Source organism: Momordica charantia (assembly GCF_013281855.1).
Source record: "Momordica charantia cultivar OHB3-1 chromosome 5 unlocalized genomic scaffold, Mcharantia_2.0 BLBB01000005.1, whole genome shotgun sequence".
NCBI classification, from domain to species: domain Eukaryota; kingdom Viridiplantae; phylum Streptophyta; class Magnoliopsida; order Cucurbitales; family Cucurbitaceae; genus Momordica; species Momordica charantia.
Genome location: NW_028275163.1, coordinates 4,644,955 through 4,772,706, shown reverse-complemented (window position 1 = coordinate 4,772,706; position 127,752 = coordinate 4,644,955). Strand labels below are relative to the sequence as shown.

Genomic DNA, 127,752 nt, shown 5'->3' with positions numbered 1-127,752 from the left:
GGTTCACTCTTAAAAAATGAAGGTACATATTGAAACAATGCCCAAATATTATAAACCAAAACATGTAGTGAGTCTATCTTTAAATTATAAAAGTTAAAAATACTAGTTTGGTTATTGTACTTTTAACTTTAGTTCATTTTAGTCATTCTACCTTCAAAATATTCGTTTTGGTCCGTATTTTTAAAATTTTAATATAAATTCTACACATAATAAGAACTTTTTAGTATAAAGTCGTTACATTTTAAGAGATTTGTTGAGTATAGTGTCATGCTAAAATTGTGATAGAAAAATAGAGATTAAAATATGAAATTAAGGGACCCTAAAATAGTTACTTTTTAAAAGGATATGGACTAAAACGAACATTTGAAAATACGAGAGTCAAAATGAACTAAAGTTAAAAGTACAGGAACTAAAATGATCCAAGTGTCACCATGCTAATAAACTTTAATAATAATGATTAAATAAAAGTATAATTCAAAACTCATACATTAAATAGAAAATATGATCCATTGTTCAAAGATTAAATTTTATAATCTAACACATACGAAAGGCCCCACATTTTTTTTAAAATATTTATGTGAACTCAATATCCAACCGTTGTTGGTTCATTTGGCAATATGAAATTTGTAAAGAGAATTTTCACTCAACTATAGGCTGTAGCATACATTTTTGTATATTTTACCTAATATTTGAGTTCTATTTTACATCATATTTGAGTTTTACTTTATTGTTTGATTATACTATTTTTGTAAAATTTTAAACTTTTTACTATATTTAAAATCACATATTTATAAGACATTTATGTAATTACCTCAATTTTAAATCGCGCAAAGTAAATTTGTCCCAACCATTCGTTGCTACAAGAAAAAATTGGTCATACTTGACGAATTGACGTTACATACTACCGAATTTATGATATTTCAATTAATATCGAAGTACCAATCTCAATCAAAAGGTTATGAGTTTGAATTCCTATATCTATATATTTGTACTAAAAAATATCAAATTCTCTTATTATGTTTATTTTTATAAATTAGGGACAGTTGTAAATATGACAAAAATATTTGGGAAAATTGACAAAATAAGCGTTCTGTAGGTGTCTCTTAAGTTTTCTAATCGCCCTCTTCAAAACACTAGTTTTCTAGTCACTGCTGACATCACATACTTGTGTGAAATGATATTTCATGTCCCTCCTTACTTTTTTTTCTCTTCCAGACTCCATCTCTCTTCTCTCCCCTCCTCTCTCCTCCATTTCTTAGATTTGTTTGATCTTCTCCATGATTTCTACACAACACACACCAGTTTTTGGCGTCTCTGCTAGGAATTCAACGAGTGGAAGTCCCGTTCGGTTGTCGTCCGCTGCTTCCATCCCGAGCTCTTGCGTCTCCCTGGTGGCCTCTCCAGCGACATTGTTGAACGATGACAACATTGCCGGCGGCGAGAAAGAGGGAGAGAATAATTTGCATATGAAATAAGATAAAAATTTCCTTATTATTTTTCCCAACTCTTTCGCCCTCTCTTCTAAAATCAATTTTCAAGATTTCAAAAACTTTCCTTCTATATCTCTTGCACGTCCTCCTGTACGGACTATCTTCTTCTCCATGAAACCAAATGCGTCGAGGAGGGAGGGGAGAGGAGAGAGGGACAAAGCGAGAACGAGAGCGACGTCATCGATAGAGTGAGATTGAGAAGGACAGAGCGAGATCGAGAAAGACGAGATCGAGAAGGAGAGAGCGAGATCGAGAGAGGTGAAGAAGTGGTGATAATAACAAAAAAAATGGGATGGTTAGGAAAAAATGGATTGTTTTCTTTTTCTTTTTTTTTTCTTTACTCCACCAAATTGAGTTAAATTAAATTTTAAATTTAGGATTAAAGGAACAGATTTATGAGGAAGAGATTAAGGAAAAAACATGATTTTTTTTATACTCCCACCTAATTAGATAAAATTTTAAATTTACGATTAAAGGAGGACTACCTAATTAAATTATAAATTTAAATTATAATCCTAATCAAAATTAGGGGAGATATTAAAGGAGAGATTTATGTTAACTTTTCAAATAATTAAAGAGGAAAAAAATAATTAAGAAAACAAATCTAAATTAAATTTCAAATTTGAATATACTAAAATTAATGCGATATAATTTTAAATTTTAGTTAAAAAAATCTTCAATGCTTAGTATTTTAAATTTGAGATTTCGTTTCTCTCCATTCCAATTTTTAAAATCGTTTCTAGCTCAATCTCGCTCTCGCTCACTCATCTCTCGTTTTCTCTCTCTCACTCAATTGTCTCTCTCGCTCAATTCTCTCTCTCTCAACTTTCTCTTATTCAACTCTCTCTCTCTATCTCCTTCCCCATCCCATGGTAACTTTCTTCCTCTCCTGAGCCTCTTGGAGGTAGAGATAAGAAATAAAGAAAAAGAGAAATAAGGGAGGAAAACGGACGAAAACTAAAAATCTATAAAATGAGGTAGAGTAAGGAGGGGCATGGGAGGTCATTTGGCAAAGTAGGTGATGTGAGCAATAACTAGAAAACTTGTGTTTTGAGAAGAGCAATTAAAAAACTTAAGAGGGCCTCACAGGAAACTTATTTTGTCAATTTTCCCACTTTAGTAAAATAAGTAAAATAACAACCACATTTAGTTTTTCAAATATAGCATTTTTTCAACAAAAAATGGAGGTCCAATTTTAAAACTACAAATTTTAAAACTACAACTTTACCGTGCAATATATATGTTATATATCTTACTACTGATATATGTCTATAATATACCACTGATATAATAATGATATACAATTGATTTAGTTCTGATATAACTATGATATCTATTGAAGTTCTAATATGACTTACCACTTATATCGTATGATAACCATTGATTTACCATGTTGATACAACATTTATATATTTGTGATATATACTTGATATGTCTCTAATTTACAATTGATAGACAAGTGATATACCACTGATATAACTTCTTATATATGATTATATGATTTACTACTAATATAGCATTGATATATATTTGATATTATATTTAATATGTTTCTAATTGACCACTAATATACATTTGATATAACCATGATATCTACTAATATAATTATGATACATGTGTGTTGATATAATACTACAATATCCATTATTTTTTCATATGAAAACAATGGTGCAAAAAAAAATAAATATAAAGTTATTATATAAAAGATTTATGTGGATCATGGCAAAAAAAAATAGAAAAAATAGAAATTTGATATACTTTATAAATTGAAACTATTGATATCCCTTATATTTAGTATCTAATTAATATTAATTTATAATAAATGATAGTGATATAGTAATAAATATTATTGATAATATTAGTCTATCAATAAAAAAAAATGCATTTTAAGAGAACTGGACACATAAAAGTGACTATTTTGATCCCTATTTTTAAAATTTTAATATAACTTCTACACATAATAGGAACTTTTTAGTATAAAGTCGTTACATTTTAAGAGATTTATTGAGTACAGTGTCATGTTGAAATTGTAATAGAAAAATAGAGATTAAAAATATGAAATTAAGGGGCCATAAAATAGTTACTTTTTAAAAGAATAGAGACTCAAACGAACATTTGAAAGTACGAGAACCAAAATTAACTAAAGTTAAAAATACAGTAACTAAAATGACCAAGTGTGACCATGCTAATAAACTTTAATAATAATGATTAAATAAAAGTATTTCAAAACTTATACATTAAATAGAAACAATGATCCATTGTTCAAAGATTAAATTTTATAATCTAACACATACAAAAGGCCCCACATTTTTTTTCTGAATATGTATGTGAACTCAATATCCAACCGTTGTTGGTTCATTTGACAGTATGAAATTTGTAAAGAGAATTTTCACTCAACTATAGGCTATAGCATAAATTTGTATATATTTTACATCATATTTGAGTTTTACTTTAATATTGATTATAGTATTTTTGTAAAATTTTAAACTTTTAAATTTAAATGTTTGGACTCATTAGTCAATATTGCTGAGAATTTGTATGTGTTTAGAAAGTAAAATTATCCAAACCATTTGCTAGTACAAGAAAAAAATTGGTTTACTTGATGAATTGACATTACATGCTATCGAATTTACTATATTTCAATTAATATTAAAGTACTAATCTCAATCAAAAGATTATGAGTTTGAATTTTTACATTCACATATTTGTACTAAAAAATATCAAATTCTCCTGTTATGTTTATTTTTAGAAATTATCAAATTCTATTGAGAAACTATGGAGAATTTGAAAGTTGAAACTTGAGAGTAGTTTTTCAATAAAATTTAATCTTTTTATTTTTCGAGTTAATAAATTATTGGGCGTTGTTTGTAATAAAAAAAATCACATTAATTAATTAATAATTGATAGTGATTCTTTTTTTTTTTCTTTGAAAATGTATAATTGACAGTGATTCGAATCACTTACAGGAAGATACAGAACTAATAAAATTCCATGTCAATTTGATCTAGTCTGATTCGATTCCACGGATCTACTACAGAATCAAACTAAACACAAAAACATTATTAGGAAATAGAGAATCCAAACAAAAAACAAAAATGCAGAAACTTAATCAGATTGAAAGCCTATCAGAAAATTAAAATTGACGGGATTCGATTTTGTTTTCGCTTACAAATTTTATTAAGAAATTTAAACATTTTACGAATTAAATGTATTTTTTAATAATTCTCAAAATTATATAGAAATTTTTAATTTTTTCTTTCAAATGATTCGAATCATTCTTAAAAACTATACAATTTTATTTTTCTTTATTAAAATCAAGTAGCAGCTCTTATATGCCTCAAAATCTCTCGAAAGATTCAAACAACAAGAAGGAGGAGGCGAATCCGTATGATATGAAAAATTAAACAAAGATTTTATTTAACATCATGTTTGTTCAAACTTAAATCTCTTCGAAAGTATATAATATCGCAAATAATTTATCCGAAAAAGTAAAAAAATCATCGCCTACATCGAGTAATGGCGCTGCAGCCGCGGGAGTAGGGATTCGCCGGAGCTCCCGGCCGGCAATTGTAATACGACGCGCCGCGGCGGGAGCACGGCACGGTGTTCCTCCGCAACGCGCCGTAGCTGATGTAGCGCGTCGCCGTTGCCAGAATCCGGTGGCCGACCGTCGCGAACTGGAACGCGTCGCCGCCGAGCACGCACTCAGCGATCGGTCCTCGGCAGGCGGATTCCGGCGGAAGGAGAAGAAATTGACGGTCTCCGGTGAAATCGACGGCGGTGGATGAAGAGAGCGGCAGATAGGAGGCGGAGATTGCGCAGAGCAGAAGGAAGCCATGGATGCGTGAATTTCCCATTCTGAGAATCGGGCTCGGTTGGAGAGGGAAAGTGAAGAACGTGGCGATAAAATTGGGGGTATTTTAAGGAAATGCCACTGGATTTGAGGGATATTATTGAGATTGCCACTTGGCTTCAAAATGACTAATATTGATGGTTGCTTTCTTGCGTGTTAAGATTGTCTGCCTCTTTACCCGCAGTTGCATTTGCACTAATCAAAGTCGCCACGTTTCATCTTTATTGGTATACGGTTAAATTACCATTTTAGTTTTCTAGATTTTGAAGTTGTTTCTTATAATTTTTTTAAAGTTTTATTGCATAAATTTATTACATGTCTTTTAAAAATATAGTTTTGGTGATTCCTGGTCAAGTTTGAGATGGGAGTATTTATTGTAGGAGTATAAGGGTGCGTTTGATTGGTAATCAAAAAACAGAAATTTAATGAAAACCAAAGTTGTATTCTATTTTATAAACTAAATTTTATTTTAATATAAATTTATATTAATTAATTTATTGATATTTTTTTTTATGAATTTTGTATAATTAGTATTTTATAAGGTTATACAATTTAGAATACATTTCCATTTTAACAAATTTATAATATAAAGTAATATATTTACCAAGTTTACAGGATCGAATTCACAACCTCTTGATTTGAAGTATATGTCAATTACCTTGAGCTATTAATTATATAATAAAGAGGAAAATGTGTAACTTTAATTGAGAGGAAAAAAATAAGAGGAATAACATGGGTGGGAATTTAGTCACTTACTTTTTTTTTCCCTCCAGAATTAATGCCTACCTTAGGTAATAATTACGGATATATGGACCGCCCGTCTCTCTATTATTTTATTATCGGTTTTCATTTAATTGCTAAGTTGGCAATTGATGCGGCGTGATTATCGCCTAAAAAGTGAAATTTATTCATGTGAAAGGACTATTTTGCAAAAGAAAAAAAACGTGGAATGCAATATTTTCTGGTGCCATGAATCTCCAAATTCTTTTGTGAGCGGAAAAATATCTTAACCTGTTGAATTATATTCATATTTGCAACACAAATGTTTAAATTGGTGATGCAAATACGAGCATAAAGATAATGAAATTTTCAAAAATGGGAATGGAGAATGTACGTTGTCACCTCAACTTCGACCTGGTGGTATCTTTTTTAGTATGACAACATGGGAAGGTAGGAATTCGAAATCTTTTGATTGGCTATGCATGCCTTAATCAGTTGGACTAAACTTATGTTGGTCATTTTGATTATCAATCTTCGATTTTCTCTAAATGTATTTTAAAGCTCTCAATTAAATTCTACTAAAAAAAATTATTTAACAAAAAATTAATGTATTATTAAATTATTATTTTATTAATATAGCAAGACACGTGAACTTCCATACAATTTAGATACGTATACAACTCACAACTAATCCATTAGCAAAACTCAACTCTAATCAACAAAATATATTTTGTTCAAATAGCATGTCGGAGTAATATGACTGGATATCCAAACATGTCAATACAATAGTAATTTAATGATGCATTATTTTTATATTATCAAAACTTAACTATTTTTTTCAAATAAAACGATCTAGTTGAGAATTTTTAATAAGGACAAAATCTAAAATGTTCAAATATGAATGACCACCTCAAATATTAGGAACCATTTTGTATACATAGCATATTTTTAAATATTTGTTCCACCTTAATTAAAATGATTAATTGATGTTCAAAAAATTATTAGTTGATCCATAAAATTTTATTATTCTAATTTTCTATTTGAAAATGTCATATATTTATTAATATTTAATATAAAACAATTGAAAAAGGGAAAAAAAGTTATATACGAGTAAACTAGTTAAGTTATGTCACATTCACAAAGTCATATCGAATAAAAATAAAACGGTATTTCATCCTATAAAATTTCAAATATTATATTTTAGTTTGAGAATAAAAACCCATTTTAACATTTTCCTATTCACATTTAAACAATTTATTAAACGAAAAACTAATATATGTACCTATGTCCATTTTTCTAATGAATAAATATTTACATGAATGCATATTTAAAAATTGAAACTGAATCCAACTTTAGATGCATAAAGTTTGAAAATAAAACTTAAGTTATTGTTGAATGTTTAATAAATCTTTTAGTAAAATTATAAAAATAGATTTATACGTTATATTTAAGAATTAAAACCAATCCATTTTATAAAAAGAAAACCTAAACATTTTTTTTAGATAAAACACCAAACAATAAAGTATTTAAAAGAAAAAATATACCAGCAACTAAATATTTCAATTTGTATTAGAACCTGGTTGTTAAATGTAAGACATTTTCCTATGTCGGAAATGAATCGACATTTCTATAGTATTAAAAAAATTGACAAAATATAAAGGAAAAAAAACCACTAATACAAACATAACATTAATATTTAAAAATTGAAATGCTTGTTTATTATTTTAAATATTTTGTTATGATGTTTGAGGTAGGTGTCTAATTGGTTCTTGGAGTTTCAAAACAAATACTTTTGGTCCTTCAGGTTTAAAGTAGGTGTCAACTTGGTACTTGAAGTTTTAAAATGAACACTTTATCCCTCAAGTTTGAGAAATAGTTCTAAATGGTCCCTGATTTTTTTACTGTTAATTAACTAATATTAAAATGACGTGGCAAATTGCAATTAAATTGTTTATTGTATTTGTTGATGTGACAAATTATATTAATTAAATAATATATATCCGGTATAAATGGCGGACGGACGGTGGTGGCAAAGACGTGGTGGTCATTTGTCACATCAGTAAATACAATAAACAATTTAATTGCAATTTGTCACGTAATTTTAATATTAGTTAATTAACGGTAAAAAAGATTAATGACCATTTAGAATTATTTTTCAAATTTTAGGGACAAAAAGTGTTCATTTAAAACTTCAGCGACAAGACCAATTATACACCTATCTCAAAGTTTAGGGACTAAAAGTGTTCCGTCTGAAAATACAAGGAGACAAAAATTTATTTTGCCCTGTATTTTATAATTATGCACAAATACCCATTCACATCTGCTTTATCAATCAATTTATTTTTTCTTTTTTTTTAAAGCTAAAATGTTATACAAATAATCCAAAATTATATTTCGGCTTAGGGTTTCTCTTTTAAATTTAAGGGTTTTATCGGCTCGCCTCTTTCTTCCTCACGGATAGCTCGTTTCCTCTGGTGCGGTGCGGTTTGTTCTTCTCTTTTACTTCTTCAAATTGAATCCATTTTCGTTCCACTTATCTGACTCCAAAATTTAGGGTTTTCGCTTTTTTGGTAATCACAACTGTATGTGTTCTTATGAAACACTGATCGGTTCTTTTAAAGCAGGTTTTCTAATTCTAAAGAAGTAGTTGATACACATATCAAGATGCAGAACGAAGAGGGAAAAATCACAGAGCTTTATATTCCCAGAAAATGGTTCGTAAGATTATTATTATTATCTTGCTTTGATGATTTTGTGGCTAATTTTCACATGGTTTGAACTTTATTAATGGCTTATTGTGTCGCTGATGCAGCTCTGCGACGAATCGGCTTATTACTTCAAAGGACCATGCTTCTGTTCAGATCAACATTGGGCATGTGGATGAGAATGGCATCTACACCGGCCAGTTCTCCACTTTTGCTCTTTGTGGTTTCATTAGAGCCCAGGTGATTTTTCCTTCCATTCCTCAGCCACTCTGTCTGTCTGTCTCGTTGTTGTTTTATCTGTAATATTTGATTAGCTGCTTCAGTTATTTACTCGCTTGGTCTCTTCTAGAGTATTGTGTATAGATTTGTTACTTCGAATTGGAACAGAACACATTATCTTACTCCTTGTTTTGATGTACAAAAAATCCAATTCAGTTCATGCTGACTTGGGATTGTATTTTGGTCTGTTATGTTAAAGTATTGTTTGAGAGTGATGAATTAATCTTGCTCATGATTTCATCCGTCGTTATTTGGTTTTAGTTCTCCTAGAAATGGTGTGCAATTGAGCATGGGTTATTTTTCCTTGCCCACTTGGTGCTCTTCTGGCTGTGATTTTTTGTACACGAACAGACGTCTGAGATGTTCGTTGCCTGTTTGATTTTGAAGCACCTATTTTGTGACTGGACTGCGGTAGATAATTGAAACTAATTATTGGCTGTTGACTAGTGAGAGAAGCCATGGTTGGTGTTTTGAAGGGGCGATTCCCCAACCCCCTGAATCGAGGTGCTCTTAATGAAGCACGCATGCTACTCAAGCCCAATTTTTTTTTATTAATTTTTAGAACTTTCCAACTTTTAAGGAAGAAATCAGAAATATTCTTAAAAAAGATGTTAGTTTTTCCCTACAATCTCTAATGGAAGCTTTCTAATTTCTTATACTATTTTTCTTCATATGTAAAGGAAGTATTTACATGCTCGTTTGGTAATGTTCTTGTTTCTAATTTTTTTAAGAAATCTATGAATTTTTGCAACTAATTATGTTTCTTATTTCTCATTTTTTCTGGGGAATATTCTCAAAATTGTATATTAAGTTTGGAAACAACAAAAACAAATTTTTCTTCCTTCTGGTTCCCATTTCCAATTTGGTTCTGAAACATAATTAAGAACATTGTTTCATCTTACTTGAATTCATGAATTTTGGGGCTATGCAATTTATTTTTCTTTATTAAAATGAAGAAACAGGAAAAAGAAATAGAAACTTACTAGTTACTGAACCAGCCCTACGTTTCTCTATTGTGTACCTCACGGAAAACGCTCGCCCTTGTGCTTCATGCTTGAGCTCTGGAAGATTATTTTGCTTTAATGTCCCTCACGCTTTTAAAAGTGTACTGGCCATGGGTAGAGTAAGAAGGTTGAAAGTGAACAAAAATATCCTGTCCATATCTAGTCTAGTTATATTTCTATCCCTACATTCTGAAATTTGGGCTGATGGGACTGGGAGTTTGAAGCTTCTGTCGATGTGAGATTGATGCTGCCAATCATTGTTTGTACTTGTCCATTGTCTCGTTATAGTTCAATCCCTATGCTTTGGAATCTGGCCTGATGGGCGTTTGAGGCTTCTATCATTGTGAGATTGGTGATTCTATGGTGGCTTGTACCATGTCTCTATATTCGGCCTTCTTGATTCTGTTCCACATGTTTCATGGTCTTTTCTGATATCAGCTTGTCTTAATCTTCAATTTTCATGTTCTCATTTTAGTTTTCTGTAACTATTGGGTAAACAATAATGAGTTCTCTATGGTGAATATTGATATACTTATGGTTCTTTCTCTTATTTTCGTGCAGGGAGATGCTGACAGTGCCCTGGATCGGCTCTGGCAGAAGAAGAAAGTCGAAGTGCGTCAACAATAGATGATTTGCTGTTCTGGTTCATCTCTATATCAAAGTTTTCAAAGATGGAGATACACTTTCAAAACTCTTCCTCTCGTGTTCTTCAAGTATTTTCTTTTGACAATTTAAACTCATTTATTTAAATGCAAACTCAACTACCGCTGAGACAGTCCAAGCTTTGATGGGCTATGAGAAGGTGAATGAAATATGATGAACTCTAATGTTCCTTGAAAATTTTTACCAGAGTGAGGTTCTATACGGAAAGGGTCGATATGGATCATTTACAGGTTTTGATAGATGGAAAATGTAGTTCATAAGGGAAGAAACATAAAATAGTTACAATTCAAATTCACTAGATAAGGGGACGAAAATGCTGTTACATGGTGGCATTTTTTGCTAGCACACTGATTTTTCTTGTGTCAGTTGATGTTAATAGGCTTGAATTCATCTGCACAGGTATAGTATAGCAAGTCTAAGAAAGAAATAAATGGCTGCCTTTGAGGGCTTCTTGTTTTTTGTTTTTGAGTTCAATTAGGGGATTAAATTCTTACTTTGTAAATCTTTATTTGGTCTATGAAACGTGTACTTTAGAAACTTAGTTTCATATAAATACATGAATTAAAAGTCCTCTATTTCTTAAATTATTTTGGTTTTACGTGGAAATGCATTTCTAATATAGTTAGTCAAATAGAAAATATCAACACGTAAGAGGAAGGTGTAAATAGGGCAATGACAAATCCGATTTCTTTGATTAAATTTTTGGAACCAAATAAAAACAACGTTAAAAAATATATTTGGTCTCTATACTTTCGCTAATGTAACAATATTTTTTTTTGGAAATTTGTGTGTTCGAGTTAGTTTGCGTGCACCTCGATTAATCATTGGTTTATTTGTAACGATTTAGTCCATGGAGTTTAAAATTTGCAACAATTTAGTCCCTATCGTAAAAATTTTTAATAAAATTAAGTGTCAAATTTTATCATATAATAATTTAATTTTTCTAATTCATAAATATAATTGATTCCTATTGTTACTTTAGTAAAAGTATACTAAAGGACTGAAAGTGCTTTTTAATCTAAAAACAAAGTGAACTGTAAAGGTAAATTAGAACTTGTAAAACATAGAAACTGAATTGAAATTACGCTAAAACTGGTGATTAAATTTATAATTCATAATTTATTTTACATTCATGCTTAACTTAATGACTCAATTTTGATCTTAAACTTTTAATTCCATCTCAGTCAGACTTTATGTGTGAATGTATGATAAGTTCATTACTATACAACTCTACTCGGTATTAAGAGAGAGTTGAGTATTAATACTACATCGGTATGTAGATCTCTTGTGTATACAAGTGTTTGTCGGAGCATTTGACATCAGAGTCAGAATTCAAATATTACCTCAACGCTCAGCAAATTTATTTATTTATTCAATTTTTTTATTCTTGATTTTGATATGTTATCCTATGCAAAAGAGTTAAAAGAGGAAGGAAAGGTCAAAGAAAAGGATCTCTCTTCTATGTTCATGTTGGGTGGTCTTAATTTGATGAAAGCCTCAAACTTGTTTTCTTCTATTCTTAGAACTCATTATTATCCATTTTGCTCTCACATGCATAGTTGAATTTTTTTTCCTTGTTGTATTAAACTAATGGTTCTTTCAGAGGCTGAAAAGCCAGTCGACACCAAGTTTGCCTCCTCCCTTCAGAGGTAGTTTTGTGGACCAAATATCAAAATATTTGACAATTTCTTTGATAATAAACAATTTTTTTTAACTTAATTGAAGCTTAAAATATGTTTAAGAAACGAGGATCAATGAATTTTCCATCCACTTTGATATCTTATTGAATAAAAATGGTGCTATTGTTCTTCCACTGATCAAGAATTTCGATTTTGGGGAAGCATCGTGATCATCCAATAAGATGAGTTTCAATTATTTCAAATGCATCAAGAACCATAATTTCAACCATCGTAATTAATATTGACACAATACATATAAGCGGATTAGTCTAGCTCCAAAGAAAAATTATTACCGATTGTCTCAAACCATAAATATTTGACAAATATTATTATTATTTATTTGATCATAGAACAAATAAATCGAAAAAGTCATAACTATAATAAAAACACTCGACCAAGAAGTTTGTTCAATCGGTAGAGAGAATGGCATACATTTCATATGGCTAAAGAAAAAATATTTATAAATTTTCTTTATAATTTTCTTTTTGAGATTCCAACTTCTCCATATTTAGTCTTTGCCATTTGGGCTAGTTTAACAATGTTTTATATTTTGGTTGTGTCCCTTCAAATAAAAAAGACAAAAAAATTAAAAATAAAAATAAAAAACGGATCTATCAATTTTGGCACATGTCTTCACAACACTTATTCCTTGACAAAATTAATAAACAATAGAAATATTACTAGAAAAACAATAAAAAATAAAAATAAATAGTGAATGATTCTTAGTAAGATTTTAAAGGTTCATGTCGAAAGAAACGTTGAGATTTCAATTTTGTGATAACATCAATGGAAATATTGATAAAATGTTGATGTTTATGAATATTTTAAAAAAATAATATAAAAATAAAAATTCATAATAAATAAATATTTAACTCTTTTTAAATAAATTTAAAATTATTATTATTAATAGTATGCTATATATTAATGATATTTTGCTTTATACTATGTAAATTTCTTTTTTCCATATTGTAAAAATGTCAAATTTGAACCAATCAACCAATAGAAATGTTGAATTCAACATTTAATTACCTTGATTTTCGTGTTTCCAAATTCAAGATTCTCTATACTTTTATTTTATTTTTATTTTTGTGACAGAAGATTCTCTGTACTTTCAAGTGAAAACAACTAAATTTATTACTTATTACTATTATATTTACTATCAATGTGTGTGTGTTATAAAATTATTCTTCATAATCATATCTTTTCAATTTACTCAACTTTTCATTACATTAACAATACTTGTGACTCTTTGTTAAAAAAAAAAAAAAACTTGTGACCCTGTCAGAAAAAAAAACTATATTTGTGAAATTAAAATTAATAAAATTGAGTACATAAAAATTACAAATTTAAAAATATGGAAATAAATTTAAGAAGTAAAATACTTCTAAATGTTTTGACCAAATTTTAGGAAAAAAACAATAGAATTTAAAGCATTATTTTTAAACTATAAATACAAAAAAGATTACTAATAAGCAAATAAAAATTTTAAAAATTAAAATTAAATGCTAAATGTAGTTTAGTTCTTAATGCCGGTGTCATTTTTTCTATTTGTATCCTAATCCTTCAAACGTTTCAATTTCATTATTCTATGTATAAGTTTTCTTAATTAATTTTTATTGTCTCATCAAATATAAAATTCATTAAGGATTAAAATATATTTAACATTAAAAAACTTAAACTATATTTTATCAATTGAATTAGATCACTCAAACTTTTAAGTAGCATGCCTCCGCTCATAAAATTGTAAACCAGCAAAAACATGCATTAAATCGTTATAAAAAATAAAAGAAAAAAAATAATCCTCAACTTTTAATATTGGTCCTATAGAAACACTGAGGTACATATAAAATAGTCTAGACACTCAACTACAAAAAAAAATCTCGAACATTAACCGTACATTTTAAAGTTTAAAAACCAAATCTGTAATCTAACATTTTTTAACATATAATAATATGATTTATTATTATTATTATGGACGAAAATATATTTTTGGTTAGTGATATTACCGACAATTTTAAACGCGGTATCAATTGTTATTATTTTATCTCATGGCATTAAAGAAAGGAAAGACATTAGAAAAAAATGAAAAATACATTAAAAACGAAGTTATGATAATTAAGTTAAGATAAGAAACAAAATATGTACGAAAGGGAGAGTAATTAATTAATAAGTTAATAACAAAAAGCGGAAGATTGAATGAGGTTGAAGTTGAGGCGTAAAAAATGGAATGGCAGCGAAACAAAAATTGGTGAAGTCTAAATTTAGCAGAGCGTGTTCGTGGCCATCCATCCAAATGCCTCCCCCCTTGCCTTTAACGTACCCCTCATACAGATTCTCCCACTTCTCTCTCCTCTCCCAGATTTTTTTTCTCTCACTCACTCATTACTTCTCTCTCTCTCTCTCTCTCTCTCTGTATGTGTAGTTCTACGTTCACTTCTTCTTCTTGCTCTTCTTCTCGCTTTCGCTTTTGAGGATCGCCGTTCGCTCCAATTCCGTCTGCTCCTCAGGTTCGCCTCTGGTTTTTTCATCTCTGTTTCTGCTCTTTTCTGTATGCTTGATAATGACTGTTCAATCATCAATCATCAATATCGGCGGCTTTTGCAATATATCTATATATATTTGCTAGTGTCTTTTCGAAGTATTTTTTTTGTTGATTGAAGCATATTCTGCTGGTTTTTTGTTTTGTTTTGTGGTGGCTGCGCTGTTGCGTGTTGAGTTAGGTTATTTTTGCTGCCTTTTTGTTCTTCTCTGGATTGGCGTTTGGTTGATTTAATTATCGGGTTTTTGTGTAGGCTGTGTTGATGATTTTCTGTTTTGAGTTGTCACTGTGATTACTCGTTTGGTTGGCTGACGGTGATTTTTGTGAGCTTGATTAGTCTGTCTGTCTCTTTCGTTTTTCGTTTGAAGTGCATGTTTAATCCATCTGTCCATGACTGTCGTTGAAGTCCGAGAATCTAATTGTTGAAGTATGGAGTGGTACTTTGTATTTCTCTGTTTGATTTTACTATGCATGTTTGACCTTAGTTTGTAAAAAGAAAAGTAAAGATGACAGAAGTTGTAGTAATCATAACTGGTTTTAGTCATGTTAATTGAATATGAATGAGAATAAAAGGGAGCTGGATTATGAATTTTGTTTAAGTTAAATGCGATTTCATTGTACTACTGAATTTTATATAAACTGGAGTCTGGGAAGAATTTGGGAAAATAAGAGAATCTGACGAAAGGCGCAAAACAAGTGGATTGTTGCAGCAAACGTGGACTTGATGCTACAGTAATTTCCTTATATTAGATGTTTTACTTGCTTTGAATTGCTCTTGACTCTTGAGAAACTCCCGACGGAACTAGGCATGCATAAATGCAATTAGATATTTGCATTTGTCAACTAATTTCAGAAATAATGGACCCTTCAATTTTCAGCCAATCATACATACTGGGTCGAGAACAGTACAGTGCCCCCCCCAAATTCTTTACAGTTTAACGTCTAAATTTCAAGTATCTTTTCATTTATTTTGGCGGTATAAAAGGTCATCCCTTTTTATTTTTTTCACGATAGGAAACAAAGGTATAAGACCTTCCAAATCTGACTGATAATTTGGAAATGCTGCATAGTAATTTAACCTTGACATTTCTTTATGAAGGGGCATTAAAAAAGAAATGCATTTGTTGTAACAGTTATTTAGTATGCTGCAAGCAAAACCCGAGGGAGAGCTTGAAGTTAGCTTTGGTTATCAATGCAATGGTATCATAAACGGCATTCATGAGGTTTCTGACAAGATCGAGATCCAGCCGCCCGGACTTCGAAGGGTCAGCAGTTTCTCTTGCTTATCTGGGGCTGCCTTGAGTGCAAATGCCACCCTAGCAAACACAAATATATGCAATGGGTTGATAGGAATAGAAATACTGCCGACCTGGGACTCTCCTAACTCCTTCCGCAGGGTTCCCTCATCACCTACTCTTTCAAGGTTGGATATATTGTCATCGTCTCTGCAGAGTAGCCTGTCAAACTTAAGTTGCAGTCCAACGACCCCAACATCCGAATATGATTCATATTTGTTGAAATCCATGAGTGCTCCTTCTGGAAGCGAAGGTTTTCTTAATGTTAAGGAACTGCAAGTGGCAGGTGGAGCTGCTGGTGAAGACAGGGTCCAAGCTGTTTGTTCTGAAGAAAATGGATGGCTATTTTGTGCAATTTATGATGGTTTTAATGGAAGAGATGCCGCTGATTTTCTTGCTGGCACATTGTATGAAACCATCGTATTTTATTTTAACCTACTAGACTGGGGGAATGAAACCGCCTACGACGGTTTGGACACAGATAATTCACATCTTCTTGATGATAGTAGTATTACTCATGGAAGATTTTCTCCTTTAAAGAACAATAGTAAAATTGCTTCTGATATCAATAATATCTTCGAGAACCTTTCACATGCCGAAGCAGGAATGTCAACTAATCATCTAAGGCATGGGGTGCTCGATAGCCTCCAGCGTGCTCTTAGTCAAGCAGAGAATGATTTTCTGCACATGGTTGAACAGGAAATGGAGGATCGTCCTGATTTAGTTTCTGTCGGATCTTGTGTTTTAGTGGTGCTTCTTCATGGAATGGATTTGTATACGCTAAATTTAGGTGACAGTAGAGCAGTACTAGCTACCCTTGATGAAGGTGCTATGAAAGGGAATGGAGGACTGAAAGCTGTCCAACTAACCGAGAGTCACACTGTGGATAATGAACTTGAGAGAGCACAGTTACAACATGTTCATCCTGATGATCCTGCAACCATCGTTGGTGGCAAAGTCAAAGGAAAACTGAAGGTGACTCGTGCTTTTGGAGTTGGCTACTTGAAGACGGTACGCGACAGTTATACATTGCGTGCCTGTCACTATGGCCATAATCTCAAAAAGAAACCATTTTCCTTTTTGTGCAGTGTATAAAAAGTTATTTAATAAATAAAATAGCCTCAACATCGTAATATGCTAGTAATGATGCAGATTGATAAACGAAATAGAATCTTTTGTAACTGTTTTTTGGCCTTTTGAAAACATTTTGTGCTTGGTATTCATGATAATCGATAATACCTGCTTGATATTTTACCTTAAACTATGCCTTAACCATGCATGTTCTTTCGTATCCACCAACCGTTACTTGTAAGGATTCTATCTATTTTGCTCCTGTCACTTTCGAGCTCATTTGACCTTGATGAATCCATATCATCTCTGGACAGAAAAATCAATATGCATGACCACTTTACAATAGGACATAAATTATCAGGTCGAAGTTTTTATGATAGTATCAACGTTAAAAATGGTATTTGTGTCTAAGTGAACCAGGTAACCTAGTCTGCATTGCTGGATATTATTTTAACCCATCTTAAGTTGATTATTATACATTTATTTCTCTGCAGAAAAAGTTTAATGATGCTTTGATGGGTATTCTTCAAGTTCGTAACCTAATTAGCCCTCCCTATATTTCCACTCAACCGGCATTGTCTGTCCATAGGATATCAAAATCAGATTGCTTTGTTATAGTTGGCAGTGATGGTTTATTTGACTTTTTTGGCAATGACGAGGCAGTGAACCTTGTCCATTCATATATCCTGAGCAACCCAACTGGTGATCCTGCAAAATTTTTGCTGGAGCAGCTCTTATTGAAAGCAGCTGATTGCGCAGGTGAACTCCAAAGATAGTTTTCTGTAATGTTTGAATCGTTTCCCAAATTACATTAATGGAAGTCAATTTTTATTTTTTATTTATTTGTCTTTGGCATGATATTATCATGAATTCACGATTGAAAAAATAAGCTCACTACTTATAAGTACATTAGTTGTATATTGACCATGGGCTAAAGAATGAACTTAGTCATTCAAAATGTTGTTAGCCAAGTTAAATTTTCAGTTGGTTAAATTGGCAATTTTCTAACAAAGTTTCAATATATATCTGAATGTTTGGATGTGCTGTCCTAGTGGTTTTTTATTTCCTTTCTTTTTCAAAAAAAAAAAAAAGATGAATTCTTTGTGAGAAGATATTATATTTAAAACTTTGACATTTTTGGTGAAAAAAAACATAGAAGATATGGGGACTATTGCTATCATTTCATACCCGACGAATAGACTGGTAACGTGGGAACAAGTTGAGGCTGGAGTACCGTTGCTGCTTTTAAATTGTATTCTTTTAGCTGTTCTGACATAGTATACTTCTGGAGAAGTGTCCTTTATACAATACAAGACAAGTCATTATTGAAGTATATAACTGACATTGATTACAAGTTCAGTGAAAACACTGCTCTTCAATTCTGCCATTTGCACGGCCGAAGAAATTGTACTGATCTTATTTGGACTATCAATTTAATTAGTAATGTTATAATGCCTTATAATGCCTTTTCTTTTTCTTTAATAACTATTATGAGTTTTCTTAGGTAGGTCAATTTATTTTTCTTTCACAGTGCATTTTATAGGTTGAGACGCAGTCTTTTGGTACAAGTTTGACTCATCTTGATATTAACCTTGACACATTAGCTGATTGAACTTTGAATACAACTATGCAAGTCAGGACCTTTTCTCGAAAAACACAGGATCGTAAGAAAAGCTGAAGGCAGTGCAGGATTTAGTAGTTATTGAAATACAGAAGAATGCAATAATGACCTACCCACACACGCATTAATTTGTTATACAGCAACTACTCCAAAAGAAAATCGAGGGTGTTTAGTAATATTGCTCAAAAGTAAACTAACCTTTTGCTGATAATTTAAAATTTCATTTATCTGTTATCAATCGGTGCTGATGATGTATGAATTTATGTTTTATAGGTTTTAGCAAGGAAGAATTAATTACCATTCCTGCCGGCAGGAGAAGAAAATATCATGATGATGTAACTGTTATTGTAATCATCCTTGGAACAAACCAGCGCACCACAAGAGCATCTACCAGCATGTAAGCTTAAATTTGGCTGCTTTTTGCCTTGCATTAGCTAATTTTGTTCCATAGTTTTACTCTGTAGTGGTAGTCCTCATACCATGTTTATCTATGAGAGGCAGTTGATTAAGATTTTTGATAGGGTGCTATATTTCTTTGCATTATTTAGCTCAAAATCTGATTAAAGAACCTTTTGTTCTCAAATCAGGTTCTTGAACCTTTACAATAAAATACCTTCTAATTACAGTGAAGGTTCCTTAGTTCTTAGAGATAGTTTGCTGAAAGATTGAAGAACAATTAAGTTTGGATGTAACCACAAAGATCAGTTGCTATAGTCTTTGCTTTGAGTCTGAATATAAATGGAAGTGCTTTTCACTTAAACCATTGTTCCTTCTCATTACAGTCAATCTTTTGGATCATGTTATAACTACCAATCTTTGCTGTGGATATGCTTACCTTAAGATGCAACTAGTGGATTTCTTTTTGGGTCTATTAGATTCTGCATCTTAGATTGATAAAATTAACCAAGTTTTGGATCTCGCAAAGGCACTAGCTAGTAGCTGCTAAGAACATTTCCATGTTCTGGCATTGTTGACCTCTGTATGTGTACATCCTTCTGTGGGGTTCCCGAGTGATTGTGATGGTTTATATTCCCCTTCTCCCTGTATAGTCTGTCTGCAAATATCCTTCCATTCTTAAAAGGGGAATGGTCATTATCTTTTTTTACTAACGATGGCTCCTAAATAAAATTTTCTCACAAACTGGTTGGTCCAAGATGCATACAAGATTAGGAAAAAATGATTCTTGGAATGCTAATAATATCGTTTTTTTCCGAGTTGCATGGGTCAAAAGATGCTGAAAGACTCCAGAGATTACATTCTATTTTGACTCTCTGTGATGGAGGGCAAATGGACTTGTTGTTCTATTCTCTTTTGACTATTTTCCTAGTTAGCTTTAGATATGCTAATGTCAGATCGGGGGTTTTCATCTGAGTGGAAACATTTTAGTTTAAAAGAAACCTCAAATGCTTAATGCTGTTCAAGTTTTGTAAGGATCGCTCTACAAAGTTTACTTGGATTGTTCAAAAAGAGGCAAAATATCCCAGCTTTGAATTTCAACAAATGTACTTATCGCGCTTGAAAATTTGAAAATTTGAATAATTTTCTAGATTAGTCGAAGAAATCACAAAGCTTCTGCAAAAGTTCTCATTTGGTAGAGAGCACAATAACCCTAATGTTCTTTCAACTCAAAAACTAGAAGCACCCAACCCTTCAAAATTCAGCTACCTGCTAACCTTATTCCGCCATTTTGGTTCTCACTCATGTGCCTCTATATTCTCATGCTTCGCTGATTTACTACGTGAAATCAGCACTTCAAATTAACACCTGTCGTTGATTTGAGATTGGCTGGGTATTGGTAGGTCACATGATGAAGCATCCATGGGCATTTTCTTCACTGAAATAATCTAGGCAGTTCTGCGGCCTTGCTTGATACTCATAATTTCCTGTCTGGTCATTTGAATATGGAAAGGAAATCGGCGGAACATGGTAAAGGAATTCAGGACCTTTACCTGAAACCGGCGCATCGTAATTTAACCCCAATATGGGCGTAGGGAAATAATAACCCTTTGGGCCCGAGTATATCTGTTGGGCCAGTGGGTTACCATTTTTTAGGCCCACATCTGGATCCAGATTGAGCGCCCCATTCCCATTTCGGGGGTTTGAACCCGAATTGTCACTATTGGTGTTATTACCTGGTTGCCCCTTCTTTTTCTTCTTTTCACCACCACTTTGCCCTGTGCCACTTTTGTTTAGACAACCCTCATGTCCAGTAGTAGTATTGCCCTTGGAGTTGGACGCCGGCGGCGCCTCCCCGGCCGTGGGCTTGTTGGGAGAGTTCCCATTGTTCTTTGACTTTTCAGTCTGTTCTTCCCGGTTATTCTTAACAGGGCTGAATTTAAACTCAACCTTCTTCGCTGGAGTAGTAGTACTCGGACTTCTTCCATTTTCTTGGCCATTCCCCTTGTCAGTCTCTAACGTCTTGATGAACTGTTTTCCTTTTTCCGCTGGCTTTTCCGGCCAAATTTCCACGTGTTTACGTGCTTTTCTCAGCCTCTTGGTCAGCTTCTCAAGACTGACATTTCCGGTGACCGTAACTTTCTGTTGTTCTGAGTCAATAATGGTCGTATAGACACCTACAAGATTAAGAAGGTCGTCACTTCGAAGCTTTAGACCGAGGGCCACTTCCAAAAGTATCCAAAATCCTATATTTGGCTGGTAAGAAAACTAACATGGAAAAAATGGAATTTACTTCATCCGTTCCAGCTATTTCCCACACATTTCACTACAAACTAAAGTAGTAAAAGAGTACAATAAGGAATGGTACCATCAATGCTCTGTAGAACTTTCTTAACTTCCCTCTTGCACCCTTCACAGTGCATAGAAACTTTCAAGACCCAGACCTGTAAACAAAAGAAGGGATGAGCCAAGGATGCCCGAGAAGTAGAAGAATAAGAAGAAAGTTAAAAACTTGCCGACGGGAAGGCATGTTAATTGTTACCTGTGCTCTAAGCGGTTGTGAGGCTGCTTCAGCACAAACCACAGCCATTGGAAGGAAAGTCCCAGTTCCACTGTCGTCAAAAGGAGATGAATGACCAAAAATCTTCTGGTTCAGAAAGAGAGAGAAAGAGAGAGATTGAAAGTGAAACTATAGAATCGACGAGCCAGAGCCATTGTTCCATGGCAATGTTATATACATGATATTGAAGGTCGAAGGAAGGAGGGAGTTCGAAAAGAGCAATGTTCTATCGAGAAAATGCCAAAAGATAGCAGCTGCTTTCCAAGCTTTCTCCCCGTAATTATAGTGGAATTTAAAAGCAGGCTGCCAGGTTTCACTCTCTCCCAACAAAAATCCTGGAAACTCTAAAACTCTTTAACAATTTAAAATCATGCATTAAATGGGCCTTTTATCAGCTGAACTACTCCCTCTTTAATCTAGATTGTGACCCCCATTATTTAATCTCCCTCTGTACCACATTTCAAGATTGATTAATCTTTTTCTCATTCCCACCCAATTTAAAATTCTAAATCTCCTCCCAATTAGCGACCCCTACATTCATTCTCAGCCGCTGCCTTTTCAAACTTGCTGCAGTCCATCCTATTGTCCTTGGCATTAATGAAGAGAATGGATCGTAGGAATTAAGAAAATCAAGATTGTCCTATGAGGGTCATATCCCTGTGTCAAACTTGAGGAATCTCTTCCACAGCCATCCAATATTTCTTTTCTTCCACGTTCTAGATTAGATTTTGTTTTTAAAGTTAGTTTATGTCTTATAGTCTACTTCCTAAGAACATTTTCTTAAATCTTTGCCAAATTTTAGAAACTAGAGAAATCGGGTTTTTCTCCTCTAAACACCTAGTTTTAGTTTTTGAGATTTGATTAAGATTTCAAACATAGAAAGCAAAGTACAATTAACTTAATATTCTTGCATTATCAAGAAAAAGGGCTATGAAAAGTAGTGGAAAAAAGAAATAAACTAATACACCATTCTTAGAAAGAAACAAGACATAACCTACCAAACAAAAGAGTTCAAAGCATAGTACGAGAAAGAAATCATTAGATGGGTTGTAATTACAAATGTAGCTACCACTCCTATAATCACTAAATACGTATAGCAAAAACAAAACAAAACAAAACAAAAAAGAAAGTGCTTCCTCTCTCTCTCTTATGCATTCAATGATCCTGGTTAAAAACCATTGTTTCTCTCTCTAAACAAAAAAGCCATCCCCTTTAGGTAGACGTGCGGCCATCTCCTCGAGAGTAAAGGCAAGTAGTTAAGGTGACAACACTCCATCCAGATAGCCCCAGGAAATAACTTTGTGTGCAAATTGGCAAAAATAATGGAATGAAAAATGAGGTGATGTGAAGAGTAAGAGCTGTCCCATTTTCCCACGCCATGTGAGATTTCCACGCAACATAATTTTTGACAGAGAAAGGAAAGGTAAAAGGACAACACAATTAACTATGTAGATGAAAACCTCTCTCTATCTCTCTCTGTGCTGTAGCAGTTCCAAGTCTTGTTGACATTAAGGTGGTAGTTGGTCTTCTGTATGACACCATATTTACTTCTTCTTTCTCTCACAAAAACTGCTGATCGTCACTTTGTCAGCAAACTTCCCTTCCCTTTCAGTCTCAGCTCCCCCTACTTCTTCCTATAGAATATTTGCAGAGGTACAAAACTTGATCCTGATGATTCAGGAAGAAGCTCCTTTTGAATTCATGGGTGGTCCAATAATATATAAATAAGTGTATTTTTTAGTTTTGTATATTTACTATGTGATTCACCTATCTATATGTTATTGGACCACATAGAAATTTAAGAGGAGCTTCCTCCTGAATCTTCAAGAGGGAAGTTTTTTCCCCTGTGGATATATGTTTAGTCTTACAAAGCCCCTATAACTGACACAAAATGTTGATTTATATGATATTGTAAATATAGTTTTCTTTCTTAAACCCTCCATTGTTCTGTGTTTGAATTGGAAGCCTAAATTTGTAGTCTATGTTTGAACTGTGTAGAGAAATAGGTTTCGAAATTAAACCAATTTACATGTATAGCTTGTGTTTTGTTTTGGTAGGTTTGTGATTTGGAAAAGAGTAGTATATTTAATTATATATCTCTATATGAGATGAATTTTATAAATCTAGATTTATATAGTTTGGGTTTATGTAGCTTCGGGTGATTAGATTAGTAAATCCGAAGCTCTGAGCAAGCCAAATCTCACTTGCCATATGTCCTAGATTAGCTTAATAATAATCGGTTCATTTTCACTGATTGCATTAGTTGATTAACCTAAATATTGATTAAGATAACTATTGGTTGACTCATATTCTACTTATGTCGCATTTACCACTATTTTTTATGGCTATTTTTTCAGTATTAAGGCTCAATTATGCTAGATTTGAAACCTACGTTTTTTTTTACATGGGAGGTTACTGCATTTAGAACATATTTATTTAGGTTAAAAAACACGTTTGACCTAGATTTAATCTATGGACTTTTAAATTGGTAATAATTTAGTATTAACAAATTAGTTATTGTAGTTTATAATTTGTAACGATTTAATTGCTATTGTGAAAAATTTCATTAAAATTAAGTGTTAATTATTCTATAATGATTTAGTCTTTGTGATTTATAAGTACATTTGGTCTCGCGTCAAATTTTCATTCTACATGTATAAGAAGCAAATTTCGCTTAAATTATTACAAATTTTAAACATTTTATATACTAAAGTTTAGGATCTAAATTGTTATAAATTAAATTTCAAGAATTAAATTATTATTCTACAGAGACTAAAAATGTTAAAAATTCGTACATGAACTAAAAATGTTTTTGGTTTTTTTATCCTATTATTGAGAAGGGAAACTTGGCTAAACAACAAGGGAAGGGAGATCCTACGGCACTATATTTGAGAGCAATTTTAGAATCTATATTTTCGACTTGCTATTTTTAAAAGATGTTCTCTCTTATTTTCTTTCGGTTTGCTTTTTGTTTATGATATTTCTTAAAAACATTAATTAAAATCTCTTGTGAGATGTCAATGTCAATAATAATTTTAAGGGACAATAATTATAACATTTATAACCCACCAATCAATAATTCTTAAAAATAGAATTGAAGACAACAGTGAAACATTTTTCTCAACAACTTACTTTCAGACGAGATTTGATTTTATTGATTAAAAATAGCAGTGTGATGTACTTGTTTTTTAAATATATTATAAACCTAAATAAATAAAATGAGCCAATAAAGTTAAATAAATAGGAGCGAAATTTGTTAGTTGAGAAATTCATAATTGATATTTTAGAAGACGAGAAAATTAACTCATCCCACCAACCCAGCTTCGAAAAAAGTAAATCATAAAATTATGAATGTTGATGTGCGTGTAAAGGACAATTCAAAATTAATGCTTAATTAATGTGGAAAAACTCATCAAAATCTTCAATATTTCTACATAAATCAATAGTTTTTATTTTAACTTTTTTAAAATTCAAGGAGAGGGCGGGATAGATAAGTAATAATAATTATTACTTATTTTAGTCTTTGTCATCAATTTGCTGCTTAATATACCCATGCTTCTTCTTTTTTATTTTTATTTTTTTTTATATATCTACGAGTACTAAAAAAAAAAAAAGTACCCAACCTAATTTGCATACATCTCGACTAATCTCATGGGACAACCGTTTGACCCTACAATATTTTGTGTCAAGAAACATATAAAAATTAATTCTTAAAGTAAGTGACCAACATGCGATTTGAACTCATTCTCTCTCAATTTACTCTAACCCTTGGATTAATAAGCCACCTATAATGGTAGATACCCCATATTCCTCTCAACCAGTATTTTCAACATTTTCTTTATCGCCGAACTACAAAGTCTTTAGTTTTTTATATATACGTTTTGCATTGCGACCAACTAAGGGATTGACCTTCTCCTCTGCCCTGCCCTTATCTATATGTTAACATATTTATATACATATTCAAAGACATTAAAATAGAGATTTTAAAAATTCAATGGCTAATATTTGCAACTCAGGACAAAAAATGAAATCTTAACTTAGTTATTATCTCACCAAATTACTGAATGAATACAAATATTATCTTCATTCTTTTGTTTTTTTAATACAACATGAGAGAGTGAAACTCATGATCTTTTGATCGAAAAATACCATTATCTTCTTCAATTAGTAATAGCAATTCGCCATTTTCATAACAGTTTGTAAAATAAGACGAAAAAGAAAATATTAATTTCATGCAAGTCATTCCTTACCTCATAATTTCGTATTATTCTTCTCCAAAGCAACATTATGGTAGTGTAAATCTAATCCCATTAAGCATGTGCTTTTATGTCATTTCAAGAAATTGTACTTGAGTCATCTAGAGATGAGAATTTCTTGAAGAGAAAATGGATAAATATTAAACTTATTTAAAATAATTACCTACATTCGTTTCTTTTTTATTTCTTCATTATAACTACAAGGGTGTAACTTTTTTCGGTAGGACCTGTCTCAAATGGAATAAAAAATCCCCAACTTATGAGGGGCATGAGCAGAGATGAGAGAGGAGAGGAGATAAAATTTTTCCCGTGACCTAAATGGGGATAAGAACAAGGAACCTTGTTCTTCATCCCATTCCCTCCCGGTTTACATTTCCACTTATATTTATATATAAACCCTAATCCGAAATATTTCTATATGAAATTTATTATACAAACAATAATATTCGGATGTAAAATTTATTAGACATTGTTGTTATGTTTGCATTTTAAGACCAGTATATCTTATAATTTGAATGGTTAAATTTAAATTTAGAACTTATTTTGTAATGAATTATGTGTCATTGTTAGAAAATTTAAGAGTTTTTCCTTTTAAATGAGAATTTTCAAGAATTAAAATTTAATTGATAACTTCTTAAAAAAAATAATAATAATAAAAGAGGAATAATTCTTGACTATCCCCACGTGAGGAATTTTGTGAGGATGGTGAATAAAATGGACAGCGGGAACAGGTATGACGGGGAAGCCATCCCATTCCCACTCCGCCCCGATAACACTCCTATACATTATTGGTAAAGATTAAAGTAATTGTGGACCTAAAATATTTATTCACAAACCCATGATTTTGAAAGAACAACCTCAACCTCAACCTCAACTCTCAAGTACTCCAAACAAACACAAATCAAGAGAGAACTACTTTCCAGAAACTACTTACACATACATTTACTAAAATCTCAGTTCAAAAAGCACACAAAGAAGCAGATAACTAATTTGAAAACCTCATTCAAGTGGACCCTTAGGTTCAGGCCCAGGTGGAAAATGCTAGCTATCTTAGGTTTCAGAAGCTGCATTTTATGACATTAAATCAGTCAAAGTGATCACAACAACACGGTACAAATGGACTCCATAGATATTAAGAGAGAGAGAGAGAGAGAGAGGGAGAGAGAAAATGGAGACTCCCATAGAACCTCAATGGGAAATATTGAAAAGAACCCCATTACAAAGATTGAAATTTAAATAAAAACATGATGCAAAACAGGTAAGATGTGGAAATCCATTGTGACATAACCAACAAAACAAGAGAGGGCAGCTAAAGGCTATTTTCTCATGGAATGAAAAAACTTACAACATACATTCTACAAAGTGCCTCTTAATTTTCAGCTTCATTCCCCTTGTCCTCTGTTAAGGCATGTCCATCCTTAACCTCGTTTGCATCGTGTGCTTCCTTGTCACTGCTTTCTGCTATAGGATGTTGACGTTGAGTCTCGTCATTGTCCATGGAAACATCCTGAAGCTGCCAACATTTGTATTTTCCTTTAGTTACGGTTAATATATACGGTAAGAGAGGGGTGAGTTGGAGGTGTTTCGAGGAAATTCATCTGCACATTCGGGTAGTAAAATCATAGAATTAGAACTTACACCCAAGTTCCTCAGGCTAGCAGTCACATCTTCTTGTTGCTGCTGAAGGGTAGTCCTTAGTTCTTCGAATTCCTGCTTTTATGCTACAAATTTCATACCGTTTTGAATACCACTCAAAAGTTCAAAAGCATATTCAATCTATGAAGCATTTCTTACCGTACGAAGGTTCTCTACCTCAACATTTAGCGATTTCTTGAGTTCCGAGAGTTCCTGCATGAAGCATTGAAGGAATATATCAGGTGCTGCCGTAATATACAGATACAAAAGCAGAAAATAAAGAAAATATCTATGACCAACAAAAGGAAAAATCACACTACCATTAATATCCGATCTTTCTGTTTTTCTTCTTTTTTTGTAATAACCGAGGTATTAAGGGATTAAATAATAAATGTCCTATGTTGAAAACATTAGCAGGCTTGAAATCTCTTTGAATCACCAAGAATCAAAATTTCGAGTCTACTCAGACTTGTTTATGGATCATAAAACTCAAACACAAACACAAGTATCTTAAAACATGGCACTGCGGCGCGCAGTAACAATTCCTTATATAAAATATATGAATACATAGAAAAGAAGAAGATAACAAGCAATATATTAACTTACACTGCGGTAGGTATTAACTTGCATGTCAAGTTTTGACCTCCAATTCTGGAGATCCTGAAATGCTCAAACACAAGAACAAGTTTACAGAATCAGAGGGGAGGAATAACTAAACGAGAAAAGACATACATTGTAATCGGGCTCACAGTAAGGACATTGCGTATTTAGATTTCACCTGTTTTAGAAATTGAATTCTACTATGCAACTCTGCTCTTGATTCGTTCAATTCCTGAGAACATACATGTCAAATTTCAGAAGATTGGGTTTGAATCACAGGTATCCCCTATCCCAAAAAACCTTTAATCTTTCATATCTATCCTTAACACTTTCTCTCGCCTTTGAGCTTGCTAAAATAGAACAAAACTCAACAATTAGACTATTATATGAAATGGAAATGGAGAGGAAATACTCAATGCTTTCTACTCCAATACCATGTTAAACTACTGCTATACTCCAAAATCCAACTAATGCAGTTAAAGCATATTTAACATTTTATATACGTTCTTAACCCTCTTTAGTTATCCACTATCTGAAAAGTCCCAAGGATATATTGTACACAAGCCAGAGTCTCGACCAATCAATCCTAATTCGCAACTTCAAATGATGAACAATTAGGTGCTCAACTATCCCACAATCGAAGTCCAGAATCTCAACATCGCAAACAATAGTAGAATTCAGAAATCAAGTTGAGATGATAAAATAATACCGTAATTTTCGCTCCAATGGGGGTCAGATTCTCCTTTCTCTAGCACCAAGAGGAACAGAACACAACAATGTTAGATACAAACAGTAAACGCGTAGTAAGTAATTGCAAGAACAAGTTCGTATGTCCGAAAGCAAATCGGCCGTAATTAAAAACCCAAATCGAAGAAAAGCAACGGAACGCACTGCTGAGAGAGGAGAGGGGGCAGGGACGGAGGGAGTGGGAGAGTCGGCGTCCGCCATTGCAGCAGGGATCGAATCGGCTCGAAATGGAGATGGGAAGATGTGGAAACTGCAAAATCACAATCTGGGGGGTGCTCGAAATTAGGGTTCAGAAGGGGGGTGGGTGAGATCGAAATCAAAATTCAAAAATTGAGGAAAGAGAGAAATTGGAGGGAATCGGGAGGAAGAAAGAAGAAAAAATGAGAGGAAATTGGGAATGGTGGAGTGCGTAGAATCAAAGATTTTGAATTTTGAATCCAAAACCCAATGCCACGCTTCACCACTTTGCTCTGTCCCCCCCCTTTGTGTCTAGAACTGTACGGAAAATGTGACTCTCAGAACAATTAAAAGAAAAAAAAATATTTAGGACATTTTTTAACGGATAAATTAACCTTTTTTTTCCTTTAAATTAATTAAAAATCTACAATATCGGTCTTGGTTAACTTCATGGTTCTAAATATCCGTCGAAAGATCGACATTTCCATCGACATATCCATGTTTTCGTGGATTTGACATCGACATGAAGGATAAATCGACATTTTCATCATAGTACAAGAAAATCGGCAAAATACGAAAAATATCAATAAAATGTTACTAACATAGTAATATATACATAATATTAATATTAATTATTTTAAACTAATTTAGAAATAGGAAAATGTTTATTAGTTAATTTAAATATTTTTTTATAATTTTTTAATTTTTCTAACTTTTACACAAATATCTATCGACATCGACATATTATCGATATTTCCATGAAATTGAGAGCTCTACATTTCCATCGACATCAATATTTAAAACCTTGGACTTAATTTTATGGTATTAAATATCGGTCGACAAATCAGACATGTACATCGACATTTTCACATATCCATGAGTTCGACATCGACACGAGGTAAATCGAAATTTCCATTATATTACAAAGGAAAATCGATAGAATATGAAAAATATCAACACAATATTAATATTCATCATTTTAAACTTATTTAGAAATAGAAACATGTTTACCTGTTAATTTAAATATTTTCTACGATTTTTTAATTTCTCTAACTTCTATAGAAATATTCATCAATATCGACATTTTAGCGATATTTCCATTGATATGAAATTGGACCTTGACATTCCTAGACATCGACATTTAAAACTTTGAACTTATATAAAATAACCCTAAATTTTAGGATAGGCTTTTATATTATTCCTAAACCTTCGAAATCATTTTTACTTTTAAATTTTAAACTTGTTTTAAAATTATCCCTTTTGTCAACTTTTCTATTAAAATAAAAACATAAAAGTACCCATTTGAACATAGGTTAAAGACATGGATTATCAAAAGAAAAGTAGACAAAAGGATAATTTTAAAACAAGTTTAAAATTTAAAAGTAAAAATGGGTGTGGGGTGTTGATCTGGCAATTTGAAATAAAAATTAATGGGTGAATTATTGGGTTGATTAGATTTTGGAATAATTTTAGAAAATATTAAAAAAAATTTAGTACAATATGGGGATCGAACTCACAACTTTTTGGTTAGAAATATTATATTTTATTTTAAATTCGTGTAAGTTACGTTGCCATAGTTTTTAAATTCTATGTTCTAGTCCCAAGTAGCTCAACCGAGATAGAATTAAATTATTCTCTATCTTCCATATTTGAACTATAGTGGTGAAATAAGAAGGAAAAAAAAAAGAAATCGACCTGTAAATATTTTTTTTATTTCTAAATTTGATCTACGAATTGTGATGGAATAATTTGTAAAAATTATAATTATTGTACACTTAGCAACTACTTTTTTTTTTAACAAATTTAAACATAGTTAACTTGTTAAAAATAACATAAAAGATCAAATTTCTCACCTTCATATATTGTTGAACTCAAAAGGAAAAAAAAAGTATCTTTTTTAATTGTGAAAACTATCTATTTAACATAATTATTTACCTCTAATCATGAGGGTGTGAGTTCGATCTCCCAACCCCACGTGTTGTACTAAAAAAACATAATTATTTACCAAAAAAAAACAAAAAGAGAAAGATATATACTAATGAATGTCACTCAGTTGTTTAACTTGTTTTCGTGTATTTTCTCTGTTTACTGTTTAAATATAATAATTAATTATTTTTAAGTATAGCTTCATTTGAAATGTATTATATATTTCTTGTAAAAAAAATTTAATTAATATAAAACATAAATACAAACAAAACACAATTATAAAATATAAATCTTTATATATTTTGTTCATTTATCTAATTTGTAGATGTTTGTATAATTTGCAGACTAAAAAAACACTTAAATTTAGGAATCAAAATAAATAAATAAAAACTTCTAAATTTTAGAGATTAAATGAAGTATCATTTACTATGAACAAAGTGATATTTTTTAAGAATATAGTAATAAAACTTTAGAATTAGACAAATGTCTTTTACGGAATTGATCATATAATGAACCATTCCTATAAGGATTTCAAAGAAATAAACCTAGCTAGACAATTAGGTTTAGACTCAATTATCTTTTCTTTGATTTAATATCAATTATAAATATATTATTGTGCTAATCTTTCTTTTTAATTACAATAACAATAAATTTTAATTTATTTTATTAATAGTAAATATTTTTTCAAATAGATTTTTGAAAAAACATGCACTCCAAATCAAAATTGAGATTATAAATTAAAAAAAAAAACCCATAATTGGAATATATTGTGATTAGTGAGATGAAACAATGAAGAAACTCACACTTTGAAGTTTGAATTCTTTTATAATTACAATGGAATAGATACTATTAAACCTAGCTAGATGCTAATTAAGTACTTTATTCTCAAAAGCCTTGTTGGATCCATCTGTTTTTAACCAAACAAAAAATAAAATAAAAAATAAGTAAAAAAAGTTAGGCAAACCAGCAAAATCATTAAAAAATCTTTATAATTTATTAAGTATGTAAAGGTAAAAAGGATTCTTATAAGTGGTTTTGGAAAGAATTATCTATGAGTTTTGGCTCTCTCCTTTTCATTTCTCAAAGTTCAAAGTTAAAAAAGACTAGACATTTTTAATTATGCTTCTCTAATCTCTCTTATTCATAATATAATATGTGAACACATCATTTTAAAATATAGAGTAGTTTGAGTTATGTGTATAGTTTATATCTTGAATTTATTGAAAATCAACATTTGTGCTTAATTTAATTTGTGAGCTCTACGGGTTTGTTTGGTTTCTAAACGTAAGTATCGTAATAGTTGATTTAAATTTCAAAAGCTTGAGTTATATATATGACATTGTAAGAAAATTTAATCATATAGAGATGTAGGTTCGACTTCTTTCTTTTATTTATTTTTTTCTTTTATTATTATTATTTTTTTAGAATAGTACTATTATTCATTCAAAAGGTATGTGTCGACTTCTATGAAAAATGAAGTAACTGATCATGATACTAAGAAAATCTCAGCACATCGGGACCTCCCACTCTGATACCATCAAAGGATGAATAAACTACCACTCAACCCAAAAGCTTAAGCTGATGTGTTGGGTAAATTTAATTCATTTATATTGGATATCATCTAACATTCGCCTAATGTGACAGGTTTTTTACTTACTTGGTGGTGATGGGGTCCTTCCCTTTTATAGGCACGATGAGCTGACCAGGAAGGATGATGGTTAGAAGTGCAGGAGCATGCCGAGCTATACGAGGCCCTGACGAAGGGGCAAACGTTCTTGACAATTAGTGAATAGTGCCTCCATCTGTAGGCTTATTCCCTGCCACTGCAAGTTGCAGTCATCGACGACGTCTAGCTTGTATAGTGGTGGTGGTGATGTGCATGTACGCATGTGCAGCGTACAATGCTAGCCGCCTGTGGTCCTAGGTCTCGTTGTCGTTCTTCATGCTCAACGTGTGTCCTGTTCAAATTTCTCCCTCAACATATTTATTTATTTTTCCATCAAAAGTATAGGAATTTATACTTTTGTATTATTGAAACGAGTACTCCACCCACCTCATTTTAATACGGTCAAAATTTAGTAAAATATCAAAATAAGAATTGAACACATTATAATTGACATACGTAGTTACGTGAGGAATCTATATGTATACACAACATATAGAATATATTCAAAGATTTAGAATATTTTCTTTAAAGTATAGTATATATTTTAGTTACACTTTTATATCTCTTCTTGATGACCTAAGCCCATTATGTAAAAATACCAAAAAAATGTGGCGTCATTTAAAAGAAAAGAAAAAATCTTTATTTAACGATTATGACATATCACATGTCTCCTTTAAAAAAACAAAGAGTACGATATAATTAGAACATTGAAATTTAAACGAAAAATTCTAGAAAATTGTGTCTGATGATCATACAAAGATATGTATCTGAATATATTTTTATTTTGGTTTTAAATATAAAAAATAAAATTTATGGTCTTTGTGGACAAGGGAAATTGGGGATCACATGGGCAATATGTCAAAAGAAAGTGAATTTAGGGTTTAAAGCAACGCGATGGCTGAGAAACGTGGTCGGTTTGAGACATAAATGAATATTTTGTAACCCCAATATGTATAACAAAACTTTATAATATAATTAATGTAAAGTTTATTATTGTCTCCCGGGAGACGGCATGTACCGTGGCAAGTGCTTGCAGCCTTTGATACCACTTACCTTGATGTCTCAAGTTCGCGCTTAACTGAGGGAATAGCCCTCGACTGGTAAGCTAAACAAGAAAATGACTAGTAAAATAAATATAAATTAAAGAGATACTTATTTTTTAATTTTTGAAATTAGACTAAAATTTTAAAGTATTTTAAAAACACTAAACCATTTAAAGAAACTTAATTTTGAGAAAAAAGAAAGCAGAAAATTAAGAAGAAAATAAATATAGATTTGGAGCAACTGCTTATATACCTAATATACCAAGAATAGAATATATTAGGTACATATGCTTTCCGTGGGAGTATGGTGTAACTATGATGATCTGTAGAATTAAAATTAAAAAAATAAATCAAAAACTTAGTACGCAAACTTAATTATATTAAAATAATTTAATTGATTCATTTTTAGGTATTCCATTTAAAGTAGGCTCAAAACCAAAACAACAGCTAATATTCTACCTGATTTTTTTTTATTTTTTATTTTTAATGTAGGGTGGAGATTCGAACTCATGACTTTTTGATCGGAATAGATGTCTTAGTACCTACTAAACTAGGTTCAAGTTGGCATTCTACCATGTCATTTAATTTGATTGAATAATGAGCGGAAATTTTTATGTTTTCAAAATTATTTCTTAATGGATTATTACTAATTTATTCAATAGCTTTAGATGTTTTAACTTTAATCTATGTCTTTTAAACAAAAACCCTAAACTGAGGAAATTAACACAATTACCCTTAAGTGAAATGTTGTTAAATGATCAGTCTAAGAGAAATTTTATATAACTGATCAACACTTTTTGGGGAAATTTAACATTTCATTCTCAATACTTTACCATTCTTATCAAATTTCCTTATTTTCAAAAAGGTTTCATTAATTATTAACTTCCCTAAGTACTTCAGTTATACCTCATCAATAGTTATTAGTCATCTCTACAATCACTTAATCAAATTGTTTTAAATTTTCGTAGAAAATTAAAGTCAATAAGAAATTATAAATTAGCACAGTCTGTTCTATGAATGATATATATGTTTATAAGTTCGTTCAATAACTACATGACCCTAGATATAATTGACCACACTTTTGAAAATGTTAGCCACGGTAAAACTATACAACAAAAAGAGAGTGTTAAGATTCATGGGTTCTATCTCAATTAAACCAATTGATAATGACAAAAGTAACACATATCTATTCCAAACCCTTGTTAGGTCGTTATATGTGGAGTAGTGGTCCTTTAGATTAAAGTGTCGAGAGAGGAGAATAAATGAGAATTGGGACGACAGTGCTTGAATTGAGTGGCGATGAGAAGGTGACAAATGGACAAATGAAAGCAAAGAATTCGATAGATGAATTGAAGAAAGGGACCATTTAGATACCTCAAGAAGAAGCAAAAATGAACAAAGAGTGCGACCAGATTCAGGTTGTTGGATAATAAAGAGTCAATATGTTTTGTCCTTTGAACTCTTCCACACCACACATATAAATCCACGAAAACAAATAAAAAACACGACCATTTGCAGCAAAATTCTATTGTCTTTGCCCTTTCAAATTGGCTGTTCGAATATGATCTCCTTTTTTTTCTTTTCTTTTCTTCCCTTTTTTTATCACTATATGCCCCCTTTGAAGGCCACCTTTCAATTCTTAGGGTTTTGTTTTGCTCCTCTATCAATCGACACTAGCCACTTTCAACCTTTTTTTCTCTTTTTATGTGTGAGAATATATATCTGAAATCCATTATTCATGTGTGTTTATTTGTCTAGCTATTTCTAGTAGTTTTTGGATATATAATGCGTATATGTAAAGAATTTGGACGTGATAAACTCAAGTTTTGTTCTTAAGCTTATCGATAGTGAGATGTTACATTATTTATATTCGAGTGCGTAAAACTTATATATATTATTTTAACTAGTATACAAACTTGTTTAGATATAGAGGGTTTTGGTAGCTAATATGATGAATTTGAGTTTTATAACTACTGCTCCATGGATGTCTAATTAAGCCAAAGGGGTTAGAATTAACTGAGGGGGAATGAGTTCAAATCCCATGATGGCCACCTGTCTTAGGAAAATTATTAATTTTTATGTGTTTTTTAGCATCAAATGTTGTAGGGTCAAGATTAGTCAACGAAAAAATACTTTAGCTGGGAGGTTATTGCAACAACCTTCAACCAAGATTTGAGAAGGTACATACAATTTTATCACTTAACTATGCTTAAGTTGGCACCTATTGATATATAATTGTTATTCTTTTAAAAGATACAGATTAATTGATGAGAAGTAATTTCGAGTACGTAATAACTATGTAGTGACAACATGTTGCAGAAGAATTCTTAATTATTTTGGAAAACGTCTCAAAAAGACTTTTTAATAGATCTTGTGAGACAATCTCCATGGATTGCGAATATTGTCATTTGTCAAATTGGCTAAGATATATAGTAAGTACATGAATGTAGAAATAGAATATATTTTATCCAAATCAAATATTCCACTCAATATAATTTATCAAAAAAAAAAAGGAGAATATGAAATTCCATATATATACACTTTTTATTCACAATGAGTAATTCAATTTTAAAAGTCATGTGGGAATGTAGAAATCAACCTTGTTTCTCTCATGCATTCCAGAGGGCTCATTTAAAAATAAAATTTTAAATATATTTTAGTTTTTAATATTCTATTTTGGTTCTCAACCCTTTCAAAAATGGTTCATTGAAATCCTATTAAACACTTAAAAGTCTCCTATATTTCTGCCCAACATTATGTTGGAACTAGAAGAGAATATTAGATGAAATGATTGTTGTATCATATGTAACGTCGGTTGCTCTTCAAGGTTAATACAACTTCGAACTCAGACATGCACTCGTTAGAGCCAGATAGAATCGAAGAACACACTCAAATCTTTGTAAAAAACTCATCATCTTATTTCCCCAGGCATGAAGAAACTCGATTTAGTTTAAAAAGGAAAAAGAAAAAAACGTCTTAAATTAATTAATAAAAACATTGTAAAATAAAATTAATTACTTAATTAAAACGTTAAAAAATTAACTTGTTCAAATAATTAAAAATAAATAATACGTTTTTTCAAAACCATAAAAGAGATATTCAATATACTTTGTCATTTCCAACAGATTAACTCGACAATATATGGATAATTCAGTACGAAATAAAATATTTAAATATAAAAGTTTGGCAACAAAAAAAAGTATTAATAAAGAAAAAGAATATTAGGGTTTGGCAATGGTAATTTAATTTATTCCATTATTGAAAGGAACCCCCACAAAGGAGAAAACATAATGTGGGAAATTAGTTGTTGGTGTAGCCCTTCTTGTGGAATACGTCTCATTCTTTCCCACACGCACCAAACACACAAAAGACAAAGATTCCCACGTGTGGGGTTTCGAAAAAGACTTCTTTTTTGGAAAAAAAAAAGACTTGGAATTTTATAATAATTAATCTAAATGGATTCCCATAAATCCAATAATTAAATACCCTAACGACTTAGGACGATGACAAATTTATTTTTTCTTCTCTCTCTAAATATGTTGATTGTGAAATTCGTATCAATCATCAAGAATGTTCTTAAAAAGTGGATTAGGATATAAAAGAAAAGAAAAGGAAAAATTGTTTGTCCAAAAATAAGCATGGTTTTTTAGAAAATAGAAATAATGAAGGAAAGAAAGTTAATTATAAATTTTATTTTTATATTTGTGAGTGTCCATATCAGCTTACACCTCGATTAGCCATCATGGGATTTGAACCCTAATCTCTTTAGATCAATGAGTCATCTATGATCGTTAGACTTAAGCTATAATATTTAGTGTTTAGGAAAAGAGATATTAATTAATTATACTTATATTCTATATGTTCATGTCTAGTGTGAGTGAAGATATATCGTTACTTGTTAATCTTATTTATCGTCTTAAATAGTGATTGTTTATTAGTTTGTTAATGTGATATTCAATAAATAAATCATGCGGCTAACATATGAGTGTCCATTTGATAATGTTCTCATTAACCATCTTTTTAATAAAAAATAAATAAAAATGTATCTCCACAACCCTACAGATTCAATAACGATAAAACAATATTTTTATTATTATTTCGAAATAAATTGAAAAAAAAAAAACTTTACCTTATTGTTTCGAAAATTATTATCTATACCCAATACTTAAGTTTCTTAGAAACAAGAAGCTGAAACGTTTCGATTAATCCATTTTCTATCAGTTTTGTCGAGGCTATACTTACTAGTATTCGTGTCAAAAAGTGAATAATAGAAATTTCGTAAAAAAAGAAATAAATTATTAATATAATATAAATAAATTGCGAAATTCCTTCGGACCCCACTTCACACAAAGACCCCATAACACAATTCAAAAAAAGAACACAGAAATATGGCATTAAAGTTTGTTCTTTTGCCAATATTCACATAGCTTCCATTTTCCATTCCCATTTTCTCCATATATCTATATATATAAATATATATATATAACACTGCCCCTTATCCTTCCCAAGCTCAGAGAAAAAAAAAATTAAAATAAATAAAAGAAAAAAATGTCCGGCGTGTGGGTGTTCGACGACAACGGCGTGATCCGTCTGGCGGCGGCGGAGGGGGAGGCGCGGCGGAGGAAAGTGCTGGTCCACACGCCGACGAACGAGGAGATGACGTCATACACGGTGCTGAAAAATAAGCTGCGTTCCGTCGGGTGGGAGGTCTATTACGAAGACTCGGAGATGGTGCAGTTTCACAAGCCCTCCTCCGTGGACCTCATTTCTCTCCCCGCCGACTTCGCCAAGCTCAAGCCCAGGCACCTATACGACATCGTTGTGAGGAACCGTAATCTTTTCCAAGTTCGAGATATCCAGTCCCACTAAATGCCACGTCGTATTCATCCCTTTAATTTCTCTCTACTTTTATTTCCTCTCTCTTTCTCTTGTTCTTGTGTGTGTTTCTCTATCGGTGGTTGTGTAAATTTGTTGTTCAAATTACATTCACGAAGGATAAAATGGTAAATTTCCTAGGGTACTTATGGAAAGTTTTTCCTTCAAGTCAGCAACGTTTGAAATATATGATTGGGATTTATGTAATGAAATTATGGGTCTAGTTTAAATCTAATATCACTATTTCAAAATTATTTCATTTTGGGTCCGGCCAGTTGCCCATTTTTGTTTCCTAACCTTTGAAAAGTTCATCATTTATAGGTCTTTGCTTTTAACGATTTAACGATTTAATCATTTGATTTTGAGTTTGTATTGTTAATGATCTTACGTTGATAAGATAATAGACCTAACAAAAGTCTATAATAGACATGAACTAAATTTTGAGATGGAATCCTATGAATATTAATATGGTATCAAAGTCCAAAATCTTAAACGAACATCCAATCCAAAAATGAGATCCGATTAAACATAGCAAGAGCAAGGATTAAAATGCACTTTTTAAGAATTTTAAGCAACAAAAATAGAAATAAAATTTAAAGTTAAAATCGTCCATAAATTAATTAGGTCTCTAACCAGAAAACGAAGAAATTAATAAGTAATGGGGGAGTATTTGAATCATATTACTAGGCCGATGCGATGGCTGTTGGGTGACGCGTGGAAGCTAGAGAGGGAGGGATGGGGAGTTGACACATAGATAAATAAAAAGGGTTTGAATTTATTATTTTTACTTTTCCTTCAACTTGCTAGCAGGATATAGTCCCCACGTGGGCACCACGTTATGTGGAATTCTTTCAACGCCCATTCCATGTAAGTTTGAAATCTTCCACCAAATTATTTGAGAAAGTTACAACAAAAAGTAGGTTTTTTATTATGTAGAAAGTACGAGAGAGAAATTACAAATTAAAATTTATTTCAAACTTGTATATCCAATACTTACTAATGAGTAGATGTATCCAATAATTCTTTTCCAATTTAAAATTAAAAAATACATTTTAAATTGCTTCATCCAACTTATTTAAAAAAATTGACAATTAAAAGAGATGCATAGAAAAAGGGAGAGAAAATATAATAAATAAATTTCAATTCTGTAATTGTGGTAAATATGAAGATGCCGGCAGTTTTTGTTTGGTTTTCATGCATGATAGGGAGGAAAATAGGTCCATGCAAAAATTATAAAAAAAAAAAAAAAAAAAGTGGAGAGAATTAGAATAATAATAATAATATGATACCTAATTAATTAATTAATTACTTATTGTGTGTTGAGTTGGGACTTGGGAGTAAACAAATTTTTCTTTGGAAAAAGTAAAATAGTTGTTAAATTCTATATATAGTGAATATAAGTAATAATGTTAGAAAAATGATGATGTTGGGTTAGAGTGAACTGACAGAGCACGTGTGGGTGTGCATGCATCACAAGCCGGTGACGATTAGAGAGAGTCTGATGGGTCAAGGGATGCCCATATTGTGGGGAAGGGTAAAAAAGGCAATATACCCTTATCATCTCTAACTCCTATGGTCAAGATTCCTCAATTTGTTGTACTAAAACAATTACTTAGTTATAATATAAAATTGGGAATCAATCAATGAGACAGCACTTTTAAATTTAGAACTTTTTTTTCACGGACCAACCGCCTGATCCTACTGACAGGATTACTCGTAGGATATTAAATCTTAAGTATAGCCACCATGTTAAACTTTGTTCTTAAAAATGAGTAATTTCATCTTAAAATACCAACAATCACCTTCTCTTTTCTTAGTTCTTCAACCTCGCACCTTTATCAATAATTACTACTTTTATCCTTTCTCTCTCATCTGTAACATTTAATTAATTGTTTTATAATTTTACTCTTTCTTTATTTATTTGTACTACTAATAATTTTTCCTTAAATAAAAAGTTATACAACTTTGATTACTTAGTGTTATTTTATTGTAAAATATTACAACTTTCTATTTAATTTTACTTTATTATTATTAATTAATATCAATAACTTTGTTACAATATACCATTACTATATTTAATAGTAATTAATAATGGTTGTTCCAGTAAAAATTATATTAAATTTTATAGTTACTATAATTTTATTTTATTTATTATTTGTCATTGTTAAATTGTTGTAGTAAAAATAATTTTTAGTTTTAGCTAGAAGTAAGAAATAGATATTTTAGTAATTGTCATATATCTTGATTTCAAACCGTTTCAATAATACAAACGAAAAAATTTCTAATAATCGACATCCAGAAAATAACATGCACATCCAAATTCACCACGAATGAATGGGGCCTAAAGATTTTGAGGGAGGAGAGAGGAGATTTTTGACAGTCGTGGGAGATGGGCAGCAATGCTCTCCCTATTGAGCAGTCGCTTCATTCCCTTTGCCATTTCCTTCACCATATTTGCATTCTTGAATGGCCAAAAACCAATCAATGCAATCTCAATTTCGAACGTTAGCTTTCATTTGAGTTCCTAAATTTTTAAAAACTTCGCCGTTTTATCCTTAATAAGAAAAAGTGTACCCTGACGAATTTAAGAAAACATAAGCTTCTTGACTTAAAGAGGATACATTGACAGAACTAGAGAAGGCTACAATCAATTTTGTACCTAAGAAAAACTTGAGATTCTCATGGATGGTTTAATTAGGCATAAGATAGGCCAATCGAGCCGAGAGAGTAAGGAGTGGGGTGCAAGAGTCATTCTTGCGACCTTCTCCCATATATTTTAACTCTTCTTAGTTCGATTATTGAGTGATTGATATTCTCACATATATCATACAGTATTGTTAAGAATATTAAACATAATCACATATTATTTCAAAGCTTATTATTTTCAAGTGTCAATAATCTATAAACATCAAACCAAATCTTAAACTAAACTATTGATAAGTTAGATGATGTGATAGCAACCATAGCCTAATAATAGATGAAACGTTATCCGATCCCCCTCATCCTAAGCCTAGTGCTCCATATTGAATTATAAATATGGATTCTTTTCTATAGTAAACTTATTCACCAGGCTCCAGCAACATCCAATATATATGTATGCTCTTGGTTTGGTTCGAATTTCAAATTAGACTTTTTCTTTTATATCCGTGAGTGTCCTAGCCAGCTTACGTGCATCTCGACTAATCTCACGAAACAACCGTCTAACCCTATAACATTTGGTGTCATTATGAGATTTGAACTCATTCCCTCTTAAATAGCCCTAATCACTTTGGACCAATGAGCCACCAATGATGGTTAACTTTCCAATTAGACTTGTTCTTTCGTATGAACAATTGTTTAATTTTTGGCCAAAGTTCTACTTATTTTGGCTTATTTCTATTATTTTTACGCATGGAGACATGAAATAACTTCAATGTCGTATTGTCATGGTCTCCCAAGCAATATATGACATCATTTATATCTACAACATCACACAATGTCTCAATAAACGATACATGATGTTACATACCCTATCAGCATCCTACACTATACTATCTATAATCACTTTCCTTACAACAAATATGTATATGGAGATTTGAAACTTCTATCTCAAAGGAAGAAATAAATGCCTTATTTAAATTTTAGTAAGCTTAAATGCCCCCTTCTTCATTCATTTTAAAATTAGAAGTAGTGGATGAACTACTTTAGTGTTTGAAATTATTATCGGGGCTTTTGCTCTATCTTTCTATAAAAAAATCATTTGAAATTGGGATGTCAGATCTCAGCGGATAGTTCTGTAGAGGGAGAGGGAGAGGAAACTCTAATTCCATAACCCACAGGAGAATTCTAAGAGTGCAAACTGCAAATGAATGTCCAGAATCTACAAATGAAGAAGGCAGGTTAAATATGTAGGGTGTTTGCCGAGAAGACCTAAAATTAAGAGAGAATAAGAATTTTCACCCATCTTTGGTCACAACTATCTTTCTTCTGCCTCCTCAACCCAAGAGTTATACCACTTTCTCGGCAATTCTAGCATTTTACTCCTCAACGAACGGGGGGAAACCAACTGAGTGAGGCCCACTCCAAGAATATCCTAGGCAACAATATTTTGTTCATTATCATTCATTTCACCAATACCCAATACCACCCTCGAGTAAAAATAGTTAAAGCTTAGACCTGTTTGATTTCTTCTCATTTATTTGGTATGTTTTCACCATTGACAAAAATACAGAATTCTTAGCCAAAAGAGAGTATGTGTCAGATGAATTGTGAATGAAATAACATAAGAGATAACATAAGAGATGTAGGTGAAAGATTGTTAAAACACACCCCAATGGGAGGTGTCTGGTGATAGCTAGGATAGAGAGGAAACTTTCTGAGTTTATTGATAGATTCTCCGAGAAAAATGTAGCAATAATATAACAGAGAACAGTAGGGGAGAAATCGAACTCCTTGGTCCTACAGCTTGGTAGTATGGTGGCGTGGGTGAGAGAGTGTTTGGGGCAGGCAGAATAGTATTCTCGTGGAAAAGGAGGGCTTTCTTTAGAAAGAGAGATGAGACTGGATTTGATACCAAAAAATGAGAACATTCAAGAATTTCTTGCAATTCCCATACAGACTAAATCTTGATCTTTGAGTTCTTACAAAAGACTAGTGTATAAGTAATCATAAATCTAAAAACTCTACACTCATCTTAGCCAAACTCTACCAAGTTGTCTTTAACATGTCTAGAACAGAGCAAAAATGAATCATTGTCCTTTTAATGGAAAATTAACTTTTTCATGGAGAAAAATGAAAGAATACAAAACCAGCCAACGAAAAGAAAAGGACACCACAAGAGAAGTCGAAACAAAACCCTGTAGTATAGATACAAAAATGGACTGAAACAAATAAGAACAAAAACCTCTCCGTGCAAGGGCATTGAACCTAGCTAAAGACCAAACTTCCCTCGAGACTGCTAAATACAAAAAGGGCTCCTTAATGAGCATAGATAAACATAAACTGTTATCTCCAAAAGGCCTCCTAAGAAACCACGAGTTTGGTGATCAATCAGACTAATTGGCCTGATGTGAAAATAGATACCCAGAAAACTTAACCATTTACTTATCAAAGAAAAGGTTCAATGCATGCTTAAAATAAGGAAAGTTATTAATTTGCAGCAAAGCACTAAGCAGTATCTCTATGATATTAGATACCCCGCTTTTGGGAAAAAAGTTTATAATCCGCATAAGTTTAACACTAATTCAAGCGACAAAAATTAAACATCATGGAGAGGCAAAACTTAAAAATTTGACTTGAAGCCTGAGGCAGTATACTAATTTGGGCTCAAATTCCTATTGACCAAGAAACTTTACACGAACAACTCGAGTATACCTGGATATACGTCCACAGAACATGAATCTGATACACAAAAGACTCAGCTTGGCTTCATCGTTGATTCAAAGCTCATCTTCCATCCTCAAATACTCTCCAATATCCGACTGATGGAGAACCACAATCCCATTGGGATCCAATTTCCTACAGTCCTGCGTGGACTTCGCCGCAATTCCAAACCCCAAAGGCACGTCCGACATCGAATACACGACGACTCCATCACCAGGAGCAATATTTTCAGTAATCCGCCCTAATCCGCCTTTCAAAACGTGGTTCCCGTACAAAAAAGACATCTCAGATGTAGGTTTAAGCCAAACCTTGTGCTTCGCATTGGGGGCCAAGAGACCTAGCGACTGAACAGTGAGATGGAAACTGCCGCCATGAGTGATCTTGCCGATGCAGGTGCCGAGAGCGACGAGGTTGCGGCGGGCTACGTTGGTGGCGCGCTTGACGAGGGAATCGCTGACGTAATAGACCTTGTTCTTGTGGAGGCGGAAGCAGTAGCGGCCAGGATTTGGTTCGGGGCCTTCGTGAGAGGGATTCTCGACGATGTTCCTGAGGTTGTTTCCGGTGAATTTGTGGAGCTTTTCGAATACCGCGGTGGTCTCCTTCTCGTCTAAAGGTCTCATCGCGGCCTGAGAATAAGCAAATCGGCCGGTCGGAGCAGGGGATTACGCGGTGACTGCGGAGGTTTTAGGGTTTTTCAGATGGTTTTCCCTCACTTTCTCGGGGATTTTCCCTGGAAAATTGGAAGAAACCCTACTTGAAGTTCTAGCGAAGCCCGGGCCTGAATTTTATTATTATTTTTTTTGAATGAAGCCTGGGCCTGGTCTTAAGAAAGCCCATAAAAATTTAAGAATGGATATTTATGTTTTAAGAAAATATCTTTTAAAAACCCAAAATTTTAAAATATTTAGAATTAATCCAAATTCCACTTTGGTCCCTCCAATTTAAATAGGGTTTCAAATACAAGTTATAAAGTTCACGCTTTTAGTTCTTAAAGTTTGTAAAATAATTCTAAATAGTTCTATGAGTAACTTTGACTAAAATGATGTGATAATTTAAATTGTAGAGTGTATTTTCCTGTGATTTGACAAATATATTAATTTAATAATTTTTCTTTAAATTATCTATTCAATTTCCTTTCACCTTCTTCTACCTCCCCTCCTTCGATGGAGCTTACCACCGACCGCCAGAAGCCATTTTATCAATGTCCGCCACCACTGCCAATCTCCGATGACGAAATTCGTTGGCTAGAGAGAACAAAGGAGAGAGGGGGAGCTCTCCCTCTCTACTCCCTCTCTTCGGCCAGTGAACAGAGGAAAGAGGGAGAGGTCCCCCTTTCTCCTCCGTTCCCTTATGGCCGACGAAGGTCGTCGATGTAAGTAGCAACGGTGACATCTGGCGAGGATGAAGATGGCAACTCATGACATTTTGGTCATAGATATATGCCTTAACCACTTGAGTTTGGCTATTATTATTATTTTCTGTTCATGGGTCATGTATGACAATTTACACCACATATATAAGACGTGCATCAAGTAACCTCCCTATGGTGGAACAAGTAATTGTTGACAACAGCCTTTTGCCACATTTAAATTATTGCATTTGACTTAAATACGAAGGGGCCTCCAAATCTCTTCTTTTTTAAAAGTTCCCACAAAAAATTTTAAAAAAATGTTCTTCAGATTGTATACGTCTTAAACATGAAATGATCTAGGATCTCTTGCTCTAATACTATCATAAATATAATAAATCACCCCAACAAAAATTAAAGTGAGATGGATTAGGATAAATTTAATCATTTATATTGGAAATCTCTAGTAATATGCTTGATTCAATATTTGTAAGTATCGTCTTTCAACGTGCATATGAGGACAACACCTAAAATAATACGAGGATCATTATAGGTGTTTAGCCTAATTAGTCAGTCACGCACGCTTGTATATACGGTTTTTACTATTTTCAAACGAACAAATATTGATACAAATTTAAATTTTTCCGAGTATTGGATAACATTATTTCTCTCTTTTTACTCCATACTTTTAGTTTTATATTTGAAAAAAATAAAATAAATAAATAAATTATTTATTGTTCTCATTTCTTGTTTTTTAAGAATTTTGGTTTCTTTCCTTTCTATACCTCGTTTCCAAAGTTTAAAAATACAGTTACAAAAGTACTATTGTTATCACATTTAACCTTTAACACTACAAATTTTCAAAGGACTTCTTTCTTTCTTTTTTTTTTTTTTTTTTTACCACTTCATGTGAACTTTAACTAACTTTTCTAGGAGGGGCTTAGAGAGAGGAAGAATTTTTTATTTTTCCTCATACCATTTTATTTATTAAAAAAAACTGTAAATCTATAATTTTGTTAATAATTTGTTATTTAAATCTAAATAATGTGAAATTAATAACAGTGCACAATTGAGATGGGGACTTTGTTTTTTAATAATGAAAAAAAAAAAAAGTAGGTTTGAAAATATTTCCAAAAATAGGATAGCTAAATTGTGTACAATGTACATGATTTAGTGAAATCGTGTCCATTGAACACGATTTTAGTAGAATCGCGTCCATTGGACGCGAGTCTTGTGTGACGGGAGCCACGTGGGCGATAAAAAATTGTGTACATTGTACACGATTTTGTTAAATCCGTGACTAAATCATATACATTGTACACGATTTCACTACATCAGGTCCCACCCTTTTCTTTTTTTCTTTTTTTTCCTCGATAATACTTTGCTATTTTTTTCCTCGAATGCACTTGTCCAACAAGTTTCCAATATATATAACAATGTGGCGTCAACGTTGTGACCGATGAGTATTACATTTCTTTAATTAATTAATTATGATATTAATTTTTATGTATATGCTAATTTTTTATTTTTTTATTTTTGTAGAATTTTTTTGTCAGGGAGGCGCGTTCATCATAGGCACCAAATTCAACCGGCAAGCTCTTAGGCACCAAATTCAGCTGGCAAATTTAAGTTTGCATACTTTCCGAATTCAGCCATAAATTATTATGGTTAATAAATTTTACAAAAAAAAAATTGGGTGAACTCATGTACGTTGTACACGATTTACCTTTCCAACATTGAGAGGAGGCACGCTCGTTGTAGGCGTCAAATTCAGCCAACAAATTTAAGTTTGTATACTTTCTGAATTCAGCCGGCAAATTATTATGGTTAATAAATTTTACCAAAAAACTAAAAAATTTGGATGAACTTGTATCACCTTCCACATGTACATTGTACACGATTTTTGACTTTGACTCCACTACCCTACTTTTGTCAATAGTTTTGAAATTCAGCCTATTTTAGATTTTTTTAATTTTATTTTGTAATTTACGTTAAATTTATAATTTCTTTTTTAATTTTATTATTTGAAAAAATGGTCCTTGAGATGGTTGTGGGCGTCACCATCACGAGCATGCGTGAAAAAAACGGTCTAAATTAGTGGTTTTGAATTTCTGAATTCTGATTGATGGCTCCCTTTAGTTTGTCATTACCTTCCTTTTGCTTTAAAAAAAAAATAATAATCAATAAATAATATTTTCCTTTCTTTTTAGTTTTTATTCAAAATATTCGAAATGACTCAACGTACAATTTGGTTTTTATGTTTTAACTTCAATTCACCTTTTATATATCAAAATTCTTAATTTTGATAATCCCGTCAACAATACTGTTAAATTGTAATAATAATAGGACAAGGTGTATAATTTAAGAATTATAAATTAATTAGCATTAACCATATAATTAACTTAGCGAGATACGTTTAACTTTAACTTTAGGGGCAGTTTGTTTCCTAGAAAGATGCCACCGTTTTGATTTGAGTAATATTTATGAGAATATGTTTGACAATATTTGAATGACTATATTTATTTGGTAAGATTTCGTACGTAATAATATATTAAAATTATCCTTGGCCTTATTGACCAATAGACCAACCGTTGTAACAATTTTGTTTTTATTAATTTATTATTATACTTTTATGTCAATTTAGTTTATGTTGGGTGAGTGTTAGAACGGTAATAAAGGAAGGATTGCACACTAGATTTCAGTTGAAAATAAATTACGATATTGTAACGGTTGACTAAAGTTTATTTTATAACTAAATATAGTATATAAATATAATTGTATATAGTCATTTATAAAAAAAATGATTAAAGAAAAAATATATAGAATAAAAATGAATGACAAAATTGTCAAAAGAGTATGCCCTTAGCAAGAGAATCTTCGAAATTAACGTTACATGATTCATGAAGGCATCGAAAATAGCTTAGATATCTAGCGACTAAATAATGAGATCTAAAAATATTCAAGTATCTAACGTTCAATCAAATAGAGAAATCTTAATGTCTATCCCATAGAATTCCCACAAAACAAGATTTCTTAAATTCTAATGCAACTTGAAAAAAGTTATTGTGGATCAAGCCATATGAGATTGGTAAAGTTTTTGTTTTTATGAAGTAGATATGTTGGACTTGTTTTGTCATATAATACATTTTCAAAAGTGTACTAAAAATAATAAATTTGAATATACTTGAAGAAAATAATAAATTAAATTAATAATATAAAAATAATATACATCTATACCTATGATCAAACTTAAGGTTATTTTATAAAAAGCAGCAATATAACCTTTATGGTAAAATATACTTCTGGACTCTCAATTTTAGATTTAGTTTTTATTTGATGATTATTTATAAATCATCCTTCTTATTTTTTTAGATTTAAATTTAGTTTCAATTCAATTCTTCAAATTTCAAAAAATTACATAATTACCGTTGGTTAACTTTATCATTTTGTTAGGTCAACTAATGGTAGACTCAACTTAGGAACTAATTAGAAACCAAACTTCAAGAACCAATTAAAAATTAAATTCAGACAAAAAAAAATTCCTTTTAAAATGTAATGACCAAATAAAAATTAAATTTAAATCTAGAAAAATGCTGGTTTTTTAAAAGGACCAAATAGAAACAACATTGGAATCTTTAGAAACCAAGTATTTTACCTTTCATATTAAATAGATCTTAATGCTAGTAAGAAAGAAAAGGGAAAACGAACTTAACTAATTCATTAACGATACATTTAATTTTAAAAAATAAATAACAGTATAATTATTTATGACTCGTTTTAACATTCTTGTCTTTGTTTCTTCATTTCTTAAAAAGAAAAACGAATTACATTGCTCCAACATCTATCAACTATGCTAAAACAATCTTAAATTGAAGATGGAAATAAGAAATAAAAAACTTGTTTTAGTTCTTTCTAAAATTTCTATACAAAATGTTTCCAAAAAAAGATAAACAAGAAATGTAATTAATTACAAAATGCTTAAAATTTTTAATAAAATTAAAAACGAAAAAAATGAGAACGTTACCAAAGAGCCTGCCTATCTTATTAGGCTATGCTTGGTTTCAAATTTCAACGAAAGACAATCTTGAATTTTGATTCTTCAAGATAAAAGTAAAATTCACCAAAGTTCAATTTATTAAAATTATTCGTGTTCAAATTCCCCAAGTCCATTCTATCTTGTTTTCTACCAACTTTTAGAAGAATTCTGCAAATAATTCAAATGGTCAGAAATTAGTGTTTCTAAATTTCAATTACCTTTCCTAATATTTTAAGAATGGTCAACAAAAACAAATTTACCTTTGAAAAAAAAATGAAATTATCACATATTAATATTTAATATACAAAAGTCACACAAACAAAAAATGCTAGCCAACTCTACCCTCGGAGATTTAGAAAGAAAAAAATCAATAGTACAGAACGACATCGTTTATTCAAAAGCCAAAGCCACCGGAATCACTGAATCCTGCGTCGTAGCCGGCGGTGTCCGACACCAAATCTCCGATCAAAAGCCCTCCCACCATTCCTCCGACCAACCCAGCTCCCAATCCCAACCCCATGTTATTCATCTTATGCTGCGCCGGCGGCGGATAATACGCCGGCTGAGGTCGGTATCCGTAGGCCGGCGGCGGTTGATGCTGGTATCCGTACCCTGGTTGGGGCGGTGTCGGCGAAAACGCACCATACGACGGCGCCGCCGAGTACGCGCTGTATGACGGCGTCAACTGCGGGTAAACACTATATCCAGTCTCCGGCGCCGCCACTTTTGGCGGAGGGACCGGGTAAAAGTTCGAAGACGACGGAGGATAAGCTTCCGCCTCCGCCGCTTTCGGCGGAGGGACTGGGTAAAAGTTCGAAGACGACGGAGGATAAGCTGCCGCCTCCGCCGCTTTCGGCGGAGGGACTGGGTAAAAGTTCGAAGATGACGGAGGATAAGCTTCCAGCTTAGGTGGCGGAGGAGCATAAACCCCACCGTAACCGTAACCCACCGAAACTGGCCCGGACGAAACCACCGGATACGCGCTAACCGGCTTGTGAACCTCCGCCGCAGCTGGTTTGAACCCTTCGACCGGGTCCGGTTTAATCGGACCGGCGACAGAATTATCCCCAAATTTGTAACCGAAATTCAAGACCCCCTGGGGATTTCCGGAAGGTTTTCTCACCTGGTAGCTCAGATGCTGCATCGAATTGCCGCCACCGCCACCGCCGCCGCCGGAATCTAGAAGCTCCTTCACCGGAACGTAGACTTCGCCGATGTCCCTATCGCCGAGATTCCGCTGGCAACGTAGCTTGAAAACGAGCGTGAGGCGGTTAGCCCTAGCGGCGGCCTCATCGACGGCGAATTTCATCGCGAAATTCCAAATCGGATTGCTACCACCTTCCTTATCGACGGGGGCTTGGAATCTCTGCTTGGTCTTGGGCTTGGCGTTGCCGGCGCCGTCGTCGACGAGCTTGACGACGGCGTAGGCGTCCATCTTCATGAGGAGGTTGACGTTGTTGAGGTCGCGGGCGGAGACGAGCTTGATTTCCATGGATCTTTCCATATTTGGGAGATTCGATTCAGAAGAAAACCGATTCAGATCGGAGAATTGGGCGGTGGAGAGAGATCGACGGAGAGACGTGGCGGGCCAAAGCGCGTGGATTAGATTTGTGGATTTATAAGAGTGAAAGGAGTTTTAGGTCGACGGAAGAACTGGAGAATTCAATCCGCCGGAACCATCCTCGAAATTTACCCCACCGCCCGGATTTATTTTTCTTTTAATTGTAATATATATACATACAACTTTGTAAATAATTCGCTAAATTACCAAAAATAAAAGACAAAAATCAAAACAGAAAAAACATAAACAAAAACAAAAGGCCCTCGATACTTTACATTTGTTTAAAAAATACTTATATTTTTCAGAAATTTTAATACTAAAACATTTGTTAATATTTTAATACTTTAACATGATAATGAGTGTGGACTATTTGAATTAAGTCTTAACCGATAAAATGTGGGAAAAATTATTATTTTTAAAAGAGGTATTAGAGCAAAATTGGGTAGATAGATTGTGATTTGAGAATAACACTTAACTTTCTGACACGTTAACTATCAGATATTCTGACACATTAACTTTCTGTTCAAAATATGGACAGATACTTGCTCAAAAGATTTTTTTTTTCTTAAACACTAATGTAAGGTTGATGGTAGTATTGAAATTTTTTAGATGATATGGATATTTTTTAAACAAATTAAAAAGTTCGAGGTAATTTTATAATTTAGCCTACATAACTTATATTTTCTAACCTTCAAATTATTATTGTCGTAATATTGGGTTAAAAAATACCTTTGGTGATGTATTTCGTGGAAATAACGTTAGTATTTGAACTTTAATTTATAAAAAGTTAATTACTACATTTGGTTGACAAGGTAATTCGTAGGATATTAAATCCTAGTTAGGTGAGTTTGAACTCAATCTTTCTAAACCATTTGCTATTTACATTGGCGCTTATTGACCACTAGACCATCCCATAATGGTTACATAGTTGTAGACACCTATTCAACCAAAAGGTGGTAAGTTAGAATTTTCATCCTCACATATTATATTAAAAAAAAAACATAAATCTCTTTGTAGATTTTTTCTTGTATTAGCCATTTTTCCCTTCAAAAGTGCAATTAAATTTTATTTGTCTCAGTAATTATATTTTAAAGTACAGTCAATGGATGAGTACGATTTCATCAAAATTAGGTAAATGTCGTCATGATGATTGGTGCAGCTGAAGGAGTTTGGGCGATACAATATTGAATTATTAATTTTGTATTAAGAAAGGAGAAAGATAATCAAAAGAACTAAAAAAAACACTTAATAAATTATTAAAAAACCGTCAAAAAGATATACCTCCAACCATGAGGTTGTCAGTTCGAATCCCTTCCCCAACAGTTTGTACTAAAAAAAATTACTAGAAAAACACTTAATAAAAATAATATTATATTTACATTAATTCATCTATTATATATTCATATATCTCACAAGTCAAGATTTAAGAAAAAAAAAAAACAAAAAAGTGTGTAGCTTCGCTATATTAATACCATTGATATGAACTGTGTATTAGTTGGTCCAATTTTATAAAATATTAAGTTAAAAAAATAAAAATCTACTTTTAATATTGATTTTATTTTTTTCAACAGATAGATCCATGATACAACTAATAAATTTAGAACTCAAAATAATTTTAAAGACCACCTTAGATTATTTAGAGAGGTCATTGTCCAATTTTGGTATATGCCACCATTTTAAAAAAGATTGGTTGCCTATTTAATTGGGATTTTCTAAAAAAAAAAATAATGCATTAAATAAAACAAACAAAAATAAATAGGGAGTGGAAGATTCCAAAATACAGTTATTGAGATGTCAAAAGAGACTTGGTCCACCCACCAAAAGTCCTCATAATTATGATTCATGTGAATAATATCTCAAATAATGGCATAAAGATGCTTTCATATTAAAAAAATGTATAAATCAATATTATAAAATTTAAATATCTAATAAATAATAAAGTAATGTATATATCATTATTTAAATAATGATAGATTTCCCGCCTAGCAATTTTATTTCTGCAGCAGTAATTGACATATATATCCAACAAAGAGGATGCGAATTAAATCTCACAACTCAACATATTATATTAAAAATAAAAATTTGTTTCTAAAAATAAAAATTGTAAAATATTTTTAAAATTTTAATCATTTTTTTTTTAAAGATCAACCATTTTTATTATTAAAATGACCTTATAATTAGGGAAATATCAGATAAGTTAAAGAAATTATTAAAACTTTAAATCTTATTTATTGTTTTCTATTATTTGTGAGTTACAAAATATAAACGTGTGATAGCTTAAAAATATAAATGACATTATATTTTCTTTTTTGTGAAGAAATATAAGTTTTATATCTCTTTGTTAACGAGTTACAATAAATATATTTATTGATAAGTTTTATTTCTATTTGTTAACAAATTGGAATAAATATATTTATTTTGGAACATTCTTCAAATAGGAATTATCGTGTAAAATAAAGATATGAAAATTATTATACAGATTCGAGCTCCTAAGAACATATATATGATCGACTTACTTATGTCACACCAAATGATCAGAGTATATAATAACTTATATATTAATAAAAAATATTACATATTCATCTTGCCGGATAAAATTTAGAAATTCCCAAATGATTAAAATCTATTTTGGCAAATTCTCTATCATGAATACTAAATCTTGGTACGTGCATCTATTTTACTTTCGAACCTGATTTATTTTTTCTTTGCATAAATAGATATTATTTTAAGGGAATAATGAGAGGATAAGGTAAATTATTTGTATGTCTAAAAAAAGAGTAAATTATTGATATTATCACGTAAGAACTATATACTTTTATGTTAATTTTACTAGTTTATTTTGAGTGACATGATTATAAGATGGAAAAAAAAGCATTTTTCATTATTTATTTCTAAAAAAGAATTTGAAAAAGTTTCTCGTCTCCGGTCAAAACTAGGGATTTCTTATTTTATTGAACTTTTAGATTATATTTCTATATTAATTTTTGAAAAATTTAAAATGATTGAATTATATGATAAAAGGAAAAACTGATATTCCAAAAACTGGTTGGGGAAGTCTAGTAAAATGTTGACCTTGACACATTCAAACAACGACTTAAAAAAAATTATAATAAAAAAAAAACTTCTAAAAAAATAAGATATTATTATAAATAAATAATAATTATTGGTTTGGGATTGTGAAAATGACATTTTTCGGAAGCTTCTATCAGCTTCTTTATGGCTTTTTCAAGTGTGATTTGTACATTAATATCATCACCCAACCAGAATGATGCAAAATATTCCCTAAATAAAGATGTTAATTATGAGAATATTATATCTCTACTTTTTAATGAAAACTTTTAAGAAGATTTTTAAATTTTATCTTTTTAAAAAAAAAATTATTTGACGAAATATCACAAGTAAGGTTTTAAAATGTACTACAAGAGTAAAGGTGCACTGTAGCAGATTTTTTACTATAATGAAATATATATATATTTAGTACAACATGTAATGGTGGTGATCGAACTCACAACCTCTTAGTTGGAGATATATGTCAATTAACGTTGAGCTATGCTCGTTTCGACAGAACGAAATATTCTTTTAAATCCTAATAAGTATAACAAAATTAAAATAGATATACAAATAAATATTACGTCACACGCCAAATATAATATATGCATCTCTTTTAATTTGTTGTTAGGTTCGTTTCACCCACCAAATTTCGAAGAGTTCTGGTTAAATGTTCGTTATGGATCTTATTTTATCTCACATATCATGTGCTACATATGTAGATGCAACCATTTTATGTTGTTTTTATGTTGTTTGTTGCATGATGTTCATGCACTTGACGTTACTGCAAAAAGATGTTTGCATTAACAATATTTTTTTTTGTATTTTTTTAGTACAACATGTTGGGGAGGGGATTCATTTAACTTCACCTAATACCTCAGCACGGCCCATGACTTCACACACAATCTAATGTTGAACTCAATATTTCATAAAACCACAATCTTTAAAGTCAGGAAATTTCAAACTAGCCCATGTCATGAAAAGGCTCCAAAATATGGATGAAATTATATATATCATGCTATATATCCATCAACTATTCATTAATTCAAGATCATAAGGTGGGAGTAATGTTTACCATTTTCTTCCCAATTCACCTAAAGCAATTTCACTCACAGCCCCATGGTATTTGAGAGCCACACTTGTTAAAAGGGAAAAAATGGTTTTTTTTCCCCTAAATTTATTATTATTATCATTTTATGTATGCTAGCTAGCAAAGATAATTATTAGAGACAATTTTCCATAATTAAATACAGCAAATAATAATAATAATAATAATAGAAAAAACAAGGTCAAAATACTATGGTAGTCTATATGCTTTCAATTTTTGATCATTTTAAAATATTCATTTTAATCGATGTAATTTTAAAAAGTGATTATTTTAATTCCTTAATTTTTTTATCTCATTTTTATAAAACAATTTCAACACAATACCATAAAGAAAGTGATAGTTTTGGTTCTTTAAATGATATCTATTGTGTATAGAATTTATATGATAAAATTTTACAAACAAACACCAAAATGGTCACCTATAAAAAATAAAGAGATCAAAATAAAAATTTCACAGTACATGAGATTAAATTGTTGGAAGTAAAAAACCAAAATAGACATTTTAAAAGTAGAGAGACAAAAATTGTGCAGGACAAATATATATATATATTATTTTTTTTTCAAAAGAACCAAAAATAGTAATTAACCTAATAATAATATATATTTCTTCTCTCTTAGCACTTAATATCAGCCTTTTAGCAAGGTGATTTTATCATCATTTAATGAAGATATATTTTTGTACTCGAAAAGAAAGAAAAAATGATTATACATAATTTATAGAAACCGGATAGCTAAAGGGGATTTTCCATAAAACTACCATAGAATCCCTTGAAAGATCCCAAAAGATCTCATTTTCAATTAACTCCTTCATAAAATTTATGATAACAAATCCTAAACAAAGAGCAGAAAGACGATAAAGACCTTCACCAAATTTGGTCTTGTGGGCATTTGGTATCCTATGAAAGATAACATGTAGAAAGCACATAGTTTTGTTAATCAAACACTTTAAGAGAAAAAAATTCGACCCCAATTTGATAACCGTTCTCAAAATCACTAAGAGAAGTAGTTTTCAAAAACTTGTTTCTTTTTAAAATTTGACTAAGAATTCAAATGTGTTAAAAGAGAAAAGGTGAAAAATATAATTAAAAAATGGCAAGAAAACAAGCATCATTTTAAAAAACAAAATTATTATCAAACCAAAATCCAACAGTTTGAACATTATTACTGGCTTCTAAGGTAATCTCACATATATGTTTCTTTCTTTGTCTAACGTTTCGGTTCTCAAAAAGAAAATAAATACACTAACATTTTTCATCTTCCAGCCAATAGTTAAAAGAAGAAGAACTTGGAACCTGTAGGTGCAGCCAACTCCTTTGGTTCACTGAATAATTTAGCCATTTATCTACTGGAATCTGTATGCTCCGGGAAGAAAACAGATACAGCAACCTTCTGCCTATTGATTAGAGACTGAAGTAAGCCGTTAGAGAGACCTTTGTATCGACCCGATTGCGTAAACCCGATCAGACAACCTTCTTTTTCTATATTTACATTCGCCATAGACGGGCAATGCTCAGCTTTCTTCCTGAGGATGGGAAGATGAAGTCATAAGACGGAGGCTTTACTTTCTCCAATGGACACTGTACAGGAGCAAAGCATAAGGAGAGTCTGAGAATGGAGCGATCGGAGAGTAACGTCGTCCAGTATTTGGACTGTGGGGCGATAAATGATTTAAGAGACACAACAAAGTCAAGTTCACAAGGTCAAGGGCCTTAGTATCTGAGTTTCCACAAAGAACTGCTACAGTTATAAAGTGAAGCACACTGCTTGAATCTGAGGATGAGAAGACAGGCCATATAAGTTGTAATGAATCTCAGGCAGCATCCATTCTCGGTGAGCAAGTTAGCATTTCGGCACCTTAACCAGTTTACGAAACAAAGCTATGGACACTTTTATGTCAAATTAAACTTCCAGCTTATGGAAGGTGTTACCATTATCATTGCAAACATTACTTTCTCTGTCCTCTAGTTTGAAATCCACAATGCCATTCCCAAACTTCTCTGTGTGTCTCACCTTTGAATGAGCGTGCTGGGAAGTTCTCATCAAAAAATTTTCCTCAAGAAAAACGTCCTTACTCTTCCGCTTCTGTTTGACATCCAATAGTCCTAAAGCATGAGCTTCCAGAGCTCTAGTGGTTGGAGGTCGGTTCCGATTGCTTTGTCTTCGAGAACTCTTATTGGAGTCGCGTTCTGAAACATTGAGGCTTTCAGAACACTTGTTTGGTCTAGTTTTTTGTCCTTTTATTTCCATGGTGGAACTTCCATGGCTGTCAGAATCTTGAGGAATAGGCAAATTGAGGTCAATCAAAGTATGGGGTTGATGTCTACCTTGTTGAACTTCAATGCCATTAGGAACATCGACACAACTAGTAACTGTACTGCCTGTGGATAAAGAAGACAAAGGCAAATTCTCCTTAGACGAATCGACTTGAGGGAGAATATTTTGATGCAAATCATAATGTTCAGATGAATTGCGCTCCTCTTTTAGCTCAGGACCTGCCAATGTTTTAATTGGATTGCAGCTTGTCTGTTGACTGCAAGAGTTCAATTCCCAACTTGGTTCGGTATAAGCTGTGAAGTCATTTTTGGATTCGGGTTTTCCCCGGCTCATTTGGTACAGAACAGCCTTTCTTTGCCGTGCGTTGTCCATTGAAGTTTTCTCATCCTCCTCCTGAATTTTCGACCTTGTATTAGTAGAATAATATAGGCCGTCATTTGGAGTCTCATTATTTGAAGAATTACCTACACAAGTTTTCTCATCAAAATAAACATTTTTATCCAAGTTGATTCTTGAGCCTCTGGAAATGTCAGTTACTTCCTTATCATAATGCATACTGCTATCAGAATGAGTATCATCCATTGAAATCTCTGAAGAAATTTGCTCATCGTCTTCAGATTGATTTCTGGAAACGTATGTATTCGTAATTTCAACTGGCAGATTTTTTAGTTCTCTGACCTTGAATGTGTATCCATTACCCAAACTTGTATCGACAACCATAAATTTCATCGTATCCGTATTATTAATTGGAGTTCGTGGCTTGAGATAGCAGTAACGTTGTTGACTAGAAAAATCCTCCTGGTCTGGTTTCGTTTTGCCACTCAACTCAATCTCGTCCTTGTTGCTGCAGGGTTTATCTACAACAATGTCAAGCTCAAGAAGCCCAGGGTCCGAAGCAACCTTATTCAAGACATCACTGACAGAATCAAAGAAATGTTCTCCCTTAACTTGTTTTCTTCTGCAAAACTTCTTCACACCAGGGATCAGGAACACCAAAGAGTGCTTTAAACCAGCAGTACTACCATAATTGTTAGCCTGCTCCGAATGCCACCCTTTGGCTAACAAACGGGGCCACACAGCTTCCCAAAAGAGGTCACTTGATCGAGCTTTGCTCAACCTGAAATCTCCGGTCAGAAATTTGACAATTTCGACAGGTGTAAGTGCTGCACATGCTTTACCAACTGGTATTTCAGGCCGAGCAGGATGAATATGATTAGACTTCACTGGATCCATGGTGGTGCTGGTTAAATCTTGTTTTCCTTTACCAATTCCAACAGCCTCTACAAGTGCATTCAACCCAACTATAGCTTTCAAAGAGAGTACATATTCCTCCAGCAGTATTTTACCCTCACTAAATCTCCTTGAAACCTGTCAATCCATTAAAACTTGAGATCTGGAAAAACAAAATACATGTAACTGGAGAAAATATGTCACAATAATTTTAAGCGTCTGCAAGTAAGTTTTCAAGCAGGTTAAGACTACATTAACAACAAAGAAATGTCTACCCTACACTAACAAAAGTTATCAGTTATTATAAGAATCGAGTAAAAAATGCAAGATAGAAAACCAAGATTAAAGCATTTGCTGACTGGACGATTTTTCTCGAATCAAAAGACAATATGTTAAAGAAAGTGAAGAAAGTCTATTAGTACCACATATTTCACAATAGTGAATTAGTGATTGATGTCAAGAATGCATATATCTTTTGTGAAATTGAAAAAAAAAAATGAAAATACATAAAGGGTTGTAATTAGTAAAGAAAAAACATGAAACTGCAATGTGTTGTCCATCTATACAAAATCAGCATATCAATTCCGCGTTCTCGACTGAAAATGTGGGCTGAAGAGCTAAGAGCAACTCTCTGAATAAATATTTAATAAAACAGATGGTAGTTTCACCGCAGGTATTCTTTATTTTTGTCAACTTTTTACATTGGGTAAGGGTACGAATTTGAGGATCAATAAATATCACATCATCTATCAACCGTTGGCATATAATCCAGCATGGAGTAAAAATGTATACCTCCACTACCGTATTTTGCTTTTCCTCTGATAATGAGGAAAGCAAGCGAGATGCCAATTCCTGTTGCCTCCAGCCACTAAACAACTTCTGTCCACATATACATCTCTTGCCTCTTGCTTTACGACATGTCGACCATCTGCGGTATTTCTCAGATCCATAAAATTTCCCATAATAGAATGAAAGAATATCACCCATCTGTTTAGATCCAACAAACTTCTTCACCTGAATGAGGTTCTTCCCAAAAATGTATAATCCCAGGAGAAGACTGGCCCTTTCTATGTCACTCCAGTAATCATTCAAGGAATCGGGAATCAACCCTTGGCCATTGTCAACGTTGTTTTCATTCATATTGATCTTCATTTCTTGTTGCAACAGAAAATTTGTTGAATCGCCTGAATTTGTTGCATTTTCTGAATCCTTATTTCTCATGTCATCACAGGGTTTAACCTCTCGAGCTTCTGAAACATCCCGCGTCACAGTTGTCACAGCCAGATGTTCATTTTGGTCGGATGCCAAAACAATATTATCACTGCCATTATGCTGTTCCTGTTTCAGACTCTGACCACCATCAATCCTTTCTACCGGTACAGGCAATCCAATATAAGTATCAAGCAAACCACCAGCTTGACTCTTCAAAGGCCTGAAATCATCCGATTTGACCACAAGGAGGGGAATTATAGCCTGGTACTCATTCCCGATTCGGGGAAAAAGCTCAGGATCCCTAAAGTCGTCGCATGTACTAGAAACATCTGGAGAAACAGACTGCTCAGGTGACATATCTTCACTGCAAATACCTTGGAGTTTAATTTGATCTACATCCATCTGCAAAAATCATTCGCAACAATGCCAACCACTTGAGCATAGCTTCTTATTTTTAATTAATTCCACACTTATCATATCAAGAAGCATAAACCTCGCAAGATTTTATTAAGTATGAGACAATCTTCTTCAATCATGCTTTATACTGCATTAGAATTGCAGTTATTCATTTCAATGTTGTAAGCCTGATGAAGAGACTGCATATTTGTCCATTTACGTTGAACATAAAAAGTTTGTTTTTCCAAATAATTGTATTTTGCAACTATAAGCAAAAACAGAAGATAGGACCTCCAATTTTCCTGCAATTATATCAAAAATCCAATTAAAGATTGCATATTTATGTTTAATGTATTGTTTATACCAGAGGACAAATACCTCAATGTAATATTTTCTTCTGATACATACAAGTACAGTTGCTTTTAATTTCCCCACAACTCCCCTTCTTGAATTTTGACAAAATAATGAACAGTTCACATTTATTACTAATTAAGCTAAGAAATTTCTGAGCTATATTATGTAGTATGTGAATTATTTACTCTTGTCTGGCCTTTAAGAGAGAGAGAGTATCCAAACACAGGCATAAAACGCTCATTAGCAACCTATTAGATCCGCCATAACTAATTAACTAAACAAAATGATTTCCAAGAAGCCAATTCCAGGTGCTAGACCCAATGCAAAAGAAAACCAGATCGATTACTGAAGTTGGCATTTCAGGAGAAAACAGAAAATATCACATCAACAATTACCATAACAAATGTCCTCGGCTCAAACAAAAAAAACTCGAAAATCACTCACAAATCATATTTAGCCATTTACATGTCACGGATAGAACTGCGTTTTAAATCTTCCAAATTAATCAAAGAAAATGTTAGGAAGATCCATACTTAGAAAAAAAAAAAAAACAAAGGAAAAGAGAGCGCCGTGCTCCAAACTCAGTACACCACAGTCATATCCAAATCCATCTTTGAACCCAAAAGAAGAATTAAAACAACCCAACGACCCCACCTTAAGAGACAAGGCAAGGTCGAAAAAGGAAAACTCCACTCGAGAGTCGAGACTTCAATCTCGAAATCCAGTAACCACAGATACAACGAGCCAAAAAACAACCCCAACCGAACAAAAGAAACTAAACTATGCGAACAGTAGAGAAAAACAAACAACTAACCGGAGAAAATAAAAAGAAGAAAAAAAAAAACGTTCCCATAGATTATCCCAATGTGATCCCACAAAATTAAAGTAATCCGCTCGACGAAACGCCTCAAAAGCTCACAACACTCAAATAAATCGAACAAAAACAAAAAAGACACAGCACAAAAAATTCAAAACCGGCGTGAACCTTTGTAACATGTTCATAATTATACAAAACTGCCTACGAACTCAGAAGACGAGGCCTCACGTTTTGTCCACCCAGAAACAAATCGATACACGAAGAAATAAACGTGAAAAAACATAGACGAGTTTAGAATCCACGAAATAACATATACGGGTAGTTAAATACAGTATAGAACTCAAAATACTCGTAAATTATACTCGTGAGGAACGTAAGAAAAGGGAAGTTATACCTGCTTGGAGACGAAGCTACACTCTCATGGCGGAAAATATAGAATTGGAAGACGAAGGCCGAGGCAAAAACAGGGACGATATATAAGGAAAAGAAGAAGGAGAAATGCAAAAATAAAGCGAACTCGTTTCTCTGCTTCAGAGAAAAATGGAGAGAGAGAGAAAAAATATACGAAGTTAGAGAGAGAGAGCGGGGCTTATTATAGAGAGAGAAAGGGGGGGCTGTGGTCCGTTTCGATGGACGGGAACGAAAATCCCCACGCGCCGCGGCGGGAGCGTGGAGTGACGGCGGCTGCAACAGCCGGCTCGTGTGGCACGTACAGTACGCAATTCGGTGACGCTGACTGGATCCTATACGGACGCGTCCATGGGAGTCGATATGTCCCCGCGAATCGGATCTCGCCACGTCGTCTGGGGTAGTTACGCGGCGGCGGTATTGGCCGAGGCGACGTGTTTGCGGCGGAATTCGTCGCTATGGGGCGCTTTGTATTTTTTCGGGTTTCATGTGGCGGGCTGCGGAGGGGAGTTGTTGCACGCGCGAGGCGGCGCGTGTGTTTTTTTAATGGGTTTTGCATTTTTTTCTTTTTTCTTTTTTTTTTTAAGTCCTGAAATGATCCATTGGGCTTGCTTTCTTTCTGTATTTATTGTTTTAAAAAGTTAAAACTATATGGTTGTGACACATTAAATAAAATATTTTATCCTTTTTTTTTTTTTGGAGGAGTCAAATGTTTAGAATTGTTGAATTATTTGATTTTTCGTCAACTTACTTTTGGATTAAATATGATATTTAATTGGCAATGTGGATTACATTTGGTAATATGTTTTTCATTTCTAGCAAAATTTAGTTGGTGTAGATAATCTTGGATGGCGGTGAAAAAAACAAAAGTCTGAAAATAATTTATTGAAAAATATTATTTGTTTTCAATTCATTTGGTACCAGATTTATAAATTGAATCTCAATTTTAAAAATTAGTTAAATATATGTTTACTAATATATTTTAAACTAGTGGTAGTTTTCAACTAAATATTTGATTGAATTATTAAAAAAATGTGTATATATATTTAGTTGAATCTAAATTAATATTAATTAATTTATTAACATTCTTTCTAAAATTTGTTGAATTGTTATTCTACAATATTATATAATTTATTATATATTGTATTTTACATATTTTAATTCTAACAAAAATGAATTAGCTTGTAACATAAAATAATATATTTGTCAACATTTTATCTTTTTAAATTGGTTCACATAATTTAAAAATAGTTTCTAAAAATAATTGAATCCATTTCATTTAGTGAATCTGAACATTAAAAAAAAAAAAGCCCAATCTGGTTGCACACCCTCCTATTTTTTGTTGATTCGAAGATAAAATTTAAGAAAAATATTTTTTCGATTAACAAAAATTCAAACAATTTTCATAATAACAAATGAAATATAGTTTAATTTGTAAAACATGTCTCAACCACCTACCACCCACATTCCAGGCTAAGCCATTTTTTGAAGGGGCATCAAAATGGCTATATTGTTTCAAATCATGTCTATACTCATAGTTAAGTTTACATTGACTTGAACATAGTATCATATACCTTTTTTCCTGGTCGTAAATTTTTAACTTATCGTCTAGATTATACGAACGTGAGTATTTTCTTACTGCATGCAACCTCCTCAACTCTCCAACGACAAATTTTAATCACAACAATAACTTATAAAAAAAAACTTATAATTTACCTAAACATTTAGCAACATTGAAACCTCTTTTTTAAGTTAATTAATAAAAATCTAACAACCATTTGAAATACTTGATTTTGGTTGAAAATTAAAATTTGTGAGATAGGAACACCATATATTTTTGTTAGTTGAGTAATTACATGATGAAAGGATTGAACTTTCAATTTTCATATAATGATATGTGTCTTGGTCGTTTATTAATAATCGAATTCATCAGGAATAATATTGTACTAATATTATTAAGACTTTTATATATTTTAACTATTTTATAAGTTGTTAAATATCAACAAAATGAATAATATTGTACTAATATTAAATGTTAAAACTTTTATATATTTTAACTATTTTATAAGTTGTTAAATATCAACAAAGTAACAAATATATTGACCATGAACGAATATATATATAATACATACATATACACGTAATTTATATGGCTATCTTGATGATTTTGGAGGGTGTCAACTAAACAATAACATATTTTGTAACTTCTTTTTTGTTTTTTTTTCACTAACATTTTAAAGAAACTAAAACTTTTATATGAAGAGTAATTTTTAAAATTAAATATTTAGATTTTTATGTTATGTTTATTGTGCATTTTATAGGTAACAAAATGATAAAATAACGCTTTTATTTATGTTTTGAAAAATTTTGGAAATGGGAAGAAACAATAATTTTAATTTTTGTTGTTTTCAAAATTTATACACAATTTTAGAATTTTGGAAACGATTCTTAAACTTAAGAAACAATTATCAAGTACTTATCCATGCTAATATTTTAGAATTTAAAACTAATTTGGTCTGTTTTTTTTAAGTTAAATTATATTTTTAGTTATTGTTTAGCATTTTTGTCTTTATAAATCTTCTTGCCGTGACTTAATTAGGGTCCATTTAGAAATTAGATTTATTTTTTTATTTTTTTCTACGGGATATTCCAACTTGAGAATATATGTCAATAAAGAATAACACAAATACGAAATAATTTTCAAAAATAGTTTATAGTGGTTCCAGAAAAAAAAAAGGTTTTTAGTGGAAAACAGAGCCCGGTAATCTTTTTTTCGTGTCTTTTCTTTAACGCTTTGTTGAATTTACTAATCATTAAAAAAATCAGAATATAACCTGAACCAATTAATAAACTTTTATTATTTTGTAATCTTTTTTTTTAAAATACTTATGCGTACAAAAGCATCTGTATAAATATAAGATGGATTTTTATAATAATTATTAAGAAAATAGTTCATAAAAAATAAAAGAATATATATATTCCGATATTCATCTATAGAGACAAATAATAATAATAATAATAATAATAATAATAATAATAATAATAATAATAAGGCTTGCAATACGCGTCAATTGAGTTTTATACTAGATCTCAAAATTAAAAATAAAATAAAATAAATTAAACCAGTTGTAATAAAATGAGAAAAGTCATTTTTTTAATAATAATAGATTTTCAAGTCAATTTAGAATAAATCTTCAATTTAATGATTTAACTGGCCATGAGTCACGTGGCGCTTCCAAGTTCCAAACTTCCAACCAATCCAACACGCCGTTGTCTGACCCCTTTTTTCTTCAAAAAAAAAAAAAAAATCAAATTTCATTGATGCACTTTGTTGAATGAATAATTTTTAACGTTAAAGTTCTAATTTTATCGAATTAAGTTTAAAAGTTGAATAAATAATGAAAGTAACATTTTTTTTAAAGTCATATCGAAAACATCAATACATAATCATACCGATACAAATTGTTGAAATCATACCCAAACTTGACATTGAAACGTACGAACTTAACCGAAAAAAAAAAAGTCCACAATAGTTGTTGTAAGGACAAACACCTTATCTCAACCGTGCTTTCGTTTAATGCACGAGTCTTTTGTTTAGTGGCCTATTTGGATAATGATTTAGAGCCTATGAACTTCACTTTCTGTGTTTTTTTTTCCCTTTTTGAAACATGTTTTTTAGTTGAAGTTATGTTTCATCATGAAGCTCATAACTTATAAGATATTCGGGTAAATCTTAAATCCATAGACCCAATAAAAATTATTCAAATTTGAACTTTTTGAAACTAATTTCTAAATAATTCAAATATAGTTTCACTTAAATTAATTTATATATAAAAAAATAGCTTACAAATATTAAAAAAAAAGTTATCTAAATATATTTATGCTAAATTTTTAGTTTGAATGATATTAATTAATTGAAAAAAAAAATTTCTAAAATCAACTCTGAGCCGCGCAAAAAAAGGTCAAGACTCGCGAGCTTATGGATTGATGGGCCTGAATATGTGAAATATAGCTTGGCCCATAATAAATCGGGCCCGTTAAATATAGAGTTCTTCTATGGGCTTAGTCCACGAGTAAAGAGTAATAAAATAAAAATAGAAGAGTATGTACGAAATTTGTATTTAATTTAATCTAGCATATGCTAGTCTAAGATTTCTGAAATATTGTATGATATCAAATGTGTTTATATTTTCATACCCAAATTGTACTAAAAAATTGTATGTATACTTTATCAAAAAAAAAAAAAATTGTATGTATATTTTATGTCGCATGTGTTAAATTTGGTATACAATTAAAAAGTAATTTGAGAAAATTTGTGTTAAATACAATACAAAATATTGATGTGAAGGATTATAACACGAATAAAATGGTAGAGAGGATGATTTAATCCCTAATATTTTGGATATTTTTCAATTTAATTTTGTTTATATTAAGCTTTTTTAATTTTGTCCCTCAGTGGTTGAAGAGACTTAAAATAGGGTGGTCTAATGCTAAACTTACGTGGCCTAATATGTAATGAATGTTGACCTTTTTTTATGAGCAAGATAATAAATTTTTTGGTTCGGTGATCTGATTTGAAAAACAATAATTTTTGTTGAGTTTTAATGCATTATTTGGATTGAGAAGTAGAAAAGATGACTATGACTAATGTTGTAACTCATTTTCGAGTGCAACTTGAAGTAGTACCTTGTATCTCCACAATAGTACGATATTGTCAACTTTGGACATAGTCATCATGACTTTGCTTTTGGTCTCACCCAAAAAGCTTCGTACGAATAGAAATAATTGTTTTTCTTGATATACTATGGATCACCCATTTTCCTAACCGACTTTGGTTGCACTCCTTACAGACCCAACACTAACAAGTTGTTTTTTTTTTCTTTTTAAATTGATAAATCTAAATGAATGAACCAATCCAAAAGATCGATTTGGTTCACTTCAACTTTCCAACTCGATCGATTTTCTTTTCCATAACGCAAGGTATTGGAAGTCATATTGGTTGATTTGAAAAACATAAAATTCTGGTTGAGAAACAGACAAAATTATTAGGACTAATGTTGTGTTTCGAAGTTTTAAAAAATATTTTTAACTCATAATCTTTTAATTGTAAATATGTGTTTGCTAAAACTCAAATAAAAGACAATGATTATAATAAAAACTTCTCTAGCCAAAGGACAAGCATAAAAACTAAAATTACAGTTTTAACTTGAATATTATCTCATAATATCATAACTTTAATTTTTTGTTTTTTTTTGTGTTTTCACCGTGGTTAGCAGTAAAATATTAAATTTCCATCGACATATCCAATTCAACATCGATATAAATAGTAAATTTATATTCATTACAAACAATCGATAAGATATTAAAAATATCAATAATATTTTGATCATTTAAAAAAAAATATCCATATGTGTTAAATTAATTATTGTTACGAAATTTTTTACTTTTATATTTTACCGAAATTTACATCGAAGTTAAAAACAAAAACCTTGGCTGGTAGGTACAGTAAAGCTTAAACTGTGAGGCGCACGCCGGACGTGTAAGCCGAAGTTCTCTCTCCCTCTCCGTCTCCGACGAAACGAACATTTATTTTACGCCCGCCCTACAAGATCGACGGCAACAAAATTCCCATGCCCTAATTTTCTCCGCCCGCGAAGAAATCGCACTCCCCGCTTTAAAATTCCTCCGATCCGCCATGGATTTTCCATTTCACCTCCCCCAATTTCTCTCGATCCAAATCCAAATTAGGGCTCGAAAACAGAATCAGCCATGGCCGTCGCGCCTCTCTCAATCACCGACGAAGACGTGGCGAAAGACGAGCCTCTGAAGCTCTTCTCTCCCAGCAATCCGACGCCGGAGGAGACGATCTTCCTGTCGAACATCGACTTGGCGGTGGCCTTCACCGTGGAGACCGTCTACTTCTTCGAGGTGGATCCGGCGGCTTCGGCGGCGGAGATCTCGAGGACCGTGGAGAGAGCGGTGGCGGTGCTGTTGGTTCCGTACTATTTCTTGGCCGGGCGGCTTCAGGTGAACCGGGAGAGCGGCCGGCTGGAGCTGGTTTGTAATAACGCCGGCGTTTTGTTTGTGAATGCGAAGACGAGAGTGACGTTGAAGGAGCTTGGGGATTTGGCTGCTCCGAATCCAAGCTTTTGCCATTTTGTTCATCGGCCTGGACTCCATAGAAGCCTCCCTGAAAGGGCTCTGTTTACCATTCAGGTATATGATGCAGATGAGAGAATTATCAAATTGTTATTTTAAATCATATTACAGTCATTACAATTGTACCCTAAATTAAAACTCTCACGAGTAAAAATTTAACCTTTGTACTTTCATAATTCATAAATAAATGAAAATTGAACTCCCGAACTTTAAAAGAACCGAATCTATTTGAATTTTGGATGTCGAAGGGGCAACTCTATTGACAAGGGCATAGGATCTTATGATTTTTTATTCGATTTGAGTAAGCGTAATACCAAAAACTTCCTGATATCTCTCGATCCGGACATTGAGATGGACGAGTTAAAAAATAATCGGTTTCGGATTATTAAAAAAATATATATTGAAAAGCACTTTTATTTTTTAAACTTATTTCAAACTCACTAGTAATCTATAAATTTTTCTTAAAAAATCATTTAAACATAAGCTTTTGAATGTGAATTCTATATGATTTTTATCGTTAATATTGATGGTTAAATGATGACTAATAAACAAAGTCGTTTGTTGTATAACTATTTGGTTTTTGATTATCCATTTTTAAAAATTAAGTTTAAAAACATAACTGCTAATTATATGTGTTTCTTTGTTTTAATATCTAATTTTAATTAAACGTTTTCAAACTCTCAGATAAATTTTAAAAACTAAAAAAAAAAGTAGTTGTTATAATCTTATTTTTATCTTTGAAATTTGTTTTAAGACTCAAATTTATTTTTTTTAGAAACATAAAAAATATACCAAATAAATAATAAAAATCGAGTATAATTTTAAAAAATAAATTTGAGTGGCGTCAATCCGATCATAGCTGAGTAGTTAAGGCACATGTATCTAACCTAAAGTAAAACACATTTGAATTATTTATATGAATTTTTTGTCAACTTAAGAAAGCATTTAATAGTCGCCCGAAAAATACTTTAGATTATTGTGATCTATTTTGTGGTGATCACTCTTGAACGTTAGACAATTAAGAGAAATAAATAAAAAATATAGATTTTTTTTAATTAATCAATTGCCATATCTTTATATCATTTTCTTATTGGTCTTGTATCTATTATATTTATTAATATTTGGACACATAATTAATTAATATATTATTTTCACTTTTAGATTCCAAATTAAGATTACCTACTTTTTTTTTTTTTTGGGTTTCAGATTCCACCACAATATCAAATGTTGTTTTTTAAGTCTAATGTTGTTGATATATATAATGTTGTTTTTTGGTATAATAAATATAGGGTAAGAGATCTAAGAGCCTTCAAAACTATATCATCTTTGTTCATTTATAACTTTTTTAGTGAATGGATGGTAATTTGAATTTATGACCTCCTGATCAGAAATATAGGAATTGAACTAAACTGACGTTGACATTTCATATAGATAATAATAAATGATCGTATTTAAATTTACCCTACCCATGGATTAAACATTTTCAAAATTTGAAAAACTGTGATTAGAGTTGAAGAATTAAGATTGTGTGTATGCGGATGCAGGTTACAAAGTTGGAATGCGGCGGGTTCGCAATCGGGATGGTGACAAACCACGGCGTGGTGGACGGTAAATCAGCAACCGACATGTTCGAAAACCTAGCCAGAATCTGCCGAGGACATGGCCTGAAAAACCAGACCATCTCGAACGACCGAACCTGTTTCCGAGCCAGAATCCCTCCTCGTATCACCCACCCCCACCACGAATACACCTCCGCCGCAACCCACCTCCCCTCTGCCTTCACCGCCGTCACCAAACCCTCTCCCACCCCCTCTCCGCCCCTCTCCGCTCCCATCCATCGCCTCATCCCCTTCTTCCCCGGCACCATCGCCGCCCTCAAGCAATGCGCCGCCGTCCCCTCCTGCTCCACCTTCCACGTCATCCTCGCCCAGCTCTGGCGCGCCCGGACCCGCGCGGTCTTCTCGGACCGGCCGGGCGAGACCTCAACCGTTCTCTTCGCGGTTGATGTCCGGTCCAAGATCCGCCGTCCGGCTCTCCCGGATGGGTTCGTCGGGAACGCCGTGATGACTGGTTTCGCGGCGGCAACGGCGGCAGAGGTGGTGGAGCGGCCGCTGTCGTTCTGCGTGGAGAAGGTGAAGGAGGGGATCGAGCGAGTGTTGGAGGAGGAGTATGTCCGGTCGGCGATTGACTGGCTCGAGGTCTACGGCGGAATTCCGGCGACGTGTAATGGGAATAGCTTTTATGTGTCGGCTTGGTGGAAGCTGCCGTTTAAGGAGCTGGATTTTGGGTTTGGAAAACCGGCGCACGGCGGTCCGATCGCCAATGGGAATGCTGAATTTGTGCTGCTGCTTTCTCCGCCACCGGCCAAGGGCGGACAAAATCACGAGGCCGGGAGTACTGTCAATGTTTGGATTAGTTTGGAGAAGGAGAAGATGAACAAGTTCATGCTTCATGTATTTTCAATTTAATTAATCAAATTCCTAAACTTAACTACTAAATAAATTTATTTACTGAGCTATAGGTAATGTAATTCGCTTTTGAGCATAATTAAGTGATAATTGACATGTACTCATTTTCTCGAGATGGGAGGTTCAATTTTTCCTTCAATATAAGTAGCTATCCATCTTCATTTAACACGCTAATGATCTCGTTTTTGCCTTCACGCCCTGTCCGTCAGTTTCTCTCCCTCCACGTCTAAAAATCAACAACCCAGTAAACAAACAAATAAATAACTTATATGAGAACAAGCCCAACGAAACATTTGAAAACAAAGACAGATGGATGCTGGAGTTCAAGCATCGAGAGTTAGTCGCCTGTAGATGAGAGAAGAAAAACAACCCAATAATGAGAGAGAAATGGAAGACCGATAGATGCTGGAGTTCAAGCATCGAGAGTCGGCTGTAGATGAGAGAAGCAAAACAACCCTAATAATGAGAGCGAAATGGAGTGCTTTCAAATAAGGAAAGGAGGGAAAACAAATTTTGCACCCCTATTCGTATTACCCAAGTGAGGGGCATGAGAGGTCATTTGGCAAAGTAGGTGATGTCAGCAAGTTTTACTTGTGTTTTGAGAAGAGCGATTAAAAAACTTAAGAGACTCTTCTGTAAGGCTTATTTTGTCAATTTTCCCAAAAAAGTCACCTGTGCCAAGAGAAGACAAGAAATGCCGAGTAGTTCAATGAAGAGATAGAAAAAGAAGTTCATCCACGCTGCCACGGAACAAATCACCTGCCCTTTTGAAATTGCAGTTGCAGAGGGAGCCATAGAGAAGCTTAATTTCAGAAGAAACAACCGGAGAAAGAACACAGATTATATGTAGAAGACGGGAAAGCGACAGCAACCAACAAAGAAAGGTAAATTATGTTTCTGCATAAGAATTAGATATCCTACAGATTAGGATCCTCTTCTTGCTAATTGCGAATCAGAGGAAATAAGCAGATAGCATTAATGGGCTTGGTTTAGGGTTTCCTTTTGATTTCAGTGGATTCGCCGCTATTAGAGATTTTTTCAGCTGAAGGGTTTTGTGGGATTCCCACCAAGGCTTCTGGGTTCTCCTTATTTTCGTCACATTCATTTGATATTTGTTGCATAAGCAGTTCCTGCTACAAATAAGCATTTGAGTTTTATGAGATTTTAGTTGGTTTTATTTTTCTTTTGATGTCACTTAACTTCCCGTTAGTATTAATGAAAGGTTAGTAGAGTAGAAAGATTAGCAGGGTGATACTTGCAATGCAGTTTAATGATAGGCCTATGCCTCAATTTTATTTATCAACACAGCTAAGGGAGATTGGAGAGCTCCCGACCTCTCCTAATTCTCATAGAGAATGCAGAAAACAGTATTCAGCAAAAAGATACCCAAAACAGCCACCCCCCTCCACCATATAACCCTCTCTGGCCCACATCAAACTAACAAATAGGGGCAATTGCATGAATGGCTAAAATTAATAACACGTTTTAAAAAATGTCCAAACCTATGAAATATTGCAATAATGACTAATTGATTTTTTCCTTTTAAGAGACATACACGCCCAAAGGCTACAAATTTAAGAGGCATCACCTATTTTCCTAATCGTTTTGATTTATGGTTTATTAGTCTTTGATTTTTTAATTTTCTTTTGTTGTAGATGATTTATTAAATGATAAAGAAATAGAAAACAAGAATACAAATAACTTGTAACAGCATATACTCCTTAGTGGCTAGGTATATATACCAATTGATGCAAATATGTATATATACATTAAGAAGATACAGTAGAACAATTGCAGAATGAAGAGATGAGAGATTAATCATTGTACACAAATCGTTTAAATTAACTGAAATACAAAACAAATTAATTAAAATAATTAACTTGAAATCCCTTGGATGTAGGAAAATCATTTTGAATTCAAAACAAAATTTGTTAGGTGGTTGAATATAACAAAAAACCAAAAAAACATAGAAAAATGTATTGTTAGAAAACTACGTTCTTTTTAAAACTCCTAAAATACCCTTCATCAGTAGAACAATTGCAGAACGATGAGACGAGAGATTAATCGTTGTAAACAAATCGTTTAAATTAACTAAAATATAAAACAAATTAATTAAAATAATTAACTTGAAATCCCTTGAAAATAGGAAAATCATTTTGAATTCAAAATAAAATTTGTGTGGTTGAATATAAGAAAAAACCAAAAAAACATAGAAAAAAATATTGTTGGAAAACTACGTTTTTTTTAAAACTCATAAAATACCATTTAGTCATTTGTGCCATCGCAAAATTTAGCCATCCATTCAAATTTTCCTAACAAATATTCTTATGGGCCCACTTACAAGTTAATACTCTTACTCACACCGACTCCCTCTTCCTCCCCCGCTTACGTTGATATACCCTAGTAATTGGGGGCCTATCATTTAATTAGTTTACATGAACTTCATTGAACGCTAATCGCCCGTCACTAAATTAAGACTTCTAGGAGTTCCTGGAAATGGCGATTTCGGAGGACTCGACGACAAATCAACAAATCTCTCCTCCCAATTCATATGGAGGTGTGGTTCTTGGTGGCACTTTTGATCGATTACACGACGGGCACCGTCTTTTTCTCAAGGTATCGCTCGAGTTTTTAATGTTTTGCTTCTATATCTGTTGAAGTATGGTAGTAAATGATGGAATTTAGGCAGCAGCAGAGCTAGCGAGGGATCGGATTATGATTGGAGTTTGTGATGGCCCAATGCTCACTAAAAAAAAGGTCTTAACTCCTTCCTCAACCAGAAGCATTTACTTCATTTCTGTTCTATTTCTTGCAGCTATATCATTTCTTATATTTCTTGATCTGCATTTGAAGGCATTGAACAAACTTCCATTCAATTCTGGATCGCTTGTATCAATTTTGACAAATCTATTCAGTGTGTGTTTTACAAACTTTTAATGAAATTCTAGTTAGTTTTACAACGTATTATGTGTCTGTTGAAGACTTCAACATGAAATTTGCCCCGAGGAATGCTCTGATTGTTATTTGAACTTCAATCTTCCCATGCGATTGGTAAAAGAAGAACTATCTGCTGCTTATTATCAATGGCTTTGGATGGTTATTTTCTTTATAGAAGCCATCTTGATTACTATAAGAAACTTGGAGAAGTATGAAGGTCAAGTTTTTGTTTTTTTTTTTTAATGAAGAAAATTTGCTTTCTGGAAAGGCACCATGAAAATTAGTCACTGAAGAGGGAGTATATGATGATTGACGTATAGTCAGCTCATTTGATTTCTTTGATGTAATTTAAAGCCGTTTTGTTCATAACCTCAATGAAACCACGGTAGCCAAGGGATTGAGAATCTCATCTAAATTGTTCTTTTACTCCATTGCAGTTCCCGGAACTTATACAGCCTATTGAAGAAAGAATGCTAAATGTTGTAAATTATATCAAGGTACTTCATAATAACCTTTTCTTTTCTTTTCTTTTTTTCGGTTTCACAGCTTAGCCAGCTTTTCCTATTGTTTCTGGTGGTGAGAAATGGGTAAATTGTTCTACAATTTTGTGGATATCTTAATTTTAGCTAGAAGATAATTCATTACTGCCCTTCTGAATCTTTAGATGACGCCTTTTAGAGGAAATAATTTCATTTATAAAATTTTAAGCTTGTGAAATTTCGTCTCAACTATAACTTCGCAGCATGGACTTGACCCTAGATTCCATGGACCATGAAGTCTATTTCTGGCATATGTTCACGAAAATGATCTTTATTCCCCATAATGTTCTGTTTCATGTCGTATGGATAAATGTTATTCTCAAGGCTGGTTGCATTTCTCAAGTCACGTCCTTTGACGATTTTTGCAGTCTGTAAAGCCAGAACTGTTGGTACATGTTGAACCTATTGTCGATCCATACGGTCCATCCATTGTTGATGAAACTTTGGAGGCAATTGTTGTCAGGTTTTTCCAAATAAATACTTAATATTCACTGAGGATCGTTCTTCATTGTGTCCAAGCCAAAAAACACTTTCTGAGTTATTCCTTATGCAGCAAGGAGACGTTAGCAGGTGGAATGTCAGTTAACAAGAAGCGCGGCGAAAAGGGCCTTTCGCAGCTGAAGGTCCGAGTCTTTCCCCATCATTTTTCGCTTGCAGTACAAAAGATTCCATTATGAGTTAGAGGGCCATTTGATGTTTTTCTATTTGCAGATTGAAGTTGTAGATTTAGTGACTGATGAGTCTGGTGGTGATAAGCTGAGTTCATCTACACTAAGAAAGTTTGAGGCAGAGAAGGCTGCCTCACAGCAAAAACCATAGCAGAAACAAAATCCAAACATATAAATAAAGCCCAAGTTGACTTAAGGAATCATCCGGAAGAGATCTTACTTGAGTGGATATAAACAAACTCATATCTCAAATTAATAAATTATCATACTACTGTGGTAAATTAGAATGATGTTTGTTATTGTCTCTCTTTGTAATTACTCCATGATTCTACACCTTCTGGTATTATTAGCTTAGAGATTAATAAATGAATAGTTTCGCTCAGTTGTGCTTTCGGACATTAGTCGTTGATGTTGCAGCGTTAGATGAATAAGAGTGTGTTTGATAATGCTTTTAGAAGAAGCGTTTTTTAATTGAAGGTGTTTTTTGAGATATAACCATTTGCATTGGCAAAGTTTAAAAAGTGTTCGTAAGATCGAATATTCTTCCATGTAGAGGTTTGTCTCGAACACCCTCTTGTACAATTGTAGCACTACAAATACAACTCGTTTTGGGAACTAGTTATACTTAAGGGTTGAAAGCAATGTTAAGGACAACGGTACCCAGGGTACCACGTATCTCCACAATGGTATGATATCGTCCACTTTGGGCATAGTCCTCACGGCTTTGCTTTTGGTTTCACCCAAAAGGCCTCATACCAATGGAGATAATTGTCCTCTCTTATATACTCATGATCATTCCCTTCCCTAGTCAATGTGAGACTTTGTTTGCAATCACCTTACAAACCCAATAATCCTCCCCTCGAACAAAGTACCACCGAGCCTCCCCTCAAGTAGTCACTCATCCGTCTACTCTCGGACCCGAACGAGAGCTAATTATTGAATTAAAAATATTATTATCTAAGAAGATAAGATTCCATTGAATAAATTTAGTTTAATTTATAATTCATTAAATGATTAAGGGATTAATAAATTCAAGGAACATCATAACAAATTGTTCAAATTTTTTTTTTTAACTTCAACAAATTGTTCAATTATTGACTATCATTTATAGAGAATTTCAATTTATTTTTTCCATCACAATTTTGAGCCCTGTTCTTGTTTCTTTCCGAACGATCAGCCGTTCTTCGGATTACCATATCAAAAATATTTTCTTTTTGATAATCACTAGTTTTCTTTTGCAAAATCAAAAAACCAAAATTTGTTTCCACCCATAATCCTCTGCAGCACTTTTCAACTTATCCCATCAACACCCATCGGAATTGTTTTTTTTTTCTGCCCATGTCCCTTTTTTCAATCGCTATCTACAGGGTTTTACTTTTCGCTCATTAATCATCTTTCCCGTAGGGTTCCTTTTTCTGTATCGAATCTGCCTTCTCTTTCTCCTGGTAATTTTTCTTGCTATTTTTATTGTTCTCTGCAAATTTTTGAATCATGGGTTTCTATTTTTGTCTCGGTGTGCTTGTTGTATCTGTTACTCATGAGATTGTTTTTGGAGCGGTGTAATTCAGTCCATGAATGGGTCGTTTTCGTTAGATTGAAATTTGTGATATAATATGAGTTTCACTAACGTTAATGCTCTAAGTTTTTACTTTGGAGCTTGAATTTCGTATTCGAATTGGGAATACGAAAATTTTGTTGATTGTCGTTGTTTCCTTTTCCAATGTTGTTCACAATCTGATTGGTGTGTGATCTGAGTGTGAATAGTATTGTTCCATCTGCAGAATTTTCGACATCAGCATTCAGCAATTGGAGCAATACGACGATGAACGAGCGCAAAACTATTGATTTGGAACAAGGATGGGCCTTCATGCAAAAGGGAATCACAAAATTGAAGAACATTTTAGAGGGATTGCCAGAGCCACAGTTCAGCTCGGAAGACTACATGATGCTCTACACGTAATGATTTTTCTAAACTTCCTGCCAATTTTGTTTTTTGTTCTAAAAATATTTATTTCATGGATACCTATTGGAGGGTTGGAATGGGAGTTTCAGTTAGTACCCAACTTCTCTTTGAAGGGTTGTAATCTTCTCTGTTTTCTTGATAATTTGGTCTTTTTGAAATTAGATTACGTTTAGAAATTTAAATTGGTTGGGACTCTTTGGTTATCCGCTCTATTAGAGAGGTTGATTTTATTTTATTTTATTTTTTGGGTGGGTGGGTGTGCAAAGCTTTCTATCATTCTTTTCAATTTGAAGGCTGATTTGATGGAGTTGATGATTCCAACTATTCTATGTCCTACTTGTCTACAGGACCATCTATAATATGTGTACTCAAAAGCCTCCTCATGACTACTCCCAGCAGCTGTATGATAAGTACTGCGAATCGTTTGAAGAGTACATAATATCATCGGTGAGAGATATTTACTTCATATATGGTTTTTCCCTGATCTTCGGAGTAATATTTTTCTTGTAATATGAAATTTGGCAGACATTTGCTGGTTTGTTGAGGATATATACATGTACATTTTGATATGAAGGAGTTGTGAAATTTTCTTATTGCTCGTATTACTAGATATCCTTGAGTAGTAAATAAAAAACATAAAACAATTGATTTCAGAAGGATTTCGTTCAAGCTGGAAAATCATGTCTTCAACAGAGGAAGGAATCACCCAAGAAGGGTCAAAAGAAAATTCAATACAATATGAATGTTAACTAATTTTGATACATGTTTCAGATTTTAGTTGTAGCAAATTGATAGAATGTGCTGGTGAAATTTATGCTTGAGAGTTGACAGCTTGAAACAATTTGAGTTGACAATTTGAATCTTATGATTCTGTCAAAGATTGAAGTTATGTTTGACTTCTATATTCATGCTTGGGTGGCTAATGTTAGATTGTCATGAATTCAATTTTCAGATCTTCCATACCTAGACTGTTGCTATTTTGAGTTTCACTTAACTTTCATCTTCCTAGGTTAATTTATTTCTGGTAACACTGTAACTTGTGAGATTTTTGTGCGTTCAGTAAGAGTTTCAATGCATTCAGTGTTCCCAATAGCTAGATATCTCTTAGGTATTATCTTCATATGTCAAACATTTGACATACTACTACATCTGTATCTTGAGGAAAGCACGTGCATACCTTTCCTTTCAATATTGTGTTAATTTTCATAATGGTCTGAATTCACCACTTCTTTATGTAAAAGAAAGTGCTTTGCTGTCTTGAATGATGACATCTGTCACAGGAAATCGTACATCAGTCATAGTTTCATGTTGTATATATATGCATCACGAGTTACTTCCATGGGCAGTTTCTGGTTTTTCTGGGGTGTGGTTAATCTATTTCACAGCCTCACACTTGAACTTGCTATTCAGGTATTGCCATCTTTGAGGGAGAAGCATGATGAATTCATGTTGAGAGAGCTTGTGAAAAGATGGGCAAACCACAAAGTGATGGTTAGGTGGCTTTCTCGCTTCTTCCATTATCTTGATCGCTACTTTATTGCTCGAAGGTCACTTCCACCTTTGAATGAAGTTGGGCTAACTTGTTTCCGTGATTTGGTATGTCACCACTGAACATTGTGATTGCTCTCTTTATTACCATGTTAAATGCTTGCCTCTTTGCTTGGCCAAGACCTGTTTGTGTCCGTACTCATGAAACTTGCAACTCAAATTTGCAAGAGTTATTGCAATTGAATATGTTGTTGACATTTTTTTGCTGATTCAGGTTTACCAGGAGTTAAATGCAAAAGCTAGAGATGCTGTCATATCGCTGGTATGTTAACTTGATGCTCTTTTCTTTTGTGCATGATCTTTTAGGTTGTGCAATAGATGACTGGAATTTCTCCTATCAGATTGACCAAGAGCGTGAAGGAGAGCAAATTGACCGAGCTCTGCTAAAGAATGTCTTAGATATATTTGTGGAGATTGGAATGGGGCAAATGGATTGCTATGAAAATGACTTTGAAGCAGCCATGCTCAAAGACACTGCTGCATATTACTCTCGGAAGGCTTCCAACTGGATTCTAGAAGATTCCTGCCCTGATTATATGTTGAAAGTAATTTTCTTTGTTCCTTTATTGGCTTTGCAGATGAATGTAATTTTATCTTTCTGGTAGGATTTCTAACTCATTTTGTTGGAGATTATAGGCTGAGGAATGCCTAAGACGTGAGAAGGACAGAGTTTCACATTATTTGCCCTCTAGCAGTGAACCTAAACTTCTAGAGGTTTGTTCTATGTCTTCTTCTAGCTCGTGTATCAAAAAAAAGAAACTAATTGTTCTTGATCATGTAATCTTTTAACTGATTTAGCTTGTACCAGTTTTTCTCGTTCTTCTTCGATGCTGCTGATCATTCTCGAGAATTGTAGTTGACGTGTTGCTTTTTCTCTTTTTTAGAAAGTTCAACATGAACTGTTGTCTGCCTATGCTACCCAACTGCTTGAAAAAGAGCATTCTGGATGTCATGCGTTGCTTAGAGATGACAAGGTACTTACTCATTATTTCTATCTTTAATTTTTTAGTACATGTTTTTCAATATGCAAATCAAACATATATTTCCTTCCTTGGACTTGTTTGTGTTCATATGCCGTTTATGGGATGTTTTATAGGTCGATGACTTGTCGAGAATGTTCAGACTCTTCTCTAAAATTCCTCGAGGCCTAGATCCAGTTTCAAATACATTTAAACAGGTTTCTGATCTAACCACTTCAACCAAGTCTTCTATCTTCTTCCAATTGAATTTATCAGAGTTCTTTTTATCATATTCTGTCGACTGCCCTTATGAACTCTGACGAGATTTTTTAATTTCCATTATACAGCATGTTACTGCTGAGGGAACTGCCTTGGTCAAACAAGCAGAAGATGCAGCAAGCAACAAAAAGGTTTGTTACTTGCTGCTTTACGTTATAAGTTCATGTATTATACCATTATATGAACCTAAGAGTCATCTTGATTGATCATGGATTGCTTCTGGACTGATAATTAGTTATTATCAAGGTGGTCGTAGGTCTGTAATGGTTACATAGTGGGAGTTCATGGGTTGAAGTACATTTTAGACCCAACCCAATTGTTTGGGTTGTAAATTTATTCAACCTAGACAACCCATATTCAATCATGAACCCAACCCAATCCAACCATGATTTTTTTGAGTTGGATTGGTTTGGGTTATTTGGGTCACTCACTTAAAAGATTTTATCCTATTATAATAGGATAAGTAAATGCTAGTATCTTAAACATTTATTTAAATATTTTCTATCATTGAACCAAGGTCTGTAAGTCAATGTTTATGTATATGGTGGAAAGTTACACTCCAAGAACTTAAAATGTTATTTTTAAAAGACATGGTTTTAAAATTAATAATAAGTTTGAGTTGGTTTGGTTCAACTCAAATTTATTTTAATTGAACCATTGAACCAATCCAACCAATAGAGTTTTCATTTATTTCAACCAAACTCAAGCAAGTTTATAACCCACCCCAAACATGGGTTGATCGGGTTTAGTCATGTATAGGTGCATCAATTGCTAAATTTTTTAGGAAACCCTATAGATGAACATCAATTTCTCTTTTTACTTCTAATTTGCATAAATTATTTTCCCTTATTACTACAAACTCTCTCTTTCTTAATTCAATTTTTTTATATTACATGCTAATTTTCGATATCTTGGCGATACGTTTTTTTTATGAGAAACCAAGTGTTCCTCGATAAAAATAGAAGAATATACAAGGGCGTACAAAAAAATCCCAACAAATGGAGTCAAAACAAAAGCTAGCTAAGTGGAAAAAATCTCCCATCCAAAAGAGTTAAACCTAGTTGATAATTTAAAAAAGTCCTAGATGTTGAAGCTCACACAAAGGTGTTACGACTACATCTAGTGATATCTCAAACCTCTTCCTAGGACCTCTCAATCATTCTAAAATTACACAAGAAGTCCTAGAGACTTATTTTCTTTTGGAGATTTTCCGGTGTGTTATAGCAAAATATCATGCATAAGTTTTAAGTTCTAGACAAGATGTATGGGCATGACTTTTACCTGGGATAGGAAGAAATAGGAAGAAATAATATGAACGCTGTATGATCCAATAACATTAAAAAATGGCTTAATGCTGGGTAAGTAAATGGGTTTCTTTCTCATTTATAGTTGCAAGACTGAGTTTTTCAAATGTTCATTTTATACTTAATGGCATCCAAAAAAACATTATATTGTGTGAAGAGTTCAGAAGGAATGAGTTCAAACTATGGTGGTCACCTACTTATGATTTAATATCCTACTCCTTGGCAACCAAATGTTGTAGGTCAGACGGTTGTCTCGTGAGATTCGTTGAGGTGTGCGCAAGCTGACTTGGACACTCACAGTTGCATTTATGCAAATTGTGTGTGTTAGCATTGTTCTTGTAGTTCTCATCATTGTGTTGTAATTCTGGACTGTGTGTGATTTGGAAAGGTTATTTTTGTTATGGCTAAGGACTTGCTTTTTCCATTTATGTAGGCTGAGAAAAAGGATGTGATTGGCTTGCAGGAACAAGTAATCTTTCTTCGACACGTTCTCTCTCTTGATTTCGCTCTCTCTTCTATATGGTGACTCAAAACTATGTCCTGTATTTTAGGTGTTCGTAAGAAAAGTGATTGAGCTGCACGATAAATATTTGGCATATGTGAACACCTGTTTCCAAAATCACACGCTTTTCCACAAGGTATGGTCTTCTTTACTAGTATATTACTGAAATGCAAAGTACTTGAAGATTTAAATTTGTTGCTCAGATTGCCAACCTGTACATAACTCAATTCGTTAAGGCGTATCTTCGACCAAAAGGTCGGAGGTTCAAATCCCCACCCTACGTGTTGTTGAACTAAAAAAATGGTTACTCATATTAAATATGTTTCTATTTAGGCTCTCAAGGAGGCCTTTGAGGTCTTTTGCAATAAGGGTGTTGCTGGTAGTTCAAGTGCAGAGTTACTTGCAACTTTTTGTGATAACATTCTCAAGAAAGGTGGGAGTGAGAAACTGAGTGATGAAGCAATTGAAGAGACTCTGGAAAAGGTCCATTCTTTGCTTATCTTTTATTCCTTCTGCTCCTCATGATTTTTGGAGAGTGTTATGATTATAAACCTTCTGTGTCTGCAGGTAGTGAAGTTGCTTGCTTATATCAGTGATAAAGATCTTTTCGCCGAATTTTATAGGTAACTCGCTAGATTTTCAGATTAATGGGGTTTTAAGGTAAAAAATGAAAGAAAATGGAATAATGTTGATAAATTTCATGATTATTTGCAGGAAAAAGCTTGCTCGACGACTTCTTTTCGATAAGAGTGCCAATGACGACCATGAGAGAAGTATTCTGACTAAACTGAAACAGCAATGTGGTGGTCAGTTCACCTCAAAGATGGAGGGCATGGTATGCCAGGTTTGTCTTTGTGATTTGAAGTGGTTGAAGTTATGGAGTATTTACAAGTGTGTTCATTTTTGGGTTTCCCTTAGGTCACAGATTTGACTTTGGCGAGGGAAAACCAAGCCAACTTTGAGGAATATCTTAGCAATAATCCACAAGCAAATCCCGGTATTGATTTGACAGTTACGGTTCTAACTACCGGGTTTTGGCCTAGTTACAAGTCCTTCGATCTGAACCTCCCGGCCGAGATGGTAGGCATGGGTTAATCTCATATTGAGTTCAACCATTTACAAGTTGCAGAAAGTTTTTGGAGGAAACTTATATCTTACCCCTCTTTTGTTTCAACTTCAGATTAAATGCGTTGAGGTCTTCAGAGAGTTCTATCAAACTAAAACAAAGCATAGGAAGCTTACATGGATTTACTCTCTTGGTATCTGTAACATCAGCGGAAGGTTTGAACCGAAAACCATCGAACTAATTGTGACAACGTATCAGGTTAGTACATTGACTGTATCAAACTTTCCTCGGGTTCTGGAGAACTGGAAGTTTGTCGGACTGCCAAGTTCTTATTGCTGATTTATATGCATTTTTTTTTTGTATATTCATAGGCTTCTGCCTTGCTGCTGTTCAATTCCTCTGACCGACTTAGTTACTCGGAAATTATGACTCAACTAAACTTGAATGATGACGACATTGTGAGACTACTCCATTCCTTGTCGTGCGCCAAATATAAGATTCTTAACAAGGAGCCAAGTACTAAAACAATCTCGCCAACCGATACATTTGAGTTCAACTCAAAGTTTACGGACAAAATGAGAAGGATCAAGGTTTCTAATTCTTCACTAGTCGATATATTTCATTCTCTCGTGGTGTAACTATTACCATTGTTCCAAGAGGCAGTGTTTTGATGGTTTCATTGTACAGATTCCTCTTCCACCCGTGGATGAGAAGAAGAAGGTAATTGAAGATGTCGACAAGGACAGACGTTATGCTATTGACGCGTCGATCGTCCGCATCATGAAGAGTCGTAAAGTTTTGAGTCACCAGCAGTTGGTGCTGGAGTGTGTCGAGCAACTTGGTCGGATGTTCAAGGTTCTCACATACACTTCCCTGTAAATACTTTGTTTCATAATCTGCTTTTTCACTTCTAGAATCTAATACTAAATGATGCAAATTTGCAGCCCGACTTTAAAGTAATCAAAAAGCGGATTGAAGATCTAATCACCCGAGACTATCTGGAAAGAGACAAAGATAACCCGAGCTTGTTCAGGTACCTAGCATGATCTGGACTTTGTCAAAAGATGAAAATGCTAGAGTCCTTATGACTCAAGATAGCTCGAAATTCTTTCGATGGCGATGGCGATGGAGATGGTGGTACGAGCTCACTCATGTAGTGCAAACTAATTCGAGAAGGTCGAAATGCTTGTGCTATTTTACCATCTAAGCAAGTTGAGATACTCGTTATATGATTAGGAAATGATGGAAAATCTGAATCCCAATGTTGAGATGGATATTGATTAATTGGTCAAATGGAGTGAAAATAATTGAATTCATTACTGTAATTTCCATCTGCCTATTGATCACCGAATAATTTGTTCATTAGATGTTATGCCCCAAAGAAAGCTGTCTGTCTTTGGAAAAGGAATATTTCTTTAGTTTTTCCATTTATTAGATATTATTATTTGGTTTTGTTATTTTTGTAACTCTTATTTGGAAAATGCAAAAATTACCTGTAAATTACAGTAATGGTTACAAAGTCTCCGGTCTTTTTATTTGTTTTCTTAGGTAGTGTTTGAATAACCATTTTATTTTTTGTTTTTAGCATTTCTTTTAAATACATTTAAATTTTTAGTCATATTTTAAAAACAAAAACAATTTCTTTTAGTTTTTAAAATTTGGCTAAGATTTTAAAAATGTATAACAAGAAAAATTAATATAAGCTTGATAAGTAGTAGATGTAACTTACATCATGTAAGCTTAGTTTTTAAAAATAGAATAGAAAATATATCAAATGGGCTTTAATTTTTTAAATTTTCTAATGAAAGTTGGAGGTGGGAAACTTTCTATGAAAATGAATTAAAAAATTAGATGAAAAATTAATGGAATAATCCACCACTTTTCTTGAATTGGGAGGGATATTTCTTCCCGGTTAAGGAAAAATTACATACAAAATTCTAAAAAGCTAAGATTTTCTGTATCTTTTTTTTTTTACTTGTATTTTTTAAAACATAATCATAAATCTGATATTATTAATGAATTAATTTTTTTATATAACAAAGTTTTGCACTTTTGCTTTATGATTTGATGGCTGCCGGCTGGAGCATTTTCTCACTCTTATTTATTTTTCAAAATTTCAAAACACAATACATTATATAAACTTTTAATAAGAAAAAGATTTAAAAAGTGATTTTTTAAAGGAAAAAAGGAACTTCAAATTTTCCAAAGGTGTATTATCCTCGGTCTAAAAAGGAAGGAAGAAAGAAAAGAAGGGATAAAAGGTTGTTTTAGTCAAAAATAGGGTATTTTAACTTGTATATTTATTCAAGTGAATTTTGATAATTTTGATATTTGAAAATGACATTGAGCCTAACTACTCATAGAGGAATGTATACATCATCCTTTAATTAGGCATATTTTTTTTCCTCATGCATTGAATTTAGCGTGTAACAATACATTATTAAGTTGGAGTAAAGTTAATTTCGGTGAAGTAACGTCTCACTAGTAAAGATGCCTATAACTTTTTTAAAGTTGAAAATTCGATTTTTAACTCTACATTTCTTGAACTAAAAAAAATACCTATGGAATAACAACCTCCAATGGTTTAAGTTTTGCCATTATTAAGAAAAAAAGGTATTGCTATTATTAAAATCAAAATAAAAAAAGTATTGCCATTATTAAGGTTGTTTTGCTGTTCTTTCGAGTGTATATTATGCTTTTGAAATGAAAGGATATTTGCTCCGTGTTAGTTTTGTTTGGAACTTTGGTGTTGGTTGGTTGACATTAATATGGTTGGTGAGTGATCTTGCTTCTTCGGTGACATCTTTTGTTGACGATATATCATTGAGCTTCTTAATGATCATGTCTGACTTTGAATTAGTCTATTAAATTTACATAGACATATGGGCATAAAAAGTGAATCAACAACATTTTTGTTGTATCAGCAAAACAATCAACAAAAAGACAAAATATATCAATAAATATCACTAATGTAAACATATATTAACAATAACATTTTTTAAATTATTTTAAAATGGTGAATTACGCATGTGTCAATTTTTCCTTTTAATAATTTTTAGAAATATCTATCAACATTGATATTTCATCAATATTTTCATTGACATTTACGTAAATTATAACCTCTATATTTCTATATACATTTACATCTTAAATCTTACTTAGAACTGATATGAATATTTGATCTCATATATTGAGTTTGTGGTTATACATCTATTTTGAGAACAACAATTGTGTTATTTATCTCTTTTGTTATTGGTGGTCTGTGTATATGTACATTGGGGTGAATTTAGGACAGAAATAGAGCGACTTATAGGTGTGCAAACACCTCTATATTTATTGGGCAGCTTATAGGTGTGCAGACACCTTTGTCCCATATTGGGCGGCTTATAAGTGCGCAACCACTTTCGCTCCATATTGGGCGGTTTATAGGTGTGCAGCCACCTCTGTACCATTTTGGGCAGCTTATAAGTTGGTCTCACTTCAGCTATCATTATGGGTCAATTATAGCTCAATCTATAGGTTGACCTTAGAAGCCACATAGTGCAGGTTATAGCGCGGTGGTATGCTGTCATCATGCATTCACATTACCCACATCTCTTATATATAGATAGGTCCATAACCTTCCACGATATGTCATTCTCTCTCAAGTGACTCTTTACTTATCTCATTTTATCCAAAGCCAAGATCTCGTAAAGACTATCAACTCTGTCTGTCTTCCAATAACAAGACCTCATTCTTCCCCATTTCATGACCTATGGTCTCTGACCAGCTTCCCAAAAATTGCTTCAACAATATATATTTTACCCGTATTATTTTGGGTTTTATTAATCTAATTTACATTTGTTTTTATAAAATCTAATTTACACTTTTAATGTATGGTCAGAGATATATGTCTTGAGTTATGCTCGATTTGACATTTTTAATGTATCCTTAAAATAGGTGGAGATAGATATTTTATCATCTAAGTATTTTAGCATCTTTTAATAAACTTTTAAAATATCTATTTAAATATTTAAACTTTGATGAAATAATAGTTATTCTTTTGGTAGAATAAATGATCAAACTCATAATTTTTTAATTAAAAGACAAGTATTAATTAGAGTGAGTTAGATTGATAATTAAATAATTATTTTGATCCTCAATTTATTTTCAAAATGTTTATTTATAAATAATCCTCAAAACTTCTGAAACGCTTTATGATTAATGTACAAAAAAATTTAGAAATTGAGGTACAAAAAATGAAATAATTTTTCAGATTTAAACAGGATTTTATTCCTTGCCCAATAAGCTTCCCGCTCATAGACGGTTCTGCGGATTGCTGTGAAATATTTTGCCGCCAAAGGTGCGCTCTCAATTTCTCTCTCCCTCTGAGAAACAGTTATCGTTGATCATGAACTATGTAGCAATTGTGGAAATATACATGGATTATGAACAATTTAATTTCCGTAGAGAGGTTGAGATGGCGTTTTCTCGTTGAAATTTCTACTAGATTTGAAAGCATTGATGGAACATCGGGCCCTAATGCACCGCAATGCCGCATCAACTTCGGACAATACAGTTGGTGATCAGGTCAGGTTAGGTTTTATCGATTGTTTTTGTTTAGAGAAATTTCGCTCGTGAATCTCTTCTTATTTTCGAAGCATGAACGAACAGTATTCGTGGGGATTCGAAATGAAAGAAAAGGGGAATGTACGGGGCATAAAGCGAGCCAGGAAGCGTGATGAATTGCAATTCTATGGAGTAGTGGAAGAGAGAATGGAGAAGTTAGTGAAGCAAAATCGACGGTCCTCTTCAGATTCCCGAATCACGAGGTATCCAAAAGCAATTAGACAAATAATATCTCGCATCTTTTCTTTTCGAAATTAATTTTAAATCTCAATGATTGAAATAATCATGTTTGACTAGTGCAACTCAATAAAGTTTAGTGATTCCCTCTAAACGTCAAGAAATAGAGTTTTTGGGAAGGGTTATTTGAAGAAGAAGGAAGTGACGCTTCCACTATTATTGATGGACATTGGAGACAAATTCAAAAAGAAATGGACTTCCTCTGCGTGAGCATTGGATCAATTCTTAGTGGATTGTGACCTTTTTTCACGCACAATAATTATAGCCACATTGCGATGATGATCTCTGTCTTCCTCTGTTTGGAGGATTCATTTGTTTTTGAGATCTACATGAGATCTTTTGTTTTGTATGAAGAAAGAGAAATATACTACCTAAAAAAAAACGTTTGTACCTTTTTTTAGAGCATCCTAAAACTTCATTACCTGATTAGTAATAACATCATACAACATTTTATATAACTATTTATTTTATATATCAAGTCTAGATAATTACTTTTTTAGAGTATGTTTGGCATTTAGCAGAAGCAAAAGGAAGAAATTCAAATATAGGACCAGATAAAATTAAACTTTATTATTACTATTTATTTTTACTAACCTGCTATATTGTAGTTTGTTTCCTAAGATACGAGCTATTGGCCCATGATAATTAGCAATCTTTTAGTTGAGATTCCTGATGAATTTGGGTGGTAAATGAGGCATGGTAAGAAAATTCATCTGCTACAATCATCTTTTAATTGCTTCTTTTGATTGATTTAATAACTTACATTTATCGTACCTGTATTGGATTGGCAGTTTGCACATGACAGCGTGTGCACTTTGTTCACCTGGACCTTGCTAGTTGCTATTATTATTATTACCTTTGCCAAATCATACATAATTTGTCAATCAACAAAAGAAAGCCTCTCTTATATTACTATTAGCATGAATTACTCTAAGTTAACTTATATAATTCCTTGTCTTCGCATCTTGATTATCTTTAGTATTTACAAATTTTGAAATATATTTATTTTTAGTCATTTCTTTAATACGAATGGGCATTTGACTGTTTTTAACTCTTTCTTACCAATAAATTAGGTTAATATTCTCTTTTCTATAATTTCATAGGTGACAATTACATTCTAAACTTAACTTTAACTTGTTATTCTTGATAATCTTCTTAGCGACTCATTTTTCTCATTTCTTTCAATTTCTCCTCCTATTGTCTGCCTTTCAAATTCCATATTTTCCATCAGCATTCTCTGCCATCTCTGATTTCGCTTCCGGTTGATAATGAGACACTGTTTCGGTTACCTGCCGAGCTTCGTGGTAGGTCCCTGCAACTATTGTACCAGCTCTTTTGATTTGTTTGATCAAAGCATTATTATATTCGGCCTGGTCATGCTTTTGTTTGTGGTCTACTTGTTCTTACCACTAAGAACTAAATTAAACATAAAGAACAGAAAAATAATTAGTGAAATGGTTTGTGCTTCTATGAAGCACTAATTGTGAAAAAACTCATGATCCTCGAGCTCTTTTTTGGCCACCACTGAGAAGTTCTCTCGCCCAAATTATATTCATGGATGCCTTTTGCCCATTTCCTGCTTTTGTGGTTTTAAAACAATTTGGTGGGGATATTATGTTGTTGGTTCCCCACAATTAAATGCTCCTACGTAAGAATCTTGTTGAAAAGTGGCATCTTCGTCGTGTTACTCTTGTTTTCTTCTGTGGACAGCTGCTATTTGGTTGAAATCTCCGAAGACCAACATGACTTGACAAGAGAAGCGTCAAATATCAGAGGCCCCTCAAAAACCAAATTTCGGAGCGTACCTAGGTAAGAGTTTATTGTGAATAGTGCAATCCATTTAGATCGAAAAAGAACCATACTTGAGTGTTGATTGATTAGCACCTATCTTCATTCAAATTGATATTCCTTTCATAATATTTCATAATACCAGCATAATACAGACATATATGAAATTCTATACAATGTCTAGCATTTGTATCCCAAGGTGGGAAAGTTAGTGGGTACTTTAGGAGTTTTTGGTTGGAAGCTTGGCGAAATCGAGGGTTTTTTTTCCCTGTAACTTGTTTGTGACATAGTGCTTACTATATTCTCCATGATTATATCTTCTATACTTGCATGGGTTGTTCTTGTCCACAAATTCTGGCATTGGTCCAAGCTCTATGTCATAGCTAGGAGCATAGAATGTGGCGATTGAAAGTCGGTCAGTTTGCTTGTGAGTCACAGCCCTGTGCTCCACGCTTTTGTACCTGCCATTTGTAACAACCTGCATATGTATCAACCAGAAAGGTGTAAAATCTCTGTTATAAGATGGAAAATTCATTTCCAGATTTAGACATCGGTTCGTACTTCCATTGTATCGCCAACGTTGATTACGAGTGCATCTGGGATGGGCTGAACAGGAACCCACTTGTTGTCCTTAAGGATCTGGAGCCCTACTGAGCTGCCCTTTCCTTGCTGCAAAACAGTTAAAGCGCTTCCATCGGAGTGTGGGCTCAGCCCCAAAACAAGATCGGGTCTTGGGCATGGTGGATAGTAATTCATCCTTATTGCCTGTACGGCCACCCCAAACGCCTTTTCGAATGTGTCCTCTTTTTGGCCAAGGCCTAAAGCTATGTACTTCAATAGATTCTGGCATAGTTTTCTTACTTCTTTTGAGTAAATCTCCACAGTATTGCTGCAAAAACAGTGAACGATTGTAAGATGATGGATGGTTAATTACAAAAGACAGTTATAGAAAGAAGAACAACCACCTGAAGTTTGCTGGCTTCTTTGGCCATAATGAAGGAACCCTGATAGAGTCCGGTATAACCCCTAGAGCAAACATGTTACACCAGTCCAGCTTTTGGTGCTCTGAGAATATAAAAGCTTGTCCATATCCTTGAACCGTGCCCGGAGCCATTGGGTACTTCTGTTTCTCTTCCAAGGGTTGCCTGAAGAATTCCATTGCCTCCCACTCTATGCTTTCTAGTAGGTTCAGAGCAACCCCATGATTGATTACCTAATAGATCACCAAGGCATTAGTTTCCATAGCCTGCTTTAAAGCTTTGACTGAAAAGGAAAAGAAAAAAGGAGGATGCATTAGTTTTACCTGGAAAAATCCCCATTCCTCGCAGGCAGAGGCTAGCTGCAAAATTTCATCTGTGTCTCCTTTCATAAGCTTGGACAAATCAATAGTGGGTATGTCAGAGGATGAGAGGAGAGATGTTGTTGGGGTTGGCCTCTCTTGTATTTCCCTTATAAATCTCTCAGGAATCATGTTAGGCTTTAACTTTCTGAGTTCTTGCACATCATCAATGTGCCCTACGTTGATTGGAGAAATAGGTGCCGGAGCCATATAGAAAGTTAGAAACAGAGTTCTCTAGAAGTAAATTTAGATGAAGGATGAAACTCTTGGAAGTCCAACTTGGTATGCGAGTCTCTCCATCCCAAGAGAAAGCCGTATTTATAGGGCAAGGCGTTGCATGCATCCAGCCACTTGATGCATTATTTATTTTCTAATATATTAAAGTTTGTAGGGGACGTTATTATAACGTTTATCCTTTGTCGGTAAGTTATCAAAAGCCTTTGACCAATTTTATCGGTAAGTTAATAAGGCCCTAATAAATTTTTTCAGGTGGTTATTAAGCTATTATCATTTCAAGATGGATGGTTTGATTGGATTGTTGATGTAAAATGGATAAAAAAATGCAAAATTTGTTTAGTTTTAAACCGACACTACAAGTAGGACTAGGAGTGAAATTAAAAACCGAAAAATTGAGTCGAAACTGACCAAAAATTGGGTCTTACACCAACTGGCAGTCTGAGGATAAACCTTCTCGTAACGTTTGGTATTCCTCTTGTTTTTATTCTCTCTCTACGCAAAACCAGTGTCCAAAATTCACCTCTTCTCTCCTAGACGCAACGCAAGATCTTTCTTCTCTCTTCCATGCAAGATTCCTACTATTCTTATTCCCCCTCTCTAACATGCAAATTGCAATTCCCCTCTTCTCGGTATTCCATGCCGAGCAGAAGCAGACCCACTCATTTAATTCTCATTCCTCTACTCCCGACGAATTTTCAACCATCCATATACATTGTTAGCCATAAAAATATTTAAAACTAATGTGGGGTCTCTTCAATAAATAATTTTATTCAATAATGTGTTAAAATGATTAAGGAAAGAGCAGGGTATTACGTATTAGATTTTATACTACGTACTCCCATTTCATTCGTTATTTGTCAAGTCAGCAATAAATATTTAAGAATGATGTAAGGTGCACCGGCCACCCATGGGCGTTGGGTTTGAGCCCTGCTCCGACCGTCTTCATGGAGTTGTATAATAAAGCAGCAAATGGTCATTATGTATGTAACTATGTATGACGTGAAACTATTTAATTTCCACGGCTAGAAAGAGGGGAGAATCGAATATGTTTGAAGCTTTCTTGAAATATAGTTTTCTGGATTCACTTTTGTATAACGAATTATGTGCACAGTTGCTTACTAAATTTGGCAGAAGGGGTCAGGTCGGGTATATTCAAAGTGCTGTGAAGTCGAGTTCATCCATATAAGAATATTATATACCGAGTTGATTATAGAATGAGGTATGCGTCAGGCAACAATGCTTTTTTTCCATCTCTGTTGAAAATGAATCTACTTTTACTTCTACTTTTTTTTTTTTTTGGGTTTAGTGGCGGTGGGGAATGGAGGTTCAAAGAGCCACAGAATCTTGTAGAGGTGGTATCAGAAATGTACGTACGGTCGCAAACTGAGTCACTGGTCCTGTAAGTCTTTACCTCCTTTTGAATGGTCCTATTTTTGGTAATTTCGAAGCAGTAGCATAGTGGTAGTAGGGGCCATCATTCTCGTTTCCTGTGACCCATCCTAGTGTTGTCATCACTCACCGTTTCCTTTTGCCTTCCACCTCTTTCCAGTCTCCCTACAAAACTTTTAATATATATTGAATTGAATGAATATTCTATTAAAAAATCATAAAAATTTTTACGTTAAAAAACAAATTTCTAAAGTAACATTTTAGTCCCTAAATTTTAATTTGTAAGGATTTATTCTATGTAGTTTAAAATTTTTAACAATTTAATCTATATTGTAAAAATTTTTATTAAAATTTAGTGTCAAGTTTTATAATATAACAATTTATTCTTTCTAATTCATAAAACATATTTGGTTCTTCCTTTAGTTTATCAATCTATACATACAAGAAACTTAACAAAAAAAAAATCACGATAAAGACTAAATCGTTATCGATTTTAAATTACAATTACTAAATTGTTATATATTAAAGTTTAATGACTAAATTGTTACCAATTTGAAAGTAAAATGGACTAAATCGCTACAAACTAAAATTTAGAGACTAAATTGTTACTTTAGCGAAAGTACGAAGATTAAAAGTGTTATTTAACCAAATTTTTAAAAATCACCAAAGTTATTTGAGTTAATAATTAATTATTTGATGAGAAGTTTAAAAGATGTACTATCATTGTCTTATATATTCATAGCTGATACTTTTTGGTATTTCTTATGTTTCTGTAATTGGTAGTTTTATGGTCTATCGAAGGCTTGCCTTTCCTTGACGGTACTGTACATGACTTCCACGGCATCTTAGAATTGTGTGGTTCCTGCATATTTTGTATCTTATAATTGTTGAACATATAAAATCACTGGAACTAAAATTCAGTACTTGATCTGATAGCCTACGAAAGATTCTCTCTCGCTTTTTCCCTTTTGGAAGAAAGTGAACATATTCTAAGCTCAACAGAACTAAACATGGTTCTGTCATTTTGGTTATCATATTGCTGATGACTTTTAGCCTTCTAAAGCTTTGTTCCTCGTATTTTTCTGAAACGATGTGGACCTTACACTTTCAGAAATATATGAAGATCAAGTTCTATGCCTAATTTGATGTTGAAATTTCTTTTAGGAAAATAATTTATAGATACAAGCTTAGGATTAACTTGTTATAAAATTGAGTATAAAGACTAAAATGTTGCCAAAGCCTAAGAGTATGAATTCAAACTTCATCATCTTCACACTATACTGTTCACTTTGAGCCTAATTCCTGGTAGTTTATTTTTGTTTTCACTAAAAAAGTCTATGAGATTTTGGTCTCCAAGAGAGCTTAGTTGGTAAAAGGCTTTGGGATCTCTTAATCATATTGGCGTAGAGGTCTCAAATTCGAGTCTTTTTGTGAGTTTAATACCAAAAATCTTTGATATCTCCTAAGTCCGGGCACAGGTGTTCCTGGGTACAGGGAATCAAAGTTCCGACTCCATTTATTAAAAAAAAAAAAAAAGATCTGTGAGATTTTGGTTGCCGTTACAACATTAATCGACTAATAAACTAAATGGTAGACATACTTCCTATTTCTTTTGGCAAGCACTGTTAGTTGCTTGGAAACAATTTTGAAGTATTTATGAGCATTTATGATTATGTTGCTTTTATTTCTTCCCTGACATGATTAATTTGTCGTGTTATTTATATTAATCCCATCCGTTCTATTTTCCTGCTACAGAAAGATTTTGGAAGATTTCCTTCTGATTCTGAAGCTCGTTCACAGGTTTTTCTGAAGAGTCATGTTATCTTAGGACCGATGCTTTCCTACAGGAAAGCTCTGTCAGCCAATCTATGACTCGTATCTAGAAATTAAGCCCAAGTAGCCTTCTCTTTGCAAAAAAAAAAAAAAAAAAAAGTAACGGTCCAAACCTCGCAATGATCACCAATCCGAACACTCACGAATAAAAAAATAAAATAAAAAAAAAAGTAACTGCAAATATATCTGTTCTTATTTCGTGGAGCAATAATTTATTGTTAACTTTGATATTAGTCATAGTAATTACTGATTGATGCACGTCCTTCTTTCAATTACATCCTTTAGCAGTCCTTTATGAAGATTAGAATCTTATTATTTACTCTCCAATAGAAACAAAGTGGGAGCATCTCACGGATATACGAAGATTCCAAAATCTCTTCAACCACTAAACTGTGCTGCTGGGTCACCAGCCACAATCAAATAAATGTTGATAGTGGTTGAATTTGCTTATAATTAAGGCTATGTGGGATGTGATAAAATCCTTTGATCATGCTCATGATATATCCAGTCCCACTGATTATTGCCGTAAACCCCACATTCTGATTCCTCCATTTTATTATCATTTACAGGTGTTCTACATTAAAATTATGAAAGAAGTGCTTATTTGTTTTTAGGTGGCTGAAATGAAGAAGAGAAAAAGGCCAAGGTAACTAAAAGTTGATCCATTTGGTGACAAAATCAAACAGAGAATTCATAATGGCAGAAAAGACTGTAGAGAAAACTCCACGGAGATGAAACAGATGAGCTCCTTTTTAGAGCCCAGGAATTTGACTGCGTTGTGAACACGTTATGAATTAGATGGAAATTTTTAGACAATATATTCATTGATTTTATTTGTCATACTATTCCAATAAAACATTGAGATTTATACAAGATGGATATTGTAGTAACATTAAAGGAAATCATAAAAAAATATTTAAATTACCAAATTAAGATTCCACACTTTTCAAATGAAGTGATTTCTTTGGTATCTTCCTTCAAGTGAAAATGAAATTTGTAATAATTTACAAGTACTGTTCTGTCTCATACTATTCTTTATTTTTTATAATTATTTTTTCTAGTACAACAAATAGAAGCGATGAATAATTTAAATTCATGACCTCTTGATCACAAACATATACCAATTATCACTGAGTTAAGTTCATATTGGTAATATACTTTCTTTTTACTATAGAAATTAAAATTGTTACAAGTCATAAACTGCATAATAATACTAAAATAGGATTAAATTATTATACCCTAATACTAAAATTTAGAGAACAAATGGTTGCTTCAATGAAAACACAGTGACCGATTTGACCGATTGCGTAATTTTTCTCTTTTATTTTTTTTAAAATATTGATTGAATAGTGGTATTAATTAATATCAAACCCCCCTAGACATCTGTTCGACGCGTCGTTTAGCAGCCGCACCAACAAACCCGACCCGACCCGAGAGAAATGTGCAAAGTTTGAGAAGAAGAGTTGAGATTGTGGAGGAGGAAAAAACAGAGAAGAAGAAAAGAATGGCGATGGAGGATCTGAGCGAAGAAGAGAGGCGCGCCTTACGCGGCAGCAAGTTCGCGCCCCTGCCGCCCTCTCGCTCCCTCTCAAGGTATTTTAACTCTTTCTTCTTCTTCGGTCTCTCTAGGGTTTGGTTTTGTTTTGTTCTGTTCTGTATTAACAATGGAGCTGCGATGGTTTCTAAAGGCTGCCTCACCCTGGTGGCCCTATCAAGACCAACAAGGCTGCGGCTCTTGCCAAGTTTCTCCACAGAAAACTCCACCAAGACCCCCATGGTTTCTCCTCCATCGATCCCAACATTCTCGACCTCGCCGTTCGTAATGCCAAAGCCACTCTTCTTTCCAGTTCGTATTCCTATCCCTATTCCTATTCTGCTGGCTCATTCTGATTCCGATTCCCCCCAGATTTCTGCTATTAACTATTCACTAATCTACTTTAATCAGTGACTAAGGGGTTTTTAAGTTGTGTGTCTCTGTGATGTGTTTATTACCAGGTGGCACTTCAACCATTCGCCATGTGGACACATTTGATGACCCTGAGGTTTGTTGATCAAGATTTCTTCATACTCATTTCTTGTTGCCATTTCATTCTACTAATAATTTAACTACCGATGAAGCAGGGCTCTTTCGACGAAGGGGGTGCCATGAATTCTGACCCTAAAAAGCAAAAGAAGAAAGACAAAAAGAAGAAGAAGAAGAATAATAAGAATAAAAGGCAAAAGGTTGAAAATCCCCTCTCATGGTTTTGTTATAAGCTCTATGATTTTAGTGGGTTTCTTGACAAATCTGTTGTTTGTTCTGCAGATTGTGGAGGACTCCGAGTGTGGCATTGCAAAAAGGCCCAAAGAAAAGAAGTTGAAATTATGAGCCCTTCACAAGATTGGGAATTGGGATAATAACTAGAAAAGGACAGATTCTTGAGCCGTAAAGGGTTCCTGATATTTCGATCAAGCAGAACTATTAGATTCTTGATTTACGACCCTATAACACTTGATTGAATTGATTTCTGTTGTGCAAAAGTGTTGTAGTTTCTGCATCTCATTCTCAGATTGCTACACATTTTTGTTCTCAAAATCTGATGCCTTGAATTCAATTGTTGGCAAGAGATGTCTTTTCCCTATACCTACTTCTATGGCTTAAATGACACTTCTACACACAACTCAGCATTTAAGGGTACAGGAAGCTAATTTTGAAGCAGGTGGAAGATTGAATTTCATTCAATTTCAAACGACAATTTTCTCAAACTATAATGATTTATACATAATTGCAGTCTATGGTACAGTCAACAAAGAAACTGATAGCCAGGGAGATGCACATTTTTTTTAATTCAAAAAGTGAGGCCAAAATATTATATCTAAGATGTATTTACTCACCATTTTCAATTTGTCTTTGAGCACAAGGGAAGAGGATTTCAGCCTCTAGGTTGGTATAAGCGCAAGTATCTGGCTCCTTATTATTCCCATGCATTTCTGAATCTCTGCATATAGTGGAAGGTTCTGAGGGCAACAAGGCTGCAAACTATTCACAGCAGAATCCAGTACCTGAGCAACATCACATGGTGGAAACTGTCGTTCTGTGCATTTCTGCACGTTTTTTACCCAAAAATTAGCATTTGGACATTAAAATCTACCATCATCGTCACCATGCATGAAAGAAAACTAGAGCTAAATCTGGCAAATGTTGATACTAGAGCTTGGCTAAAATATGCATGCTTCACGATACTCAACAAACTATTTGATGCAACAACTTCCACGAAACAAGAAAAACTTGCAACTCCATTGTATTGACAGTACCACTCCCTCTCTCTTAACAGTTGGTGAGGAATAAACAATCCAAACCATCATATTGTCTAATTTATGCAAAACAGAAACAATTTGGTTGATCCTATTGCTGAGAAAGGACTAATAATTGAGATGAGAGAGGCTATGAAATAAAGCGCCCTTTACCTGAATCATGAGTAAAGTAGCTACACAATGTGCAATAAGTTCCGAAGGGACCTCCACTTCGTTCTTGTCAGATGGGCCGTTGGACTTTGGACCGACTACGTGATTAGCAGTTGATGGATTTGATGCACACGCACTGAAATGATTCTGAGATACTGGAGTGGCATTACTTGTATCTGCAGCCGTTAATCTCGCAGTTGGCAAGGCCAAATCATCCACCGAAAGTCTATTACTAACAAAATCAATGGCTTCTTCAATACTCTCCAAATTACTCTCTCCTTTTTTCAGGGTGAGAATTGTCTGAAATGATTGTTGATAGCAAATAAAGTCAGAGGAAGCAGAACATAGGCCAGGGACGCAACATGGTGATTGAAACACCCCCCTTCTAAAAGATTAGAAATTGAACGCATCCAACAAATTGAAGGAATTTTACAATGTGAAGATTTGAAAATACATCCATGATTCTTATATTCTCACTTAACCTTTAAGCAAATCTAAACATCAAAAGGTAATTATGATTCTTTAATAGTCGGTTTGGATTGTGGATTTTATTTACGAGCTAAAACTATAGAATTTAAAACATTGACACAGCACGCAAGATAGAGTATCCATAATTCCTAGAGACCAAATTAAAAAACCAACCAACTGATGTTCAAACTGGGTAGACAATAGTAAGGATTAAACCTGCATAGCTTCATCGATCATTGTCTGAGCCTTTGCTCTCGAACTTCCCACAATTTCAGCCACATGGGAACCAGGCTCTTGAGCATGACAACAAGAGTCGCCTAAGTCATGCACTGGCTTGAGGAACATTAACGGTGAAGTCCCTTGATATGTATTGCGCTGCCTCAAGCAAAACAGAGCAGAGGAAACCTACACATACAGAAAAAAATAAGCAATTTAATCACAAAAATGGGATGAAGCTGAAAATGGATTCATCAAAACTCATGCCTGCTCATTAACTTCATGCAACTGTAATAGCACAGCAGCATATTGCTTCTTAAAGTTCTCTGAATCCTTGAGCAAGTTGTCTCCATTTATTTGGTTTTCTAACACCTCGTCATTCAAGCGCTTCAATTCAGACACTACCACCTCCTAAATTTCAACATATATCAGTTAGGTTCAAAAACATTCAAATTTGATGAAAGGTTAAAGCAAAATAAAATTTCCCTTTCAACCTAGTGTCCACCGGTGAAAGACAAAAAAGGTTGATGATATCAAACTAATATGATGTACTACCTTCTTGTCAAGTGCACGTGACAATTCAGAAAGAGCATGGACATCAGCTTCTTTTGCTTGAATTTGAGCAAGAGCAGAAGGTTGGGAACTTGCCTCCTGTTGAATACTGACAGTCTCAGTGAGCCCAAATTTAGTTTGTAGATGAGAGCACCCAAGGTCAACCTGGCCATGAGCAATTTCTTATCACCAATAACACCTTTATTTTTATTTTGATAACCGGGAATCGAAGCTTTGCTCCCCTATCACCAATAACATTCTTGAAACTAAAAAACAACTCTATAGATGTAGCTACATCAATGCAGGTCAATACTAATGTGTTAACATTAAAAAGTATAAGCATATCAAAGACAAATTCAGTCATAACCCCAGTATTAAGATGGTAGTCTTTGTTTTCTATGAAATAAGTGTATTAGATAGCAGAATGATTGAAGAACAGCTAGGGGGGGTGAGAAATAACTCAAACAATATTTTTAAAAAATAAAATAAAATAAAAAACCCAACTTACATCAATTTTTTTCTAAAAATTGGAATAGTTACAGAAAGCCTTAACCAAAGAGGTCCAAGTAAAAGGAATAAAATAAATAAGGTCGAGGATCTCCCTTTAAAATGGTTATCTTAAAGAACAAAATAAGCGATTAAGAGCTAAAAGAGTAGAACAGCACATTCTCAATGATAATAAACCCAATCCAGAACTGACTGGTGACTGGAAATTCAATTTCTAACTAAATTTTAATGGCTTGTGTTTGAGTCGGTGAGATGATGGAATAACTTTTCCAATTGGAAGGTGAGGCCATACCCTTGGTTCTTCCAAGACATGCAAGAACAACCCGAAGCAACATGCTTATACTCCTCAATATGGTCTCTGCTTAAAGAAGGAAGTTTATAGAGCCTTGTGGTGCTGTCTAATACTAATTATTCGAAGTTTTTAACCTCATGGTTTAAACCTTCTTTTATCTTTTTTATTTTTTTTCCTTTATGATAGTAAACGGAAATTGTATTCATCAAAGGGCCATATACAGAAGGAGGAGAACGAGAAATTCCCAAGAAGCCAAGGGTTGAACCTTCTTTTTTTTTTTTTTTTTGAAGACACAATTGTATTTGTTTTATTTTCTCATGTTTTGTACAAATTCTAAAACGTAGAATATAGAACAGTTCAACGTTTGAACATGACACCTCATCCGTAGTATCTGGTCAACGCAGGATGTTCTTCAACTGGCCTCTATAGATGGATGCTGAACGGAGAGGCAAATTATGACAGACTGGTGTACATGCTTCTACCTGTCCAAAGTAAGGTAAAATCTACTGCCGAACTCCATTTTACGACAGACGAAGCTTTAGTTTATGAAACCGTCGATCACAACATTCCTTTATTAGAGGAACAAGTTACCTTTTGAAAGGAATATAAAACCAAAAAGACAACGGCAGATATTTTACAAAGATTATTGAACAATTCTGAGCATCAGTGGGTTGAACCTTCTTTTTATAAGATATCTAGCTGAGAATGAGGTACAGTGGCAAATTAATTTGGAGATCTGAACAATCATTGCCAGACAACTGGTCAGTATATGATTATGTGGAATTTAAGCAGCCTAGGTCAATCTACTACGTCCTTTAACCAGTTGATTTCTAGAGCTCCTGTCTTACGAGCCTCTGAAAAACAAAATACCTTAAGATGATAAAATTTTGAGCGGTCCCTCGTGAAACTTAACACAAAAGTTAGAGTTCGAAAATAAAATAATCCATAAAGATGTTTGTCTTCCAACTGGTGTGTTCAATGCCATCAAAATCTCGGGTAGTAACATCTTTTCTTCAATTGCAGCTTTACTTCCAAATGCTGGACTGAGCTTTTGAATGAGTTTGGATCAAACTAGTTTCCGTGATTGTATAGTTCTTCTTGGGGGAGGGTTATCTCTACCCTCCGCCCTTAGGCTGTTTCTTCCCATCCCTCTTTCGAGGGTGTTTTTGAATATATTTTCTTGTGTTTCTCATAAAAATAAAAATAAAAATAAAAAACTGTTTGGCTGTCTGCCAATATAAAGCAACTCCTTTATGATAATGTGTTAAGTTACCATTGGACACAAAAGCTTAAGCTAAGTAAGTTAGGGCCTTCCCACTATATTTATAACACTTTCCTTCGTGTATGAGCTTGGATCAACATATAGTCGTGTTCTGAAATGAAATGAAATAAAAAGTAAATAACATCGATGTTCTCTTGATACTATGTTAAATCACCACGAGACCCAAAAAACATAAGCTAGCCAGTTAGGTTTAAATTAATCTTTTCAATATATTCCTAACAATTTGTTCAAAACAAAAGCTAGGGTTCTTCAATTGTTGCAATTAAGGCTATTTTTCCAGCAAGGTTTAGCATGGAAGAGGAATCCTAGTTTTTCAAGGACAGATCTATCAGATGATAGGATACTTGAGAAATATTTTAAGCTTTTGGATAATCTCATTTTTAGGGCTCTTTCTTCTTGGCACAAATTTCACTCTCCGTCACTAAAATCTGGATCCCTTCATACCACTTAGAAGAGCTTTTCTGTCATCTTCTTTAGCATGGTGCTTCGGCTGCTTCTTGGTCTTGGATGTCATTTGCAAGAATACTGAATTCTAAAGAATTCCTCATTAAGCTCTACGTAAAGCTGAATTACCTATGTTTCTGTGAGGTATCTCCTCACCAAGCTCTTTGATTAAATTCCCAAAAGCAAGCCCGAAGGCGATACAGAAAAAACAAGATAATCAACCCACCAATTCGAGAGGGTGGGGAACTCTCCTAAGCTACAATGTAGCAACCAAAAAACACTGAAATCCAGAATGCCCCCCTCCTAACGGCATTCCCTCCCTAAAAAGGACAACACGTCCCACTAACCACCTCCAGCTAGGCTCACAGCTAGGCCTACCTCCCTCTCTCTTGGCCTTTTGGCCTACCATCACTCAATGACCATCTTACCCTTCCCTTTCTCCTTTCTACTATACGTCCTTACTATTGGTGGCATAACAGTTTCATGGGGTTCTATCACAATGACATTCATTTTTTCCACTTCAAAGAATTCATGTAATGAAATCCAATTACTCCACGTCTGACATGTAGAAAAATATAATCTTATCACACAATCTATGCCTAGATTGATAATAATAGGACCTTTGCTACCTAGAAGTATGCCAATGTTATGGCTTGTAGAGAAATAAGCACAAAATAAGTTTCTAATGCATATCATCTAATTCAATAATCAACAGAATACTAACCTTTGCCTGTTTTATTAATTTGTTGATATGATGAGTGGAAGGGGAAATAAACACAGAACCATCAGTGCTTTCAAGTTTCTCGTTACTGGTTGATTTCATATAGTCTTCAATCTTAGCTTCCTTCAGTAAGCCATTGATCTTAACCTCATTGAGGTTCCCAAATATTTTATCAAGAGCCACACCATGCCTTGCCAAATTTGCAGGCATGTTTTCCACTGGATTTAAAGGCATGCACTCAATATCCTGTGATGAATAAGGTGTCAAACCATGCCACTCAAAGATAAACTGCACTAAACATAACTAAAAATAAAACAATCAATAGAAAACACTGTTTTTCTCTGTAGAAAAGCGCAAAAGATCACTCAAGTTAAATAAACTAACATTCGCTCAAGAGGAAGAATATCAATGGTAAGCAAAGTGTTATGCCCATGATGATCCTCATCTAACATTAAGAAATCTATTAGAGCATAAAACAATGGCTCGTAATTCTAAGACGTGGTTTAAACCCTCAGTCCTTTGGGTGGAATCTTGATCTACAGCACCCAATCTATCAAATGAACAAATAAGATTCCATAGAAATAAAGAAATCATGAAAATATAATTACCATGACAAATTCAACCCCTAGTTCAGGCCGGTCAAACTGAACACGGCACCTGCTATAGTCAACAGTAAGTACACCTCCATCATGGATCTCTCTTGTTTTTGGATGAATAGCAATAACACGCTGTCCAACCGATAATGGCCGAGCTAAATCGGTTGGAAGTCCTTCCCTGGTGCCTGCACGCAGTTCAGCATAGTGTTTCCTAACAGATTCCCTATATTGATTTAGCTTCTGTTTCTCTTCCTTCAAGAATTGTGCAGAGAATCTCCGTGGTCTCCCCAGGGAACTGAATCAAGGCAGAACTACAGTATTCAGTCTTCTATAGAAAGTTGTATCACAAAGAGTCAACAGCATACAAATGGACAAATTGAAAGAAAGTACCTTCGAATAACACCCCATTCAACACGTGTCAATCTAGGAATGTGACCTAATCCAACATGATTCAAGTACTCTACAAACTCACATTTAGCAAACCATGGGTAATCAATTGCACTGTAGAACCACTCAAAAATACACCATCTACGCAATTTATACCAAGATAGGCAATTAGAATGCTGCTCCTGCAATTATAAACATACACGGTAAATGATACAGGATCCTGCGTCCAAGAAAATCTATGTCATGACCATAAATATTTAACCTTGAGGTCATGTGATCTATCATCTAATGGCTGAGCAATTATATTAAGTTGATCGATTGAAATATTATCAGCAATCTTTGAATCTCTTTGTGACTTCCGCAGGGCCATCTTCCGCCTGCTCCTTACTTTGGTAGGCAAGATGATTGGGTTAGCTGATGGAACTTGTGTCATGGATAAAGCATATTCACCATCTTCTCTTTTATGGTCAGTACTTGAAGATGAATGATCTGGTGGTTTCGATATTTTACCAGGCTTTGCAGGTCCAGCATTATGAGGGGAGCGTTTAACTTTACCAATAGAACTCTTTGCTTCATCTGCAGCCTAAAAGAAACAAAAAGTATGAAGTTAGGGGGGGAAAACAAAGTATACAGGTGCAAGAGCCAATTCAAACGACATCTTGAACAAGGGCCTTCCTTAGAAACATACAAGATAATAAAAACCTATGAAGTTTTCAAAATTGAGACTTCCTTCTAAGAGTCGGTTGCCTCATCCAAAAGATTACTTTTAAGCGAAGCACTTCCTACATAAAATTCCTTTTTTTATTCAAGCCAATCGGTGAACTTTATTGCAGCCTATTTTGGCAATAGAGTGGAAACATATCTTATCTTTATCCTATCCCTCTACGTACAGCTTGTAAAAATTTATATTTTTATATTAATGAATAGCAATAGGATAGTGAAATTCACTCATTCAGAATGTGAGCTCAATTGAATTTCCTAGTTACAAAATGTCAAAAATAAAGAATTAAGTTGAGTATAAAATAGCACAGGAGGTGGACTCTTCTTAAACAAGGTTGGATTAGAAGCCACACCTTGATTTTTGAAGTGTCACTGACACGAGAATCATTGTTATCTTCATCTTTAGACGATATCTGTGACCACAAATTTTCATATAGTCAAAATTCATACCACAACAGAAAAGTGATTTTAAAGATAGAGCATCAATTTTAAACCCGGAAATTTATGCTTTTAATCTATCCTTACTTTAAATGGAGAAGACTTCTGTTTTCTTTTTCGATTTCCATTATTGGATCCTTGAATTCTCTCTGCTTCAGGAATAGACCCAATATTGTTGCCAAAAGCTTTTCCTGTCTTGGATGTTTTGAACGTAGAGATTTCAGCTCCAGCAGCTGAATGATTCCCTTTCATTTTGGACTTATCCATTACATCAAGCTTTTCTTCTTTAACCTTTGCAGAAGGCTCTAATATGGAGAAACAAAGAGATCATGTTCGTAATCACTGTGATATATTTTCTCCCGTTGTCAATTGGTTGGGGGAGGGGGGAGGAATTGATATCAGGAGTCATTAAACAAATAATTAATTTCAAAGTCACCCAGATTATAATCTCATCAAATTTAGGCTAATTCAATAGCAAAGGTCCATTGATTTTGTAACGAGCTGGGAGAGTTTGGACGTAGAGGATGTGCCAAGAGTTTGTCGATTAGATCAAACATGTGCAGCCATCCTACATATTAGATAGCAATATGCCAAAATATAGAACGATAATACAAGCATAAGATCAGGTCAAGCGTCTTTGATAAAACAAAAATCATGTGAATGCACGTCAAATAACTCAAGTGTCAATCAAGCCCAACAGCCATTTACTTGACATCCTACCCGCTGAAGCCTAGCCCCAGCTTTAATTAAATGAAGACTACAACAGACTTCACCTCTAGCAATACTGACATGTAACACTGATTAACTTCTAATTATTTCTGTCTGGCACTCTATTTACTGAATTTTTATGACTAACAACATGACATCACATTTTTGTCATATGTTGCAAGAATCAATATTATATGCTGCCTTTCTGTAAGACTTCTCCATCAGTATAATTGATATAAATATATAAAAAAAAATAAAAATAAAAAAGGCTAAGGGAAACATGCAAGAGAAATGCATGAAGTGATGCAAAATCGCTGACAACATAGAGAAGAAAAATGTCAAAACAAACAAAACACTTCATTAGATAAGTAGCTTTCACCGACAAGTCTAAAAAGGTTATAATTGAAGAATAATTTTTACCAGTGTCAGCAGTTGTGTCTGGCATCATCAGAGACAAGTCAGCTAAAGTTTGCAGTGCATCAAATGCTGAACATTCATCTGAACAAATAACAACCAAAATATGAAGACACGTACACAGACTTGCTTCATTAGTCATGAGAACGTTATTTAAAATTTAAAAAAAAAAAAAAAAAACATGCATGCATGCATTTGAAAATATAACAATAGCGTCTTAAAGTAAAACCTGACAAATTTGCATTTTTCAAATTAAAAAAAGAAATGGCAGTAATACAACACTTTATCTTTCCTTCCTTCAAATTTTTACACTTCAATAATAATAAATTAATTAATTGTTAAAGAAATAAAGAGAGAGAAGAAGAAGAAGAAAGAGACAGCACCGACAGCAACAAAAAAAACCAAGTGCCTCTAGTGATGTGTGATAAGTACAGTACTTTGTAAATACTCAGAATCTGAATTTGCTATCCTAATCAAACATATAAAAACAAAATATACTGAACACCAAATCAAAATAAAAACTACTACAAAAAATTGAATAAAGAATTTAAGTTCCAGTTAGAATCTCTCGTCCTTTCACAATTCATACAACCATCCCTTACATAAGACAATATGCAACATTGAAGCTGTCGTTAACAAAGGAAGAAAAAAAAAAGACAGAATTTTAGTCAAGAGCAAGAGCTAACATAATAATTCATTGTTCCCAAATAATTAATAAAAGGAGAGAAGTACAAAATACAAAAGAATAGTAGACATTCAGTGCATGACCAACCCAATTCAAATATATTATTCAGCTTACCTCCTCCAAATAGAGCTTTCTTGCTTCTCTTCCTCGGGCCTTTGAAAGAGGATCTCACAGATTTTACATCCAAATCCTCAGTTTCAAGTTTTCCCCTCAAACTGCCTGATTTTTGTCCCTCTTCAGTCCCACTACAGGCCTCCTTAATGTCATCCAAATGGTTGTACATACTTTCTTCAACTTCTGGCTTCTTTCCATAGTACCGTTTACCCTTTCTTTGAATCTCACGAGTGTTCTTTCCCAGGTCATAGTCTGCATTATCAGCTCCATTGCTTCCTAAACTTAATTCGCAACCACCTTCGTCCATTTCATTACATCGAAACTTCGTACTCATCATATCTGATTCACTCCGCTGAATATCAAATTTACTTACAGTCAATCGCTATACATGTTGAAAATAATATTTAAAAAGTAAATGGCGTGTGTCATAAAGCTATGAACAATTACCATCCTGTCATTTCGGGTAGGTGAAAGTACATGACCTTCTATTTTTGGATTTGGTGTTTGTGAAAGTTGAGGAGAACCATCTCGTTGTGAAGCCTCTGTTAAAGCTAAAGCTATCTCATGAGCAACTTCATCATCATTTCGATCATCAACCTTTGCCTTGCTATTATGCCTGAAGGGTGAAAAAAGCTTCTCTCTACTATCTTTATCATATGAATATGTTACAGGAACGCGCGGAGTTCGTTTTCCAACAGCATGAGGTTTAATTCCTAACACCATCCACAGTAACATCAATAACTCAAATCTGAAAACATGATAACAGTTTCTTGTAAATGAATTTTAAAAGTTAAAAAAAATACAGTGTAATGAATAGCAACATATCTAGCTCCAGAAAAGTACTCCAAAAATTACCCATCAGAGTGCCAAAAAATGAAATTAAATACAGCAATTGCCCCCCCACAGCTAAAGGGAAAGGATGACAGATAAGTAAAGAAAACCTTATTCACCTAAGAGAGAAATTTGAGACATGTCCTACCAGAACGCCTCTTTTTCAACAATGACAAGCATCCATAATCTGTTGGAAGTGACTGCAATTGTGAAGCATCTCCAAAATGTGCATCCAATCCTTTAGAGTTGTTATTCCGTGACTTTCCACGCAGTCGCTTTTGAGCCTTTCTTGTTGCTCCTGAATCCTCATTGCTTTCTTGTTCACTTTCACTGCCTCTCTGACAATTCATCTATTAATTTAGACCTCAGAAGGGCCATATAGACAGCCATATGACCTTGACAATAGCCTTACAATACCCCGTAACTTCTATGTAAATTCAACATGCTGATTAGGAATAAAATACACTGAACCAGATATTGCATAAGAAATATGCTACATCAACAATCCTATCTCCATGTTTCATAAATAAGATACTGATAAATACTTTCAAAACCCAATACGGCAAAGGAGCACAAAGTACTTAAGGAAAGATAAGATTCTAGCTTTCATTAATATTTCACAGCACAAACCAGTAGAGGGAGGGTGAAACGCTAAAGTTGCCTCACTAAATTTTGTGAGGTGTTTATTCTGCCATGAGAAAGAGTCCGCATGAAGAACTTTACTTCCTTTTGCACTTTAAGTTTCCACAATTTTTCTTCAAAATTATTTTGGTGTTCGTAGACTTCATATTGTCAAGGTATAATGAAACATGGTGTGGAAAGAAAAGTTTCCAGAACTTCAAAACTCTAGTACCATGATTGAGGCTGGGAAAGAAGCCCTCAACCGTCCTAAGGGAAACCACCCAAAACATCTTCCAATCAATTAAAGCCCTTCTGAGTTAAAGCATTATTCATTTTGTTACGCTTCCAGACTGCATTATACCTTTTCGATTCTTTATTATTTATCAGCCTAAAAAAAGAATTATTTTCAGATCAGCAATAGGGGCTTTCTCAGCTATTAGAGAAGGAAGAATCTGCAAACCAACCAAATGAATACCCCATAACTTGCTGATGCTGATGATTTTATATCATAAAGATCCTATGTGAAGAGCAACCACAATATTCATTTGCACAGACCCACATTTTACTCTTTTCCTGTATGTAGCCTCACATGAAGGATGATAGAACCAGAGACAAATAAGTTTTTATAGGCGACCAAAACTATATATTGACGAACAAATTTTTTAAATATAGCACATAAACAACTCAATTTAGAAAGAAAAAGGAGGGGAAAGAAGAGAAAGATGGGACAGAAAAAGCCCCACAGGTGGAATAAAAATCTTACCAGTACGCTGTAGTGATCCGTCATCATTGCAATTAACCCAACAACCGAAGCAGTGCCCTCTGGAAGTGATAAATAGGCCTGAAATCAGCAGAAATACTTACTACATTTCAAGGAAAAACCACACTAACAAGAAAATGGTCACTGTGTCCACATACCCAAATATTAAGGATCTAAGCTTTTCAATAAATTACACAAGTCAGGTTATTCGAAACCTAGAATTCCAAAAAAAGCAAGGATACGAGGAAAGGTAAGACAATAAATCATAGGACCAATTTAGATTGTGTCAGGAAACTCCAAATAAGCTTCAAAAATCAAAATGACTAAGAATTAAAAAGTTCTTTGATAAGATATAGAAAATTCAATATTAAATGGTAACTCAAAAAATTAACTATTTCATGACCTTTAGTACACTATAATAGAGACCAGACCAGGGAAAACACAAGTAACATATAAAAAATGCAGTGGAGATAACATTAACATTACCTAAGATAATAAGTTGAGTGAAGTAAATGGGATTGTGGATTTTCTGGATACTTAACCAGAAAAGCCATCTGTATGGACTATGGATATAAAATTCATGACAATACAAATGTTTTAGATAAGTAAACAGGGAACTAAGATCATTAGAGAAAAAAGTGTCTACCCTATTCATGGTGAAAAGAGCCTCAACCATTTCCATAGAACGATTCTTTACTGCAGAAGCTACCTGCACAAGTACCAAATAAAAATGTTGCAACCCAAATACAATACCAGTACCTGTTTAAGACTGCAGAATGAAGTGCAACTGCAGTAACAAATTACTGTAGACATGTACCAGAAAACTACAAGTATAAGCTCGTTTTCTAAATTTAAAATATATTTACATATTGCATGATTTTGATAAATGATACTTGAAGATACAGTTCAAGTTTGCTGTGGCAAAGAGATTACTTCACTTGCAGCACTGGAACATTGTCATAGACTCAGTCATTCCATAGATTGGTACTAACCTTCTTCCAATCTTTTCCATATTTACGATATGCTTCATAGAACTGCTCGACCTCATCCTTGCTCCATTGAGGCCCTAACAGGTCAGCAAATTTCCTCTTCTGCAAATAATCGAAAGATGATTACAGGACTACACTGAACCTATTAATGTTCTGTTCCTTTAACAATGATAATTCTATGTGAACACTTATTACTTATTAGTGGTCACATTAACTATCCAAAGCTAAATCTCATATTAAGTACGATGTACTGATTATTAAAATAAAAACTAGAAACCAAAGCCCAACAGAAATAAAAGAAAAATGGATTTTGCATTCATTAACAACAGCACAGTTGATAAATATGCAGATAGTCATGATTTATACATTCAGTTTTTTAGCAGCTAAAAAACTATGACAATAGTCAGACGCTGTGCAGTTTACTTAAAGATAACCTATAATAGGACCAAAATAGCAACTACGCAAGTACTAAATTTTTATTTTTTTTTTATAAGAAACAATTTCAAACACAAGTACTAAATTGAAACAACGAAATATCATACTTTTTCATATAGAAGCAAATGGAAAGTTGACAAACTGAGCAAATCTTAGAAAAGTTATCTTTCACCACAAACACAGATACCTTCTGCTTGCTTTTGCTAGCATCTTCCACATATTTGCTGGAGGAAGCCTCATTAGCCGAAGAAAACCGCTTATTAACACTTCTGGACTTTCTTGACGGGGCCATGAGCTTCAGCAATCTGTAGCGCACATATAAACATGTGATTAAAAGTAACCCTCCATGTCGAGACGAGAGAAGCCAAAAGATAATTACTTGATCCTCCCTAACTCAAATTCAAAACATAAGGCACCACACTTGTTTCTGTTATGACGTTGAGGTTCAGGAGTGGCATGTCCACCATGGACATGTTTTAGCACGCCGATTTAATGTCCATTGAAGTACTAGTCGAACACTTACATTCACCCAATAACCTCTACAGACAAACCATACTTTTAGAGCGAGAAGAGAATAGCGATTCGTGAAAGCACGACTTTAAACGAGAAGGATGAAGTTGCCGATTTCGAAGGGAAAATCAGAAAACGTTTCATTCACTTAATCAACCATACAGAAACTCGAAACGGCACTGCTTAGAGGAAGCAGAGCACTGCTCAGCTTCCCGTAGGTTGAACGAGAGAACTTAAAAGAAAACCGTTACAACTGGAGTAGCGATGAAACATAGTTTCGTCAAAAGTAGCCCAATGCATGTCAGCTGATAACTAACAAAACGAAATGAGATGAATAAATCAATACTTGAATTGCGAGAACACTCCATCAGAAGCCAAAAAAAATTAAGAAAAACAACGAAGATATGAGAAGAATTAGACAGGACCGCATCCGCGAAGTGATCTCAACTCTTGACCGAGATACATAAATGCGACATCAAGAAGAACACGAAACACAAGTCCGGCTCAATTCCCTCGGAAAGCCAAATCCACGCAGAATTGAGGAGAAGAGAAATGGTGGTGGTCAAGAAACAACCCTAGGAGATGCAGAATGAGATTATTACCGATTTTGAAATGGCTGCTCCCCGTCAAAGCGCGTCTAGGTCCTGAGCATGGAGCAAACAGTGCGGACAAATCAAGCACCGACTGAAGTGATTGACAGGCGATTAATGGAAGCAGAAGAAGAAGGTGAAGACGACGAAATCCAGAGAGTCGACAAGGATGAAGACGAAGAAGAAGACGAAGAAGAAGAAGAAGATTCAGAGAACAATGGGATTTGGGGGCATAACCGCGAAACTTTAAAAGTATTATACTGTGCAAAAAAAATTTGGTACCAAATGTAAATTTTTTCTTTTTTATTTTTTTGTTTTTTTGGTTCAACGAGTTAAATATGCCTCGCTTGAGTTGAAAATTGGAAATATCATCTTCACTCTACAAAATCTTTCTTCCAATATTTTTTTTTCAAACAATATTATATTGTGAAAATTCAAATTCAATACCCATAAATTAAAAAAGAAAAAAAAAACATTGGAGCAACAAAATATTATATTTTTTTTTTAAATGTGTGAAGTACTTTTATTTTTGAAAAATATCACGTGCTTATCTATTCGAACTAAGTTTTGATTGACTTTTATTACTAGATGGTGTGATAATAGTTAATGATAAAACATTATTTAAAGTTTATATATGTAGTTAGAAACTTTTAACTACAATGACACAATTAGTAAAATTATAATTTTATTCGTGTAGGGTAAAAGTTGAAACGTGAAATTTCACTACTTCAACTTCCATGGTGATGTTTGATAGTAATGGTAGAATTAGTAATTTTGAAAAAATTAGATTTTAGTATAATTAATTTTCCAAAATCACGATGGAAGTGATATTTTAAAATTCAATTTAGAGTGATTTTAAATTTTCCTAAAATAAATTTTCTAATTTATCAAAATTGAAATGATTTTGCTAATGACAAAAGTTATTTTGACCCTGCCAAAATCACTCCCACTCCCAAACATATCCTAGTAATAAATACAAGAAGTGTTTGTATATGAACTAAAAATATCGCGTTCACGGTTCAACTCCAAGAGATAAAATAGGATTTAAATGTATTATTTTTATTATTGTTGTAACGAGTTTTTGTTGATGATGGTATTGGTCCTCAAGGTTAAAAATACAACATTTTTATTTATAAAATTTTGAAATTTGTTACCAAAAAAAAAAACTCAAAATCATTTGTTGGAATAGATATCCACAACTTTCATATTTTTATGTTAGAATGTGACTATTGATATATATATATATATATATATATATATATATATATATATATATATAAATGTTTAATGAAAACTTTATTTGGTATTTTTTGGAGAAATACATACATTGATTAAAGTACTTTATTTATTTAAAATCATTTGGATGTGTTTGAAAGTACTCCCACAACAAGATTTCTTTAGCAAATTGTTATAATTATAACCACAACAATAATAGTGCTTAAAACCCTTTATAGTGAATTATTTTGATGTTTGATTTGATTTTACATTTTAGAAGTGTCATTGAAATGTTTCTAATTCAATATAATTTTAATGACAAAGCTGGAAATAATGGGACGAGATAGATTGTCATTTAATTTTCTTCATAACTACTCTAACGTGTCAACATCTACATTGCTCAAACATTTCTCTTATCATTGAATTTTTGTTTTGTTAACATGACATAAACTATTTAGCAATATATAGTTGATCTTTAATATATATAATTTTTAATCTCATCCCTATTATCATCACTTTTACTTAAACCTCCAAAATATTTAAATTTAAGCACCGACATGAAACCATCACCGAAATTGAATAAATACATAACACAGCAACATTGAAAAGAAAAAAAAACAAAACAATTTTATGAGCCAATGTTTTTTGTGAATTGAATATCAAATCTACCACAACGTTTTTTTAGTAGAACATATGGGGTAGGAAATCAAATTCACAACCTCTTAATTTGAGATATATAATAATTAACGTTGACAAAGAGAAAGATATTTAACATTCAATGTCTAACTCACAATAATCAATATTTCTAAATATTGAAATATTTTAAAATTCATTATCAACTTAGACTATAATTCAAATGTTCTTTAAAATTCATCATAATAATAAAATAGAAGAGGAACTTGATAAAAAAAAAAAAACTTAAATACTTCAGGAGTAAAAATTGAAATTTCGAATCTACATTTTAGAAAAATAGTGTAAACTTCATGGATTTTCTAAGGCCGCGTCAATTTTGAATTAGAAATATATTTTATAATTTATTAAACACATAATTTTTAAACGAAATCCTTAAATTTACCACATTTATTAAGGATGAAGATTGCAATACTTAAAAGTCCAATTTGACAAAGCAATTTTTTTTAATTGATACTCCTACTAAGTTTATGTGTGAACATTACTTTTCCACAAAAAACTTCTGAATTTTATGTTTTTATTTTTTTTCTAATCTCTTTTATAGGCGTGTTCAAAATTTGGGTTTCTCACGTTATAAACTGAGCCGGCTCAAATTTTGTATTATAGAAGTACTTTCTTTTTTCCATTTATTTTTTAATTTAAATGGCTAAATATTGTACCAATATGATAAATTGTTTTATTTGTTTCACTGGTGGAATATAACTATATTAATCACAATTGATAAATGGATATTGTTAGATTATAATCCTAATAATAATTTATTGAATATATTTTACTTTTTTAATATAATTTTAATTATTCACTTTTATATTCTTCTTTGTTTTTCTCTAATCTCCAGCAAGTTCAAATTGTGGACTTCTCGGAACAGCTTAAATTTTGTAGGAGTAAATATAGTACCAATATAAAAAAATAATTAAATTATTTTATTGTTTTTTATTAGTGAAATATAATATGGACACGGTTAGACTATAGTCTTAATAATATCTTACTATTTTTTATCTAATTTTAATTATTCAGTTTCAATTATATTTTACAACGCTTTTTTTGTTTTGTTTTGTCTTTTATTTTTTTATTTTTTTCTCTAATTCATTCCCCTAGGCAGGCCCAAAATTTGGGCCTTTCACGTTATAAATTGGGCCAATTCAAATTTTTTATAATAGAAGTACTTTTTTTTTCCTTTTATTCCTTCATTTTATATGACAAATATCACACCAATATGAAAAATATTTGAATTGTTTTATTTTTTTTCATTAGTATAATATAACTATATTAATCGCAATCCATAATGGATATTGTTAGACTATAATCTTAATAATATCTCACTGATTAACATAATTTTAATTATTAAGCTTCAATTAATTTTATAAAAAAAATTTAATCTTATTTCTTTGATGGACTACCCACAGGGTCAGTTCAAATATGATAGAAGTATTTTTTCTTTATTCCTTCATTTGAATGGATAAATATCGTATCAATATAAAAATATATTTAAATTGTTTTATTTTTCCATTAATGGAATATAACTATATTAATAGCAACGGATAAATGGATATTGTTAGGTTATATAATTTTCAATTATGTTATATATAATTTTTTTTTCTAATCTAATTCATGGGTTGGCTCAAAATCTGGGCTTCTCACGTTATAAACTGGACAGTTTCAAATTTTGTATAATAAAATAATTTTTTTTCTTTTTTTCTTTTATTCCTTCCTTTGAATGGGTAAATATCGTAACAATATGAAACATATTTAAATTGTTTTACTTTTTCATAAGTGGAATATAACTATATTAATCGTAACTGATAAACGGATATTGTTATACTATAATCTTAACAATATCTTATTGATTATATTTTACTTTTATATATATAGTTTTAATTATTAATTTTAAATTATATTTTATAAAGTTTTTTTCTCCTAATCTCATCCCTTTGGGCGGTCCAAAATTTGGACTTCTCACATCATAAATTGGGCCGACTCAAATTTTGTATAATAGAAGTACTTTTTCTTTTTTATTTTATTTATTCATTTGAATGAGTAAATATTGTATCAATATAAAAAAATATTTAAATTATTTTATTTTTCTATTAGTATAATATAGCTATATTAATCGCAACTGATAAATAGATATTAGAATATAATCTTAAGAATACCTTAATGATTATATTTTATTTTTATTATATAATTTTAATTATTCACTTTCAAGTATATTTTATAACGTTTTTATATAGTATTTCACCTTCAAAATACGCATTGCAAAATATAGCAAAACTTAGGAAAAAAAAATATAAATTTTGAAAAATTAGCTAGGATTTAAAAGCTGTTTTGTGGATACACTACAAAACAAACAAAAATGTTAAAATAAGCACCATTTTTTAAAGAACGTGGTAGAGAGAGAAAGAAACATATATTTTTGTTTAACAAAAAAAAAAGAGACACATTTTTAATAGAATAATGTGAACAAACACTCAACTAATTAATGCATTATATATCTATTATTAAATGGTAGATATTTGAAATTTCATCCCCACACCGTTGAATCGAAAAAGAGAGATACATTTCTTAAGAGATAAAAAGAATGCTCAAGTACTATTTTGGTCCATGTAATTTTGGTTTTTGTTAATTTTAGTTATTGTATTTTTAAGATGTTAATTTTGGTTCCTATACTTTAGATTTTCATTGATTTTAGTACGCCTACTTTCAAAACGTTCATTTTCGTCTGTGTACTTAAAAAAAATACTACACAATTTGGTATCTTCATTCTCATTTTCATCTTATTTGTTTATATCAAAATCTTAACATGACATTCACTTGCTAAATTTCTTGAAATGTATCAATAAATTTGAATTAAATACTTATCATTGTGTATAAAATTTGTGTTAAATTTTTTATTAATAGAGATTAAAAAAATAGTTTTTTTTTAAATACACAGACCAAAACAGACATTTTGAAATTATAAAAACTAAAATGAATAAGATAGATAAACATTTTGAAACTACGAGAACTAAATTAAACCAATTGTTTTAAACCTACAAATAAGTTGTCCCTTCAACTTTTACCATTAAAATTTCGTAAGCCAATATGATCAATCACGAGTCAAAAGGCTTCGAAAAATGATGATCAAATTTATATAAGTGTAATTATAAGAATCACTATAATTTAGAAATGTTTTTATAAATATTGAATTAGTGCAAAAAAAAAAAGAAAAAAAAGTGAAAAAAATAGAGGAGAAGAGTGGAGCCCAATGCAGGCCAATGAGAGGGCACCAATCCATGACCCCACTCCATTTGCTCTCCATATTTTTCACACCCAAATCTTTTCTTTTTATCTTTCTCTAAATATTATTTTGATCATAAATTTTTACTTATTTATTTATTTATTACTCCATTTGCTCTCCATATTTTTCACACCCAAATCTTTTTTTTTCTCTTTCTCTAAATATTATTTTGATAATAAATTTTTACTTATTTATTTATTTGTTACTCCATTTGTTCTCCATATTTTTCACACCCAAATCTTTTTTTTTCTCTTTCTCTAAATATTATTTTGATCATAAATTTTTACTTATTTATTTATTTATTACTCCATTTGTTCTCCATATTTTTCACACCCAAATCTTTTTTTTTCTCTTTCTCTAAATATTATTTTGATCATAAATTTTTACTTATTTATTTACCCAAATCTTTTTTTTTATCTTTCTCTAAATATTATTTTGATCATAAATTTTTACTTATTTATTTATTTTGCTCGGTATACTTTTAAAACGTATATTTTGATTTGTATGCCATCAATTTTGGTTCATTTTTATTTCTATATTTTTATAAAATGACTATTTTGGTCTCATTTTTTGTTTTAATCTCATTTATTTCCATCGCAGTTTCGGCATAACACTTACATACTTTTTTTTCTTTTTTAATATCTGTGAATGTTCGAACTAGCTTACGTGTATCTTGATTAATCTCATGGGACAATCGCCTAACCCTATAACATTTGGTATCAGGAAACACAAAATAATTATTAATTCCTAATATAGATGAGCACTTGTTTTGAAATGTAACTATAAAGGTTTTTGTTGTGTATGAAACTTTTTAATAGCAACTTCAAATAGTCATTTTCTAAAAGTACATAAATAAAAATAGACGTTATGAAAGTATATAAATTAAAATGAATAAAAATTAAAATTCAATTTATGGAAATGAACTTTAGGATGACTAAAATATTATTTAAAATTTTTTCTTTCAGCATCCACAATGGAAGATTTAGTAATTAATTGAATTTTTAGTTTGTTGATTTTTTTTATTTTAATAAAATATCCAATTTGAAACGAATGATATGAGAATTGTTTCATCATTTATTTGGTGTATGTTTTTTAATTTAAATTCTATTTATTTTCTGTGAAGTTTCAAATGTTTATGTTTTTATTTTTTTGATAATTAAATATTTTGTTATTGTCCTTCAAATTTGTTTACAATTTATTTTAGTGGTTGGCATTGATTTTCTTTAATCATTTCACAACAATATAAATATGTTTTAAAACATACCTTACCTACTACACTTCACTTCAAATATTTACTCCTATAAACATCAAATGAATGAAAAAGAAAAAACATGTCAAAGTTACAATATAAATATAAAATAAGCCTAAAGTTTTGTAGACCATAATATAATTTTAATATTTTTATAAAATTTTGTTGGCCATGATTTGTTTAGGAATGCGGTATTATTAGATTCTGTGGTTTTTAAGGAAGTGTGGGCGTGGATCTAGAGTTGGATGCAGATTACAATATTAGAAACTCATAACAAACATATAAGAAAAGCTGTAAATCAATATATTGCTATGCCCAACACATTTCGATGTTTAAGTCAAATAATGAAATTGTAAAAAGTAAGGTTGTAAAACCTTTGTATACAATAAGAAAAAAATATCTTTCATTTCAGCATTGAGTATATCGTGAGACGTTACGATTTATTTGGTCTTACCTTGAGTGACCCCGTCACATGGTAATTTGACCAGGGGGTGGGAAATTAGTGAACAAATTAAGAATTAATTATTAGAAACTGGTCATATATAAGTATTGTTGCAATATTTTTTATTTAATTGACATAAAGTTAACTATCTAAAAAAGAGGACATAAAGTTAATTTTAAACTCAACCATAGAATATCCCATTATATAACATTTGATACATGTTTTTTTTAATGCCTTGTTATAAGCGAAAATGAGTTATGAGAAATTGTCGAATTAAAGGGGACTTTAATATATATATATATAAAAGCAATTTTTTTCTTTTTCAATTTAATATATATGCTTGAAAATTGTTATTAGATATAAATATACTTTAAGAAATATGATTATTCTTTAATTATTCATTTCATAACTTTTTTTTTTTAATTAAGAGGTTCCATCACTTAATTTTAGCTTAAATATTTTACGGTTTGATAATAATTTTTTTCTTTCGATGTTACTTATTCATTAACAATCTATCAATTTTGCAATCTACCAGCATTTTTTTTAACTTTAAGAAAATAAGATAATTTTGAAATTTTATTATATTTTTAAAGTTCATGTAAGATTTCAAGTGTGTCAATTAAAAAGAATTTCATGTGTGTTTGGAGAGATTCTCTAAATGATTATAACTTAAAATTTTACTTTTAAAGATATAAAATATAAAATAAAATATTTATGATAGGATAAATTGATTTACTTTATTTATACATTTTGAAAATAAATTAGTTTTTCTTTTAATGGATTAAACTCTAAACTAGTAATAATAATAAAAAAATCATATGAATAGAAATAGAAAATTTAAATCTAATGACCATGTGTCAAAGAAAAAAAACCTAATGTTTATGAATACTCATACCCCTGGCATTTTGCCCATTAACTTTTTAGTAGTTTAATTTCCAAATATTATGTTTTAATTATTAAATATTGCATTAAACTATTTGTTAAATTTATATTTACTATTTAACAAAAATTCGAATATATATTTGCAATGTGTCACTTAACCTCCTTTAATTCAACTTAAAAACTCAGCATTTATTGACACGTAAACAAATGACAATTGCTAGAATATTTTTTATGTCCAAGATTCAAGTACCGAAGTTAAATATTTGAAATAAATTTGTGCATAGCTAATTAGTTAAAATATATATCATCGACTAAAGTGTTGGTTATTTGAATATTTATCTCTGCACGTTGTTGAACTATATATAATATATTATTGTAAATATAAAAATAACAAATTTAGTGACATTTTATGTTATATCTATTTAGTCATTAAACTTTTAATTAGGACTATATTAGTAACATTACCCAAATATTTATTGATACGACAAGTTAATTGGAGTAACAAATAATGATAGAACATGCACAACGAACATGCTACTTAATAAGACTAACCAATGAACTAAAAGATTCGATAAGAAATTACGGTACTTTCTAAAATAAATTATATTTCTTAATTCAACGACCTTATTTGATCAAACGTGTCTACTCCGTCAAATCACTCATTATTGGTCTAACATCTAAGCAATTGTATCGAGAAGAGAAAAAAAAAACTCGTTAGAATTAAAATCAAACATTTAAAGAATTAAAAGTAATATTTACATGAAATGCTGAAAAAGAAAAGCAGTATCTAAATAAAAACAAATTTTTCAATGAAAAAAAATGTTGGGGAATTGACAAAAGAAGACAGAGCTCACAGAAAGTAGTATGGGACCGGCCGTAAGTGACAACAGCTTCTAAAAACGAGCAATTCCTCGCCGACACTCTGGAGCTCGGGCACAGTCACGCGAACCAATTACGGATGGCCATTAATTACGAAAGTGCCACTCCCACTTGTGGCCATCCATCTTCCAAGTCAAAACAAAACCCACTTTGCCACCACCGGATGACCGCCTTGTCCGGTTACCGGGTACGTTGCCGACACGTGGTTCGCTCCCGGGTCGACCCGCCCACCCGGGGCTCCCGGAAACGGGCACATTTAAGACTCCTCACCAACTCCTGGAAACGTCGCCGTTCCACCTCTCTCTCATGCTGACGTAATCTATACGGATCTCACCCACCCATCAACTGCTACCGAACCAGATCGACGGTCTAGATCTTTCGAAGCTTACTAGATTCTGTTTTTGAATTTTGACTCCCGTTCTATATATTTGATTCTTCTCTCTCCTCTCCTCCTTCGACCTAGTTTTTTTTAGAGAGATATTAGGACAGGAGCTATTTTTATTTATGTTCTTTTTCAAAATAAAAATAATTTTTTAGAATGAAAATTGGTCGGTGCATATTTAAAAATGACAGATTGAATATATATTGTTTAATAAGTATCGGGTCATTTAAACGTGCCACAATTTTAAACGCGTTGAACACAAATAAATGAAAATTTTATGGATTTTCAGATTATTTCGTATAGTAAATTATGTACATAAAAATATATACATAGCCATCTTTTTTCCTAATATCGATAATTTTATTGTTTGAGAAGTCAAAATATATTGATTTCAATATATGTAGTAATAGTAATATTTAAAATTTATTTAAGTATCTATAATCTATTCATAAACAATTTATTTTTTTTTAAATCAAACGCACTTTACTAGAAAAAGAGAACAAACTTTTGTGTTTTTAATGTTTTTCGAAAAGTTGAATAAAAATATTAAAAGAAAAAAATAAAAAGTTGTAATTATTAAAATAAAATGGTTATCACAAGTTCATAAGGGACACTAATAAATGATTGTGGTAGCGCGTGGTGTGTAGTCGCGGGAAGGGAGCGTGGAGAAGGAACCGAGCATGAGATACAATATGATTAGATGGCGAAATTTGGTTGGTGGATGGGGGGCCTCTCTGAAAATTCGTTGCGAACTAACGAAGCCATCGTCCGTGCGCCACCGTCTAAGCTGCGTAAATGTGGCATCTCCAATTTCTTTTTTTTTTTCCCTCAACTTTTTTAATTTTTAATTTTTACTTTGCCGTTAAATTATAAATTATAGTTTCATTTTTTGGTCTTTTTGAAATTTTAAAAATTTTCATTTAAATCTTTTTTAAGTACAACATGTAGAGTTGGGGATCAAACTCACGACCTTATGGTTGAAGGTATATGTTAATTACAACTGAGCTATACTCACTTTGCGTTTTCATTTAAATCTTTATAATATGAGCTCAATTTCAATTTGTTGATTCTTATGATTTAATCAAACTTTACATTTTTTTGGTTACTTAAATATGTTTGTTTGAAGGGGATAACAAAATAATGTTACTAAGATTTTGGTTCGAGTAAACAATAAAAGAAAATGTGGGGTTTTTTTTTGGTAAAATATAGTTCAGAGATCGTTAATAATCGCTTCGTTTTAAATTTTTAGTTTTTAAAATTATGTTTGTAATTTGATCACAATTTCTTTACGTGTTTTAACATTTTTTTTAAACATTATATATTTTAGTTTTCAAATTCTAGCTTAAATTTTGAAAATATTTTTAAAGATGGATAAAAAAAAACACATGGATGAAAGTAGTATTTACATCATTGAATCTAAAAACAAGAAACCAAAAACAAAATGGTCATTAAACGGAAAACAAAATGGTCATTAAACGGAGGCTTAAATACTACATGTGAAGTTTAATCAACTCTAAGGACTAAATTGAAACTTTTAATACTATAGGGACAAAATTGAACTATGTCAAGAGATCAAATTTAAAATTTAACATAATTTTACTATTTTGACAACAAATGTCAATTAAATAATTAATCACTTTTCTCCAAGTTAATATGGATTATGTCTAAATGAAATATCATTAATCATTTTTTTAGATAATCAATCACTTATCTTTTGCTAACTTGAACATAGCTCAAGTTGTTAAGCTACCAATCTCCGATCAAAAAGTCGTGAATTGGAATTTTCACTTCGACATGTTGTACTAAAAAAAATCATCATTTTTTTATTTGATCTAATATTATTTTCAAAGATTTTCTAAATTAATATTTGACATGTCTTGAAAACTTTTCGAGCTCGAAACTTTCTTTTTAATTTTTCTCTTCTACTAACCTACAAAATAAAGTAGTTAAAGATAAAATTTTGGTTGGATATATAATTATAATTTATCACGTATTATAAATTTTGGGCTTTTTATGAAATTGTTCACCTGGCCTCTCAAACTATCTTTTAAATTAATGCTAAACAAAAAATGGAAATGATTGAGGATAAGAGTGAAAGCGAAGAGTTTTTGTAGCATGAATTCAACATGTATTTTAAAAATGTCACATCTGAGTTTGACTTTGATTTCAATTATACTATTTTTACATGGCTTTAAATTTATATTATATTAAAAAATACATTGTCCTACTTATGTAATTTCCTCTCATTCTTATCATCTATGCCTTTTTTTAGAAATATATATGTAGGGAATAATATAGGGCATGAGAGAACGATTAACTTGAGTGTACAAATTATATGTTTTTTTTAATAATTTATTATCATAATAAATAACAATAATACAAATATTGTATAAGTGATCCAATTTGAGGAGAACGATTGAAATCTATAATTCAATAACATGTAAAGGTAAGAAGTCGAACTTCTAATTTTTTGGTCAATAATATATGTCTTAACTAATTGAGTTTTGTTGTATTGTAATTACAAGTCAAAGAAACTTGAAATTCAGTAGGTATAATATGTAGATTGTAGATAAATTGGACACTAACCTTTTGTTTCTTATAATATATCATTAAAATGTCAGTGATTCGATAATTCTCACCCCATGGGTGAACTAAAAGAAAAAAATTGATAAAATTCATTTCAACCTATCAATTTAAATATAGTTTGAGTGGTGAGATATTAATGTATGTCATTTAATTTTGAGTTAGTCAGAATTTCCTCTTCCTCGTATATTCGAACTCACAACCTCGTGATTGAAAATATATGTCAATTACCATTGAGCTATGTTCGCTTTGACATCACGATATCGTTTTAGCAATTAAAAAATCTAGAAGATTAAAATAAATTTGGTTATAAAATCGAAAGTATTTAATATCATCAATGCCAAACAATTAAAAAAAGACCAGTCATGTCACACTGCATTTATTTTTAACAAGAAAGGCTAAATATAAAAGCTTGTTTAAACTCATTAAAATAAAATCCTTTTATAGTCTTAGATTCAACTACAAAATTCTCAGGAGACAAAATAAAATCTCATATTTATTAGACAACGTAGATATCAATGGTATATATAAATGAAAAAAATTATCTACATTTTATACAATAACTTATTAACGTGGTATATATAAGACTCGCAGGTTCGGTAAACTAATAGGAAGGATGCATCTTTGTTCGATGGGAGAATTGTTAGGATTATTAATTAGCAAGCGAGAGATCCAATGTAATTGGTATGAAGCCTTTAGATGAAACCAAAGGCAAAGGCATGAGAACTTATGCTCAAATTTGATAATATTATACAATTATAGAGATACGTGAAGATCTATTGTTCGTACATAAAACCAAAACTATATTTGAACTTATAAATACAATTTGGTTAAATCATAGTAATATTTTTTAACTTTCAATTTTATGTCTGATATATATTGATTTATGAGATATTTTTTAAAGCTCATGATCTTATTTGATACAAAATTAAAAGTTCAGGAATTTGTTAGATACTTTTAAAATTTAAGGATACACTACATCGAAAATTTAACGCTCTAGTAGTCACGTTTGAAAAAAAGGTTAAAAAGTACTTATGATCTCTATTATTTTATTGAAGTAACAATTTAGTCCATGAAATTTGATTTGTAACGATTTAATTTCTGTACGTTCAATATAGTTCCTAAGCTTTAATATATAATAATTTAATCTTTATAGTTTAAATTTTGTAACAATTTAGTCTCTATCGTAAAAAAGTGTTAAGATTTAATATGATTTATTATATACGCAGAACGATAAATTGATAAAAACTCAAACGTATTTATAGTTTTATGGTATAGATTTAATTATTATAAACTTTAAAATACACCAGCTAAATTCTTAGCCATTATAGTACAAAATATTATATTTCTACAAATTTAAAATACATGCATATTACATTATTATTTATATATATATTTTTTTTAGAATAACAAAAGAAGTGATAAATTTGAATTCAGGCTATGCCAATTTATACTAAATTGTTACAAATAAAAGTTTCGAGACCAGAGGTATTTAATAAATTACTTTTGAAAGAAAGTTCTCTTCGTTACATGCCACCTGGACTTGAGAGAAAACCTCGAAATCTTTTCAATCTTGTTCAGACGAGACAGCAAATTTAGATCATAATAATCCCCTAATTATCTCTCTCTCAAAAGTACATCCTTCGACATGAAATGACCAACTTGTCCTTTCCTCTCTCCTCCTTAGGGCGCGTTTTGTAAATTCTAATGAACACCAACTTCCACTTTATTTGTTTTTTTTAAATTAATTAATTTAATATTATCTTTTAATTTAACAATTGTGATTATTTTTTGTCTAATGATATCAAATAATATTTTGTTTTTTAACATGTAATAATTTTATAACGTTAAAGAAAAGTGCTTATATTGTGTGATTTTTGACCATGTGGCATGAGGTATCATATGACTTTGTTTTTTAGTTTATGTATATGGTCGTGTTTGTAAAGTTGAAAAATGAATTGTATATTGTTTTATTTGTTATTTTGTAATTCTATTGATTGGAAAAAATAAACAAACAAATTATATGTTTGGCCATTTATGAGTTTTTGTTCTTTGACAAAGTTTATTTTCTTTTTCCCGCTAACATGAACGTAGCCATATAGTTAAGATGTCTCTATTTATTTTAATAAGGTCGCTTCTCTTGAAAATCAATGGATTGAGGGTCTAATTAAACCATAAACTCATTTTCTACCGTGTTAGAGTTGATATGGATGTTTTTTTTATAATTATTTTAGAAAAAATAATACTTAGATACTTGTCGGTCAACACAAATTTTTGTGTTGACCCACAATTAAAATTTGAGTAGTTTTGAAAAATAGAAAATTACCTCATTTTCGACATTTCTCAATCATACTTGTTAAAAATTTATTAGTGATTATACAAAAAATTTAATGGTGATAAGCAAAACATATGGTGTGCTGACCGGTAAACAGGTAAGTGAATATATATATATATATATATTTTAAAAGTAAACTTTTTGAACACTTTTCCATTGTTTTAAATTCTAAGGATGTTTGTAAAAATATAGTTTGTTATTGCATTTTAATTTTTTTATTTATAAATTATTGCATTTTAATTTATTGGTACATATTATTTTGAAAGTGCAACATTTTAGAGCAAGCCACTTTAATGCTTATATGAGAGAGAAAATATCGAATTAATACTTCAAAATCAATACTTTTTTTCCCAAAGTTCTCATGCCAAACAAGTCTAAAATAGAAGAGAGACCATTATTATTATTTTTTTTGGACAAAACTTCTGAACAACTTTTTAATTTTCATAACTTGATCAACGTGACAAAATATATTACTAAATACATGACTTTTTTTAATTATTTTAATGAATTAAAACTAATCAGGAGAGACATCTAATTATGTAAAATTAACACGTGCAATTTTTTTTAGCTCAATGGAGGAGATTTGAACTTTTAGCTCAATAGAGGAGATTTGAACATACCTTATTAGTTAAGGTATTTTACTCATTTTTATGAGGTTGAATGTTCAATCTTCTATCCCCACGTTGTTGTATTAAAAAAAAGGGAAAAAAGAACGAGGCCAAAATAATATTAAAAATTTTCCAAAAAATATATCCATGAGTGTCGAGCCAACTTGCACGCATCTTGACTAGTTTTACGGGACAACTACCTGATCCGACTATATTTTGATTGTCAAGGAAATCCATAGGATGTTGAAAATGAATGTTTAAGATGAACCCAAATTGAAAGTATAAATTAAAAATCAAAATGAATATTGAGAAAGTCCATATATACCAAAATGGGAAAAACAATCACCATATAAGTATGTAAACCAAAATGAGTTAAAAAAATTGTTCTAATTCTTCCACTTATATTGATATAATATTTATTGAAATCTCAAGTGGTTAGTGGCTTATCCTAATTGCTAAGAAATTGTGCGAAAATAGGACTCTTTTGAGAGAATTAGAAGTGTGGTTTAAAGAAAACTCTTTCAAATTGAGGTATAGCTAAAATGAAATTATGGAGTTTGGCAAAAGAAAAGTCTCTTTAATTTTGCTAATCAATACCGTCTAATCTTCATTTATCCAACTAAAGTTTGTTAGGGCCTATAAATAAAATTTTTACTTGGCGAGTCTATATGGTTTGCATATTGTCTCACACAAAGTTTGGATCATATTCGTGTGCTCATTAATGAATTTAGTCCAAACATCTATTTAAATGATTAGAAATCATTTAATTTTTATTTCTCATATTAACTAAATGTATATACGAGAAAGTTGATGATGTGATTTCAAATTTTCATGCAATTTCTGTATCATATAACATATTACGGTGTCATGTCAACTTTTTCATGATACCATATTGTTACTATTTAAGTTGGTAATTGATGTTACTTAAAAAATAGTAATTATTTGTATAAATAAAGAGAATGAATCGAAGAGACTAAAATATTAAAAGAAATAAAGATGGATGAATCAGACATCATTTAAAATTTTGTGGCAATTTTTATAGTATCTGTATTTCATATTACAGCCTTAGAAAGAAGATATTTGTGTTAATTGTATATTATCGATTTGACTAATATCGATATCGTTAAATATTTACCATATTTTTTAAATCATGAAAATTGAGGTGGAATACAAATGGGATGAAAACAAATTAGGGTCTATTTCATACGTGTTATGGTAAATTTCGATTTGGCACAAGAACTGGTGAGATCAAATATGGCCGAGTCTGAGGAGTGATCAATTGTTCAGCTGCACAAAAGAAGTAAAGACTACGACGCTTAAGTTAGTAAAAGGCCGATCTTAGGTCTCAATCGACGAACTAGATTGCATACATAGAATCAGACTAATGTTATAGGGTGTTAGGTGGTGGGACATGACGTAACTCTTATATGGCCAATTAACTAGATGGTTGCTTTAGGTCAGACTCTCTGTATCGGTGCATAAAGTTTTCCTTCAATCAACAAAAGTTTGACCAAGCTAACAGGTCAAAGTTAGTCGAGTTTCAAATATCGACCGCATAATGTTTTCAAAATTTTGGAGAAAGATCTAACATACCGATCTTTCTTAACTCTCCACATGACAAATTTTATTTTACTCCCCATAATATAAATTCAAAGCTGGCCAAAGCAACTTGATTCGATAAGTTAAAATTTATATTAGTCATTTAATTTTAAGCAAAAAATTTATATTTTTGATCTCTTAATTCTATCATTTTTATACTTGCCGCAAATGATTTTGAATCCATTATGAAATATATCACCAATTTTGTTAGGTACAAGGCCAACCTAATGTAATTGGAGACCTTAGTAGAAAATATATGTTGGTTTAAACTCATAAGGACCACTTTATTTACCTATACTTTAAATTGACACGGTAGAATTTTAGTTTTATATATGTTTCTTAATTTTTTTTAAATTTGCTTCACTTTTAGTGACTTATTGATCCAAATAGACTATGGTAAATTGAGAGGTTTTGATTTAAACTCAACGATGATACCTATCTCAAGAGTTGATTTTTATGTGTTTCTTGACTACAAGCTGACCCGAACACTCACGGATATTGAAAAGGGAAAAAAATAAAAATTAATAAATAAATAATAGAAATTACAAAGATATTTACCATGTACAATTCATATCTGCTGCGAGGTTAGAGCCATACCCCACAACCCCAAAATTTTAATTATGATTATATATTAATTAACTTTGTTTTTCTACATTATTTTTCATAAGAATTAATAATTATTTGTTATAAAAAGTAGCTGTTTAAATTGATAATTAATGATATAATTTTAGACAATTAATAATATTAAATTAAACTATTTACAAATTATTATGCATCCATAAAATGAAAGAATAAAAATTTCTCCATTAAAATTCGATCACCAAATAGGAATTTTCAACTTTCACTCCTAAATCCATTTCGCATTAGATAATGGAATGAGACAAAGGCGAAGACTTTTTCATTTATAATAAAATAATATAATTAAATAGAACAATAATAATAAATAAATAAAATGTTACCACAATTAATTTGGTCACCAAAACAGAAACCCTCAATGAAAATCATCCAAATATTTTAGCCTATACGGAAATTCAATAACTTAAAAATGTAGAATATTTGTAATTTTATTTTTAGAATAAGAAAAATAATTGATTTTTGTTAGGGTAAAAAAA

General features: G+C 32.3%; 14 protein-coding genes, 1 long non-coding RNA gene and 1 pseudogene across 34 annotated transcripts; 8 read left to right on the top strand and 8 right to left on the bottom strand.

Moving 5' to 3' along the window:
* Positions 1 to 4,883: 4,883 nt before the first annotated feature.
* Positions 4,884 to 5,424, bottom strand: LOC111009419 (protein RALF-like 33 pseudogene; annotated as a pseudogene).
* Positions 5,425 to 8,409: 2,985 nt separating this feature from the next.
* Positions 8,410 to 10,891, top strand: LOC111009501 (small ribosomal subunit protein eS21y). Of its 3 annotated transcripts, none has more exons than XM_022282595.2 (4): positions 8,410 to 8,542; positions 8,688 to 8,777; positions 8,876 to 9,008; positions 10,613 to 10,891. In XM_022282595.2, the coding sequence occupies exons 2-4, from the start codon at positions 8,728 to 8,730 to the stop codon at positions 10,676 to 10,678; spliced, it is 249 nt and encodes an 82-aa protein (XP_022138287.1). In that variant the 5' UTR covers positions 8,410 to 8,542; positions 8,688 to 8,727; the 3' UTR covers positions 10,679 to 10,891. The 3 variants fall into 3 exon arrangements, with proteins under 3 accessions (XP_022138287.1, XP_022138288.1, XP_022138289.1); XM_022282596.2 differs by having other exon boundaries at positions 8,429 to 8,547; XM_022282597.2 differs by having other exon boundaries at positions 8,470 to 8,537.
* Positions 10,892 to 14,671: 3,780 nt separating this feature from the next.
* LOC111009181 (Protein phosphatase 2C family protein) lies at positions 14,672 to 33,247 on the top strand. 11 transcript variants are annotated; one of them, XR_015790806.1, is made up of 5 exons: positions 14,672 to 14,900; positions 16,066 to 17,238; positions 17,793 to 18,057; positions 18,937 to 19,107; positions 19,193 to 19,679. XR_015790806.1 is itself a non-coding variant. In XM_022282151.2 (5 exons), exons 2-5 carry the CDS (start codon positions 16,075 to 16,077, stop codon positions 32,916 to 32,918), a joined length of 1,611 nt encoding a protein of 536 aa, XP_022137843.1. In that variant the 5' UTR covers positions 14,674 to 14,900; positions 16,066 to 16,074; the 3' UTR covers positions 32,919 to 33,247. The 11 variants fall into 11 exon arrangements, 9 of the variants coding, with proteins under 9 accessions (XP_087980070.1, XP_022137843.1, XP_087980066.1 ...); XR_015790807.1 differs by having other exon boundaries at positions 18,933 to 19,107; XM_022282151.2 differs by lacking the exon at positions 18,937 to 19,107 and adding an exon at positions 32,861 to 33,247 and having other exon boundaries at positions 14,674 to 14,900; positions 19,193 to 19,316.
* LOC111009182 (uncharacterized) lies at positions 20,720 to 21,987 on the bottom strand. Its single transcript, XM_022282156.2, has 3 exons — positions 21,858 to 21,987; positions 21,684 to 21,759; positions 20,720 to 21,492 (listed from the first exon to the last, which is right to left on the bottom strand). The coding sequence occupies exons 1-3, from the start codon at positions 21,903 to 21,905 to the stop codon at positions 20,720 to 20,722; spliced, it is 897 nt and encodes a 298-aa protein (XP_022137848.1). The 5' UTR covers positions 21,906 to 21,987.
* LOC111009183 (uveal autoantigen with coiled-coil/ankyrin) lies at positions 27,315 to 29,608 on the bottom strand. The gene is made up of 7 exons (XM_022282157.2): positions 29,258 to 29,608; positions 29,076 to 29,114; positions 28,545 to 28,598; positions 28,373 to 28,426; positions 27,926 to 27,979; positions 27,770 to 27,841; positions 27,315 to 27,644 (listed from the first exon to the last, which is right to left on the bottom strand). The coding sequence occupies exons 1-7, from the start codon at positions 29,312 to 29,314 to the stop codon at positions 27,501 to 27,503; spliced, it is 474 nt and encodes a 157-aa protein (XP_022137849.1). The 5' UTR covers positions 29,315 to 29,608; the 3' UTR covers positions 27,315 to 27,500.
* Positions 33,248 to 38,367: 5,120 nt separating the features above from the next.
* On the top strand, positions 38,368 to 39,059 carry LOC111009321 (flowering-promoting factor 1-like protein 4). The gene has a single exon (XM_022282370.2). It carries the CDS (start codon positions 38,474 to 38,476, stop codon positions 38,792 to 38,794), a length of 321 nt encoding a protein of 106 aa, XP_022138062.1. The 5' UTR covers positions 38,368 to 38,473; the 3' UTR covers positions 38,795 to 39,059.
* A 4,847-nt stretch (positions 39,060 to 43,906) lies between these two features.
* On the bottom strand, positions 43,907 to 44,922 carry LOC111009133 (RNA binding protein). Its single transcript, XM_022282080.2, has one exon. It carries the CDS (start codon positions 44,779 to 44,781, stop codon positions 44,218 to 44,220), a length of 564 nt encoding a protein of 187 aa, XP_022137772.1. The 5' UTR covers positions 44,782 to 44,922; the 3' UTR covers positions 43,907 to 44,217.
* Positions 44,923 to 49,800: 4,878 nt separating this feature from the next.
* Positions 49,801 to 51,292, bottom strand: LOC148211181 (Calcium-dependent lipid-binding (CaLB domain) family protein). Its single transcript, XM_088123587.1, has one exon. The coding sequence runs from the start codon at positions 51,047 to 51,049 to the stop codon at positions 49,940 to 49,942; it is 1,110 nt and encodes a 369-aa protein (XP_087979713.1). The 5' UTR covers positions 51,050 to 51,292; the 3' UTR covers positions 49,801 to 49,939.
* Positions 51,293 to 56,371: 5,079 nt separating this feature from the next.
* LOC111009422 (uncharacterized) lies at positions 56,372 to 62,109 on the bottom strand. Its single transcript, XM_088124485.1, has 3 exons — positions 61,939 to 62,109; positions 59,558 to 60,379; positions 56,372 to 58,903 (listed from the first exon to the last, which is right to left on the bottom strand). Exons 2-3 carry the CDS (start codon positions 60,377 to 60,379, stop codon positions 57,161 to 57,163), a joined length of 2,565 nt encoding a protein of 854 aa, XP_087980611.1. The 5' UTR covers positions 61,939 to 62,109; the 3' UTR covers positions 56,372 to 57,160.
* Positions 62,110 to 67,326: 5,217 nt separating this feature from the next.
* On the top strand, positions 67,327 to 70,692 carry LOC111009352 (acyltransferase GLAUCE). Its single transcript, XM_088123697.1, has 2 exons — positions 67,327 to 68,168; positions 69,656 to 70,692. Exons 1-2 carry the CDS (start codon positions 67,722 to 67,724, stop codon positions 70,577 to 70,579), a joined length of 1,371 nt encoding a protein of 456 aa, XP_087979823.1. The 5' UTR covers positions 67,327 to 67,721; the 3' UTR covers positions 70,580 to 70,692.
* Positions 70,693 to 72,909: 2,217 nt separating this feature from the next.
* COAD (4-phosphopantetheine adenylyltransferase) lies at positions 72,910 to 75,105 on the top strand. Its single transcript, XM_022282092.2, has 6 exons — positions 72,910 to 73,195; positions 73,265 to 73,336; positions 73,954 to 74,013; positions 74,424 to 74,518; positions 74,609 to 74,678; positions 74,767 to 75,105. The coding sequence occupies exons 1-6, from the start codon at positions 73,076 to 73,078 to the stop codon at positions 74,872 to 74,874; spliced, it is 525 nt and encodes a 174-aa protein (XP_022137784.1). The 5' UTR covers positions 72,910 to 73,075; the 3' UTR covers positions 74,875 to 75,105.
* Positions 75,106 to 75,849: 744 nt separating this feature from the next.
* Positions 75,850 to 83,853, top strand: LOC111009219 (cullin-1). 3 transcript variants are annotated; one of them, XM_088123889.1, is made up of 20 exons: positions 75,850 to 76,168; positions 76,505 to 76,679; positions 77,034 to 77,133; positions 78,097 to 78,282; positions 78,449 to 78,496; positions 78,576 to 78,779; positions 78,871 to 78,948; positions 79,119 to 79,208; positions 79,331 to 79,411; positions 79,541 to 79,603; positions 81,210 to 81,245; positions 81,328 to 81,414; positions 81,612 to 81,761; positions 81,846 to 81,901; positions 81,993 to 82,122; positions 82,197 to 82,358; positions 82,459 to 82,602; positions 82,716 to 82,934; positions 83,032 to 83,199; positions 83,289 to 83,853. In XM_088123889.1, exons 2-20 carry the CDS (start codon positions 76,546 to 76,548, stop codon positions 83,388 to 83,390), a joined length of 2,238 nt encoding a protein of 745 aa, XP_087980015.1. In that variant the 5' UTR covers positions 75,850 to 76,168; positions 76,505 to 76,545; the 3' UTR covers positions 83,391 to 83,853. The 3 variants fall into 3 exon arrangements, with proteins under 3 accessions (XP_087980015.1, XP_022137923.1, XP_087980016.1); XM_022282231.2 differs by having other exon boundaries at positions 75,851 to 76,168; positions 81,993 to 82,113; XM_088123890.1 differs by lacking the exon at positions 75,850 to 76,168 and having other exon boundaries at positions 76,468 to 76,679; positions 81,993 to 82,113.
* A 2,781-nt stretch (positions 83,854 to 86,634) lies between these two features.
* Positions 86,635 to 94,710, top strand: LOC111009497 (uncharacterized). Of its 4 annotated transcripts, XR_015790970.1 has the most exons (8): positions 86,635 to 86,686; positions 86,834 to 86,913; positions 86,998 to 87,155; positions 88,421 to 88,493; positions 88,900 to 88,998; positions 91,665 to 91,772; positions 91,860 to 91,952; positions 92,726 to 94,710. It is a non-coding gene; the product is annotated as an uncharacterized LOC111009497 (long non-coding RNA). The 4 variants fall into 4 exon arrangements; XR_002601229.2 differs by having other exon boundaries at positions 86,998 to 88,493; positions 94,390 to 94,710; XR_015790969.1 differs by having other exon boundaries at positions 86,998 to 88,493; positions 94,345 to 94,710.
* Positions 89,079 to 90,621, bottom strand: LBO1 (2-oxoglutarate (2OG) and Fe(II)-dependent oxygenase superfamily protein). The gene is made up of 4 exons (XM_022282589.2): positions 90,281 to 90,621; positions 89,943 to 90,190; positions 89,539 to 89,866; positions 89,079 to 89,455 (listed from the first exon to the last, which is right to left on the bottom strand). Exons 1-4 carry the CDS (start codon positions 90,524 to 90,526, stop codon positions 89,198 to 89,200), a joined length of 1,080 nt encoding a protein of 359 aa, XP_022138281.1. The 5' UTR covers positions 90,527 to 90,621; the 3' UTR covers positions 89,079 to 89,197.
* Positions 94,711 to 95,192: 482 nt separating the features above from the next.
* On the top strand, positions 95,193 to 96,396 carry LOC111009505 (E3 ubiquitin-protein ligase). The gene is made up of 5 exons (XM_022282601.2): positions 95,193 to 95,368; positions 95,464 to 95,621; positions 95,771 to 95,817; positions 95,897 to 95,998; positions 96,081 to 96,396. Exons 1-5 carry the CDS (start codon positions 95,280 to 95,282, stop codon positions 96,141 to 96,143), a joined length of 459 nt encoding a protein of 152 aa, XP_022138293.1. The 5' UTR covers positions 95,193 to 95,279; the 3' UTR covers positions 96,144 to 96,396.
* A 67-nt stretch (positions 96,397 to 96,463) lies between these two features.
* Positions 96,464 to 110,744, bottom strand: ALY3 (DNA binding protein). Of its 3 annotated transcripts, none has more exons than XM_088123933.1 (20): positions 110,512 to 110,740; positions 109,587 to 109,704; positions 108,968 to 109,066; positions 108,622 to 108,684; positions 107,979 to 108,056; positions 106,743 to 106,944; positions 106,211 to 106,476; positions 105,764 to 106,115; positions 104,971 to 105,048; positions 103,930 to 104,147; positions 103,758 to 103,817; positions 102,947 to 103,267; positions 102,688 to 102,866; positions 102,310 to 102,592; positions 101,705 to 101,947; positions 98,459 to 98,620; positions 98,171 to 98,314; positions 97,904 to 98,092; positions 97,223 to 97,519; positions 96,464 to 96,859 (listed from the first exon to the last, which is right to left on the bottom strand). In XM_088123933.1, the coding sequence occupies exons 2-20, from the start codon at positions 109,689 to 109,691 to the stop codon at positions 96,695 to 96,697; spliced, it is 3,504 nt and encodes a 1,167-aa protein (XP_087980059.1). In that variant the 5' UTR covers positions 109,692 to 109,704; positions 110,512 to 110,740; the 3' UTR covers positions 96,464 to 96,694. The 3 variants fall into 3 exon arrangements, with proteins under 3 accessions (XP_087980059.1, XP_022138292.2, XP_087980060.1); XM_022282600.2 differs by having other exon boundaries at positions 106,743 to 106,932; XM_088123934.1 differs by lacking the exons at positions 96,464 to 96,859; positions 97,223 to 97,519; positions 97,904 to 98,092 and having other exon boundaries at positions 98,173 to 98,314; positions 98,459 to 98,697; positions 110,512 to 110,744.
* Positions 110,745 to 127,752: the final 17,008 nt, after the last annotated feature.

Coding starts and splice junctions, on each gene's coding strand:
- LOC111009182 (XM_022282156.2), bottom strand. CDS start 21,905: ATGGCTGTGGTTTGTGCTGAAGCAGCCTCACAACCGCTTAGAGCACAG. Junction 21,760..21,857: donor CACAACCGCTTAGAGCACAG/GTAACAATTAAC, acceptor TTTTGTTTACAG/GTCTGGGTCTTGAAAGTTTC. Junction 21,493..21,683: donor AGTTCTACAGAGCATTGATG/GTACCATTCCTT, acceptor TTAATCTTGTAG/GTGTCTATACGACCATTATT.
- LOC111009422 (XM_088124485.1), bottom strand. CDS start 60,379: ATGGATGTAGATCAAATTAAACTCCAAGGTATTTGCAGTGAAGATATG. Junction 58,904..59,557: donor AGCAAAATACGGTAGTGGAG/GTATACATTTTT, acceptor ATGGATTGACAG/GTTTCAAGGAGATTTAGTGA.
- LOC111009352 (XM_088123697.1), top strand. CDS start 67,722: ATGGCCGTCGCGCCTCTCTCAATCACCGACGAAGACGTGGCGAAAGAC. Junction 68,169..69,655: donor GGGCTCTGTTTACCATTCAG/GTATATGATGCA, acceptor ATGCGGATGCAG/GTTACAAAGTTGGAATGCGG.
- LOC148211181 (XM_088123587.1), bottom strand. CDS start 51,049: ATGGAAAGATCCATGGAAATCAAGCTCGTCTCCGCCCGCGACCTCAAC.
- LBO1 (XM_022282589.2), bottom strand. CDS start 90,526: ATGGCTCCGGCACCTATTTCTCCAATCAACGTAGGGCACATTGATGAT. Junction 90,191..90,280: donor AGGAATGGGGATTTTTCCAG/GTAAAACTAATG, acceptor GTGATCTATTAG/GTAATCAATCATGGGGTTGC. Junction 89,456..89,538: donor ACGTTGGCGATACAATGGAA/GTACGAACCGAT, acceptor ATACATATGCAG/GTTGTTACAAATGGCAGGTA.
- LOC111009181 (XM_022282151.2), top strand. CDS start 16,075: ATGCTGCAAGCAAAACCCGAGGGAGAGCTTGAAGTTAGCTTTGGTTAT. Junction 18,058..19,192: donor GAAAGCAGCTGATTGCGCAG/GTGAACTCCAAA, acceptor TATGTTTTATAG/GTTTTAGCAAGGAAGAATTA. Junction 19,317..32,860: donor ACAAGAGCATCTACCAGCAT/GTAAGCTTAAAT, acceptor CTAATGTGACAG/GTTTTTTACTTACTTGGTGG.
- LOC111009183 (XM_022282157.2), bottom strand. CDS start 29,314: ATGGCGGACGCCGACTCTCCCACTCCCTCCGTCCCTGCCCCCTCTCCT. Junction 28,427..28,544: donor GAATTCAATTTCTAAAACAG/GTGAAATCTAAA, acceptor TGAGCATTTCAG/GATCTCCAGAATTGGAGGTC. Junction 27,645..27,769: donor CTAGCCTGAGGAACTTGGGT/GTAAGTTCTAAT, acceptor AAATGTTGGCAG/CTTCAGGATGTTTCCATGGA.
- LOC111009501 (XM_022282595.2), top strand. CDS start 8,728: ATGCAGAACGAAGAGGGAAAAATCACAGAGCTTTATATTCCCAGAAAA. Junction 8,778..8,875: donor CTTTATATTCCCAGAAAATG/GTTCGTAAGATT, acceptor TCGCTGATGCAG/CTCTGCGACGAATCGGCTTA. Junction 9,009..10,612: donor GTGGTTTCATTAGAGCCCAG/GTGATTTTTCCT, acceptor ATTTTCGTGCAG/GGAGATGCTGACAGTGCCCT.
- LOC111009133 (XM_022282080.2), bottom strand. CDS start 44,781: ATGAGACCTTTAGACGAGAAGGAGACCACCGCGGTATTCGAAAAGCTC.
- LOC111009321 (XM_022282370.2), top strand. CDS start 38,474: ATGTCCGGCGTGTGGGTGTTCGACGACAACGGCGTGATCCGTCTGGCG.
- ALY3 (XM_088123933.1), bottom strand. CDS start 109,691: ATGGCCCCGTCAAGAAAGTCCAGAAGTGTTAATAAGCGGTTTTCTTCG. Junction 106,945..107,978: donor CGGATCACTACAGCGTACTG/GTAAGATTTTTA, acceptor CTAAATTAATAG/ATGAATTGTCAGAGAGGCAG. Junction 105,049..105,763: donor GAAAGCTCTATTTGGAGGAG/GTAAGCTGAATA, acceptor TTATTTGTTCAG/ATGAATGTTCAGCATTTGAT.
- LOC111009219 (XM_088123889.1), top strand. CDS start 76,546: ATGAACGAGCGCAAAACTATTGATTTGGAACAAGGATGGGCCTTCATG. Junction 82,123..82,196: donor TGGAGGGCATGGTATGCCAG/GTTTGTCTTTGT, acceptor GGTTTCCCTTAG/GTCACAGATTTGACTTTGGC. Junction 83,200..83,288: donor AACTTGGTCGGATGTTCAAG/GTTCTCACATAC, acceptor GCAAATTTGCAG/CCCGACTTTAAAGTAATCAA.
- LOC111009505 (XM_022282601.2), top strand. CDS start 95,280: ATGGCGATGGAGGATCTGAGCGAAGAAGAGAGGCGCGCCTTACGCGGC. Junction 95,818..95,896: donor ACACATTTGATGACCCTGAG/GTTTGTTGATCA, acceptor CCGATGAAGCAG/GGCTCTTTCGACGAAGGGGG. Junction 95,999..96,080: donor ATAAGAATAAAAGGCAAAAG/GTTGAAAATCCC, acceptor TTTGTTCTGCAG/ATTGTGGAGGACTCCGAGTG.
- COAD (XM_022282092.2), top strand. CDS start 73,076: ATGGCGATTTCGGAGGACTCGACGACAAATCAACAAATCTCTCCTCCC. Junction 74,519..74,608: donor TTGGAGGCAATTGTTGTCAG/GTTTTTCCAAAT, acceptor TTCCTTATGCAG/CAAGGAGACGTTAGCAGGTG. Junction 74,679..74,766: donor AGGGCCTTTCGCAGCTGAAG/GTCCGAGTCTTT, acceptor TTCTATTTGCAG/ATTGAAGTTGTAGATTTAGT.